We start from the raw sequence: 131473 nt of genomic DNA, 5'->3' as shown, positions 1-131473 counted from the left end.
CATGTCTTACTATACTTTTCTAACGCGTAACTTCCTTCCCTCATACCTGTAGATTGGTTTATATATTGCTTTCTTTGGACTTTTCGTCTCCTTCTTTTTGAGGACTATCACCGACTGTACATCCAACCACAACTTTTTTGGTTTTCTCTTCCTTTCAAACCATTTACTCTTCCTTCATATTTTGTGAGTCAAACCTCATCAAAATGGCCAAAATAATCAGTAAACTTGTTTACTATTGGTCTCTCACTTTGGTATTCAATCAACATTCATTCAGCATCCTTTCATTCCTATGGTCCATGATATAACCCAATTGTCTTTAGGTCAACTGATACTTTCACATAAAACATTTTGATAAAATTGAAAAGGTGTAGTAGAACAGCTTTAATACTAGATATACTACATGAAGCATTTTCTGTGAACAAGAACATTTTCTTTCATACTCGTAAAGTTGAAATGTACCTTACAATAATCTTGTACAACCCCCTTTCTATCATAAGATATACTGCAGTACATCATATCTGGCAGTTGGCCATCCAGTCTCTCTCTTAAGGTCTCCAGTGAGGTAGAACTCACCACTTTGTGGGACAGTCTGTTCCTGCAGTGAGATCTTGTATGGTCCAGAAATTGAATTGGTCGATAAGAACACATGGATCTCCTTTTAGACATTTTACTCTCAAACCAGTTCACCTAATCCTATACTGGTACCTTTCCTTTATTTCCCCAGTTCTACATTTCTTTCTGTTAAACTCTATAAGGTAGTCCCCATTTAGAACAGTTTATTTAGTGACTGTTATAATGGCATTGAAAAAAAGTGGCTTATAATCGTTTTTCACACTTATGACCATTGCAGCATACACATGGTCACATGATTAAAATTTAGATGCTTGATGCTTAATATTTATCATAGGTGCAGTCTCCTGTGACCTTTTGACAAGCAAAGTCAATGGGAAAGCCTGCTTTACTTAACAATCATGTTATTAAGTACACAACAGTGATTTACTTACCAGCTGTTGGAAGAAAGCTCATAAAATAGAGCAAAATTCACCTAATAAATGTCTCACTTATCAACATAAATTTTGGGCTCAATTGTGGTCGTAAGTCAAGGACTAGCTGTATTACTCATTCCAACACACTGTTCAAATCAATTCAGTTATATTTGAATGTTCTCTCTTTCTTCCAAAATACTAGCCATCCCTCCCAATTTTGTATCATATACAAACTTGGTAACTTTTTATTTCGCCCTTAGTTCTGACAGAAGTCCATCAAGGTCTTGCAGAAATCTGATCCAACCCACTTGTTGCTATTTTATTTTATTAAGGAATATCATAAGGCACTCTTGCCAGAAGCTTTGCTATGGACCAAGTACACTGCATCAATGGCATTGTTAGGCTAGTAATAATTATCAGCAAAATTTGCTTTATCAAACCCATCCTGGTTTTTATTAATTGTAGCTTCTTATTTATGTGCTCAACATGCATGTTCCTAGACCTTGCTCTTCCGGTTGGTTTGCTCAAAGGGCTTAGGCCAACTTCGCTCCCTCCCTCCCTCCCTCCCTCCCTCCCTCCCTCCCTCCCTCCCTCCCTCTCTTCTCTCTCTCACACACACTCACACACACACACACTCCCCCCATTCTATGCAAAAATGTTAAAAGCCCCAGATAAAATGATGATAATAATTGCTTGTAGTAATGTCCTTGCTTTAATACGATGTTCAGTTGGGATACAAAAGTCACATTCAGTATGAAAAATAATTCAATACTACTTATTGATGTTCAAGAAAGTATGTTTGGACTGTGAGGATTAGATGATTTCTGCATGCTTTCTGGGTACATATTTTGAAGCATTTCAATCAGTCCAGATAAACCTGTTATCTGAGTCAATTTTCCAAGGACAGGTCTATCAATAGACATCATACTAGATATGTTCACTGGTAATGTTTTCTAGAAATAGCATATGCTCTGATGATGTCAAAAAGTATTTTGCTAAATCATGTCTAGATATGTACATGACATACATGACATCCATGTAACTATTTCTATTGTTTGTTTTTCTTTTCAGCTCAGTTTGTCAGAAAAGATTATAATTATTCTCCCCACATCCTTTCCAAAGAGGCCAACATGTCATATCCTAGCACCCAGTCACCAATTAAATTGTTCCATACTGATCCTGTTACTGTTCAATCTAGAAATGAAGATAGGAAATCTGCACACATCTCAAATATACCATATTCTACCATGCCTGGAAAACAGCGTGAAGAACCCACAGACATATCAATGTTAAGGAAGTCTTGGGCTACAGATGGTCCTTTCCCTGGTGGTGATAAGGTTCAAACATTTCCATTTAACGTTGGTGAGAAATTATATTTGATGCCAACACTTTATGTGTATATTTTTAGGTACATGTTTGCAGAGTTAATGGGTTAGAGTTTGTTCTAGAAGCATCTGAATGTTTTCTGTTTTCAGTCCATTAGAACAAATATATAGTGTAAAAGTAATTATCACGAGTGACTAAGTTCTATCTGTGGACAAATCTAAGTGTCAACTGCACAACTCTAGTTGCAGTTTTTTAGATCTTCATGATCCAATTTAGAGATGAAGTCACCTAAATATATTCCAATTATGGTTGCACAATAGAGCTGTGTAACAGATTTAACATACTAACTGTGATTTTCAGTTCCTTATCTAAGCTTTCATCCATAAATAAACTTGCTTAAACAGCTTATATAAAGCTACTTCTAGAATATTCTTTCCTTCGATTTGGAAATAGCTTTTTGAAGGTCTTCTTCATCATTTTAAAGTAATATTGGGCATTTAATTGCTTATTAATGTAATAAATTTTAGTAAACAAATATCAAAAGCAATGTCCCGATGTTTTAGGAAATTTTTTGCACCCTTTATTGTGAAAATTATCCATTCATTCATTCATATTTTGAACTTTTTTTAAAAAGTCATGTTGAGATTGCACAAGAAATTGGAAGACCTTACCCCTCAAACCTTTTGTCATAACTTCACAAGATTTAAACAGTCAACACTCAAAATATTTTTAATGAGTCCTAATGAAACTGAAAAAAAAAACTTGTTCTCTGTTACTAAATGGAAAAACACAGAGATCTATTTGATTTAAGATTTTGTAAAGAAATCTATCAGATGAAGAAGAAATCACAGCATGGTAATTTCTCCATTAGATGATTGATTATGTATCATCAAGTCATTTTCAACTCCTAGCAACTACAAAGATAGATTTTCTTCATGAGGTTTTTCTCCATGATATCACTTCCATTAGACTGGGAAATCTCTAATAGAGAAATATGAACTTTGTGCTCATATGAACTGTGTACATGAACTGCACACTGCACTAACAACAATTTCAACAAGGTGAGCCCCCCCCTCTCTGATTGCACTGTAATTCAAAGGGGAGAGCAGAGGACACAGCCTTTATAAAAGCCCAGGTTATTTATGGCCTAGCTATTCACAGAAGATATGGAGAATAGTGAGAGGAAAACATTTATTTTGGGCTGATGTGCCCAGTAAGAGGAATTTCTATAATACACTTGCTGTTTTATTACTCTTTGTGTAACCTGGTACTAAATCTGCTTAACTGCAGCTCATTACAAAACAGGACTTCTGAATCCAAAAGAGAAGCTCAATTCCTCAACATTGTGGGCAGAAGAATCACCTTCTTCAAGGACACTCAAAGAAGATGCCCAAACACAGATCACATTTTCTAACGATGTAAACATCCCAAAAGGAAGGAGTCCTGAGAAACAGCCCTATAGCTTAGGAGGTAATGCTCTGGACACCAGCATAGACAAAAACCAGCCTGAATCGCAAGAGATGCCTCGGAAGAAGAGAGTCTGGTTCTCTGATTCACCTGCTACAGACAAGTCAAGGAAGTTCCATACGTTCTACCTGAATGGTAATACTGAGACTTTGTGGTTGTTTCATGTTGCAGATGTTGTGAAGCGAAACCCTCAATCTCCCGCCAAAACATTTTTAGAGTTTTCACACCTCTGTGTGTGGTATGTTTGTGTGTTTGCATAACAGAATAAGAAATTTGAGAATTTAAATATGCTAATATTTGTATTACTCATTATAAATATTAATTAATTAAATAAATCTATATAGTAAAACTACCGAGCTACCCAAAATGAACTCTGGATGGTGAAAACAATAAGAACACAATACAGAAAAAACAACCATTTAAAATGATAAACTACACTGAGGCACCAGTAAAAACTCGCATCCATTCACCAACCGTCCATGTCAGATATATAATTATTTTTGTTGCTTTTTTAAATGTATTATGTATAATTTAGCTATACATAAAATGCTGCTTCCAGAAATAAATAGGAAGTCATGCAGCTTTTCTTAGTCATGCACTTTAATTCATATTGTCCTTAGTACAGTATAAAAATGATCCCTCTTAGGTACTTTTAATATATTGCATTATTATTATAGAGCCCCCAAGGACATTTCATTTCCCTAAAACACAAACAAAATGTAAAAAAAGGATGACTAGTAACAATACTAGAATACTCTGTAGAGCTGTTATGCAATGCTTTTTTCCCCTGGTCTTTTTATGCAGGAATGGTCCCTAAAATATTCCATTGTTAATTTCTTTCTCTCCTCTCTTCCCATTCTAGCATTTACAATTAAAAGTCAAATAAATAGTTTAGTAAATGTAAACTGATGGCAAACATACCACTTTTTCCCTGCATCTTAATACAATACAATACAATACAATACAATACAATACAATACAATACAATACAATACAATAGCAGAGTTGGAAGAGACCTTGGAGGTCTTCTAGTCCAACCCCCTGCCTAGGCAGGAAACCCTTTAAGAAATGCTGAATTTTTTATAAACTCCTTATAGTCTGACTTTTATTTGGGTCATATCAGGAGTTTTCCCTTCTGGGGAAATGCGATGATGGAAAAGAAGTGGCTTTCTTTCTGCTATCAGTTATATTTTATACCCAAACAAGCAAGATCTGACCATTGTTATTTTTTGGGATATCGTGGAAGCTTATGATAAGCTGATTGACAGAATTATTAAGTATTTTGATAAAATATGGCTTTTTTGCATTTTGCAAAAAAATTGAATAAATATATATTTATTCATAATTAATTAGAATAACAGAGTTGGAAGGGACCTTGGAGGACTTCTAGTCCAATCTTCTGCTCAAGTAGGAAACCCTATCATTTCAGACAAATGGTTGTCCAATCTCTTCTTAAAAACTTCCTGTGTTGGAGCATTAACAACTTCTGGAGGGAAGTTGTTCCACTGATTAATTGTTCTAACTGTCAGGAAATTTCTTCTTAGTTCTAGGTTGCTTCTCTCCTTGATTAGTTTCCATCCATTGTTTCTTGTCCTGCCCTCAGGTGCTTTGGAGAATAGCTTGTCTCCCTCTTCTTTGTGGCAACCCCTGAGATACTGCTATCATGTCTCCCCTAGTCCTTCTTTTCATTAAACTAGACATACCAAATTCCAGCAACTGTTCTTTATATGTTAATATAATAAATGTATTTATATATTTATTCATATATCACATAATTTATTATAAACAATATATATTCTTTCTTATGTTGAAATGAATGCTAAAAATGTATCTGATCTCCTTCTTAAATATGATTTAAGAGTTGCTTTCTTGTACATTAATAACATATTATTAATGAGAGCCAAATTTGTGTAGTGGTTAAGCTGCTGGTATAGAAACTGTAGATCGTACATTCTAGTCCTGCTTTAGGCATGAAAGGTAGTTGGGTGACTTTGTGCTAGTCAATTTCTCTCAGCTAACTCACCTCACAAGGTTGTCATTGTGAAGAAAATAGGTGGCGGGATCATTAGTCACATATGCTACCTTGAGTTTATAAAAAATAAAGACAAGATAAATCAAATAAATGAATAAATAAGTATTACATTTCAGTGAAATTAAATATAAACTAGTTTTTCAAGCAGATAACAGACCAGAAATTATCACCGCAGTTTTTATTTAATAGAAATTTGATATTTATTCTGCTATATAAACAAATATAAATGAATTCTGATGCCATTGGGAACATGTTAAAAACAAGAAAAAAGTTAAGGAAACAATTGGTCCATTGCTGGGAGAAAGTGGCAAGAAGGTGACAAGCAACAGGGAGAAAGCAGAACTATTTAACTCATGTTTTGCATCTGTCTTTACACAAAGGGATAAAACAGTCCAACCTATCAAAACAGCACCACAAAAATCAGATTAGAAACACAAGTTGAAATAGGGAAGAAAATGGTAAGTGAGCACCTGTCTACCCTAGACAAGTTAAAATCACCAGAACTGGATGGATTACACCCCAGGGTTCTGAAGGAACTGGCAGATGAGATCTCAGAATCACTGAACTATATCTTTCAGAGATTCTGGAACACGGGGGAACTACCAGAGGACTGGAAAAGAGCTGATGTGGTTCCCATCTTCAAAAAAGAAAAAAAAAAATAGATCCAGGAAACTACAGGTCTATCAGCCTGACCTCAATACCAGGAAAGATCCTGGAAAAGATAATCAAGCAACGAATTAGCAAACACCTAGAAGCAAACAAAGTAATAGCCAAAAGCCAACATGGGTTTGTCAAAAACAGATCATGCCAGACTAATCTTATTGCATTCTTTGATAATGTAACAAAATTAGAGGACCAGAGGAATGCCGTCGATATAGTTTACTTAGACTTCAGTAAGGCATTTGATAAGGTAGACCATAACCTACTACTAGATAAAGTAGAATAATGTGGGTTAGACAGCATCACCACCAGATGGATTTGTAACTGGCTGACCAACCGCACTCAACATGTAGTCCTCAATGGAACTGCATCTTCATGGAGGAAGTATGCAGTGGAGTACCCCAAGGCTCTGTTTTGGGCCCAGTACTCTTCAACATCTTTATCAATGATTTGGATGAGGGAATAAATGGGGAACTCATCAAATTTGCAAATGACACCAAGCTGGCAGGAATAGCCAACACTCCAGAAGATAGGCTAAAGATACAGAAGGATCTTGACAAACTTGAACATTGGGCACTATCTAATAAAATGAAATTCAATGGTGAAAAGAGTAAGGTTCTACATTTAGGCAACAAAAACAAAATGCACAGGTACAGTATAGGTGGTACCTTCCTCAATAGTAGTAACTGTGAGAGGGATCTTGGAGTCCTAGTGGATAATCATTTAAATATGAGCCAGCAGTGTGCAGTACCTGCCAAAAAAGCCAACACAGTTCTAGGCTGCATAAACAGAGGGATAGAATCAAGATCATGTGAAGTGTTAATACCACTTTATAGTGCCTTGGTAAGGCCACACTTGGAATACTGCATTCAGTTTTGGTCACCACGATGTAGAAAAGATGTGGAGACTCTAGCAAGAGTGCAGAGAAGAGCAACAAAGATGATTAGGGGACTGGAGACTAAAACATATGAAGAACGGTTGCAGGAACTGGGGATATCTAGTTTAATAGAAAGAAGGACTAGGGGAGACATGATAGCAGTGTTTCAATATCTCAGGGATTGCCACAAAGAAGAGGGAGGCAAACTATTCTCCAAGGCACCTGAGGGTAGAACAAGAAGCAATGGGTGGAAACTAATCAAGGAGAGAAGTAACTTAGAACAGAGGAGAAATTTCCTGAAAGTTAGAACAATTAATCAGTGGAACAGCTTGCCTCCAGAAGTTGTGAATGTCCCAACACTGGAAGTCTTTAAGAAGATGTTGGATAGCCATTTGTCTGAAACGGTATAGATTTCCTACCTAGACAGGGGGTTGGACTAGAAGATCTCCAAGGTCCCTTCCAACTCTCTATTGCATTGCATTGCATTGCATTGCATTGCATTGCATTGCATTGCATTGCATTGCATTGCATTGCATTGCATTGCATTGCATTGCATTGCATTGCATTGCATTGTAGTAAGACTATTATGTGCTCAGGATTTGTGGTTTAAGTAATTTCCACTCTCATTCTCCTTCAGTATTAATGTGGAGTATTTTTTTAATCTAATAAGGGAAAAGTTCATTACAGAGAGGCTATTTCATAGAAGTGTTTTTGGCTTCTCCTAGCTAAGATCATGTCTATCTTTTTCCTCTAGATTTAGAAATTGCTCAAAACAACAAGAAAAATGGGCGCATTGTTGGAGAGATTGCTTTCCAGTTAGACAGACGTATTCTTGCACATGTGTTCCCCGGAATCACACGGCTCTATGGATTCACAGTATCCAATATCCCTGAAAAAATAAAGCAAGTAAGTAATTCTATCCCAACACTTAGAGATAAATGGATATTTTTGTCAAGATTGTAGACCTAAATAAAATTTAGAGGTCCAGCTTTTGTGCCACCTGGCAGCATTATTGAGCAAAAGAAGGTAGCCTCTTAAGGTGTCAAAGAAGAGAATTGCAAAGCTTCAGAGTTGTATCAGGAGATTAGCCAACTTAAACAGAAAATATTACAGTAATAGTACTATAAGAGACAATTCACAAATTTAAAAAAGCCTGTACAATTGTCATTTTTTTCTTTTCTGCTCCTATTAATGTTATATAAAATTGAGGCTGATTTACACTTCCATAAAATATTAACCATAGATATATATCTGACAATTCTTAGGTCTCCACGAGATCTTTAGATGGTTCTCTAGACGAGAAAAAATATCGAACTATAACCCAGCGTTATCGTAACCTGATTACCCGCTTGAAGAAAATGGGCTACCATACTGATGTCCACCCAGTGTTTAGTGAATTTCTTATCAACACCTATGGCATCCTGAAGCAAAGGCCTGACCTCAGCTCTAACCCCATCAATGACAATCCTAATGATCTCAGAAAGATGGTGATAGACATTGTCCCAGCTAAATTTCTTGGCGATACCTTACTGCTCTTGAACTGTTTGTGTGAACTTTCCAAAGAAGACAACAAGGCCCTTTTCGCCTGGTAGTGCCTGCTGCAACGTCCCCATTTTTAATAGAAAGAGCACCTAAGCACAGCATATACGTAATAAAGAATGCTGCCAAAAGAGGGTGTGGGATAACACGTGTATGATTTTTTAATTAAGCTGTGGCTGTCCAAATCACTGCTTCATGTTGTATGTAATTTGGTTTTGGCAAAGTTTTATATTTCATTATATTTTTGAAAAACTGGTGCTGAATTGATAATGTTTCATTGGTAACTGCTACGTCAGGTATATTTTGATGGGAATATCAATAAAATAAAACAGAAGTGGTTGTTTGTTGCAACAGTTCACAAATTCCCAATTAAATCCTGCATTATTTCTGTGTGAGGAAGAAAGCGCCTGTCAGACTATAATTTTATTTTGTTTGTTCCACAAAGGTATAATTATAGGTATGAAATGACTTACTTTAAAATTTGAATGCTCTTCAAGAAACACATCTCTTTCTCATGCCTATAAAAAAAACCTTGGACATTTTGGTTCAGTGGGAATAAAATGTATATAGCTTCATTTGGATTGATACAGCATTGTATATCACCATTTACCTGCATTGGTGGTACAAAACTTTTCCAGTACTTCCAAAATCTTGCATTCTGGAATCCTATCATTTAGTATGATGAATGTGCATTCAAATGTTTGTCAATGTATTCAAATGTTTGAAAGCATAATAGACTTTCCTAATTAGTTTTAGGATGACAAAGAGAGGGAATAACTTTTACCATGGGCTTAGTTCTAATGAGGTCTGTGCATTTTTTCACAATGAACACAACTACAATTTCAAATGCTATTGCAAAACTTCATGTAGTGGAGTAGTTGATGGTTATCAACATTCTGCTTTATGCCTGGAATTGATGATTAGGCACCTTTTGAGGCTGTACACCACTAATGGAGCGGGGAATATATGGCTCCCCACAAGCTGTTAAACTAGATTGCCCCATCACCTCAGCCAGCATGGCCAATGATAGGCAATGGTGGGAGCTGTATACAACAACTCCTGAAAAAGCTAGGGATTCCTTAGACCTTTCATCAAATTTTATCTTCAGTAATGCTGAATCTGTCTTATTTTTCTTCAAAGAGTTCTTCTCTCCCTTTACATATTATTGATGTGCCATTTATCTATTTAGTGAAGCGTGAATTCTGTCCAATTGTGCAAAGGATGGATTATTGTTGAGCTTAATAAACTATTTCAGTCAAATGACATTGGAATGCTATTACATCTTTTCTCCACAGGGTTGGTTTGGTAAGGGAGCCCTAGGTTTAAGACTATCCTTAGTTACAGAAACCCATTGGGTTATTTTTGCCCACTCATTCTCTCTCAGTCCAGTTTACGTCATAGGGTTGTTATTGAGGGAGTGCTATGATCACCACATTGAGAATTAATAAAAAAGTGAGTTGAGTGTGTTCTAGAGAGCAAAATCTGAACTTGGCAGAAATGAGTGGGGGTCAAGGGACTAGGCAAAGCTTAGCTCTTAGAAGCTACATATCCTTCTAGGCCAGTGTTTCTCAACCTTGGCAACTTGAAGATGTCTGAACTTCAACTCCCAGAATTTCCCAGCCAGCGAATGCTGGCTGGGGGATTCTGGGAGTTGAAGTCCAGACATCTTCAAGTTGCCAAGGTTGAGAAACACTGTTCTAGGCAGAGAACAAGTGATTATCAGAAGACACAGGCATTTGCAGGGAACAAGTGAGAAAGTGAATGTTGCAATAAGTAAATCCTTGCTTCTTTTCATGTAATATCATGATACAAAAGGTAGAGCTTTTTTACTCTACTGATATCCACAATTCATAGTTTGACATTTTGGCATCATTGTGTTGATGAACCAAGGCCTGTGAAAAGGAGGCAGGAAATATCCTATCATTAGCAATCTCACAAAGAACGGGCAGAGAGAAGGGTAAACATCAAGATCTGTGACCCCATTTCATCAGATGCATATATTTCTAAAGCGATTATGAAAGAATTGTCCTTCTGGGTTTGGCTCCAAGTGGGGAAAAAAAGACACTGGAGACATGGAGGCTGCTTGGAAAGATGGTTTATTGGTGGACAGGACCACATGGCTTGAGTCCTGAACAGAAAAGGTGATCACATGCTTCACTATTGGTGGAGAAAAGAGAAGGGCCGGCTGAGATGCTGAGTTCCTGGTTTTATGCCCTCTCGGCCTTTGATCTTGAGCTTGTATTCTGATTGGTTGTCAGACTCCCATGGAGCCATGCAGGGGCAACTCTCTAGGCTGCGTTTTGAATCCAGGTTTGGTTGAGTTCTCAGATGCCATGTGGGGAGTTGGGTAAAGGGCCAATATTATCATGCCTTAATCCCATCCCCTGGAGCTGAAGGGGAGAACTCTTTATTATGTAAAGGGACTGGCTTGGCCTTCTTAATCGCCCACAAAGTGGGTGGGGGCAGGAAGCTACAGGGAGCTATTCTCTCTTAAAACATGTTTCTTCCTTTTCACATCCAGGGAACTATAATATTCTGCCTTTTCAATATTTCCTAGGATATTTCATTTTTCTGGGAGAGGGTTGGGTGATAACTTCCAATAGCGAGTTGCTAACAATTCTACTGTTACTTGTTTGTCACTTTTTTGTCTTGTATTTTTTCTCTTGTGTTATTACTGTTTTTTATTTATGGATTATTATGTGCACTGTCTAGAATTGCTAAGGTAACAGAGGCAATTTAGAGATTAAATAAATAAATGTAAATAAACAGGGCTTACAGAGGAAATTCCTGCTTCTTTACTTACATTTCAAACCTTGTGGTCAGAAAATTGTGAGGTGCTAAAGAGTCAGTGCAATTATAGTTACATTTCCAATAAAACATAGGAAGATTCTAAATGGATAGAAGACAACATTTTAAAAAGTGTGTTGTAATAGATATACTTTGATAGACTGATTTAAACAAGGCCTAATTGAATAGTATTGTAGTGCATTGCCTCTAAAATTAGTACAAGAAAAATATATTCTATTCATAACTTTGATGGGGATAAAGATCCTTTTGGTCAAGCAGAAAAAATAAAAATTCTATTTATCTCCATTCAATTTTTTACAGAGCAGCATGAATGTATATTTTCAACAATACTCTGCTTTTAAATGCAGCTGCAGCTGCTGAACCACAACATTGATGAACAGGGCTAGGGCTAATTTTTTTTTTTTAAAAAAAGGTCAGTCCAAAGTGCTAACAAAATTCTTTGTAGCTGGTGTACCTTGGTTAATGAGAAACAATGAGGATTGAGAAATCCCGTTAGATACAAGCTATAAAGACTCAGATTCTACTTTACTTTCACTTTAAAGCAAAAAAAGCAGAGGAAAAATACATCCAGGATTCTCTAAAACAAGGATAAGCTACCCACTAGAATAATGTCAAAGTTAGTGGAATGTGTTCCCAATTTTTCTGAAGGAAACAATAAAAAGGTAAGTTCTACATAATTTTCTTTCTAAGGAAACCTGTTGCGTTGCTGTGTAAAGCACTAAACAATTATGAAATTCATTTTTATAAGAGACTTTTATAATCCTGAGCTTTTTGAATTAAACTATAAAGTGTAAGAAAAATGATCTTGACAGAGTTATAGAGGAAGGCAAAAGACAGTGAAGCATTTTAAATATCCAAAATAACCAGATAACATTTGAAAGTGACTCAGCAGACACCTTCCTAATTCAATGAATTCTAAGAAGGAGGCTGCAACACAACACACTCACACTTCCAAGATTTTATTACTACAATCAATCACAATAAAATGTAGTTCGGATCTTCCTGTGAAGTTGATTTCCTGGTCTGGTTCATCTAGCAGAGCTGACAGAAGCATACCTATCATCTCTATACAATCAAATACTCTTGGAAATGTTTTACAAGTCACCGAAAATAGGCCTTTTACATCTATGGACACAGATATCTGTGCAACAAGATTTTAAATTACCATATGTTAATAACTTGCATATACTAACTGCTAGTAAACTAGCAAGTGAGTGAGGGATAACTGCTGGTAGTAAGTAAAGGCTAATTGCTTGTAAACTGCCAAGAAAACGGACTTTGGGAGGTGTGAAGCATCCTCTTCCTACAAAGTAACTATGAAAAAGACCATGAGGTGAGATTATAGTTTTGTTTTTTATGTGGCATAAATATTTATTTTATTTTTCAACAGAACACAAAAACAGAAACCATGGAAGAGATACTAAACTAGGCAATCAGTGTTCTGCATAAGAAGCAGTTTCATTCACTAGATTAAGAACTGTTGTCTTTTGTAAGAGTTCCTCAACTTGATTAATTTACTCTTGAATGGAGTCCTAATCAGGGGATTCTACTATAATTGTTTGAAGTAATAGGGGAAAGTTCATTCCTAAATTCTTCGGGGCAAAACGAATTAGACTAATTGTAAGAACATGGAGTTTCTAGTTCCCAATTAAGGCAAGTGATTGGAGTTTACTGAGGTATATCAACATGTGCTTCCTTTCCAAGCTCTCTGTCTCTTCTCTGCTACAGGTGATAGATGAGATTAGCAAGGCCATCTCTCAAACAAAGGGTTGCCGCCTCTTGGATGTGGATGCAGGCCCTTCCACTAATCGGACTGTTTACACCTTTGTTGGAAATCCAGAGGATGTTGTCCTGGGTGCACTGAATGCAGCTAAAATTGCTTTTCAGCTTATTGACATGGCAAAACATAAAGGTAATCAGAGGAGACAAATTATGAGAGTCAATGTAGGAGCAAAAGGTTCTGTGATATAGGGCTGCAGCCTATGTTTAGTGTTGCAACAACTCTGATCAGATGTTTCAGTATGAAAGTTCTCTGGGTCCTGACCTTTTAGACAATGCCATATGGGGGACCAGTGATCAAACCTTTGGAGCCCAATCTCAAATCCACTGCTCATACAGGAATCTTGAATAGCCTTGATGAATCCCATGAAAATATTGTAAAACTAAAATTATACAGATTGCTACTTGGAGGCTTTGTAATACGATAAATATAAGATTACCCAAGCAAACAATTCCATCCTCCTTTATACAATGTGTTTTTATATTTTTGGGAAGATTGGAAAGTGCCACACTTACAAATATTGACCAAAAGATGGATTTACAGGTGTAAAGGGCATTTGGATTTGTGTGATTAGACAATGAGACTGACCACCTCTGCTTGGCATATGAATATGACAGACACCAATGCATAAATATAGAAATTTATATCATCTTCAATTTGGCCAAATCTTGCCTCAAAGGGGCTCTGTTAAATTTCAGAAGAAAGATATCCATACTTTGCTTCTTTCAGTAAGACTGTACGGCCCTGAATTTGTGACATGCTACGTGTTGCCTAGAACCAATGTTTCTGAAAGCAAAACACAAACATTAATTAGTTATTTTCCCCACACCTGGCAGTGATCCTCAATGTTAACTTAGTCCTTTGGTAGAGTTCAGGGGTCCCGAACCCCTGGTCTGTGGCCTGTTAGGAACCGGGCCATGCAAGTGGTGAGCAAGCAAGTGAAGCTTCATTTGTGCATGTGCGGGATCTAAATTACGTGCAAAACTACCAATACCCCGGTCCATGGATAAGTTGTCTTCCATGAAACCGGTCCCTGGTTCTAGAAAGGTTGGGGACCACTAGTATAGTTTATTCAATATTTCCCAACAAATGAAAACAAAACATACTGTATATTTAATCTGTTTTATGACTACTTATTCCTGATATCCTTTCTGATTTTGTTATACATTTTTAATTTTTGGCTTTTGTATACAGGTGAACATCCCCGAATGGGAGCACTGGATGTTTGCCCATTTATTCCTGTGAGGAATGTTACCATGGAAGAGTGCATTTGTTCTGCTAATCTCTTTGGAAAATGCTTAGCAGATGAACTGCATGTGCCTGGTGAGTCTGTCATGGAAAAATAAGCTGGGTCCGAAAGACTGCAGTGACTAATCAATTTCAGTTTAAAATTCTGTTTGACCATTCACAGAAAGGAGCCTTTGTTCTAGTCCCAAAGAAGATCTGTGATCTTCTTGCTCAGTGACAACATGCCTACCAAATTTGAGTAAAGGTCTTGATACATTCTATGCAGACCTGTTGAGGAAGTCTCTTACTCTGCTGCGATAAAGTTCTGAACAGACTGTTAAATATTATTTCCTTTTCCTATATGAGCAATAATTTAGTGCTCAGTTTTATTCTGAAGCTGTCAGTATTCCAATGCTGGAGAACACTAAGTGTGAAGCCAGAAGATGGCGCTAGAGTTCTACTACTACATCCATTATAGGCAAGCACTGGGCAATCAACCAAAGAAGGACATTCCAATTCATCCCCCCCCCCACTTCATTTCAGTTCACCAATTCCGTTTCAGTGAAGCAATCCTGTTTTCCCATAGGTAAAATTATTTTAATTTTCATCTCTAAATCTTCTCCAGGCAAGGCCTAGCAGATGGAACCCCTGACTTTTTTTTTTTAGCTTTGCTCTAAATTATGATATGGGGTTGTGGATAGAAGCCCAGGAAAAGCAAATGGCAGGTATAAAAATGATAAAAAAGGAATAGGCTCCTGAGAGAAAAGAAGGCCCTCAATATCTCAACTGGGCTATCAAAGCCTAAAACTAACACTAATTATGCAGCACAGGTTTGTACAGCTACTAGGCTTCCTATCCATTCTTTTGATGTACCATTAATTTCTTGCAAACCGGGCTCTTTAGATTTCAAAATGATAACCGTCAGTGAATTTAGCCTTTATTTGCAGTGTACCTATATGGTGAAGCAGCTCTGAATGAGAGCAGAAGATCTTTGCCTGCTCTCCGAGCAGGGGAATATGAAGCCCTGCCTGAGAAAGTAAGATAACAATAGTATTTTTAACATTAGCTATACCAGGGGTGTCAAATTTGATTTCATTGAGGGCCGCATCAGGGTTGTGGTTGACCTTGGGGGGCTGGGGGGCATGGCTGGGGTGGGCTGGTCATTCATGTTGGGGGGAGCCTGTGGGGGCCCTGCTGGGGGGGATACATTGTCTCTAGCGGAGGAAGGCAAGACCAGGGCGAGTGCTAAACCCTTGTCCATCAGAGGAGCCTTGAGGTCCCGCTCAGGCCATATGGAGGACCCCTGGATGGCGGCACCTGCCCAGAGCCGTGGCCATTGGAGGGCAAGTGCCCATCCTTGCCCACAAACGCCCATGGCACAGGGACCCCACAGCCCAGCCCAACCCTACTTCCCCAAGGGGGTGCCTGGCTACACTTACCTCCTCCTCAAGGCTGCCGCTGCTACTGTGCTTGCTCTCCTTGTCCAGGTTGGTCATGGTTTGTGCAGGAGGGTAAAATGTGTGGGTCAGAGGGAGGCCCATTGCCTCTCCTTGCAAGGAGACCCAGCTTTGTAACCAAAGCATCTTCATCTATAGGATGGGAGACCACCAAGAAAGGAGGGGGCAGGGGAATGGCGAAAGAGCAACAGGGCTACTGGTGGCAAAGTGCTAAGGAAGGACTTCCCTCAGACTGTCCCTCCCTCTCATAATCTCCTCCCTTCCTCTCTCCCTCCCTCCTTCCTTTCCTTCTCATTCCCATCTTCCTTCCCTCCTTCCTTCTTTCCCTTTCCTCCTTCCCCTCTTCCCCCTCCTCTTTCCTTCTCCTCCTCTTCCCCCACCCTTACTCCTCCTATCCCTACCCTTTTCCCTCCCTTCTTTATTTCCTCCATCCCTTGCTTTTCCCCTTTTCTTCTTTTTAATTCCCTCTTCATTCTCCTTGAAGATTTTTTAAAATAGAAATATATCAATATTTTCAGACACCCCTTTAACATTCCTACAATAAACATAGTTCACTTTACATTATATTTCCATTATTTCCAATTTTAGCCGTATTACTTTTCTTCTCATATTTTCCAATTTCTAGTTTTTAACATATACAAATAATATAATTTTCCCTTCGCTTTAAAAATAAATTTATTCTTTCTTTTCCATCTGTTTTCCATTAACAATATCAGTCTTCAAATTTCAAATTTTATATAATCAACATAATTATTTAATAGCTTTAAAATTATTAATATAATTCCCATATATTTTAGTTAAAATATATTTTACCTTATTTTTGATATTCCTTTCTACTGGGTCATATCATTCCACTATTCTCCTCTTTCTAAGTTTTTTTTGTTCTTTTTCTTTTTTTTTATGTGTCTTATATCTTTTCTTCTGTATCTTCCCTCTCACTCTTCGAAGATTATTGATGCAATATATTGTTGTCATCCATAGAACAATTGTCTTTTCTGATTTTGAAATCACTTCAATGTCAAATCATTCCATAGAATGTTATTCCCCAACAAATTATAAAATTTGGCAAAGAGCATGTTCATAGTATTAAAGTAAAAACATTCTTTACTTCCTCTCAAGCTAAAAAAGGCAGAATGGAGTCCTGATTTTGGTCCTGCAACCTTTGTTCCAAGATGGGGAGCCACTGTAACAGGAGCACGAAAATTCCTCATTGCATACAACATCAACTTGCTGTGTACAAAGGAACTAGCACATCGGATCGCACTTAACATTCGGGAGCAGGGCCGTAGTAAGAACCAGGTACTCTAGGGAAGGTTGGCTTGTAGATCTTCCTATTCTGCACTCCAATAAAGTCTCAAAACAAGGCAAGGCAGTCATCAGATTTGGTCAACAAATTGGAATCTAGTACAAAAGGCTGAACTTGTTTGCTTTTCAGAGTCTTCTCTGTTTCTCACTTACAGCCTGGGCGGTTAAAACAGGTGCAAGGCATAGGATGGTATTTGGATGAGGAAAACATTGCTCAAGTCTCTACAAATCTGTTGGATTTTGAAACCACTCCTCTTCATGTGGTCTATGAAGAAGTTTGCAAGGATGCCAAGGTGAGTGGCACAAAGATGAACAATTAAATGGACCTGAGATTGGGGTGAAGTGGAGCAAAATGCACTGGGCTTGGGGCTTCCTCTCTGAAATTCCCCCTGAAGCTCTTTTATTCATTTCTACATAACTGCCAACCTTTCAAGGTAATCCAGAGCAGGAAACCAAAATCATGGATAGTAATACTATTTTTTATTGTGAGGTTACCACAACAAAATTTGGCTAGTTTGAAAGCACTTATCCCTCCCCCCAATTAAGTTTATTTAAGGAAATTCAAAATTACAATAGATATCAAAAAAATTGCATACAATCCTGCTTCAAAGTTAGGACCATTGCAATGCCACTGCAATTATTTGCCCTTACAACTGACCACAGAGATGTTACAATGTTTCCCACCTCCCCCACCCCCATGACTTTGCAGTGCTTAGGCCTCCTCCCTACATGCCCATAGCACTTACCTTTTGAAGTTCTCTGCTGGACCTGATGTTGGGGAAGGAGGGCAGAACATGTAGCCCTGGGCTGTGTGGATGTGACAGCCATTTTATCCTACTTTCTTGTGGGACGAAATGGTGATCACCAGACAAATTGTTATCAGGGTTCCAAGTAACGGCCCATATGAAATAAAAACTCCAAGGCAGGGCTCCTCAAGTATAATTTATTAGGCATGTCATATTGGCACAGCTGGTGAAAACCTGACTCTGAAGTTCCCCAGGTTTTCTCCACCCAGTTCAAATCCAAAGTTCTCCCCCCCCCCATCACTCATAACCATCACATGCCCCAATCAGTCGCTCTCTCCATCCCAAATGCCTCCCATCCATGTCCCTCCAAGTGCTGGTGAGAGTGTCCTTGGTTCCCAGAAGAATAATGTTACTTTGGCTACGTATTCCCCCAGGTATCTCTACTCCTGTCAGACATGCCTCCTTCAATATCCAAGAAAGAAAAACCTCAACTCCATGTTAATAGAGATAAAGTACATTTGTAGATATGAAGTGAAAGCAGCTAAAAGGAAAGCAAGATCTGAGCCAGAAAGGCAGGAACATATACATATCAAACGTTTACCCAGCACCCTCCTCCCAATTCCCCAACCCAGTGTCCAATCTGCAACTCCCTAAGGTGTCATGTGAGGTGCATCTTCAAACAGCCTCATCAAGTTGGTATGTGAGATGGTTGGCCTTGACCAAGTCCAAACATCAGCCACCAGCATGCGCAGAAGATGGTGAGAACAAGACTCTTCCAGTACAATATTATTCCCTTCCCCAATACCATGCCCCCCCCCCGGTTCCTATGGCAGCCGATAGTAAGCAAGCGTACCAAAGCAATCATAAGCAAGTAACCAAAACAGAGGCTGATACAGCTATTATAAAATCAAGGCTTATCAGGATACCTGATGTAGAACTTCTGTAAAAGTCTGGGAGCTCTAACATGAGATTTGTCAACTCATTCAACCTGGGAAGGTGGAAAATGTTTCCAGGAGACCAAATACTGAATGCGACCCCTATGTTTTCTGTAGTCCAAGATTTTTTTAACTCCAAAATGTTGCTCTCCCTCAGTAAGAAGAGGGACCAGAGGTGAAGGTTGAGGCGGACAAAAGGAAGGAGTATGCTCTGGTTTCAACAGGTTCACATGAAACACAGGATAAATTCTGCTAAGGTTTTTTGGCAGGTCCAACTTCACCGATACCGGATTTATGATTTTTAGAATGGGGAACAGACCTACGTACTTCGACCCCAACTTCTTCGACTTTTGGGTGGTTTGCAAAAACTTGGTGGACAAAATCACTCTATCCCCAATTTGGTACTCTTTCGGCTTAACCCTTCTCTTATCCGCTTGTCGTTTGTGAGCCTGGTGCACCTCATCTAACGTTTTGCTGGTCATGGGCCAAAACTGCCAAAGTTGATAACTCCATTCAGACAAGGACAAAATTTGCAGTTTCTCCTGAGGCAATTCAGGAATTGGCACAAAGTCCTGACGAAACACAACTTTTAAAGGGGTCATGCCAGTACTGCTGTGTACCGAATTATTGTACGGCACCACTCCTTGAGGTAACAGTTCAGCCCAATTATCCTGTTGATAATTGATGAAACATTGGAGGTACTGCTCCAAAACCGAGTTAGTCCATTCACAAGCCCCATTAGTCTGAGGATCATGAGTGGAGCTTAGCCCCTGGGTGGAGCCAATCAATTTCAGGAACTCTTTGCAAAAGAGGGAGCTGAATTGGACTCCCTGTCTGAAATAATGCATTTGGGCACTCCATGCAACCTATATACATGTGAAATAAACAATTTAGCCAACAACTTCGCTGATGGGATCTTGGAACACGGCACAAAATGAACCTGTTTGGAAAACAGATTGGTGATAACCCAAATAACGGTATTCCCCAGATTTTCTGGTAACTTGACAATAAAGTCCATTGATATCTCTTTCCATGGGGCCCCAGGACGGGCAACACTTTGGAGAAGACCCTGGGGCTTTCCCGGTGGTCACCTATAAAGATATAATAGACAAAGAAGGGAGATTAAGATCGAGGCAAGAGCTAAAAGAGCAAGGGATAGAATTGGAATGGTGGTCCTATCTTCAAATCCAATCATGTTACTCGAAAGATATGAAAGAGTGGGGCATTAATAGAGAGCTGATGGCAATAGATAAGATCCTTTTGGGGACAAACAATAAATTGATAAAGAAGATTTACAAATTTTTATTGGAATATAAGATGGAAGAAGAGCAGGTTAAGGAGACAATGGTAGCATAGTGATAAACATTGGCTATAATATACATCTGGAAAAATGGCAAGAACTATGGGAAAGGAATAGGAAAATAACATTGTTAATTCCGTATAAAGAAAACTTATATACAATATTTTATAGGTGGCATCTCCCACCTGTGAAAAGTTGGTCCTTATTTGCAGCTGATACCAAAATGTCATCAAAATAGGGGATGACTCCTGGTATCCCCTGCAAAAGCCATTCCATGACACTTTGGAACAGTCCAGGGGCAATACTAATGCTGAATTGTAGTTGGGTGCATTTAAAGGCACCCCTATGCGTCACAATGGTTTGGGCCTCCACTGTGGCACCATCTACAGGCAACTGCTGGTATGCCTGCACCATATCTAATTTAGCGAACACCTTTCCTGGGCCAAGGGAATGTAATAGGTGCTATACAATGGGCACAGGATAAGCGCTTTGTTGTAAAGGTTTATTTATTGTGCACTTGTAGTCTGCACAGATGCAGGCAGACCCATTAAGCTTGATCGGGGTCACTATAGGGGTCTCCCAGCAGTCGTGATCGACCAGCTCTAGAATTCCCTGGCCAATTAATTGGTCCAATTCAAGATCAATTTTGGGACAGAGAGTGAAAGGAACTCTCCTGGGCTTTAGCCTAATAGGGGCTACGTTGGGGTCCAAATTAAAAGAGATTCAAGTTCCCACATACTTACCTAGACCGGTGCCTAAGATGTCCTCGAACTCCTTAAGGAACTCTTCCGTGTTGTCGTCATGAACTGTGTTGATTCCTGTCACCCCCAGGCCCAGGGATTCGAACCAGTCTAAGCCTAGAAGGCTCTGCAGGGCTCCACCCACCACCGTCACAGGAAGCAATCCATCGAAGGACTTGAATTGCACTTGGAAAGTGCCTTGGCCCAGAACTGGGATTCGGTTCCCCTGGTAGTCGCTCAGGCATAGATCTGGAACCCTCAGCTTGTGCCTCCTCAAGTTGGGGACAGCCTTCTTTAGCGTAGCCCAGGACATGATGGTCAGTGATGACCCGGTGTCAATCTCCATAGAGCATGGAGATTCTCAAGGGGGATGGTGACTCTCAGCTTTTTGTTCCGCGGGGTGCTTGCTTGACCAATGGTGGTCTGAAAGGTTGTGTAGGTTTCTGCCCCAGGCTGCTTTGGCTATGGCTGCCATAAGCCTTGTCTTGGCGGTCTTGGGCATGCAGGTTGGCCCTTCGGTTGCTTGGGTGCTGCAGGGAATTCACTTTTGCAGACCCTGGTGATGTGCCCCTTTGTTCGCAGCGCTGGCAGATGACATCCTGGAAATGGCAGGCAGATTGCTGGTGGTTGCCTCCACAGCCGACGCAAGGAGCAAAATGTGTTTCAAATTTCTGTGCCAAATCTGTACAGTCAGTGCAGATGCGGTAGATTTCATCCTTGCTATCTGAGGCCTCTGGCTCTGTAGTCTCACGATGCACTTCCGCAGTTTTGTGCACAGTCTTAGGGCTGCTCTGCCCTTGCAGCTTTTCCGTCAACTTGGTCAAAGATTCGGTAGCCCTGGCTTTGTCCAGGGCAATTTGTAGAGTGAGGTTTGTCTTGGCGAGCAACCTCCTCTATAAACTAATGTCCGAACATCACAAATGATTCTGTCCAGCAATAGTTCATCTAAGTCCCTGAATTCACAGTAGGCTGCAGCCTTCCGAAGTTGATCATTTTTCCTTCTTTCTGGTTGTGGAGATTGAATTCATGCCTCCGCACGTATTTAGATGGTTTGGGAGTGTAGTGTGTCCACAGCATCTGTTGTACGACCAACCAAGTGACTGACTATATTGGTGTTGGTTCAGACAAGTCTTTGGTGGTCTCGAATACGTCTGGTCCCCAGTAGCTCAGGAACATTGCTTTTTTTCGGACTTCGGACAGGCCTAAAAGGTTGTTGGCTTCGAGGAAGCATTTGAACCTCATCATATACGAGTCCCAGTGCTCAGTGGCTGGGTCATACAGAGCTGGTAGGGCGTGCGTAGTCATCTTGTCTTTCAAGCGGATTTGAATTTGCCGCTTTAAGATGGCTGCTTGATGCCATGCTTTGCTCCGGTCTGGATTGACTTGCTGGATTGTATTTGCTCTTTTTGGTGCCTAGTTGCCTTCCAATCCCACCTTCATCACCAGTGTTAGATAGGGTGAATGGATGAGGCAGACTCAGGCTTCAGCAACAAACAGCTCTTTATTAAGTGACAACTATGTACAATCCAGCAAAGACTCTGTCTGGCGGTAACCCTTTTATACTCTTTTATATTTTATCGACCAATCACATTCAAGTATTGTTCCCGCCGGAACAGAGGACTTGAGTGGAAACTACCATACTGTCTGTAAGTATGTAACAGTAACGATCTATAAAATATCTGGTTTTATTTCTAGGATCTCAATCTGCCAGTAGTAGGATCTCAGCTAGTGGGACTGATTCCTAAAAAGGCCATGTTAGATGCAGCAGAATTTTATATCAAGAAAGAAAATCTCTTCATCCTTGAGGAGGAACATAAAATTAGACTGGTAACTTTTGATATCCATTTATATCTTGGTTTTATATAACAGAAAAGTTTTTAAAAACCTCATGTGTCCTATAAAATGCATTAAGTTGGATGTTCATTACCTTTTCAAAAATAATTCAAACTGCAGTGTATGGTTTTCCTTTCATTTCTCATGACAGATATTTCTAAGTTCTTAGTTTGAAGATAGTTTTTTATTCCTTTGTTATCACCTAACATACCTTTCTAGAGAATGGGATCCTGCACTGCGGTAAATCACAATGTGGGTTGTTTAGTTTTATCATGTTGTGTAAATCTAATCAACTCTGATTTATCTAGTATGGGTATCGGCAACCCAGAGCTCCGGAGCCACATGTGGCTTTTTGACCCCTCTCCTGCAGCTCCCTGCTGACCCGGTTGTGTGCCGTGCTCTCCACCCTGAGACATTGGCCGAACCCGGCCAGGGCCGAACACAACCTCGCTAACATGAAGCCTGGCAAGGTGGGAATGGGATCTGGGAGGAAGGTATACCAGAAAGGGGGCAGGTCCACAGCTGAGGAGTGAACACAAGCTGCTGCGGCGGCTTCCCTGAAAATGACCCTCCTCCTTCTCACGCAAGGCGTGATTGCGCATGCAGCGAACCAGCAGTAATGCCGGCAGCAGCCCACCCCTGTATTGTTCAAGTATCTGTCCTGATGGTGGTTTACTCAGTGCAATGTAAACTTAAAAATAAGGAACAGAAGACCTTCATTTGTTTCAAATGCCAATTTCTATTTAATAATATGAATTTGTATCTTTGAATCTCAGGTAATTAATCGATTAGGCTTGGATTCTTTGACTCCATTCAGTCCTAAGGAGCGCATAATTGAGTATGGATATTTTCATTTTCTCACAGATGTATGGTGATAGTGTATGTCTGAAGACTTTGGCTGGATGGGTGATATATGGATTACTAATATATTGAAGTCATATTATGTGTCCTTAGCATGTTTTTTATCCATTTATATTGAATATAGATAGGTCTTAACCTATGGAGCCGCAGATAAAAGTGCAATTTGCAGAAACAAACATTGTCTTTAGTTCTTAACTTTTTCAGAAATCAAGTTGCCGAAAAGCATTTTGTGTATCTTAAGCACAAATTTAAAGATGCAAATCATTTCATTTCCAGTTTATCATTATGCAAATGTGTTGCACCTGTTTAAGATTTAATTAAATAATTACCAGTACTTAATTTAATTAGTACTATTTAATTCACATAATACTATGATCCCAAGAGATCTGCTTTTGCTTGGGAAACTCAAAACCATATTCCAAGTGAGCAATTTTTAAAAACATTTTTCTGGCTCAAATAACGTCTTGTTACTTTGGATCATTTCCTCATCCAAAAGTCTGTATTCCTATATTCGGCAGAGAGATGTATGAGTACACTCCTTTCTTGACTTCACTTTGTTTTTAAGCAGCATTTTATAGTACCAACAGAAGAGAATATTTGTACATCAGGGTTGAACTGTGGGATCCGTGGTGTTCTTTAACTTAGTGGTTTTCTTGCAGTCATTTCTTTGCCAGACTAGGTGCATCGATGATGTTACCTAGTCTGATAATGAAATATCTGCAAGAAAACCCCCAAACTCAGAGAACACCAAGGACCACATAGCATTTTATACTTTGTGATTTAAAAAGTGATTTTTTTTTCCAAATGCTTTTTCCCTTCGGAAGGGACATGGTGGAGGATGACAGAGAAAAAGACTGTCTGGTGTCTTTGTCTCTTCACACCTTTGTGCAGAAAGTTGGTGCAAGATCAGCTGCTCCTGGAGGAGGATCAGTATCAGCAGCAATATCATCTCTGGTATGTAGCTACTTCAATACCCCATTTTAAAACTATTATCCTAAATAGTGATTCCACACAGGACTTCTCCTGTAATGCTGATATACAGTAATGCTGAGCTCAGCCAGCAAGATTTAAAATTTGAAAATAAATTGTTCTCAGCCAATGCAGACTCCAAACTTTTCCTGTTTTTGATAATATCTGGACTTACTTATTCTGTATTTTTGGTTGAATGTAGGTAAAAGGTTCCTTCTTGATCTGCCAGCCAAATGACATTAAAATCAGCACCTGATGAATTTTTTTCCTCAGGAAGAGTATGAACCATAGATACACACATTTCAGAAATTAATTCAATCAATTATACTGTAATTATGTTTATGCTCTTCCTTCAGCTTTTCTTTACTCTACAGATCTGTGAAGGTAATAATAAAGTTACTTCTTCATCATCATTTTAACTGTGAACTGTTGTTAAATGCTGCAGTCGCTAAATGAGAACTACAGGTAGTTCAAAATAATACGGATATCCAAAAATATTAATTAATGTCTCAAAATCAGATTGTTATGTGCAATGACTTCTTTCCAGGACATCACTACATCACAGTTTTAGGACATTATGTTTTAATTGTTATTTTTCAACTGTACATTCATTTCTTTTCCATACAAAGCTATGAGGTTCAGTAAATCTCATATATATGATAAGCTGTAAATTTAAAATTTACTGAAATATGTCAAATGGGGAGAATTTCAATTCCAATTTACAACAATGTCAAGAAAATTTTATTTGGAGTAGAATAAAACTTTGTATAATTTTCAAAAAAGAAATGTGGCCTTGCTCTTCCAAATTTTAAACTGTATTCTAGAACAAGCTGGTTGACAGCAGAATGTTACTATTGGAAGGAACTGGGATCCATACGGTAGAGGATAGGGGTGAGTTCTGGCCAGCGTTACTGCCAGTTTGCTTGTGCATGCACTTTGCGTGTGCGCATGCATGCACAATTCAACAGAAATTGTTCTGCGCATTTGCAGAACTAAAAAAAAGATGGTGGTGGCAACAGTTTGGAGACGTGTCCAGCCTGGGTTGCTGCCAGATCTGCGATCCAGGCCAGCATACCACTACCAGTTGTACGGGTAGTGGAACGAACCAGGAAGAACCGGTAGGAACCCACCTCTGGTACAGGGAAACAAAAGAGGAACACAACCTGAAAAGCAAATTATAAAATAAAGCTTGACAAAAATGCAGAACTCTTCACAGAAAATAATGCCCAATAAATTTACCATTAGCCTTTTGTGAGAATACTTTTCATGTTGAAGAAAACTATAATTGCATGTGCAAACATGGAATAGACTAAAGACAAAGGAAGAATTTGATGTACTTACGAATTGCTGGAAGAATAAAATCTGACCTCAGAAATGATAGACATTAAGAAAATGAAAGAATTTGAAATCCTTATTGAAAATGAAGATCACCTACCGTATATACAGTATAACCTAATTAGTTCTGATACGGGGACAGAACAAATGAAAGCATTTATGTTAAATTGGATGCAAAACTTCAAAGACTTTGTCTCAATACAACAATGGGAAGTCTTATTGAAACAACTATGATTTGAGAGAAAATTGGTGTAAATTTTTTTACAGATGGTATACAACTCCGTCAATAATGGCCAAAGCAATCAAATTATGTGGTAATCAGTGCTGGAAATGCCACAAGACAGAAGAAAAAATCTGCCATATATGGTGGACATGCAAAGCTTTGGAAAGACACAACACCATTCAGCAAATGTCAGAATCAGGGGTGGGTTGAGGGTGCAAGAGGGTTCAGGGTTTGGGGAAGGTGCCCAGAGTGAACTAGTGTTAGATAAGGAGATCTCTCTCTCCCTCCCTCCCTCCCTCCCTCCCTCCTTCCCTCCCTCCCTCTCTCTCTCTCTTCCTCTCCTTTCCTTCTCCCTCTCCCCTGCAAGCAGTTTTTCTCCCCAGTATTTTGGTGTAACATAAAGTCCCTGCCACCTGGTGATTGGTGAAATTCGGAAAGTGTAGACATCTTACTTCCCCCCCTCCTGTGTGATAAAGACATTTCAGAACATCAGGTCTCTCCTTCTAGGGAGCAGCACTTGGTTGCATGGTGGGATTAATGACATATGGAAAGCGTCAATTTGAGGACCTGGACCCAATTATGAGGCAACTCGTACCCCCGTTTCATCAGGCCATGAATCAGCTAATTGCTATAGTAGACAGGGACTCCTTGGCATTCAGCAGCTACATGGTGAGTGAAGTGTTCATACTTTCAGCTACTCTGTATTTTGTGCATCTTGTATCTTTGGTTAGGAAGAATGTGGGATAGAGTTGGGTTGGTGTTTTTTTTTTGCTTTCTGCTTGATGAAGACTGTATTTTTGAGCAAAAGGTGGAATGCATATGAAAGGTAAGGTGAAAATAACTTTGGGAATCTATCTTAGAGCCTCACCCTCCATGCCTGTTCCCTAGAATAATAGTCTAAGAATGTGTTTGTGTTCTCTACAGGATGCTATGAAACTTCCTAAGCAGACCCATGAGGAGAAAGAGAGGTATTACTGGGCCTTTTGTTCACTTGAAACTACAGTACTTGCTATACAGTACTTTGGACTAATATTGTGATCTCCTGTGTTCTAGTCTGGGGCCTCAACCATTATACCAAACTGGCTCTCATGTCCCATGTAGGACTAGGCAAATTTTCTTAGCAAAGAAGAACTGATAGCTTAGCTTCATATGTTGCAAAGAAAATAGTAATATTCCTACTTTGCAAGATAAAGATGTTTTTAAACAATGAAGAGAAAAGAAGGAAAACCTTATGGAGCTGAGCAAGTGAGGAGCTTGCTTCACACGGGAGAAATAGTCACTGAAAGATGTAATGGCTGAATGGAGTTTCTTGACACAAGGATGTCTTAGACTACCGTTGCATTAATTGCACAATTATAAAAGAAAAGAAACCAAGTAGAAAATATAGCAGACGTTCAGCCCAGGAGGAGACAGTTGCATAGGACAATGACATGGAGCTGGAGCCAAGAGGCACAGGTGAGGTTCTCTAGCCAATCAAAACTGAGGCTGTTATTAGAATGGAATAGAGTGCTGGAGACCATCCGCTCTGAAGGACTTTAGAGCTTTGATTGGAAAACAGCCTTTTTGAAGTGAAGCTGGAGAAACGGCTGTGGACGTATTTCAATGGGCCGGGCGGAGAAAGAGGATGAAATCATTCATTTCTGCACCAAGAAAGTGGTGGGTGGCCTGCCCTGGTGGTAGCCAAGCAAAAAATATGCCCTGTTAAACTGGGGGTGGGAAGGGGCGGGGGAAGAGACTTCAGCTGACTGAACATCTTTGGCAGGTAGAGTGAACCTGGGTCTATTATTACATTACACTTTCCTTAGATGATGGGCAATCTCCCCTCCCTCTTTGTATTGAGTACATTTACATTTTAAAAAGAGTAAAATAACATGGTAAAAGTAGTCTGGTAATTCTTAATCAGTTTTTATTGCAAGATAGATGCTCTTATGGCTGCTTCTTTTGGGTTTCCTTGGGATGGGATTGTCCTCCTAGATATATTTCATTGTTTTCTTATTCCCTGTCTGCAGGCGTACAGCAGCCATGCAGCTCGGCCTGAAGAATGCTGTTGATGTTCCTTTCTCCTTGGCAGAAAAAGTTAACTCTTTATGGCCTTTTTTGAAAGAAATGGCACAGCATGGAAACATAGCCTGCAAATCAGATATCCAGGTATTTGTGCTGCCCGGTCTGAGGACAGAACTGATCTTCAGTTGTGCAACTAATTGTTTCATTGAGCTGAACTCTTGCCACAAATTGGTTGAAGCCATAGTTGACTGCATGAAGTTGGTAGGTTCCATTCCCCCTGGTCACCAGCATTTCTTCTCCTGTTACTGATTTTAGGTGGCAGCTAAAGCTTTAGAAGCAGGTGTCTTTGGGGCCTATTTCAATGTCATCACCAACTTGAAAGATATATCAGATGAAGATTTCACACAACAGGTAGGAATTGTTCACATTTGCTTAGAACTATGGACAATTTAGCATTAGTTTGTATCCTTAAAAAAGGCTGAAACAGCTCTTCAGCTATGTTAAGATTGGTTGAGATTATTTGAATGATTCTGTTTGGTGTGAGTTGGATTGGAGGGCTGGTGACTCCCTTGCTAAACTCTATTTTTTTTTACATTTTTCTCTAAGATAAGAGATACTTAACAGAAGGTGTGTCCCAGAAGGTTTAGATCAGGGATGTCAAACTCACCTCGTCATGGCGGCATCATGTTACATATTGTGACATTTCCCCCCTTCACTAAACCAGGTGTGGGTGTGGCCAGCGTGTGACACATCTGGCCCGTGGACTGTGAGTTTGACAGCCCTGACTTAGATGATGGCATTCTTTAAGTCAAGGGTTTCAGCCACAGTTTCACAGTTAAGGAAAGTCTAACAGACATTGTCCCCTCTCTCAATCTTAGTTTGAGTTCATGCCTTAGAACTTATCTTTAACTGTGCCTTACTTACTTCAAGTATGGTAGGGAATGAATGATGACCACAATGACTCAAGAAATTCACTAAATGTCCCCCCTCATGATCAAGACCTCACTTCCCTTAAAGCACTGTTTCTCTACTTTGGCAGCTTTAAGATGTGTGGACTTCAACTTCCACAATTCTTCAACCAGCATTCCTAGCTGAGGCACTCTGGGAGTTGAAGTCCACATATCTTAAAGTTGCCAAAATTGGGAAGTAGTGCCTTAGACTAGAGCTACTTGTCAGGGATTTGCCAATTTTAGCTGGTCTTTTGAGTCAAAATAGTTTTATAAGGAAAAGCTCCCACCTCACCTTGTTATTGTCTCATATCTCCTTCCTCATCCTCCCCCATTTTTTTCTGCCTTTTATTTTGCTTTATTGCTTCACGCTAATTGGCTACTCTTGAGATCTACATGCTGTGTTAAGTCACATTTTATGCACGGTAATCACTATGTAGCTGACCTACATTCCATTCTGAGAATCTGATCTCCTTTGTTTATTTTACTATACTTATGTATTGATATATTTATGCTATAGTTTTTGGAAAATCATATAGTATTACACAGTTAGAAATCAATCCAGGAAAAAATCCTTTCCTTACTGTATCTGGCAACTGAGTTGCAGCATCCTCACATAATGTGTCCAAATAGGATAATTTGAGCCTCACTGTGCAAAATACCACTTCTTCATGATTAATTCAGGACCAAAGTAAGTAATTCTTTGCCTCCCTCCCTCTCCCTCCCTCACTCCCCCCTCTCTCTTGCAGATGCACAAGAATATTTCTTACTTCTTGGAGGAAGCCCAAAAGAATACAACAGTTATCCTAGATCATCTGGACAAGCGGGCAACATGAAATATTGTATCTACAACCAATTTGTTTAAACATAAAATTCTTATCTATAGTACTGTTCAGCTACATTCAGACAGATTTGACACTTTTGAGAAAAAGAAAAAAAATATAACTTACTTTCTATCCTATACATGGATGAATTTTGTTACAAATTCAAAGGTTTTCTGGTGTAACTAAAAGGGACCTCCTTTTGCTGCCTGTTATCCCATCCTAATAATCATGATAGCAACATGAAGCAAGTTTTCAGTGACCCATCAATGTTCAAAAGTCTTGTGTAGAAAGCTTTAAATCTACAAAATATGAGCAATGTAGCATATCATTTCAGCTATCATGCCAAATATTAGATTGTTAGATTAAGCAAAGTTACTGAAAGGATAATCCTTTGGTTTATTATTTGAATGACAAATGTATCTTGAGTGGAATTTTGTAAAGTGGAAATAAATCATGTTGTCCTCAATAAACACTGGCTATGAGGAGGGTTTTTTGTGTCCTAATTCATGCATCAATGGTTAGATATATATACTGCTGTGGCATTATGATTATGGAAAGAGTTATTGCATTTATTCTTATTCTGATTACCTGGTCTCATGATACTTTCTCTTTTATATGTATATTCTTTCATAATTCTATAAAGAATTGCTTGTGCAGTAATATTTCAGCTGACTAATGTTACCTGACATTATTTGGAGGCCCTTGTTTCCCAAAAGTTGGAATGGACAATCTAAGCCTTTGTACATGGACAAAACAAGCCCCATGCTCTTCCACGGAGAACCAGCAGGAAAAGACTCTTCGCGAGCTGGTATGAGACTTCCATCTCCAGTGGGAGAGGTGAGGAGGGCAGGGGCTGCGTCTGAGGGCATTAGCAGCGTCAACTCTCCCATCATGGAATGGAAGTAGGCTTGTCTGCTTCTTTTTTGTGTGTCTCAGGCTGCAAAATATTTTGGGGCTGCTCTGGAGAGGCAACTTCAGCTGTCTCTCATAATCTCCCCTAGCAACCATTTTACTTGTTTTCCATCTTGATATGGAAATAAATATACATTGTGTTGATCAAGCGCTTGTAATCAAACAATTTTTTTCATTACTCAAATTTTGTCAATGAGTGGCCTTTTCACTAGGCTCAAATATTTTTCCCCATAATAAATAAATTGGCATGCTGTACTACCTATTGTATATAACTCTTTTTTTTGCATTTATATTTTATTGTTTATATATAAAATACAAAGATAAGTAGAAATGGGAAATTAGGGTAAGGAAAAAGAGAGGAGAAAAGAAAATGGGAGGTACAAGGGGGAAAAAAGGCATTGACTTCTGATTCTTTTTAGCATAGTACAAGATAAAAACACTCCAGCCACAACTTTTTGCTTTTACACATTAATATATAGATATATATATATAATATACAAATCTTTCTGATCAACAAAATCAGTCAAATTTTCATTTTTTTCATCACAAGCATAAAATCCAGAGGTGATATACAAATGAAAAATATACTTAAATATATTCTCCTCTTTGAATAAAATTTATATATCTCTTTAAAAAAAAACAATTTTATTGAATGTTTTAATCTTCAAAAACAGATAGAAAACACCATAAAAACAAACAAAACACAAAACATACATAACAATATAAAGTAATTATACAGCCTTCTGTATCAGCTTTCCTGTTTAGCTTTTATAATTCTCCATTCTGCATTGCCTTCCTATTGCTTTAAACTTGTCCTATAATATAACAACAATAGTGCTAACACATTGCCTCCATTGTTGATAGCCAGATTGGAATTTTCACATAATGGGATTTTTTATTTTTTCCCAGACCTTAAACAGGGCATCCCTTACTATGTGTCTCTGGAAGTAGAAATGTATTCTTTCCCTCCCAGAGGAAGCCATGCCAGCCTAGTTGGAGATCATGGCCTTCTAGCATAATAATTCTTTTATTTTTTAGTTGAACCCAGTCTTTGAGCCATGTCAGGGCTGCCGCCTGATAATAAAGTTCCCAGTCTGGGAGGCCAAAGCCCCCTTTGTTTCTACTATCTTGTAGAAGTCTGTATTTAATACACGTTTTTTTCCCTGACCAGATACATTTGGATACCATTTTATTTAGTTGTTCAAAAAATGTTTTCTGTAATTTAATCAATATTGTTTGGAAAAGATAAAGTAGTTTAGCAATAACAATAGCAGTTAGACTTATATACTGCTTCATAGGGCTTTCAGCCCTCTCTAAGCAGTTTACAGAGTCAGCATATTGCCCCCAACAACAATCCGTGTCCTCATTTTACCCACCTCGGAAGGATGGAAGGTTGAGTCAACCCTGAGCCAGTGAGATTTGAACAGCCGAGCTGCAGAACTGCAGTCAGCTGAAGTAGCCTGCAGTGCTGCATTTAACCACTGCGCCACCTCGGCTCTAGTTTGGGTAATACATTCATTTTAATTGTTGAGATTCTGCCAATTAGTGATATCTGCAGTTTAGTCCAATTATCCAAATCTTTTTGTATTTGTCGTAGCAATTTATTTTAGTTATCTTATTTTATTGTAATACATTTTGCCAATAACCATATTCTCAAATATTTAATATTCCTGGCCCTCAAAATTCCAAATTTCTCCTCCAGTTACTCATTTTGTCTTTTGGTTAAATTCTTAGTTAATATTTTAGTTTTCTCTATTTATTTTAAACCCTGCCACTTTACCAAATTGGTTTATGTGTTCTAATAATATTAGTCCAGTTTCTAGGGTTTCCTCTATGATAAATGCTAGATCGTCCGCAAAGGCCTGCACTTTGTATTCCTGTATTCTAATTTTCAATCCCTTTATGTCCTTGTTCTGTCTAATTTTTAACATCAATGTCTCTATTGAGAGGATAAATAACAGGGGATATAGAGGGCATCCCTGTCTTACCCCTTTGGTTATGCTGAAACTTTCTGTTGCTTCCCCATTTAGTATTATTTTTGCCCTCTGAATATTGCTCTGATCATCCCGATAAATTTATCTCCAAAGTTCATTACCGTTAGTTGATGTATAAGAAAATCCCAATTCAGGTTATCAAATGCTTTTTGTGCATCAATAAATATCAATGCTGCTTGTTTTCCTGAGTGTATCTTGTAGTATTCTATTATCGTTCGTATATTGTTTTTTATGTGTCGGATAGAAATCCATTTTGATCTGGGTGTATGATTCTTTTTAATATATTTTTAATTCTTTCCACAATTATTGTCATAAATATTTTATAATCAGCATTTAGCAACGAGATTGGCCTATAATTTTGGATCTTTTGTTTTTCAGTGTTATCTTTGGGAATTAATGTTATTAGTGTCTCCGTCCAGGATTTTGGTGTCTTAGCTTGTTCTAGTACTTCATTATAAATTTCTAATAATATGTTCTCTAATGGTTTTTGCAATTCTTTATAAAATTCTGCTGGAATTCCGTCCGGGCCCAGGGTTTTGTTATTTTTTTGTTTTTGGATTGCCCTAGCCTCGTTATTCTCTCATTTAGTGTTTCCTTTGTTGTTTCTGATAAGGTTGGGAGATTCCTCTTCTGTAGGTATCTTTTAATATCCTCCTCTTCTATTTTCTCTCGGCTATACAGTGTCTGAAAGTATCTTACTGCTATGCTTTCCCCCCCTTCCTTTTGTAGTGTATCACCCCTTCTTCATCCTCTAGTTGCTGTATTAATTTCTTTTCTTTTTCTTTTTTTAGTTTATAGGCTAGCCATCTCCCTGGTTTGTTGGCATTTTCGAAATAATTTTCTCTACTTGATCTAATTTTCTGGGCCACTTCTTCTTGTGTAATTAAATTTAATCTATGTTTAATTATTTCTTTTTCTTCTTTAACTTCCTGGTTTTGAGGTTCTTTCTGGATTTTATATTCTAATTTCCCCAGTTTCTCCTGGAGCTCTGTATAACATTTCTTTTTATCTTTGTTTCTTCTTATTGTATATGCTATCATAATACCATGCACATAGGCTTTGGTTGTATCCCACAGGTTTTGGATGGTTGTCTGTTCATTCCAGTTTTCCTTTAGGAAAAATGCTAATTCTTTTTCCACATATTGAACATAGTTTTCTTCTTTCACAACCCTCTGATTCATGGTCCATCTCTTTTTCTTTGTTTCCTCTCCTTTCCATTGGATTGTTAATGAGTTATGGTCTGCCCACATGTTCAGTGTTATTTCTACTTCTTCTACATCCTTCTTCCTTTCTGGGTCCATCTATACCATATCAATCCTGGACCATGAATTATGGGGGTTTGAAAAGAATGTGTATTGACTCTTCTGTGGGTTGATTTCTCTCCAGACATCTTTTAGATTTAATTCTCAGGCCATTTCAAAGAATGCATTTGGTAGTGTTCTCCTTTCATAATTTTTTTAATCTGCTTTATAGTCTTTCTTTGGGTCTACCACCGCATTGAAATCCCATAATAAACATATGTTGTCCAGTTTCAGTTCTGCAATCCACTTTTGTAATTTATTGTAGTATTCTTTCTGGTTTGTGTTCGGTGCATATATGACTGCAATTAGTACTCTTTTTTGTTTTATTGATACTTCAATTAATAATATTCTTCCCTCTTCATCTGGGTATATCTGTTTAGGTTTTAGCCAATCCTTTATATATACCGCAATTCCTCTTTTCTTTGTTTCGGCTAAGGCCAGATGTAATTTCCCTAACTTCGAAGATTCCAGGATACTACCATTTCCTTTTTTAATATGAACTTCCTGTAGGCATGTGATGTCCATGTTTTGTTTTTGGAGTTTAGAAATTGTTTGTCTTCTTTGAATAGGTGAATTTAGTCCATTTATATTGACTGATATTAATTTCACTTCTTCCTCCATCCTGTTACTTGTTTGTCGCCTTTGTTCCTCTACTTGGTTTTGTTTCCCTTTGGTTTCCTGTCCTCACTCCTTCTCTTTCTTGAAATTCTGTATCAGTCTTCTCTCTCACTTCTTGGTCTAATCCTTTTTTCCCGTCTGCTGCTCCTCTTGGCTTTTGGTTTCCAACTCCTCTCTGCTATCTGATTCTCCCTCTATGTAATGTTCATAGAATTCCTGGGCTTTTTCTATGGTGTCAATCCTTATTTTCTTATTTTGCCAGGATATTAACATGCCTTCCTGTATCAACCAGCGGAACATTATTTTATATTTTATCAGTTGTGCAGAGAGAAATTGGTAGTTCCTTCTTTGCTCTCTGATTCTCTTTGGTATCTGTTTGAGAGTTATGACTTCTTCTCCTTTATAGACCAACAGTTCATCCCTCGTTCTTTTATAGATTTCATCTCTGACAACTTTTTTTGCAAATCTTATATGTATTTCATGGGGCAACCTATGTCTTCATGCATAATTAGTATGCACTCTGTAGATTTCATCACTATTATTCCTCAGTTCACTTTTGTCCATTTGCAATTGGTCAGCTAGAAGATGAGTTTTGGTAGGCCCTCATCTTTTGTCTCTATTATGTTCTGAAATCTTAGATAGAAAGAGGATCTTTCTAACTTTAAATGGACTATTGCCTCCTCAAGTTCTCTGTTGGCTGCTGTCAGTCTTTCTTCTGTTGCTTCCAATTTCTTTTCAGTTCGTTCTGTCCTTGCTTCTACCAGTTTTATTTTCTGCTCATTTTTGGCTATTGTTTCCTGTATCTTCCCCATTCTATCATCCAACTTCTTTATATCATCTTTCACTTCCCCTAGATCACCTTTCATTTCCTTGTGATTTTTGTTTATTGATTCTTGTGTTTTTATCAAAAATTCCGGAATCATGTTTAAAGAAGCTTCTAGGCTTTGTAAGGTTGGTGCAGATCCTGGTTTTTCACTGCTGGGCATGTCTGATAACTTTTGTCCTGCTGGAGAAACTATCATTGGCAGCATTTTCTTTACAGTTTTGGTAGCTGTGGATGTGTTTGCCATCTTTAGCTTTTGGAAAAAATTATTCCACAATACCATAAGTTTTCAGTCTTTCACTCTAGGTCTTTCCTTAGTCACTATCCCTTCTCTTCTCTCCTTTTTTAATCTGATAGTTAACAATGGTAATGTAGTATAGATCACTGATTAAATCCAATCCTTAATATCAATTTTCTGTAAACAATTATATAGACAGTTATATATGTAAATCACAATGATAAATTATTATATTTGTAGTTAATTTTTATAGATTTTCCTAACTTAACTGCATTAAAGGGAGAGAGGGAATGAAGGAGAGAGATAAATAAATATGTATAATATCTATAAGTAGTCTATTACACTTTTTTACTATATAATAAATCTACTAAAATTCACAAATAAATAAATTGGTATATGCAATTAATCAATTAATTAATTAAAGGTTACTATTTTACTATTAATCAATAGTTCCTACTTTAAGGCTAGATAGATTTTTTAATATGCAGTAATAAAGGAAGTGTCTATAAATTCTATCCTATTTTAAATATTTGAATATATTAAATATATGTAGAGTATAAGTATATAAAATGTATAAAATGTATAGATTATAAAATATTAAATTCTTTGATCTAAAGATCACCGTGGTAGATATAACATTTAAATACCATAAATAGTGTAAAGATATCTGAAGTGTACAAAGCTGGTTGTAAATGAGTCCAATCCAAAGTCTTCCGTTGGGAATACCACAGTTCTTATTCCTCGATCTCTCTACTTCCTTGCAACTTCTCTGTTCCCTGTTCACTGTGCTCAAAATTACTGCTGTCCTCAAATTGCACAGTCACTGTCCTCTCTCTTCATTTTCTTTCCCTTCTGTCTCTCCTGTTGCAAAGGGAATCTGTTCTTCCTTCTTTCTCAATCCGTTCACCACCCACACAAAACTCTCAATTTATATCACCGGACATCCAGTCTCAGAAATCAGTAGAAATTCTCCACTCTGCAACCGCAATCACTTTCACTCTCTACAGATTCTGTAATTCATCTTCTTCGTGTTTCTGCTCCTCCCTACAGGTGCTGTTTTCCCCTCTTTGGAGACTCAATTAATTGCTCTATTGTAAATTCCACCAACTTGGAGAAGTTTCAGGTTATTTAACACTGTCCATTTATACTTCTCACTTTTTGCTGCCTCCACCATTAATCAGGCTGTTACATCTCAGGACCAGGACCATGACCAAGCTATAACAGCTGGTCTCTTCTGTGGATTTCAGGGATTCCACCCTTCATAATGGGGAGATCGCTTTCTCCTCGTCACCCCTGGATATTCCCCTCACTATAGCTGTCCTCTCCAAGGCTCAGCTTTGCTGCTGACAGCCTCCAGACACGAAAAACCAGACAGGGAGAATGGAGACTCGCTTCCCTGCAACTGCTCCAATGTGACGTCAACCAGGAAGGCCAAAACCTATATATCTCAACAATGAATAATATTCACACAGTATCATTGATTGCTATTTGTCCTACTAATGAAAATCAGGGTATGTATCTCAATTGTTTGAATGGTGCAATCATTCCCTCTGGCCTACATGGTGCAGTGGAAGCTAAAACCAATTCTAGCCTGACTATATTTAATTTCTGTTCACAATTCTATATCAAGAGAACTTTATATAAGAACAGGCAAAATGTGCATCTTGAGTATAATTGTACAGATCTTCTATGAACTGAAAAGTCCTTGTATGTGGAATCTTGGCATCTGTCAATGGGAAGGCTTCCCAGCAGAAGAATTTTCCCCAGTGTTGCCTTTCCCTTGCAGGCCTAACTCCTAGGTATTCTTTTACAGGACAAAGTAATAGTAGTGTGATGAGAATACAGCATGTATTCTCTGCAAAGAAAGTACTTTCTCCATTGGCAGCTTTCATAATCCCCAGTGTATGCCCTCTTGCTTTTCATTGGATTCCATATATGAGTTTGCCTTTAATTTGAATCTGGAGTGAAAAAGAAGCTTTTATCAAATTTTTAAAATGTTCTTCTAGCATATGTTGACCACTATTAAAGGCATTTTTTGCTTTTGTTATATTTTTGACTACTAAATTAGCTAATTTAGTGAAATATAGGCAAACTCATCAATTGGAAAAATACATTTTCCGTAGCAAAAATAAATTCTATGCTCTCAGGAAAGATTTTCATCAAAAATTGGAGCAAAAATTGGTAAATCCACTTGAACACTTTTGGTCTAGTGGACAAGCATGGCTGACCACACAATTTACTGATGTAATTACTTACCTGAATGCTGCAGAAGACAGAAAATTATAGCTCACCTTGAAACAATGATTTTCCTTTCCTGCCACTCCTCAGTTTAATTTGTATTATCACTCTGTAACTAATTTCCAATCCAATCTTTCAAATTTTTTATTTGTTTGATTATATAAAATGCAAAGAAAAAATATAAATAGGAAATTAAGGGAAGGAAAAGGAGTGGTGAAAAGGAGGTGTGAGATATAAGGGAGGAAAAAAGAAAAAAAAGGTGTTGACTTCCGACTTTTCTTAGCACATTACAAGATAAAAGCACTCCAACGTAAACTTTTTGCTTTTACACATTAATATATAACTTGCCATTTCTATAACGACAAATCTCTCTGATCAACAGAGCCAAAGTTTCATTTCTTTTCATCATAAGCACCAAATCCAGAATGATATCCAAATGAAAATATATTTTCCTCTTTGAATAAAATAATCAATTTAAGCATTCCTGCTTTATCTTCCTTGCTATGGAAATAGTATGTATTTCTATTTTCACCTAATAATCTTTGTGAACTGTTACCATTTTTATTAATAAGATTTCATTGTATTCTTTCAGATTCCTTGGCCTTATTAAAAAAAACCCACTTTTCCCACCTTTTTTTGAAGTGCTAAACTTTCTTTAAACCCTTTTTTAAAGTGCTAAACTTTCTTTAAATCCTTTTTTAAAGTTTCTAATGCACCTTTTTCTTTGACTTCTTAACATGCAAGCTTTAAACTTCAGTATTAAATTTAAATCCCTCCCTCCAAACTATCATAATTTCTAATACAATCTGATGACTTTGTGCTTGTGTATGCACATACAAGCTTGACTTTAAAAGAAAGTATTGCAAACTGGAAATCTTGGAAGGAAAAATGAAAAGTCAATAAAAAGGGTTTAAATTACTAGTAGATTAGTTTGCCCACAGTTACACTGCCTGGACCTGCTCTCTGATTGGAAGGAAAGTCTGTTTACAGGATGTGTTATATAATTGAAAATTGAGTAAGAAAAAGTCAAGCCAGAAAGATGACGTGTTATGGTGAAATCTTGAATTTAGGTAAGCTTCAGCTTTTTAAAAAACAGATTAACAGTTGAAAGGGATCTCGTAGGTCATCTACTTCAAACCCCTGGCCAAGCAGGAGACCCTACACTATTTCTGACAGATGGCAGTCCAGGCTCTTCTTGAAAGCTTCCAGTGCTGAAGCTTCCACAACTTCTGAAGGAAAGTTGTTCCATCCATTGATTGTTCCCTCTGTCAGAAAATTTATCCTTATTTCTAGGTTGAATCTCTCCTTGTTCAGTTCCCATCCATTATTCCTTGTCTGTCCTTCAGGTGATTTGGAAAATAGGTTGATCCCATCCTTTCTGTAGCAGCCTCTCAAATATTGGAACACTGCTATCATATCTCCCCTGGTCCTTCTCTTCACTAGACTAGCTACGCCCAGTTCCTGAAATTGTTCCTCAAATGTTGTAGTCTCCAGTCCCCTAATCATCCTGGTTGCTCTTCTCTGCACTTTTTCCAGAGTCTCAACAACTTTTTTATAGTGTGGTGACCAAAACTGGATGCAGTATTCTAGGTGTGGTCTTACTAAGGCTTGATAGAGTAGTATTAGTACCTCACTTGATTTTGATTGTATCCCTCTGTTAATGCAATTTAGGATTGCATTGACTTTTTTGACTGCCGTTGCACACTGTTGGCTCATATTTAATTGCTTGTCCACTAAGGCTTCAAGATCCCTGTCACAGTTACTGGTATTAAGCCTGGTTTCACCCAGTCTATATGTGTACTTTGTCATCTGCTTTGCAGCACTGGTGGCTGGCAGGGGGTTGCTGAGAACTACTGTTAGCCTTCTGGAGTTTGAACCAGCCATCGTGAGAGGAAGGAAAGAAGCTCGAACAAAGAGGTGGTTTTGGGAGAGGAAGCGGGACTAGGGCCGGGGCCGCTGAAGCAGGGGAAATGGGGTGACACGTGCAAATGGCGAAGGGAAGGTGGGGCAGCAAGTGAGCAGTGGCTCTGGGCCAAGGCCAGAGCCGGGAAATGGTGCATTCCCCCAACCCGGCTACTGAGGGTGGCGAGCAGCGTGGCACGACAAAACCGCGGTCCCCTAAAGCGCGCTTGACGAAAGCGTGTACCTGACGTCATCAGCAGCGCGACAAATATGACCGCGGAGAAAAAAGGACGCTTTAAAAAGCGCTTTTAAAGCAAGCCGATTCACGTAAAGGTAAGGGTTAGGTTTAGGTTTAGGGTTAGGGTTAGGTTAAGGGTTAGGGTTAGGTTTAGGGTTACGTTAAGCGTTAGGGTTAGGGTTAGGTTAAGGGTTAGCGTTAGGTTTAGCGTTAGGTTAAGGGTTAGGTTTAGGGTTAGGTTTAGGGTTAGGTTAAGGGTTAGGTTTAGGGTTAGGTTTAGGGTTAGGTTTAGGTTTGGGGGGGGTTAGGTTTAGATTTACGTGTTAATTTTAACTTTACCGTTCACAGCGTGCTGTTTTCGTCGCGCTGTGATGACGTCATGTACGCGTTTTCGTCGAGCGCGCTTTAGTCTACCGCGGTTTTGTGGTGGAACCGGCGAGCAGATGGCAGCTCCGGGGCAAAGCTGGAGCCAGGGAATGGCACATTACCTGTTCTGGCCGAAGTGGGTGGCAACTCCCTTGGGGAATGGCGTGTCCTGGGGGATTGAAGGGCAAGCGGGTAGCATGCTTACTTAACTTTGGTGAGCTGAACAGAGAGGGCACAGAAGCAACTGGCGAGGTTCATAGGTGGGCTGCATGGTGAAGGCAAAATATATAGGGCTGGGATGGGTGGGGTGAGCAAGCATCGAGTGGGCGGGCAGTGTGAGCGAGCGGTGACTGGGTGGGCAGGATGAATGAGCAGCAAGCAGATGATTGGTTTGGGGGTGTGGCCAGCCAGAAGTCGCTACCAGTTTGGCGACCCATGCAAATTTCTGCTACCGGTTCACATGAACTGGTGCGAACTGGCTGAATACAACCTTTGGTGATGCTATTTATCCCACTTTTTTCTTGCTTATCAAGAAGTAGATTGTGCTCTACTTTGTTGAATGCCTTGCCGAAGTCTATGTATATTATGTATTATATCCACAGTATTTTGCTGGTTAATTAATTAATTTAATCACTATGTTGAAGAATGAAATAAGATTGGTTTGGCATGATCTGTTTTAACAAACCCATGCTAACTTCTAGTTATTACTTTACTAGTTACTAGATGTTGACAGATCTGTTTATTAGCTTTTCCAGTATCTTCCCGGATATTGATGTTAGGCTGATTGGTCTGTAGTTTCCTGGGTCTGTCCCCCCCCCCCTTTTTTTTTTTAAATGGGAACCACATCAACTCTTTTCCAATTTTCTGGTAGTTCCCCGATGCTCCAGGATTTTTGAAAGATGTGATACAGTGGTTCCGAGATGACATCTGCCAGCTCCTTTAGAACTTGGATATAATCCATCAGGTCCCAGTGATTTGTATTAATCAACATCAGATAGGAGTTCTCTTACTTACTTTTTGCTTATTTCAACTTTTAAACACAAATTTAAATTTAAAACATAAATCCTGCAACCATTCTTCATGTTTTTGTCTCTAGGCTTTTAATCATCTTAGTTGCTCTTTTCCAAAATCTCAACATCTTTTTTGTGTAGTGACCAAAATTGGATGCAGTACTCCAGGTGTGGCCTTACTAAGGCTTTGGAAAGCAGTACTAATACTTCATGTGATTTTGATTCTATGCCTCTATACCCAGGATTATATTAACTTTTTTTGCTGCTGCTGCACACTGCTAACTCATGTTTAAGTGATCATCCCTAACCCTACTAGGTCCCTCTTACAGTTATTGTTTTTGAGCCAGGTTTTGCCTAATCTGTACTTGCACCTTTGGTTTTTCCTGCCCAGGTATAAAACCTTGCTTTTCTCCACATTAAATTTTATATTGTTGGATAGGGCCCAGTGTTAAACTCTGTCAAGATCTTTTTGGATCCTGAGCTTGTCTTCTGGGGTGTTGGGTATTCCTGCCAGCTTAGTGTCATCTACAAAGTTAATGAGTTCCCATTCTATTTCCTCATCTAAGTCATTTATGAAGATATTGAAGAGTACTTTGTGATACCCCACTGCTTCCTTCCTTCCATGTAGATGTAGTACCATTGAGGACTACTCATTGAGTAAGTTACAAATCCATCTGGTGGTGATGCTGTCTATCCTACATTTTTCTAGCTTACCAAGTGGATTGTTTGTCAAATGCCTTGCTGAAGGGTAGGTTATTTTCCTGACTAAAAAAGTAATCTATTGTTCCAACTAATGTATTTAAACTGAATGAAATCCCCTTTAAAGATGATCAGCAACTAAGAAGGGCTCAGTATCTACATGTTTATACTGCTGGCAGGAATGCCAGGTGGGATGCCATGATCACAGCCCATTCCTGCCAGCCCTTTTTCTTTGGATCTTCAGGGCTGGCAGGATCTTCACGATGGAGACGGGGTGAGATGTCTCACCATAACAACATTCTTTTCCCTGGGAGCCAAGGACATTCAGCCTGCACCTGGAATGGAGTGACTGGGAAACAACGTGGCACGACATAACCGCGAACGTCAAAAGTGCACCGACAACACCGCGGCGCTAAAACCGCGATGTCAAAAGCGCGCCCACAACAGCGCGCCGACAACAGCGCGCCGACAGAAGCGCGATTTAACTTAAGGTAAGGTTTAGGGTTAGGTTTAGGGTTAGGTTTAGGGTTAGGTTTAGGGTAGGTTTAGCGTTAGGTTTAGCGTTAGGTTTAGGGTTATTTTTAGGGTTATGTTACAGCGCGCTTCTGTCGGCGCGCTGTTGTCGGCGCGCTGTTGTCGCGTGGTTTTGACGGTGCGGTTTTGTCACCGCGCTTTAGTCACACGCACTTTAGTCTAACGCGGTTTTGTGGTGGAACCGGGAAACAACTCCAGTTGGGACAGTGACCTGATTCGACCATATGATGGACATGTTGGTGCAGGGGAAGGGACTTTGACTTTCCTTTGTATGGGAAAAACCTGGTGGGGGGGACTTTCAGATTTGGGTTTTCTCAGATGTGCCAATATGACATCTTTAATAAAATGGAACTTTGAGGAAAATATCTGCCTTGTAATCTTACTTCTGTTGGAGGTGTTACTTGAAATCCTGACAATTCCTTTTGCTCCTGGACCACAAACAGAACCATACCCTGGACCAGGAATGCAACCATGCTCAATCCTGGTTACCCTGGCCAGCCTGTTCCATATGGATTTCCTGGGCCAGTGGGGGATCCTCTCCAGAGTCCACATCATCGCGGAAATCATCATGGATCTCATCCACCATCTGGTTTACCTAGAATGCTCCCTGGAGGGCCTGGATGCTACCCTCCTGCACCACCTCCAGGCTATCATCCCCCTGCAAGTCATCCCGGACATCACACAAAGAATAAGCATTATAAGCACTATAATGAAAAACATAGGAAGAAACAAATAGAAATGAAACAGTTAATACAGAAGTTAAATTAAAAAAAGGAAAATAGATGCAAAATATCAACAATTGTAATAAGCTTTAATCATTTTTTTTCTTTCAGCATAGTGGCAGTTCCAGAAGCAGCTCAGATTCAGACTGAAGAACTTTCACCCCAGCATGAGTACAGTTCTTCAGGAACTCTCATCAATCAAAAATATTTTAAAATTCTTCCATCCTTTTTACTGTATATTCTTATGTCCATGAATCATAAAACATGCAAGTTAGCTTATCCCAACTTGGTGAGCTCTAAATGTGTTGAACTTCAACGTAATTTATCCATCCAGCAGAGCTTTTGAATTAAAGCCAACATCTAGATTCACTACTGTGAAGAAGCCTGATATGATATATTGTTAAATTCATAACAATTCCTGGAAGAAATACTAATGAAAAATATTTTTGTATCAGCTATTCGATTTATCATTTACAGATAGTAGAATTATTGAGAGATTGTCATTTAGTCCAAAGGTGTAGACTAGATGTCCAAGTCTAAAAATTTACACAACTAAATAAAGTGGCAGTAGCAAAATATTTCCATATTTTTCTCATAATATCAATGAAATACATTCGTATAGTAACCAGTAACTGAGCTGCACTTGAGGGAAGAATTATACAAGAGCAAAGACTGTAGTATACCATTTTGTGTCAATTAAAAAAAAGGCTTTGAATTTAATAGGAAATTATGAATTAGAACTTATATTGCATAAACATTCGCTTTATATTCTTGTTTGATTATTAATTCTAATAATTAAAGAAATAATAAAACAAGCATATACAGTAAAAGAGTTATATTGCTTTTTCCAACTCTAAATTGCTATAAAATGAATGACATTAATATTAGGATATTGTGAAAAAAGTTTTTATTCATCAGGAGTGCAATTTTGGCTCAAGTTATTCCAGAAACAGTATATCAGGAATACATTGACATTGGGTATTCATTGCTTATCAATTAGTATGGCTTTGCACAGTGGCCCTTGGGATAGTTCACACTATATTTCAGAGAAAGTATAATCTATGATTTATGAAAGAGATTATTAGCAATTAGAAATAAAACCAAAGATATATTTTCACTAGAAGATTGAAAGTATAAGGAAGGCTCTGTGGTGTGGAACAAAATAAACCCCAAACAAACCACAAATTATTTGGAGTAGAAGTGTGCAAACCAGTAAAATGTTCTCCATGTTAATAGGGCAGAATTCTAAATTATAACCATGTTTGTAAAACCATATTTTGGGTTTCATATGTTCATAATTTATGGAATTTTTATAGCTATCATCTTTGTTATGTAACACTTCAATTACCCTTCCCCCCATCTCTTTAAATACATAATCATGCTTTCTTTCTATTTTACATGTACATTTGCAGGCTTAAAAAAAATTGGCTGTTATGCAATTTCCTTGATTGGGGAAAGCAATTTGATGGAACTGTTTATTCTAATGAAGACCTAATAAAAGCAGAATGCTGAAATACAGTTCCAATAGACTCCTTTGTGCACATAGTAATACACTTTAAATTGGGATTCAGTTCAATAGTGCTTACCACGATTATTGTGAAAAAAATAAAAATGTTCTACTAAGTCAAGTCAGGGACATTCCAGATGTATACATGGAACATTGAAAGCTGATGGCACTTGGCTTCAATTAAATGTAGCAGGAAATCCAGAAGAGAATCCAGCAGAATTTCTTTACATTATAATGACATCCATTTTTAGTGAGACTCCTTCCTTGGGAGTAGAACAAAACTGGCACAGGAAGACTGGATGGCATATCTTATCAGTACAAGTAATCCTCCACTTATAATCAATCCATTAGTTACGACAGACCATCCCAAAATGACTTACGACCCAGTTTCAAAGTTCAGTCTCACCCCCTTCCCTGGTGCTTGACAACCAGTGTGCACTTATGGCTATTTGTAGTAATCTGCAATTTACATTTTTGCCAGAAATGGACTTTACTTCCAGTTTCCAACAAAAACTGCCTCATGGAGAACAAAGAGTTTGCTTAAAGACCATGGCAGTCACTTTATGACAGCTGTATTCACTTAATGGCTGCCATAAAAGGTAGTAAAAATGGGTGGATCATATAGTGAGTTGCTTTACAACCATGACTTGCCAGGCTCAATTACAGTCATAAATTGATGACTACCTGTTTAGCAGGGGGTGTCAAACTCAATTTTATTGAGGGCCACAGCAAGATTGGGTTTGACTCGGAGGGCTGGGTGGGGGTGGCCATGGTAGGAATAGCCTTGGTGGGTGTGACACGGAGCTGCACCTCTATAGACATGGTTTTATAAACTTATAAAAATAGGGAGGCATACATTTCTGTGATTTTGTTTTTTAAATATGTACTTGACCTAGTTGATCACTTTATGAGAGAGAGAGAAATCAGATCAAAAAACTGACTCCATAGGAAGACTAGAACTATAAATTGGCATAGGCCATGGTAGCAGAATATGCATACCTGAAAGGTAAAATATTTTACTTTTCCTCCCTTTTATAACCTTCTGAGACAGGACGGCTTCCTGGACAACTCTGGAGGCCCTATTTTGGGCCTGGAAGACCCCCTGGAGCACTCTGAAGGCCAAAAGTGGTTGCGGGGGGCAACCCCCACCTACACCCAATTTTTGCTAGCAGACACACTGCAAGCCAGTCCTTTGTTATTTCCAGACTGGCCCCACAGGCCAGATAGAAGAACTCCCTGGGCTGGATTCAGTCTGTGGGCCTTGAGTTTGACACCCCTGCTGTATAGGAACAAAGCTTCTTTTCCTAGATCTTTCTAAGATGAAATAGCTACAGATATCTTTGTGAAGTCCATTTATTACATGCATCATCATACAGGAGGGAACATCCAATGTTGCAACCCTGTAGCAAGTACATGGAAAGAAAGCAAGGACGACTAGGTGTTTACAAACGGAATAGACCAAGTGCAAGATTGAGCACTGATTAAAAAAAAATTCCTGTTATTGTTTCAACTGCAAAGTATCTCCTTGAAAAAAGAGGAAATGTTAGCATCACCATCAAGGCACAATGGAATTACCCGTCTACCAGTAAATAGATGAGTAGGAAATAATGAGAGAGGAGGTAAGATGGATCCTTGGGGCAACTGGAGATGATAGTTCTTTATGCTTTATGTTGAATGCAGAGTTCCTCTATTCAGCACCAAAAGTATTACAATATAAAGATCTTAAACAATGTTTTAAAGCGTGAAAAATGATACTGTGGTCTGTAGCTTCCTATTATTTTGTTTTTAATTAGCACCATAAACATTTGAAATGAGCCTACCAGTTTTGAATATAAAAATAAATTCCCTTGAAAATTTGTGCCTGCTACCTTCTGGCAGCATACTTTAGTTAAAAAAACATGTAACAATATAGAAGTTTAAAAGCTTTGTCATCTACCTCACAATTAACAGATCCACTTAACAAATCTATCAAAGAAGTCAGGCTGGGAGAGACTTAGGTAGTCCTTCTCCCGGAAAATGGCTGACCGGTCTCCTAGACTGATTTTTAGCAGGACATCCATGTCCACATCACTGCCTACGGCCACAGTTGTGGGCATAACATTCTGCTTCTTCATGGAATCAATTGCCTCTTCCAGGTTTTTCTTGCTTGTGATGCCATCTGTAATGAAGACAAAGGACAGCTCCGCATTACGCCGAGCCGCCTTCTGCCTGTTTTGTGTGTTGATGACAAGGTTGTTGACAGCGTATATGATGGCAGACCCAATATTGGAAGAGGAGTCCAAATATTTGATCTCAGCTAAACGATCTGTGATGTGAGTCATATTATATGTCAATGGGAAAACTATGTCATGTTCATCCTCATTTCCATATTGTAGCAGGGCAATGCGCGCATTCATATCGTCACTGTCACTTCTGGCCAGGGTAAGACGCTCAGCCACTGCTTCTATGAAACCATGGGCCCTGCGAAAGTTCTGGCTGCCAATTCTTTCAGAACCATCCAGGAGGAAGACAATGTCAACTGGACGCTGTGTGCACTGGGCAACAGAAAGCTCTATGAGTAGGGAAAGAAAACAAAACAATTAGGACTCTAGAATACATAACTCAAAAAGATGGGGAAAGGATTTCATTCGATTCTGAGATTCTAAGACTTGAGATCAGGTGGGGGAATGCTTACTCTTTTCTCATCTTCTCCCCCCTATAACATAAACCTATTTCTGTAGCACCATAGGGACACTGAGACTTTAAACTCTGAGAATGGCAGAATTTAAAAATCAATTGCTGTGTGGAGTGGAAATCCATGCAACCAAAAAGGAAAGTACAAACTGTTCTAGCTGGGAGAACGCAGATGGACAAACAGAAGTGGGCCAGGACTTCAGAAAGCTAACAGCTTGAATGCTAACAGGTTGCCAAATGTGGCACTTCACAATTCACGCATCTCAGCTAACTGGCAACAGCTGAGCCCCGTTTGACAGCTCTTTATATATATCGGCTGTCAAACAGGTAACCAATCAGGAACGAGGACAGCACCTCCTAGTAAATGGACCAGAGGGAAAACTATAGAACATAGCACTCCTTGACACTTAGAATACACATGCATAATCTTCCAAGTAGCCCGGGCGGCGCCGGACCCACTCTGATCTTCTCAGTGCGTCTCCGGCTGCCATAGTGGGAAGTGCACTCCCCGTGGCTGGTGAATCCGCCAATCTGGTCTCCGTCGACGCTGTGGAAGTCAGCAATGCTGGAATATCACTGGGAAGAACAGGTAAGTTTATGGTTGGTGTTTCTACAGTTCTATTGGACCACTTGGGGGAAAGAGACCGAGACTGTGGACTATGTTCCCCAGTCTCGGCTGGAGTTGACTGCGTATCTGGCAGGCGCTGTTGCTGATCTGCTATGTTGAGGGATATTTGTCTAGCCCTTAACTGATTGATATGGCATTTCCATACTGCAGTCCCCTATCTCTACCAGATAAGAGCACGGTCCTATTATCTGTCTGACTATGCCCGGTAACCATAATGGGTGGCCATAGTAATTCCTGGCATATACTGGTGTGTCCACCATAAACCCCCTGAGCTGACTATGTGAGTCCAAAGGCCTTACAGGGGCATATTCGGGATGAAGCCTATCTAACGTAATCCTAATGTGCCAACCAATTAACAGCTCTGCTGGGCTTTTGTTGGTTGTGGTACACGGAGTGGCATGCTGACACAATAAGTATTTGTCAATGTCCTCCTGCCAGTTGATGGGACCGAACCTCGCTAGCGCCTCTTTTGCCGTTTGGACCGCGTGTGCCACCAAGCCATTAGCAGCAGGATTGAAAGGGGCTACAAATGTGTGGCGTATCCCTAACTGGGCAAAGAAATTGGCCAGTATGGCAGCAGTAAACTGTGGCCCATTGTCAGATACGACCAGATCTGGTAACCCATGGGTAGCAAGTACCCAACTTAACACTCGGATTATCGCTGGGGCTGTGGTTGCAGACATTAAACACACTTCTACCCATTTTGAAAATGCATCAACAATTACAAGAAAAGTCTGGCCCTTAAAAGGGCCCGCTAAATCCATATGTACCCTGGACCACAGAGCCCTCAGTTGTTCCCAATTCTGGACCAGGGCCCTGGGACAAGCTGACTGGGATTCCTGGCACTGGGTGCAGCCAGAAACCCACCACATAGTGTCTTGGTCCACGCCCGGCCACCAGGCATAGCTCCAGTGACTTCATCTGGACTATGTCCGGGTGACCCTCATAAAGCGTGTTAAGTACAGAGTCTTGAAGGGAGGCCGGAATGACCACTCTGCTCCCCCACAGGAGGCAACCTTGCTGGGAAGACAGTTCATGTTGTTGGGTAGCAAATGGCCACAATTCGGCGCTGAGTTGGCCTGATAGCCAACCCCTTTCGGTCCACTCCAGAACCTTAGAGAGTAACTTGTCACGGCCCGTGTGCTTAGCCACATCAGCTGCGGTGATCGGCAGCTGCATGTCATCAATCAGCAAAACCGTGGAGGCTGGCACGGGTCTTCCACTGCAATCGGTAACGGGCATTTGCTCAACGCATCCTTGTGGCTAATGTGCTTTCCCGGCCTGTAATGCAAGGTATAGTTATATGCTGCCAGGAACACAGTCCATCTGGAGAACCGGGGAGACAGAATTTGAGGCATCTGTCGGTCTCCCACGATGATGCCCAACAGCAGTTTGTGGTCAGTCACTAAGTGGAAATGACGGCCACAAATATAGGAGTGAAAATGTTTCACCCCTGCCACTATAGCCAATGCTTCTCGATTGAGTTGGCTATAGTTCCTTTCTGGCGAAGACAGGGTGCGAGAGAAAAACGCAACCGGAGCCTCAAGTCCTGATGGCAAACAGTGACTTAGGACTGCGCCGACCCATCACATGCCAACACTAAAGGGAGAGACTCATCGCATTGCAGGAGAACACTTTTGGACATGAGGAACTTCTTAGTTTTAAAAGTCGCGGCTTCTTTCGCCCCCCCCCCCCCCCCCGCCGCCCACTTCGCTGATCTATCTAGCAATTGGTGGAGGGGTTCCATCAATGAAGCCTTGTGCGGTAGGAAAATGTTATAAAAGTTCAAAAGTCCTAGGAAAGCTTGTAATTCAGCTTTGGTGGTTGGCGTCGGGGCTTGATGAATAGCTTGTACCTTGTCAGGCAGGGCTAGGATGAATTCCTCTTGCATCAATCAAAAATCCCAGAAATTCGACCTGTGGCACTGCGATCTGGCACTTGGTTGTTTTAAGCTTCAATCCCATGTCTCGGAACCGGTGAAGGATGGTAAGGAGGTGGGCCAGTAGATCGGGTAGGGAACGTGCCGAAACCAGGATGTCGTCAAAATAAGGGACGACGCCCGGTATTCCCTGCAATCGCCTTTCCATTAAATTTTGGAAAAATCAAGTTGCACTTGAACGCGCCCCTATGCGTGACAATAGTCTGGGCTTCAGCAGTTGCCTCATCCATAGGCAACTGCTGATATGCCTGAGCTAGGTCTAATTTAGTGAAGATTGTCCCCTGCTGCCCCAGAGAGTGTAGCAGGTGCTGCACCACGGGCACCAGATATGTGCTCTGCTGCAAGGCCCTATTCAAAGTGCATTTAAAATCAGCGCATATGCGCACAGACCCATTACTTTTAATTAGGGTCACAATAGGTGTTTCCCAATGGGCATGATCAATGGTTTCTAATACCCCTTGGGCCAGTAATTTATCAATCTCCGCATCTACTTTAGGCTTTAACGCGAAAGGCACCCTGTGCGGCTTAAGCCGCCACGACGGGATCTGCGGATCTAAGTTGAAAGAAATTGGTGTACCTTTATACCTTTCCAACCCTTCCCCGAAAACTTCGGGGAATTCCTTAATCAGCATGTCTAAATATGGGGTACACTGTATCTGGTCAATTCCCATTATTCTCAACCCCAGGGCCTCGAACCATTCCAGCCCTAACAGATTGGACCTTTCACTACAATTAGCGGTAACTTTTTGCAAAATTGCTTAAACTGTACCTTACAAAAATATTTTCCTAAAACCGGAATGGAATTTCCTTGGAAATCCCTTAGGTTTAATAGGCATGGTTTCAATCTTGACTGAAGTAAACTAGGCACGAGCCTTTTAGCAAGAGATTATGGAGACAGCTGATCCTGTGTCTACCTCCATGGGGCAGGACCACCCTTCTAATTTGATCGTGATAAAAATCTTTCCCCTCAGGCTATGGGTAATTTGGCCAACTTCAGTCTCTTCCCTGTCCTCATGGACAGCGAAACAGGGCTCCCTTTTCCTAAATGTCGGACCCCTGCCGAGTTTGGATGGCTTCTTATAATACTGACTACTGCAGAGTGTGTTGCCCTCTAACGCGCTAGCGCAAGGTGCAGCCACCCTGCAGGCCTTGGCTAAATGGCCCCACTTCCCACAACGGAGGCAGACTGTATTTTTAAAACGGCACTCCACTCTATTGTGTCTACCTCCACACCCAGGGCAATTACTGGGGGTAATAGGGGGCTTACCCTGCTGACCTCTGGCCTGCTCTGCCTTCAACCGGTGGACTTTATCCTCCTTGGTAGCCAACTCATCATTGGTGATATTTTCAAGTGGTTTTCCTGTGGTTTGAGGTTTGGAAAATCTTTGAATTTCCTCCGTTGAGCTCGTTGACAGTTCCATCGCTCTGGCCTCATCTACAGCCGTCTGTAAATCTAATTCAGGCTTGGCCAGGAGGCGGCGCTGTATGTGGAGGTCTCTAATATCCCTGACAATCTGGTCCATAAGGACATCATCTAAATCCCTGAAGTTACAATGTAGAGCAGTGGACTGTAATGCAGCCACATACTCGTTAATTGTCTCTCCCTCACGCTGGCTCCTTCTGTAAAAAGCATGCTGGCGCGCCGTGTAGGAAGGTGTTGGGGTGTAATGATTCCTTAGTTTCACCATTAACACATCCCATGACACAGTGTGAATGGACTGCGGAGCCACTAGCGTATCCGCAATATTAAACATCTCCATGCCACACAAATTAAGGAAACACGACTTTTTTCGCTGTTCTGATAGATCGGTATAATCGTTGGCTTCTAAAAAGCATTTAAATTGGGAAATATATGAGTCCCAAATTTCTGTGGCCCCGTTAAAAATGGCTAATGTATTCATTGAATAGCAATAGCAGTAGACTTATATACCGCTTCATAGGCCTTTCAGGCCTCTCTAAGCGGTTTACAGAGAGTCAGCATATTGCCCCCAACAGTCTGGGTCCTCATTTTACCCACCTCGGAAGGATGGAAGGCTGAGTCAACCCTGAGCCGGTGAGATTTGAACCGCTGACCTGCTGATCTAGCAGTAGCCTGCAGTGCTGCTTTTAACCACTGCGCCACCTTGGCTCTAATTGATTGAAGCCATTCTGAGGTAATGTTTTCTCGCTTCGTCAACTAATCAGAGGCAGTCTTCGTAGTGAATGAGACACGCTCGACCTCTCCTCGAGTGATTCCCCTGAGGGAATTCAGCTCTTGTGACTCAGCTCGTAGATTAGTGACTTTTATCAGCTCTGCCTGGGCTCCGCCTCAGCATCCCATCCTCGTCGCCAATGTTCTAGCTGGGAGAACGTGGGTGGACAAACGGAGGCGAGCCAGGACTTCAGAAAGCTAACAGCTTTAATGCTAACAGGTTGCCAAACGCGGCACTTCACAATTCACGCATCTCAGCTAACTGGCAACAGCTGAGCCCTGTTTGACAGCTCTTTATATATACCAGCTGTCAAACAGGTAACCAATCAGGAATGAGGACAGTGCCCCGTAGTCAACGGACGAGAGGGAAAATTATAGAACATAGCACGAAGAAGTTGTATATTTAAAAAATTGAATGTCTTTGCTGGGCCATATGCCCTTAGCCCCTTAGTAGTTAGGGTTTTAACTGAAGAACATTTTGACCAGTATATTTGTTCGAAAAGTTGGTATTATTATGGCATGGAATATATAAAACAATCCAAGTGGTAAAAATGGTTAATTTTGATTAATTTTGTGGTGTGCTGCATTTATTTTTAAAAGCATTTAAAATAGAGGAGGCAGGAAGACAGATGTAAATACCATTCAGCCATTAGCTTCTTCACCAAAAACTCTGAACTCCCCTGGGTTTAAAGAGTAAAACATAGGAAAGGGGCATTGTTTATGAGGGTGGTGACTATATTATCCAAATTCTTTAGTACAAAGAATTTGAGGAACTTTGCAAGTTTCTCAAATTCTCAAATAAGAAAGGGGTGTATTGGGAAAGCACTACAGATAGGCCTTGTTTGCTGGCTGTTTGCAGTTACAATGGTAATGAAAAAGTAATCTTGAGACCAAGTCTCACATTTATGATCATAAATATGGTGGTACAGATCCGTAAAGCAGAGGAAAACTGAAGGAAGATCATAAGCATAGTCAGAGTTTCACTTAGTGACTACTTCAGTTAATGTGTTGCTGGTCCCAATTGTGGTTGCTAAACAAGAATTATATTTACTTGGAATAATGCCTAAACCTAGCTAGATTTTTGTTTGAAAACATTTATTAAAGTTACAATAAATAATACTCTATTAGCCAAGATTTGCACTTTTTATTAAGATTTCATCTCTTTTGCTTTCACATATGAAAGCACATTGCACATATTGCTATTGGCATGATTAGCAAAAATGACAATAACAAAAACAGAAAACATATTATAAACCATTTTATGGAGAATAAAACTTACTGGCTAAATAAATTAGTTACAAACTTTTACCCAAAATAAAGCATTTTTGTACACTAATGTCTCCTTGGGAAGAGCACTGTAAAAAGTCCCTAAATATTTCATTTGTTTTCTGTTACATCACAACTAAAACAGATTTACACAGGGGATAAGGAGATTTCTTGAGGTTCCTTACCGCTGGCCATGAATTGCCAAAAATTGTTTCAAATTATTTCTAAGGTCATGTAAGAGTGTGATTGAAGCCTATGTTAGTGGAAGTAAACAGAATAAAACCAATGCAAAACTCTACACACAATATGACGGTGATCAGGCAAGTTCCTGAGCATGAAAACTAGTTTCTGAGTGGAATTTTCTTCAGATTGAGCCAATTTATAAGGAGGGTATCAACATTTAACCAATTGATGTAAACGATGGACAAACATTTACAAATTAATTAGATTATGTACTTCTCCCATTTTTTCCAATTATTACTATTTCTATGAATGCCAGGAAACATTATCAGGCATAGTCTGTACCAGCAAATTTATGCCAAAAGAGAGGTTCTATTATTTTTGTGTATTTTGTTGTTCAACTGCCTGTGCCAAGTCTTTCTTTAAAGTCACTTTTGGTTTCCTTACCCATTACTCCGTGGCATTATTACACATGTTGATTTGTAGCCTTTTTTGTTTTGGCCTGCTGGCTGAGTCAGATGTTATTTGAAAAATGCAGGTCCAGGGGTAAAAGGGAAAGCCTGTAACACATCTATCTCTAGGCTTTCCTCCAAAAAAAGTGTGAATTCATATTCTTTTCCTTGTATGTTTTGGTCCACTCAGACAGATTTCTTAAAAGTTGCCACCTGTATTTTTAAGACTAGCAAGCAATAAGAAATGCTATTAGCATAACATAAAATGTTAAAAGAAGAAGGATAACTGGGAGACAATAAGAAATTGAACAAATAAAAAACAGAGAAAGATTGAATTAATATAGATTTCTTTTTAGCTTCACCATCCTACGGTTCATGCCTTGAAACTAGAATCCAATCAATTCCAATTATCTTCGCTATGGTCTTTGACAACTCCACACTATAAATAAGGTCATTATATTAGTACATGTTCTGGTGGACCACCACTTAATTACGAGCCAGAGTGTACAATTAAATAATAAAATAGCTTGTCTCTTGGGATTGTGAATGCTCTATCACTGGAGGTTTTCAAGAATAGACTGGACAACTGTTTAACTGCTTTTGTGTAAGGTTCCTGCCTTCAGCAGGATGTTGGACTAGAAGACCTTCGAGGTCCTTTCCAGCCCTATGATTCTATGTACCTTACACAATTGTTGAAGGCTGTGAGAGTTTTCTGAGTATATGCCATATGGGAACGGTCTTCTGAAGTGAGAAAGAAAACTCCAGAGCCTGAGGTTTAACGTAATATCTCTCAGTCTGAGTTAATCTACAATATATGGCAGGTGTCAGCAGCCATATAGACTGCCTCCAGCATATTATTGGAGGCCCTATATTTCTGGAATTTCTCAGAAAGGCAGTGAATCTTCAGTAGCTTCAGGTTTGGTGTGAAACTGCTTGGTATCTAATATAATTTTTTTAAAAAATTGGGTCCCTAGCCTTACTTATTCTTAGCACAATTTTTTAACATGCTTAGAATAACTGCAGATAGTGACGTATGACCAGAATTAAGGTCATAAGTCATGGCGGTTGTTAAGCGAGGCTGTTGATCCTGATCTTCCCTTGCAGTCATTAAGTAACCACATGGATCATTGCCTGGAGCATGGGGTGCACTGCAGCACCTCCCAGCTTACACATTGCCTGCCCAAGTTCTTTCAGGGATTCTTTCACCGCAAGGGAGCCTTTGCATTGTTTCCATTCCTGCTGGGTCACACACACTTTTGGGCCTCTTCCCCTCCATCATGGCTCACTCCACTTATTTTTTCCAAAAATTACCTTTGGGAAAGAGAAGCACCTGATCTGCTACATGCCCTTCCTATATAGAATTGCATGGTGCTGTCCAGAAGCAGGTGCCATTTCGGTTGTCACTGCAATTATTGGGTCATTTGTGGATGCTCCCAAAATGATATCTGCTTCTGAGGACCATCTGGATAAGAGGAAGGCCCAAGAGACCCAAAGGTTGCTTGACACAATTCAGCAAATAATGGAAACCATTCTATGGGATTACCTACTAAATTATCTACCAAAGCTCTTGGATGTAAAAGAAAGAGTCAGACAGATAGGCATTTACAGGTAATTAGTTGGCAGAAGAATGGACACAAGATATTCACCAATTCTTAAAAAGCAGTTAGGGTTAGACATATGATGGTCATGTCATGGTTTCAGAAAGAGACAAACATTGAACACTTAGAAACATTCCATATAGCAATTTAATTGTAAACATTGTGTTCTAAATACTATTTGGGAAGTCAAAGAGCAAAATGTTGTCACTCTTCTTAATCTGGATTTTTCAAAGTAAGGATGTTGAATGTTTTCTGGAGGGGAGCCCCCATTGGTCTGGATTCCAAATATAGCAAGCATTTCATATACCATATTAATTAAAATATAGGTTGCCCTTGCTTGACTTTGGTAATTGGGACTGTTTTACATTTACAACCACATCATTTAGTGATGGTAATTGGGACTGGCAATTCCATTATTAAGTAATGTGGTTGTTAAGCATGACATCACATGTCTGTGCCAACATCTGATGGCAGTTGCAACTGTCCCAATTGCTGTTGAGCCAAATCCTGCACAGTTGCTTGATTTTCACTTGATTGTCATTTGCAATCTCCTGTCAGCTTTCCCATTGACTTTGCTTGTTGGAAACTGACAGTGAAGGTCACAAATGGAGAACTCATGGCTATGGGATGTTGTGACATCATAATTGTGAACCAGTTACCAAGTACCTGAATCACAATCATGTGGCTGTGGGAAACACTGTAATGGTCGTAACTATAAGAATCTGTTGTAAATCCCCTTTGTGGTCATTCAATGAGGACAACCTCTAAAAATTAATTTCTTTACTCTCTGGCCATCTCTTTAATGCTTCCCCTGTTTCTTACCAGTTGATAACAATCTCTTGGGATTGACAAGAAGATTTTTGCAGGTGTGTGTGTGTGTGTGTGTGTGTGTGTGTGTGTGTGTACACCATGATCTTAAGAGTCTCTGCTTTAGCAAATATGCCAATCTTTCAGCCCAGACAGGTTTTAAGGTAAGGAATTAAAGGATTACACTCTCCTGCCTTCTGTGTGTTTTTTTCCTGGAGATGCAGTGGCTGGAAACATTTTTTGGCCAGGGGCAGGGCCAGGGCACTGGTTATTTAAGTAAAGCTGCATGTAAGCCTTAGCCACACCACAGCAGACATTTGAGAACATTCCTATTCTAAAAGCTTCTTTGTTATAATCTGGAATTAATAAAAAGTAAAGGAGAAATCCTTCAGCTAAAAGGGCAGTCCTTTTAAATATCTTTGAGTTCTGTAGGCCAAACCATAAATTTATTTTTGTCTTAGAGGCAAAATAATCATTTCAGCAAAGTCCTATTACAGTCTCTGGATCCCCCACAATTTCTCTGTGCACCATTTTAAAAGTATCAATGAACAAGTCCATCCACTCCTGCCGCTCATGTCCAGTGGCAAACTTGGCTTTTTCGGCGGTATAGGCCAAGGTGGCCACCAGTTGGGTATACATGCTGGGGTCCTGGATCTCCCTCGTGGAGTTCAGGAACTGGGCGATCATAGGTTTGGTGCTGGGCAAAGTTATCTCGACCTCCACAGGGCGGAAAGTAACTGCGTACCTCCCATCTGCAAGTGAGTGTCAAAAGAATATTTTCAGGGCTATGCTGTGATTTCAGATCCTGCTGGTTTTATATACTGATAATGGCGCTGAATTGCTGGCCAGTGAATTTGGTAGTGAATATGGTAGAGCCTAGACAATACCTTCCCCAGAGCCCCGTATGCTATAGTTTGTCAGGGCCATAAAAAGTCCTTTTATATCTTCCAAGGCATTTTAAAATAACCTTAGTGCTTTTAAAACTTCATATTGTTTATTCTGCTGCTAGTTTTAATCTGATCTTATGTGCTGCAGTTATGATTTCTTTGAGATAATGCAATTATTGGGACATTTAAAAGTTAACAAGCAAAAATAAACATTTTAAAGCAGCCAAAATTTCTACTACTATTTAAACATGAGCACTACATATAGATATTTAGCCAGAAATCCAAATAGCAGTAATGTTAGTCTGTTAAGCACAGACAATGAAGGATGTTCCTTAAATATTATCAAAAGAGTGGTGGAATTTTGTGGACCACAGTAAATGGACTCTAGCCCACCAGCACCCATGTCACAGGTAGGCAACAAGGTGCCTATTGGTGCCAGGCTGCCTATAAGACCCTTTAAGAGACCAGCAGACCCTGAATTTATAGTAAGTTTCAGAAAGTTCAGGTTCAATTCAGCTTGATTTGATTTTTATCATGAATATGTTAATATTGATTTGTTGTTACGTGTCTTTTTAGTTATTGTATATTACAGAGTGTAAATGTTTATGACAGGCATTAATATGATGAGTAAACAAGGCTGAAAATGTGGTTATTTGATCAGTCTAATGTATTTGTCTCCTGCCCAGGCTGCTTTCTACTGAACCCATACTTGATTTTGCTCTACAGTGCTGAATCCCTTGATCCAGATGCGGAGCACCTTATGCTTCTCAATTGATGCCCCATCAGTCTTTTCTATTCATTACAAAGAGATGAGGAACTATCCTGCCATTTGGTTAGGACCAGAACGATGGCGACAGCATAAGAGGGAAGCGAACGGACAGAGAAGCAGTTAAAATTGGATCTTGTTACTATTGCTGACAACCCAAAGAGGAGAGCAACGCGAAACTAGCAGAGAGGGTGAGCTGGAAAGAAGAAGGCGCCGGGAGGGAGGCTATTTTTGCAGTTCAATTTTGCCAAAAAGAAATGGAGCAGAGATGCTGAGATGCTGAGTTGGAAGGGACAGCCGGAATAAGCTAAAGGAATTAACCACAGTGAGAACGAAAACCCGACATGGACAACAGGAGTGGAAAATAATATTTGCGGAAAAGATTTGAAAAGTTCAAAGAAGAGATTGTTTAACAGTCAGGTTGGTATACTGAGTTCCTTTTCCCCCCACTCACTCTTCCTTCTGCTGCTTTGTTGAACTTATTAAGTACTTGATATTTATTTGCCTCGGAGCTTGGAACAGTGCCAGAGATGATAGATAGAGGACTGTCTTGGAAAGAGAACTTTGCTTCATGGATACTAACAGTGACACTGGGGAGAGGGTGACACCTAGTGGACTGTAAATCCGAACCGTGAAGTCTGATGCAAGAAAACCATTGGTGACATAAGCTGATACATATATATATATACATAGAGAGACTAATTACTAGAATTAAATACTCGTATAAGTGATAAAATTGAGAGACATTTATTGGTATAATAGTGCGATATATAAATCTATGATATATATTAATTAAAGACCAAAAATCAAATAATCAAAAGGATAGTATACTACATAGGAATGTTTAGGTATTGAAATGTGATATTAAGGAAAGTTAATTATTGTTGAATATTGAAATATACAACTATTTATATCATTGATATTACTGATAAAGTAAAGGTAAAATCTATATGCAATTGTGGGCAAGGATAAATAGGGGGATAAAAATGGCAACTTCAGTAAAATTAGTGAAAAAAACTACACCCAATGTGATCTCAGCAACACCCCCTCTCCTCAAATCAAAGCAAATAACAATTGAGAGTGCGTTGGGGTTGGAGAAAGGTGAAAAGATGGCAGAAACAGCAGGACCAGCTCCAACGATGCAGAGTATGCAATCAATGCTCCAGATGATATAAGAGACATTGGCGAAAAGCCAAGAAGTGACAACTACTAATCATGAAGAAATAAAGAGGAATCATGAAGAAATGAAAAATGAAATGGGAGAATTGAAAGGAACTATCAAGAATGTAGATGATAAAATTGAAAAGATACAGAATGCCTTCGCAATCAATGAACAGAAAATCCAGTATATGGAAGAAAAAATAGAACAACCAGACCATAAGATGGGAAAAATGGAATTGGAATATAAACAACGTAATAAAGAATTAGAACTATCAATAATCCGACTTGAAAATGAAAGAGCTGCATTCTACCTAAGATTCCAAAACATACTGGAAGAGAAGGAGGAAGACCTGAAAGGAAAAGTGATTAAAATCCTCACTGAATCTCTTTAAAAAAAAGAACAAGAGTTGAGAGGAGACATTGATGAAGCTTATAGGGTGCATACTAATTATGCCAGAAGACATAGACTCCCGAGAGAAGTGCATGTAAGATTTGCTAAAAAAACAACAAGAGATGAAGTGTACAAAAAAACCAGAGAAGAGACGATTACACTACAGGGAAAAGAGTTGATCACGCTCAAACAGATTCCATGAAGAATTCGGGAACAACGTAGGCAGTACCAATTTTTAACAAACCAGATAAATAAAAACAGAATAATGTACAGATGATTGGTACCAGAAGGAGTTCTAGTATCTTGGCAAGGAAAAAGATATAAGATAGAGAATATAGAAGATGCACAGAAATTCTATGAAGAATACTGCAAGAGGGAAATAGAACAAGGAAGCAAAGAGGAAATAGAAAGTAGAGGTCAAGAGGAAGAAACATCAGAACATAACAAAAGAAACAGGAGAGAAGAACAGAGGCAAGAAAGAGAGAGAGCAGAGAAGGAACGCGCGAGAGGGAAAAGTCAGATACAAACTAGAAGTAAAAAAAACAACCCCAGTTAAAGATGGATCAAGAAATAACAATTATCTCAATAAACTTGAATGGACTGAATGCACAAAAAAAAAAAAAAGAGCCTAGATGTTTAATAAAATAAGAACGTTAAGAATGGTGAAATCAATTCAGGATGATAGCTGGCATATAGATTGCAGAACGAAAGAGAAAAAAGGAAATGATATGAAACTATATGGGTTTGTGGAAATATCATCCCCAAGAAAACATAAATTGAGATTTGAAAGAGACGCCTATAACAATAGAAAAAGAAAGGGAGGGAAGAAGGAAGAAGAGGAGAGGAGGAAGGAAGTAGAGAAGGGAGGGAAGAAGGAAGGGAAAGGAGAGGAGGGTGGAAGGGAGAGAAGGAGAGATAGTAGGAAAGGAAGAGTAAGAGTGGAGGAGAAGTAAGGGAAGAAGAAAGAGATAAGGAGAGGTGGGTGGAAGGGAGAGAAAGAGAAGGAGAGAGGGTAGGAAGGGAAAGAGAAATGGAATAACAATAGTATAAGAATGGCAAAGAAAAAGAATAACCATGTGAATGTATACCTCTAATTGTATGTAGGAGAATAAATGATAGTAAGAATATATAGCACAATATAGGTAAACAATATTTGGTTATAAATAGCTAAGTATAAATAAATATAGAATTGTACATAAAAATGGATAACGAATAAGGAGATCATGAATGCAAGTTAGATACGTATAGAAGGGAAAATACTAACTGCAAAGAAGCTGATACGGAACTGCTGTATGATATATGATGGAACTTATTGTTCCTATGTTGTCTTAAGTCATGTGTTTGTTTTCATTGATGTGTTTATGTGTTTAAAATAAAAATTTATAAAAAATAAAAAAAGAGATGGAGATCCAGTACTTTAGGACTAAGCTTACTACAATATGTACAAGTTCTACCATTCCTTTAAATGAAGACATGAAGGAAATTTGTGTTCTCTTACGGTCTTTGAAACAATTACTCTTGAACAAAGGAAAATAGCAAAGGAGCAATATTAATGATTTATGGTGTATTATTAAAGGTTTCTGGAATACAAACTCCAACTTTCAATATTTAGGGAAATGGGAGCTAACAAAACGTACAGCAAAGTCAATAAAAGGTGGAACATTTTCAGAGGCAGCAATGCTAAGATTGGTCTCTGGAAAGATTAGGACAAATTCACTGGAATTCAGACAATAATGATATCATATCCCATTTTAAAGCAATAATTATAAGGACAGTAATCAGGCATTGTTGAAGAGATAATGCAAAACTGGAACAATATCAGGTTGCATTGCCTGAGAATCCAATAACTTTGAAAATGTATTTTGAGCAGATACGTAAGGTCTATACCATCTAACAAGACCAGGATTTGGAGGAGAATGTGAAAACAAAGTCATGGTCAGATTTATACGAAAAATACCCAGAATGGAAGTACAGTAAGAGACTTGCATCCCAGCTTTAAACTGGGACTATCAAAATTGATTTGATTGAGGGCTGCATCAGGGTTGTATTTCACTTCAGGGGGCTGGGTTGGCATGGCTGGGGTAGGGTGGCCAGAGCGGGCATGGCCACTCAACATCACTTGTCAGGGGCACCTGTGATGGCCCGGGCGGAGCTGGGGGGATCAATTGTCTTCAGCTAGGAAAGCGAGACCAGGGAGATTGCCAAGCCCTTGTCCTCCAGAGGAGTCTTTCAGGCCATATGGAGAACCCCCGGAAGAGGATGCAGGCTGTCCAGAGCCTTAGGCAGCAGAGGGCAACACCCAGCCTGGCCCTCAAACTCCGAGGACACCAGGACCCCACAGCCCAGCCCCACTTCCCTGAGGGGATGCCTGCCTGCATTTACCTCCTGCTGCTGCTGCTCTTCTCTCTCTCCTTGGTCAGGTTGTTCATGGTGTGTGCAGGAGGGCAAAGTGTGTGGGTCAGAGGGAGGCCAACTTCCTCTTCATACAAGGAGACTAGGCTTTGTAACCAAAGCATCCTTGGTGATAGGGTAGGAGACCACCAGGAGAGAAGGAGACAAAAGGATGGCAAAAGGGCAGCAGGGCTGCTGGTGGCCAAGTGCTAAGGCAGGACCTTCCTTCCTTTCTTCCTCCCTTCTTTTTCCTTCCCTCTTTCTTCTCCTTCCTTCTTGCCTCCCTCCCTTCCTTCCGAATGCAGCCCCTCAAGCTCTGGTTTTTCTGGCAGAGGGCTGCAGGAGGCCACCACGGTCCAAAATGGAGCCTGGGAGGCCATGCGCGCCCCGCCCCCCAAGCTCCATTTTCTCTGGCAGAAGTACTTCTCTATTTCCAGGGTGGTCCTGTGGGCCAGATCTAAGCATTTCATGGGCCAGATCCAGCCCACGGGCTTTGAGTTTGACATCCCTGTCATAGAACATAAACTGCAGGATAGTAAGCAGAATAACTCTTTTAAATTGATTTTGGAAAAAATCACTGCTAAACACTGGAAAGCAATTCAAAGACATTTGTTCTAAACAGTGATATTCAAGTTGTCAGTGAAATTGGATTATCATTTTGAAGGGAAGATTTAAGAGTGATGTACAACCTTACATCACTTCAGTATTAATATCTTTTTATTTAATTATTTGAAGTCTTGATTATTTTTATTCTAATTTGTTGATAGCTGTGTAATTTATATATATATATATATATATATATATATATATATATATATATATATATATATATATATATATATATATATATATATATATATATATATATATATATATATATATATATATATATATATATATATATGAATGAAACTATTTTACCAAACTTAAAAAAGAACCAAATCACATACATTTGAGGGAAGCTGTGCAATTTCTAAATCAACACTTGGAGGTTTCTTCCTTATTAATGTTGTTGAGAAAGAGAGACAGAGGAAGAATGACATTGAAATACAGACTCCTGTGCTGTTACCCAGCAGTGGAAAGGTGAACTCAATCAAGGTATCCTGCTGAGTGGATCTCACAGGGCATTAATTAATTAGGAGGCAATTTTTCGAGGAATGGAAGGATGGATGGATGGTCAGATGGATGGATGTAGCAAGTTAAAACTGAATTCACATTAGAAATGCTTCAAATAAAGAGATCAATCAAAACTTTTCATACATATGGTAGCATTCTCTCTAACACACACAATTTACAAATTGGGAGCCCTTATGATTTAGGAAAGATAAATGGCAACATTTTACCAATATAGATTAGTGTGTCACCTATCTGGAAAGAATAGATTTAAGTCACCCATGCACTAGTGATATCCAAGTCAGAATCTGTAGCTTTTGCATGAAGGCATCATAGAGATATTGCTGGGAATTAGAAAGTTACTCATATGATACATACATTGCCAAGTTGCAATGGTTAACAATGTATCTCTGAATATAAATTAGAATGCATTTTTCACTTAGAAGTAATGAATGCTTCAGTTGAATTGATAGCCTCAGCATTACAGCTGCATCACTTTACTACCTGCAGTGGAGATACTTCTGTTTCTGACAGCAGTCAGAATGGTGAGTTGTGGGAGAAAGAGCCTTTTTTGCACATTTCTACAACGTAATACCAATTGAAGTTATTAAGCCCCATCATTATCCTTATCCCTTAGGAGCTGCATTTTATGGAACAGCAAGTATTAAGTTGAAATGAAATTTTATTATTAATTACTTTTACTGATTGTAATATTTAATGTTTCTATATTTTACTTTATAAGCCATTTTGGACTTTCTATCTTGGAAGATGACATGTTTATGTAAACTAATGTAGCTAATCACGTAGTAAGACAAAAGAAGATGGCATATTTCATGTACCAACAAGGGAGAAATGAAGAACCTAATGTAAAAGTTATTGAGGAAATTCCTGAAATATCAGAAATTTGTCCTCAACTTTAGAGCCCAGAGTTACTTTATATGCATTGATCAAGAGTTCAGTTTCTGCATTAGGGTTACTGATTAGAATTGTCAGCATCAGGATTTAACCAGTTTTAAATGTGTCAAAACATAAACCAGCATTTGATCACTGATGATTAATGGCAAGTGCACTTCCCCAAGTGCTTCTATCAAGACCTTTGCTTTCTTATGGTTAGTCTCTGCGCCAAGATTAGGTTGCTATTCTCAAAGGGGGCCTGTCAGAAGAGGTTTTTATGCTTTGAAAAACTACTGTTTGAGAAAACGGGATATTTACAACACATCCGTAAAGCAGAATAGCTATAATACAAGAATGTACCTACCTGCAGAATTAAACATTAAGAAGGAATAACATTTAGAAATGATGTAAAATATGAGTTAGAACACCTATTCTTTGTTTAGCTCAGAATTATTTTACATACTACAGTTAAATTGGAATAGAAGGGGAAAGAGGATCATAGTTCAAATAATTTTTTTTACCTGTTTGGCAGGGCAGTTCAGGGCAGACAATCTGAGGATCTGAAAAAAGAGTAAAAAAATATTTGATGGACATCATTCAGATCACATTTAGCTTACAACTACAGCAGTATGCTATGTATACATATCAACAATTAGGCAGGATATTGAAAATATTAAGTTTTAAACTAGTGCAACAAAGAGAAGCTAATTAATCCTTTTTTCTTGGGCCATTTATGGTTCAAAATGATCTTCCATGGAGGGATAATGACATGTCACCCTAGGAACTTTTCCCCCTTTGGCATGAAAGTGAAGCAAAGGGATTAAGAGAATACTCCATTGTTAACAACAAACCAATTGAACCTCATTTTCATTAAGGATGATAGACTAATAAGTGTAGAATTGGTATTCAGACTCACTCTAAGATTGGCAATGACTACATTGATCAATCTTTGAAAACTGTCCTTTAAGACTTTACTAGTGGGTACAAAATATGGTGAGTCTGTGCTTTGTGCTGCACAGGCCTTCTTAATTAAACTGCATTAGCAAATGCAGTTTTCTTCATAGTGAACTATGAATGCAGTTGGGTATGAACATTATCTTATTGAAACAATGCAATTTTCTCCCACACAAACTATGATTTAAACTTTCAGTCAATATTTGAAAGCGAAAGCCTCAGTGCTGGACCAGAGCAATCCCTACTGGCCATTCCTTCCAATTCTGAATATCACTAGACCAGCGATGACGAACGTTTTTTGGCTCGCGTGCCAAAAGCGGGGGGAGCGCAGGGAGGTTGTGCGAGGGCGTGCCACACCCATAATGCAAGGCACGACCCCGAGCATGCATGTGTGCATGACTAGTGCTCCTCCCATTTTTTACATGCTTTTTTCACCCTCCCCAGGCTACAGAGGCTTTATAGGAGCCTGGGGAGGGCGAAAACAGCCCCCCCCCAGAGGCCCCCCGGAAGCTCCTGAAGCCTCCGGAGGGCAAAAAATGACCCTATGAGCAAACCGGAAGTCCTGGTTTGTCCATAAGGCCATTTTTAGTCCTCCAGAGCCTTCAGGGAAGCCTGCAGAAGACCCCTGAAGGCTCCGGAGGGCCAAAATCAGCACTACGAGCAAACCAGAAGTCTGTTCCTGAATAGGGTAGGTTTTTTGTGCTCCGGAAGCTTCAGGGAGGCGTTTTTTACCCTTCCCAGGCCTCTGGAGCCTGGGGAGGGTGAAAAATGGCTTTAAAAAAAAGGCTGAAGTCAGCTGGCCAGCTGACAGGGCAACGCTTCGCATGCCCTGACAAATGGCTCTGCGTGCCACCTGTGGCATGCGTGCCATAAGTTCGCCATCCCAGCAGTAGACCTTGCTACTTTTTAAAATGGAGATGCCATGAACATAATACTTAGCCCAAATATATGAAAACTACGACATGCCATATTACTTTCTTGCAATTAGCTTTAGCGAAGCTTGCATTGACTAACCTGGACAGAGTTCAATCTCTATTTTGTCAAGGAACTCTTCAGCCACTAAATCAGTGAATACTTTCATTCTTTGGACTCTGCCTTGGTCACTACAAGCAATTGCTTTCAGCGTCTCCGATTCTTCATCTACATTGAACATGTCTCCAATCCCAATGGCATTGACCACAACATTTCCATCACAGAGGGCTTGTAAGTTTGAATCATTATCTCGAGGGTCATGACGTCCATCAGTCACCACCACAGCAAACACCCGGGCTTTATCTCTCCGGCTTTCTTTGATGAGTGTTTCATAGGCAAACTGAAGTGCAGAGGGAGTCCAGGTGCCCCCTGCAATCCATTCCAATTTTTTCACTGCTTCTTTGAAAGTAGAGAGTGAGTCAATGCGCTTATCATTGAGCTGGATGGCTTCAAAGGTTCCCTTATGACTGTACTGTACCACTCCAACACGGGCACCTGCCAGGAAAATAAGCTCAGTTATAATTCCTAGATTTTGATATTCTATTTCCCCTTCATCACAGTGATCTCTAACCCCCAGCCTGTTTGAATGCAGATTCACATACGTACTGGGCCAATGATTTGAAATCATTTTTAGAGACCATTACTACAGTTACTGTAAAATAATGCTCAGAAAAAGTATCATTTTTCATCTTTAGGGAAAGGGATGGTTCCCAAGTCAAATAACAATTGACACTGACATAATCTCATATCTCATATGGCGACCACAAAGACATCAGTTGCCATTGATATTGCCCTCTAGAACAGACCTAAAAGGACATTTTGGATCTTCTTTGTATTGATGACACCACTGGAGGCTCTTCTATTGTATCATCCTTCCCTTAAGAGCAGCACTTAGAAAACCAACTACTCCAATGAAGTTTCCAATGCACATAGAGGTTGATCAGAAAGGTCTGTGGATATGTTAGAGAAAACTGAGTCCAAATACAGATTTTTCTATATATCTTTTTTAAAATTAGACCAGTGTGGAATACTGGTGGGACAAGATAGCAAATATTTGTAATAGTGACATGGGTCAGATATTGCTTCCTATGTTGCAATTAATTAGCGAGTAAAAAAGTATATGTCATCATACAAGTATTGGAGACCATTGCAGCTATGGAGAATATTCAGCTGTAAGAAGAAATCGTCAGTCACTGACCTGTCTCAGATTTTGGATCTTTGGCAATGGACCCTAGCCTGCTCACCACATTGATAACAAAATTTTTCTCCAGGGAAAAGTTGGTGTAGCCGATACTCTCTGAACTGTCTATGACGAAGACAATGTCCAATGGACCACACCGCTTCTCACAATCTATGAAAAAGGAAGACAAAATAGTAATGAGTACCACCATAAAATGAGTCCAGAACTATAACAATAATGCACTGCAAATAACTGAGAAGTATTTTAAAGTATGGAGTCTCCTGAACCCTATTTGAATATTGCACATGTGAACAAACCAGGAGCTAACATTTTGAGTGGTTGCTAAACTAGCTTTCCCCAACCTGGTATTCTCTAAATATGTTGGCCTGTTCCCCCTATTCCCCCCAGCCAACATGACTAATAAGAATGGTGAGAGATAGTGATGCAAGGGCACTAGAATACAAAATGCAGAAAGTCAGGCAATACCATAGATTATCCAGGCCATGTGTCTCCAGGCAAAGCTGTGCTTCTAAACTGTCCCTTCCAACATAGTCTAAAGCTTGGCATTTGGAAGCTTAAGCTCCTGGTACAGCTAAATGCTGGATCGCATTAATTAAGTAGCTTGGTCAGTCACTGTTAGTTCAGAGTGAATAATGATGTCAGTTCAGATCCCAGAAAAAAAAGTAAAAGTATATTTTTTCACTTCCAAATGCATCCTTTCTAAGTTAATGGCCAATAATTTTAAAGTAACAACAAAACAAATAAATAATATCCTTCTGAGTTATTTCCTACATTAGGCACACATCCATGGTAACTGTGACTATTTCTGCCTATTTGCAATTAATTAAAAACAAATCTACTGCTTAGAGTCATCTACAGTTCTGCAAATTCTTTTGATGTAAGGGCTATTAGTCCTACCCTAAACTGTCAAAAATTAGCCTAGCCATTAAATAACTGAAGAACACTATGATATGATGGCAACTTTCCCCTATCAAAATGGTATAATTTCTCCCTTCTCAGTGACCCCTTCTGCTCTAAATGAAGATCATGCAAAGACTCCGAACAAACCACAGCAGCCACAGGTCTCTCTGATGTAGGTCATCACATCGCAGTCCTATCAATGACAACAACAGCAATTATTATGCATGCAAGAGATACATGGACATCAGCAGATTATTATAAATATTATACTGTAATGTGCATTCCAATGTTCCATTATTGTAAGACTATAAGTCCACAAATATCTGCCTATCTTCAACAAAACATGATAAGAGAGTACATGCATTAAGATGTATATCAAACAAAATCAGCTTCTGATTATAATTTATATTATGCCAAATAGTGTGAAGCAGCATTTGCTGTGCTTTTTCATAGCTCACAACAAATTATCACTGATACAAGAAAGGCAGCAAAGTGACCAAAGTGAGCATGCAGTATAAGAAATGTTCTTGACTTACAGTTAGGCCAGGATCTCCAGGAGGACCAGGATCACCCTAGAAAAGAAGATGATGGAATCCACCTTTCAGAGGTTTCAGGATGTAAGAAAAATAATATATCCACTTGCAATATATTTTAATATTCACTAGCTTTTGGAAATATAAGTGTTGCTTTAAATAAGTAGAATTAAGGCAGGAGAGCATAGAAAATGTATCATGGCATGTATAAAAATTCATCATTCAGAGGCTTAAGAATGATTGTGAATGATGTCACAGTTTGCTGATAAATAACTTAGGAAAAGGTTTATTTGCTTTGAACACGAACATGCGGTTTAAGCATAAATCTATTTCTGTGTATACATAGCAAACAGATAGATTTAAAAGTCTCACTGATTTGATTATTTTTTATACAAAGGCCTGAATGAGCGACAGTAGCAGATATGAGAGTAATGAAATGGTTTTGATTGAGGGACTGAATGTGTTTTGGTAGAGGCAAAAATAGTTGTTGGGAATAAATTAGATACAAATAGGAACAGAGCAATAGAAATATGACAAAATGTCAGAGTGCTTCTGATGCAACTTTGTGTTCAAAGGACAAGGAAATGGGGGAGGGGGGCTCAGCATACAAATTCTTCTCCTTGAAATCCTGAGGTAAGCACTAAATAAAAGGGGAAAGGACATCTCTACCTGGTCTGCTTTGTTTTTTTTACAGCCTACAGTAAGTAATGGATGTTACTTGCAGTGCTGGCAGCACCATTACCAACCGCTCTGCAGACATAAAGTAAATGGACTGCTGTCAGAGCTTAGAAAGTGACATACTTTCTTCCCATCTTAGGGACAAAGGCACATTACTGGGGATATCAAGGTAGTCATTTCTTTTGCCTCCTGCTTCTCTGGTTTGGGATTGCTCAAATGCCTCACCTCAAGGGAAGGGAGCCATGCAATAATATCCAACCTGATGCACAACTATAATACCTCGGGTCCAGGTTCACCATCTGTTCCTCTGGATCCAGGCGGACCTGGAAGGCCAACACCTCCCTAGAGAGACAGAGGAATGCAGTTAAAGGAGTGAATGAAGAAGGTTTTACTGAAGAGTACAGAAAATGAATGACAGCTCTTTGGATACAGATTATATTGTTTCAAAGAGGGTTTAAAGGGGATTTATAACTCTCTGGGTATATAATTATTTCTCTCTCTGCCCCTCCCCCCTCATTCTCTCTCTCACACATCATTTGCAGTGTTTTTAAAAACCCTTGTAAGATCATTTCAGCCCTAAGCAGAAATGGAACCAAGGAGGCAGACAGTTCCCAACCAGTACAACATTTAAATTAGGTTTCTAATCTATAATTCATTAAAGAATTCTGAGAAAATCTAACAGGCTTCAAATATTATAACCATTGCAGGAAACATACATAGTACCCCAGTAAAATTTGCAACTGTATTTTAACCATAGGCCTGAGAAATCTGGAACCACAAGCTCTCTGGTGTTTAAATCTCCTTGTCATAAGTATATGATATACATATTATCTACATACAATACAATAATTATAAGGATATATTCAATTATATATGAGATATAAGGGATGTTCTAATTCTTAAGATTACGTGGGCAACAGTATAATTTAAAGCCTATGAGAGAAGCTGTAAGTTTATAAAAGATATGAGTTTACTATTATGAAATATTAGCTTATCATTAGCTAAACCCATGATAAGCTAAAGAGCAGTGGAAGAGCACACAGCAAATGCTTTTTAAATCAGAATATTAAATTAGTCTTCAAATGGTGAAAGTTATTAAACAGTTTAGAGAATGTAAGATCAAGAGTCTACTTACATCATCACCTGGATCTCCTTTTTTCCCTTTAAGTCCTTTTGGTCCAAGGTCACCTCTTGCACCCTGTCTCAAAAATGGTATAAAGAAGAAGTTTGTTTTGTATTTTCCTCTACAGCTCACTATTTTCTTCTCAATACCTCATTTTCCTCTATTATTCCTTCAGAAAGAAGGTTCTGCCTGATTCAGTTAAGGGCTTAAGCTAAATGGAAATAAAAAGAAGTTTGTGAGAAGAACATCTCAGCAGGAGGTGGTTGCTGAAAGGTGAAGCCCACACCTCTTAAAGTTGCTGGGCAGAGAAATACTGGTATTAATCTTGTGGCTTGAGTTGCTACTGGCAACTCAAGAGACCCCAGAGCAATTCCACTATGGAATAGCTGCTTCTGGGATCAGTTCCTCAACAAATGAAGGAAAATAACATGACATCACCTAATGTCCAATTTATTAGCAAAAGCAAGTACATAAGTGTACAATACCTCTGGGCCTGGATGACCCTTTTCACCTTTGTCACCCTAGAAAGAGAGAAAAGTGTCCCAGTTTTCATTTTGTCTTGCCATAGATTTGTTCAAATATAAGAAAGTATAACATAAAATTTCATATGGTGATCAATAAATTAAATCATTAGATTAGTTAACAGAGAAACGAAGAATGAGAGTAGTAAAATCTGATGAACAATATTTCAAAAAACTGAATACATCACAACATATTAAATCATAGTTAATAATCATTGAATAAGACACAATTTGCTTGGTTCACATAACATACAATGTACCTATTATGGCTAAATATGGTCTGTCGATGTTTTCTCTGTCAATGGACATTGAATTGAATGTATATGGCTTAAACATTCAAAAATATATTCTGTACCTCACAATAAAAGTTTAAAGTATACAGTATGCTAGTTGTATATAAAACATTTTCTTAATTGCTCTTTCATTTAAGTATTAATTTTTTTGCATTTTTTAAAATGGATCTGCATTTAAAATAATCTGTTGCAAAGATAATTCTTTCATCTACTTGTAAAGGAAAATCATTGTAAAACTGCTTAATTAGAAAATTATTTTCTGTTGTATGTTTTTAATCAATGCTTTACTATATTTTTCACATCATTTCTTTCACTTATCCATGACGTGAGCAAAAGAGATGGGAAAAGGAGACTAATTTCTTTAGAAAATATTGGAAGGCAGCGGGGGAGGGGTGGCTCTGTTTATTTTAGTAAATGTTAAAAGAAGGATAAGGCCTCTCTTGTGTTTTTATCTTTTACAATAAATATGCTCACAAGGATATTGTTTTTACAGCTTTAAATTTGGCAGCATTTCCTGAAACTGTCAGAAAACCGTGCTCCTGCATGTTTGCAGGAACATTCTAAGAAGTTCAGAAGAGGAGGATGTAAATGTAAATGACTCTGCCTTTCCAAAGAGAGAGATTTTTGGTTTCTAAACCAGCGAGGAAACCACTGTTCTTGGAAGGATTAAAAATATAAGTAGGTGAATAAAAGACAGAGAAGAGACTTTCTCATGGGTTTTTCCTCAAATGAACTTTTCTAATAGTGCTTCTGCTTTGTTCTGGGAAGCTCTTTATGTTAAGAATTAATATAAATATACCACACCATAAAAACATACCCGGGCTCCCCTGGGACCAGGTGCACTTAATCCAGGTCTTCCCCTATCACCCTATGATTAAAACAAGAAAATAAAGATACAATTCAAACATTTCATATAAAAGATTCCAGAAGTTTGCTTCTGACTAATTTGAATGACAATTGAGCTTAGCTCTTATTATTTATATATTACAATTATTTGTATAGCACCAACTTTAATGACTCTGGACAGATTACATAGATTAAATTATATTGCAACATTCATAATATCACCAATTCCATAAAATTAACTCCAAGCTTTCTTTTATAATCTGGAAGAAAGTTAGTACCAAATGTTTTATACTTGGTATATAACACCCTCAATAATTTCCACGATAAAGAAAACATACAATAATAGACAATTGAAATGCCTGGAAACAGAAGAAAAAATTATCAAAAGTGGTAATTAAAAAAAAAAATCAAAACTACTGGAAAGATATGCATGGTACAATGCAGAAAACTTAAATTCAAAATGAAATAACAACCTTCTTACTAGGTATAATCTCAAAAAAACCTCAATAAGAAATATAAAATCTAATCAACTTTATGTTTATCAACATTAATATTTTAGAAATCATAGTTAATGTTGATTTAAACTTTTTTACAACTAAATCTGTTCATGACCGCCATTAAAAAATAATTTCCTGACCTTTGTCTCTCTCTGTGTGTGTGTGTGTGTGTGCCCGCATGCGCGCACATGTGTATGTGCGTGCGTGCCCTGGACAAGTCCCTGCAGGTTTCTTGGCAAGGTTTTTGAGAAGTGGTTTGCTATTGCCATTGCTTCTCATTCCGAAGGCTAGGAGAGAGTGACTACTCCAAAGCTCTCAGATGACTTCATGCCTAAGACAGTACTAGAATTCACAGTCTCTTGTTTCTATCCTCAATCATTATATCAAACTGACTTTCCTTTTTAAGTTTAATAGGCCTTTAACAATGGTGAGTTTCAAAAATTGTTCGAACCTACTCTGTGGGTGTGGCCTCCTTTGTGGGAGTGGCTTGCCGCCCATGTGACCAATATGAAATTATGAATTAGTACTTAGGTCGGTCCAAGTAGCTATACAGAAACTCTGGCATTGAAGCATGCAAGTCTTAAAACTGTCAAGTTACAAGATCCTTGCACCCCTAACCCTTTAGGAAAAAAAACTAGGGGTCTTCAAACCTGACAGCTTTAAGACTTGTGGACTTCAACTCCCAGAATTAATCCTCCAGTCACGTTGGCTCAGGAACTCTGGCATTGAAGCATGCAAGTCTTAAAGCTGTCAAGTTACAAGATCCTTGCACCCCTAACCCTTTAGAAAAAAAAACTAGGGGTCTTCAAACCTGACAGCTTTAAGACTTGTGGACTTCAACTCCCAGAATTAATCCTCCAGTCACGTTGGCTCAGGAACTCTGGCATTAAAGCATGCAAGTCTTAAAGCTGTCAAGTTACAAGATCCTTGTACCCCTAACCCTTTAGCAGTGGTGGGTTTCAAAAATTTTTGGAACCTCTTCTGTAGATGTGGCCTGCTTTTCGGGTCCACTGGTGGAACCTCTTCTAACCGGTTGGGTAGATTTGATGAACCGGTTCTACCGAATAGGTGCGAACTGGTAGGAACCCACTTCTGGCTTTTAATGAGCATACAGTATAGAAGAACCCAATTCAGTTGGCAAGAAACACCGACTGAAAGATAATGAACAATTTATTAAAAATGCTATGAATCTGAATTTTCAAGAAAGACATGGTGAATGACAAAACATCCCCTCTGTCTTGAACATAGGCTTAAAACAAGGCTGTCTTAGCTGATTAAATCAAGTTGATATTACAAAACAAACCAGAGCAAACCTAAGTCTGTTCCTGGTAGCTACAGGCCTTACCTTGGGTCCTTTAGGCCCCATATCGCCCCTTTCACCTTCTCTCCCAGGACCTCCAGGTGAGCCCTGCAAACAGAAAGTGGAGAGAAAACAAAGAGATGGAGCATAGAAATGAATGATCAGGTGTAGCATGCTAAAATCTCTGGCTTAATCATTGATCTTTTCTGATTGTTTCAATCCCTTGCTATCTGCATCATTTTTTCTAGTGAAGACTGCATTACTTATTATAATACTATATAATAATTAAAATTATAATCAAATTATACTCAAATCCTAAGCGAGACAGAAAAATACACATTAACAAAAATTCAAAAAACACTTTTCCCAAAGTTGAAATGCAGATACAACACATCATTTGAAGTGCTATTAGTGTTTATTCTCTTGGGCTACTAGGGACAATTCTAATAAATAATAAAAGAAGAGTAATAGATTTTGGATCCTCCCAGAGATGTTGTGAACTGGGAAAACAGCGAAAAATGGACAAGTGAAATCTATAGTAAGAAACAAAGAATAAGGCTTTTAATTGGTTCCACCACAAAATCGCGGAGGACAAAATCGCGCTCGACGAAAGCGCGCATTTGATGTCATCACAGCGGGACGAAAACATCACGCTGTGATCGATAAATGTAAAAATAAAGCGAAAACCTTACCCTAACCCCCCCAAACCTAATCCTAAACCTAACCCTAAACCTAACCCTTAACCTAACCCTAAATGTAACCCTAAACCTAACCGTTAACGTAACGCTAAACCTAACGCTAACCCTTAACCTAACGCTAAACGTAACCCTAACGCTCTAAACCTAACCCTAACCCTTAACCTAACCCTAACCCTTACCTTTATGTGAATCGGCTTGCTTTAATTTTAATTTTATTTCAATTTTTAATTTTTTTCGTCGCGCTGTGATGACGTCACATGCGCGCTTTTGTCGAGCGCGATTTTGTCCTCCGCGGTTTTGACGGGTCACGTTTTAATTTTGACTGAAATAATTTGTACGGGGAAGAAAATGTATTTTTTTTATTTGCTGCTTGTTGGAAAGCAACAACACAGGGAGTAAATTAATAGCTGTATCCTGTAAATATGCTTAGATAAACTTACAAGGTTGCCTTTTTCTCCCACAGAACCTGGTGAACCACGCTGACCTGGTGGTCCTTGATCTCCCTGTGAAACAAAATGTGAGATGAACAGTCAGAGCTATCCCTCACATCAGATACCACTTCAGATACACATATAGACTGGGTGAAACCAGGCTTAATAGCAGTAACTGTGAGAGGGATCTTGGAGTTTTGGTGGACAGCCAGTTAAATATGAGCTAGCAGTGTGCAGCAGCAGCCATAAAAGTCAATGCAATCCTAAATTGCATTAACAAAGGGATACAATCAAGATCAAGTAAGGTACTAATGCCACCCTATAAAGCCCTAATAAGACCATACCTATAGTGTGGTGACCAAAACTGGATCCAGTTTTGGTCACCACACTATAAAAAGATGTTGAGACTCTAGAAAGAGTCCAAAGCAACTAAGCAACCGGTAGTGGAAATCACGGGTGGGCCTGCCCACACGCCCTGGCTCTATGCCGTCCTAGTTAGGCATGTTTTTGAGGCCGGGCTCAGTTGTGGAAGGCACGTGTGCGAGCAAAGCACATGCAACGGAAGGGCAGATACATACTTGGAAGAGGCACTTGCGCTGGCGAAGGGGGTGGACATGCAGCGAATTGGTGGTAACAAAATGTGAAACACATCGCTGGTCATAACATGTGAAAATGAGCCTATTTATTTATTATATATAGGCAGTCCTTACAACCACAGTCCTTACAACCACAATGGAGCCCAAAATTTTGTTACTAAGCAAATGAGTTGTGCTCCATTTTACAACCTTTTTTGCCACAGTGAATGTGAAGCAAATCACTGCAATTAAGTGAAACGTAAGTGAATTGTTAAGTGAATCTGGCTTTCCCGTTGACTTTGAATGTTGGAAACCAGTTGGGAAGGTTGCAAATTGTGATCTCAGGAACCCGGGTCAGTGCAACTGTCATAAATACATGCCAGATGTCAAGTGCTTGAATTTTGATCGCATGACCATGGGGATGCTATAATGGTCATAAGTTGAAGACTGATCATAATTTACTTTTTTCAGTACCGCTGTAACTTTGAATGGTCACCAAATTTCATTGCAACAACAAATAAGGAAGAACAATTTCTATTAGATAACGTTGCAGTTTTTAGATTATATTTCCGTAAATACATACTACGAAAGATGTGTTAACAGCTATCAAAGACTATCAGGATTCTTGATTTTGAGGTTCCTTAATCATATGGAATGCATACCTCACAATGAAGTATATTGTTTCTTTTAACTGTGTTAAAAGATAGTTTCTTTCAAAGCTAACTCTTAAACTGTAAACTACTTAGAGCCTCAAAATTGAAATATTAAACATTAATATTAACCCAGTTGGAAAGGAGACCCAGTGTCAGAAAGTTGTGTGAACAAGGAGGCAAGAAAATCCATAGAGGACAATTTTTAGAACACAGAAGTTATCCAGACAATTAAAAATTAAATGTTATCCATAAAATTTTAGAGGACAAAAGTTATCCAGAGAAAGCTCCAGATTTTTGTTTCCCATCAACTCTATTAAATAGTATAATTAATAGTGGATAGTTGTGACTGGACTTCTTGTCCCCTTTCCCCTACCCTACCATCTTTATTTTCTTCTGTCAGGAATTGAGCATCAAAGTTTTTTAAATTTAACATAATAAAGTGCCATTTTGCCAGGATATTTTAGTGGTCGCACACATTCTAGTAAACCAATAATATGTAAATATCTATAATAATAGGGAAACCTTTTTCAATCTACTTTTAAAGTAGTGACTAGAGAAGTCTAAATGGGGTGCGGAGTGGCATTGACTGATATTCTATCATACATTTCTTCCTTTCTCTCCAACTTCTCCTGGTAGACCCCTTTGTCCCTCAGAACCAGGATCTCCCTGTGAAAAAAGAAATAATTCATATTAGTTATTGCTTTCAACTCTATTGTAGCTTACTATGTATAATAACTGAGAGAAAACTCCAGAAAGACATCCATCCACCCATAAATTTAATATTTAAACCTTAATGTAAGGTAAACATTGGGGACCTGGATTAATATTTCACTACTTTCTTATTGATCTCTAAATCTGTTTATTGCCCTATTTATTGCAACAGGTAATCATAACTAAAAATAGCAATAGCAATAGCACTTAGACATACACCATTTCACAATGCTTTACAGCCTTCTCTAAGTGGTTTACAGAATCTGCATATTGCCCTCAACAATCTGGATCCTTATTTTACCGACCTCGGAAGGATGGAAGGCTGAGTCAACTTTGAGTCAGTGAGATGCAAACTGTCAGCCTCCACTTTGCTTGCTTGCTATTGGCTGCCAGAAACGGGGAGGGTGGGGGCTTGTGGTATTTGGGGAGGAGAATTGCTGGTACTGGAGAAGTTAGCATGAAGGAAGTTTTGTTCTCACTACCTTCTGCGCATGCTGTTGGCTCATGTTTGGCCTTGGTCAAGGTCAACCATCTCTGCATACCAACTGAATGAGGCCTTTTGAAGATGCACCACACATGACCCCTCTGGGAGTTGCAGATTGGATATTGGGTTGGGGTAATTGGGGGGAGGGTCCTGGGTAAACATTTGATATGTTCACGTCCATGCCTTTTTGACTCAGATCTCGCTTTTCTTTCGCTGCTTTCATTTCATATCCAGTAAGAGTACTTTTATCTCTACTCAAATGGAGTTGGGGGTTTTCTTTCTTGGTTATTGAAGGAGGCACACCTGACACAAACTGCCAAACTGCTGTCAGCCGGCAGTCAGCAGAAGTAGTTTGCAGTACTGCTTTCTAACCACTGCACCACCATGGCTCTTAAAAATAAAGACAAAAGCCTCAAAAGGGCTTACAGACATTTGAGTCAATGGATGTCCTTAAAACTTTCAGAAGATATAATGGGCCTTGTGAAACACAGTGGGCATGGCCAAGTATAAAATGCTAATTTGCCAGGAGGAAAAAGATGCTACCTCTTTCTCCTGTCCCCCATTGGCTTCTCCTTATCTATCCTTTTCTTGTTTTGTGGACCAGCTGCCACTATGCTCCATTTTTATTTTCAAAGAATGCTCACGGAAGTCAGATAATTCTGGAGGCTGGAACTTTGCTTTGCAGAATGTCACTTTCCCAATATTATTTTGTTAAATTTTAAAAGTCAAATCAAGCAGGCAGCTGCCAAGAAATACACTGGTGAACTGACTGAAGTCTATCAGCACCATGTTAAGAACTCCAGCTAAGAAATAAAATTCACCAATGTGTCCTGGAAAATTAATAAAGGCAAAATATCATAAGTAACAGCTCCCTTTATCTTCCTAGAATCACAGTTGGGACACCCAGCAAGGACTGGGAATCAAACAAGTCTCTTTAGGAAGCAAGGAAAATTTTTCTCATACAACCTTTGGTTCTTTTTTTTAAATAGCTTATTCATTTCCACTAGAAATCTACATGTATCATTCCCTTTCCCAAGATATTTTTTTTAAGCACTAGTGTTGAAAAGGTTTATATCAGTTGTTTTGGATACTTGTTGAATTTACTTTTTCCCCCTTGGATCCTTGGTTTCCAGGTGTTCCTATGTCTCCAGGATCACCACGACGACCCTAAGCAAAACAGAGTAAAATTATTTTAAAAAAATCAAAATTCAAATGTGGATTACTTCACTGAAATGCTAAACAGCTGCACAAAGAGTACCTACTCCATTTTAAGACATGAAGATACTACCAGGAAAGGAAAGACAAATAAAAGCATTTGCTTATTAATGAACTAGAGCAAAATTCAGACCAATGCAACCTTTCAAATTTAAGATTTCTGCACTTAATATATAGCTTTTGGTGGATCAGTTCTCAAAGAGGAAGAAGAAGACAATGTGTTTATTTTAAAATTAAAACAATTCCTATTTGTTTTTTTCTGTGCATTTCATCCACTAATATGTGCCAAGAGGAGACTTTTTATTAAAATTTAAATATTAAGGCAGAAAACTAAGGATCAGACACTATAGTACATTTTTACATGATTACATTTGAATGTCATAAAAAGAAAGAAATTGGAAACTCCAAATTTTCTATGATTGATACCATGAATTGTTTCACAAGGTATTATATAAAGAAAACCGACCCCCAAAGTCTGGCACCAGCATCTAGATACTACATGCAGCTCTGAAGTATTACCCTTCTGAGTATCTTTTAAGACTTGTAATGCAGGCTGCCTCTGAAAAGCATTAAAAAAAGCAAAGCTAGAAAGCATCAATGGTCTTACAGCTTCTCCTCTTGGTCCCACAAGTCCTTTGCCACCTGGACTTCCCTTGGCACCCGGAAGACCAGGTTCTCCTTTGTATCCTTTTGGTCCCTTTGAAAATAAAATAAAAACAAGAGAAACAAAACCTGTTAGAAAAGGCTTTTGCACAACAAAAGGTAGTGCTCCAGAGGATTATCTGATTTGATCACACTGACCCACACTTCCAAATGTTCGGTTTTTGCAAAATTGTTTCCTGTCTCTTGTAATACAGAACATTAATTAATTTTCATCTGGATGGAAGGACCACATTTTAAGGGGTCTATCTAGATTTCTTTAACCAGTTGTTTATTTTTCTTTTTAGTCCTGCTAAATGCAGCTCTGAAAACAGTGGGTTAGAAGAAAGTCTCTCCAAGAAAAGCATTGCTGGAAAATGCTTACCTCCAGACCCTCTGCCTGCAGATAGTTTCAAGCACAATGTTAGAGAGTTCAATCAATAGTGGGGATTGTGAAATTTGTACTGGAGAGAATGCAAATGTTGCAGTTTGGAAGCACATACTCTCTTAGGTACTTCATTTCAATCATATTTCCAATAAGTAGTTGTCCCCAATACAAATATAAATGAATGTTCCCCTTAACATTTGGGGGTTTACTACAGGAGTTTAGTTTAGGTTTAGTTCAGTCTAACCAAGGCTCCTATTTTCCTAACTTTTTACAGTTGCTATAAAAGGAGCATAGATAGATATATCATATCCGTATTTTGAAATCATGTACTGATGCACTACAGTCTGCGAGTGGCTCTGTAGTGCAAAGAATTTAATTATTTCAGAAAAGTCACAATGTTACATACAGAACCTCCGACTTCCCCATTGGGACCAGGTGGGCCATGTTTGCCAGGCCGGCCAGGATCTCCCTGAAACAAGATGTACATAAGTTAGAATTTAATTATAATTGTTACAGTTACAGTTGTTATAGTTATAGTTGTTTTAGTTACATATGCATGCATGCATGCATACACATATACTGGAATCAAAATGAAATTATTTCCAATCAAACATTGCTATGGTCACACTCAGCAGAAGGATGTATGTTGAAAACTGAGAAGGAAATTGCAAGTGTGGAGAAAAGGGAAGTTAAGTCAAAAGTTAGATGGAAGAGAAGAGAGAGAGGAGCAGAGGGGGCTGGCATGGGACACATCAGATTCAGAGGTCCAGGGGCAGGCAAAGGAGCACCAGATGGGAAGAGATGGTTAGGAAAGGGGCAACTGGCAAGGAACAAATGATTGGAACCTGGACCAGCAGCCAGTGAAACCCAGCAGTAAAAGAGATGCTCCAGCATGACTTGGTCAGAAGGAAGCGAAGATGTAATAAGTAACTCCTACCTAAAATTGATACAGTAAAGGTTAATCCATCTAGCCTGATCTGAGGAAAGTGGCTGGAGCAGCGGTGTACTTTGAAGGGGGCAAAACTGTCTCTAAAAACTAGGCTGAAAGGAAATCCTCTCAAATAGACAAGGACTGTACAAGTTAGTGGAACTATATTTACCAAAAAGGTAAGGAGGTATGGCAAAGGCAGTGTTATTCTGGAATAGATATGTTTCTAATATGTAAACCTATTTATCCTGGAAGTCATAGATTAGGGGTGGGAGAAAACCTTTTAACTTTACTTTTAAGCTACAAAAGAGAGAACAAAAAGAAGAAATTGCAATTGATCAACCAGAATAGTTTGGTTTATAGTGAGCCCAAATTTTACCAGTCAATGCAATTTTCTCCAAGTCACAATCTATGGCCTGAGACATCCATCATAAAATTAGCAATTATCAACAGAGGAACATAGAGATAGAAGACCACAGAGATAAGAAAAAAATAGAGCAGAATTAGGATTAGGCTAAGAGAGATATACATAAGTATAGAAACAAAATAGGTAATAAGATTCCTCTCCCACTTCAGATTCTGGAAAACTTAATTTTGTGCAATAAAACATTTCCTGATAGGAAAAAAAATGAGCCAAACTTTGTGCCGTGGCTCATGCCATCCTCAAGGAACTCATTAGAGATGTTTAGTGGAAGCCTGTTTTATTTCTCTTGCCCCTTTCCTAAGCAGCCAGAATTACTGAGATGCATCTAAAGCAGCTTTCCTCAATTTCAGGTCATGCAGAGGGCCAGGGGAGTGGAAAAATTGCAGGCTTTGTGCAGCAACATTCAGATCCAGCTTTGCTTACAGTGCAACCCTTTGACTTTAGTAAAAGTGAACCTTTCATTTCAAACATGTGGAGTTGAGGGTACCCTAATCCTAACCCTAAATGCTCAAATCAGGACAAGTCTGACATTAAGCTGGATTTGAATTCCCAATTAAACAGTTCACCCATGGGAAAATTAGCAACTGGGAAATGGAAAGAGGCATGCAAGAAAAAATGTTCTCTAATTGGCTCTTAGCTCTCTTCCTATTGATAACAGCATTTTTGTTACCTTACTGTTCAGAATTTCCAGCTCCTTTTACATATTAAAACTCATCATAAGATTTGTTTTAATATAAAGGTAAAATCAATTGAACAGAGCAAACATGTAAGTTACTTTGTGACGCTGCAGAGAAGCTGCCTGTCTTCTCACCAGACTTGCCCTCTGAAGGTGCTCTGCAGTCGAAGAAAAGTATAGAGCTCTTTTAAGAGGCTGCAAAAGGACCATTGGTATTCCCACACTTTGAGAAGCACCTTTTGGAGGTCCATTCCAAATCTCAGCAGAGCCCTAGGATTCCATGAGTGAAGAGCAACATCCTTTTGTTTTCCTACTTTGTAACCCAAAGTTCTAAAAAATATTTTTTAAACAAATCTCTACCAGGTCCATTTCTTTTCACTATCCTTTTTCTAAACTAAATAACTTGAGAAAGTTTTTCAACTGAGAAATTACCCAGATTCATGTACTGCCCTTGTTTGAATTTACTCTTCCTGACTCTGTCATGCTGACTTTAGTCTCTGCCAGTATGGAATAGTACAGACCTTTATTCCTTCCTCTCCTGGTAGTCCTTGATCACCAGGTTTTCCTGGGTAGCCATCAGGACCCTAAAAGAAAGAGCAGGGGTGGGTGGGTGCGGGAGGACTTAGTCAGAAGCTATTTCATTTAGGAAAGTAGAATATAAACAACAGGAAAGTGTTCTGTGACTGTAGATATCATAACAGTGAAAACATCTCACAATATTCATCCTGATGCTTATTTTTTCCCATGCTTTAAATAGATGGCATTTTAGAAATGCATCTGAGGGAATTTAGATAAGATCTAAATGGAATTATTTGGTGGCAGTATAATAGAAAAATATGTAAAAGGACTCTGCACAGATATTTAGAGGTACTGTAGATTTCATCCTTCTCAGAATTATATGGTGTAAATCTGAATGCTGAGGATGGAATCCAGCATAGTAGTAAACATGATGGCTTTGCTCACATATCAGTTCTGCCAACAACCCAAACTATGTTAAACCTTTTACTTTCCAAACTAAAACTAGTTCCCGTGTCTTCTGTACAAAAGGTAAGCAAAAGTTTAATACGTTTTATGAACTTTAATGAAATTCAGAGTTTCTATTCAGCATAATGATGTAAAAATCACATTCTGAACTTAAAAAGAATGCTGAGAACTGGACACATTCATAATAGATCATTATTTTAAAGTAAAAATGGAAAAGATGGTAATATTTGTGAACTTGAGAAGAACAGACTTAGGACTCAGCAATTGCTAATACTGCCTACCATTCTGTAATTAGTCACATACCAGAGGTGCCGATATGTAATACTTGTGTTATTTTTACAGCACTTATAATCTGCATCATCCTAAACATATCCCAGTCAGCTAATACTAAAGCAAAAAGTAGAAAAATAGTATCAAATCATGTCAAAACGAAGTAAGTTGTGCATATTGCCTCTAAAAAGATGTATCTCACCCATGGATACATACTTGAATTTGCACTGTTATGGTACAAGCAGTTTGACTAATGTTACTAAGTGTGCTGTATATAGATGTGATTGTTGGTACATGTTAAAGTATTATGATTGAATGATTACAGGCAACCGGAAAGAAGCATAAACTAACTATAGAGCCAAGGTGGCGCAGTGGTTAAATGCAGCACTGCAGGCTACTGCTAGATCAGCAGTTCAGCGGTTCAAATCTCACCGGCTCAGGGTTGACTCAGCCTTCCATCCTTCCGAAGTGGGTAAAATGAGGACCCAGATTGTTGGGGGCAATATGCTGACTCTCTGTAAACCGCTTAGAGAGGGCTGAAAGCCCTATGAAGCGGTATATAAGTCTACTGCTATTGCTATTGCTATATATCCATGGTGCATTAAATATTAGTGAATACTTTTTCCTAAAGGATTTCTATTGGTTAGTCTTTTTTCCTCTGTCTGCTATTAATTCATTGACTGATTTGCTTGTACACTCTGAAAGCGCTCTTTCAAAACACTTTGCATCACTGTACTTTATTATTCACCTTGAAGAGCTATACAGAATTTGTTAATAAAAGTCACCTTCTTGTTTCAGGTTTTTATTTGTTTTATTGATAAACAAACCAATGACATTTGTTTAATTTATTTTCAAGGTAAGCTTTTATAAAGTTCTCTCTCTCTCTCTCTCTCTCTCATCTATCTATCATCTATCTATCTATCTAATCTATCTAATCTATCTATCTATCTCTATCTATCTATCTATCTATCTATCTATCTATCTATCTATCTATCTATCTATCTATCTATCTATCTATCATCTATCTATCTATCTATCATCTATCTATCTATCTTCGTAAATTTTCATGGGTGTAGGTATGCTGGTCTTATTGTATTCGGGTATTTTCCCGTGTAAGATTGAGATTTTCTTGGCAACGTTTCGGCAAGGTCTCACTCGTCATCTTCAGACTGGTGTTTTCAGCTTAAAGCATAGTCGGAGCTGCCATCTTTCTATAAAACTTGGTGGGGATGTGTGGAGTGCTGGCTTTGTTTCCGTAAGTGGATTGATTGGTTGTGTGGTTGTATTATGATTGGTAGATTGGTGCTGATTGGTGCTGGCTGTGTGTCCGTTGTTGTTTTGTGTTGTAACAGCCTGGGTGGTGGGTGGGGCTTGTTTGTCATGTTTATTCATGTTGTGTGGGTGTTTCTCTATTTTGATAGCTTCCATAATTATTCTCTTGTTGAAGTGTTCAGTTTTGGAGATTAATTTGGTTTCTTCAAAATTAATTTCATGTCCTGTAGCTTTAAGGTACTGGAAAAGGGAGGAAGTTTTTTCTTTTTTTCTGACTGCGTTCTTGTGTTCTGCAATGCGTGCACTTATTCTCTTGTTCGTTTGTCCTATGTATGTTGCAGGGCAGATTTTGCATGGTATTTCATAGACTCCTTGGTTTTTTAGCTGGATCTTCTCTTTGGGGTTTCTTAAGATGTTGGCTATTTTTTGGTCAGTGTTGAAGGCTGTCTTGATATTGTGTTTGTGGATAATTTTGCTGATTTTATCTGTAGTGCCTTTGATGTAAGGGAGGAGGGCGATGCCGTTGTCCTGTTCTGCGTCTCGGTTCTTGGGAGGAGTTTCCCTTTGGATTAGGTTAGTAATTGTTTTTCTTTGGAATGTGTTGGAGATTAATACATTTGTGAGAGTGTGTAATTCAGTTTTCAGGTGGTCTTTGTCGGCTAGGCATTTGGTTCTGGAGATGAGGGTCTTGGCTACAGAGTTGAACTGTGCAGGGTGGTGATGGGATTGTGCGTTTAAGTAGTGGTTGGTGTGTGTTTTTTTCTGGTAGATGGTGTGTCCTAGGGAGCCATTGGGTTTTTTGTAGATTAGGACGTCTTGAAAGGGAACTTGTTTGTTTGCTTCTATTTCCATAGTGAATTGTATTTTGGGGTGTAGGCTGTTGAGATGTGTGAGGAAGTTGTCCAGTTTTTCTTTCCCCTTGTGGCCAAATCACAAAAGTGTCATCAACATATCTAAGCCAGAGTTTGCGCTGTGTGTGTGTATGTTCCAGCATAACTCTGGAACGCCTCAAGCAATTTCAATCAAACTTGGTACACAGATGACTTACTTTCTGGAAACAAATACTGTGGGAATAACCCCTAACACCCCTCAAGGGCAGGTGTTCTGTTAAGATACAGCCTGTTGTGCCTTAAAATGACTTCTACCATACTGCTGTAAAATGACTTCTACTGTACAGAGCAGTGGAGTTGCCATGGTATCAGCTTCACAGTACTCCACAGTACTCTGGTAAGGGGGAAAAATCCAACATTAAAAAATACATTTGATCCAAACATTTTCAACAAGGCTTTGATTATTTTGAGGACAAATATGTGGCCATGATCAATAAAACATTACTGCAACTCAGCCTGCCTGCACCACTATGAGATTGATACAACATACATCACACAGATTACATACAAGAAAAGAACTACAACATCAAACAGCTTACTGCAAATATCATGGACAAGAAGCCACTTCTAAATCAAGATCAGAAAAAAGCATGCCAAATGATCATGGATCAGCTAGCAAAACAACAAGGTGGTATCACTTTCCTTGACGCTTCTGGGGGCACAGGGAAAACATTTGTAACTAATTTAATTGTTGCCGAAATCAGGGCTTTTCCTGCGTAATACAGGATTAGGATAAATAAATATCCAGACAACACCGGGTTATCAGATAGTCATCCATAAAATTTCCAAGACACTTTGAGTATAATAATCTCCTTCGCATAAATTTTATAAGAGTATGAAAAAAGAGTTGACATAGTTAGAGAAAGCACTCCTACCCTTTCACCTGGGTCACCCTTACAGCCAGGAGGTCCAATCCGCCCCATCTTGCCCTGAAAGCATTAGATATAAAAGGAGAGATTGTGAGGTACATTAAACAGGAATGGAGTGGAAGAATCTAGTCCAACTTTCTTTGCATGGCAGGAGACCGTATATCAGCATTTCTATTTTTTCATCCTCCCAGGGGTTATATAAGTGTAAAACATCTATATTAAATCTTAATTCATTTTAAGAGGGTTTTTTTAAAAAAAAAAGTCATTGTAATAGAATTTGTCAGTTGTCCACTGAATGTTAATAGCGTTATCCTGGTAAGCTGCAAAAAGTAAGGCTGAGAAGTTGTCTGAAGCCTGTTTTCCAGGAAATGCCCTACTTTGATTTACAATAGCAGCAAATGATTACAGGCCAAATGCCAAGAGAAGAGCAGTAACTCAAGTCTAAAAAAGTTGTGGGTAATAAGGTGATAACTCATGGGGCTCCACTAATTTTGGATGCATCTCAACTATTCGGGATTAATACACAACATGGCGTTGACAAATTTTCAAACAGATCAAATGACTGTTTCTATAAATTAAATAGTTATTTTCTTCCAATTAAATTAAATGAAATGAGGATGTGGATATTAGGGAACTTCAGGAATGAGACAGAAGAACTTGGCAACAAGCAATGAATTACAAAAAGTTACAAAATGAAAGGGAAAACTAATGATCTGTCTGGGCCACTCTCCTGTTTTAGATTGCTAATTAAAGCTTATATTTAGGGAGCCCATTCTCCTTTAAAAAGGCATTTTATCAATATAAACAAAAGACTAACATTATAGTGCTAAAAACAACACTACCTTTTGTCCATCAGTGCCATTTCTTCCAGCAGCACCACTAGCTCCCTGAAATCAAAGACCAAATGCATTAGAGACAGCTTCTTCCATAAGACCAATAGTGAAATAGTGTCTTAAGTTCCTCTGTCAAACCTTACCTTTCGTCCATCTGTTCCAAACTCTCCCTACAAAGGATGTAAGAAAACAAGATGAATCAAGCCCTGCTTCCTTTAAAAAAAGCAACAACAGAATTATTATATTATCAGAAATTATTTGGGACAGAGTGAAATAATTCTGTGTCACTAAATATTATCCTAGAATAAATGACATGGAAGGTCTTCCCCACTCCTATGCCCACCACAAGACTTCTGTTGCAATGTTAAGTCCTGTCTGGCCAATTGGGTGAAAAAGAATTTTTTTAGGGATAGAAGTTTTACCAAGGTGGCTCACAATAAGGAAGTCACAAATGATAATATAAGTAACATCCCAGCAATTAGCCAGACAATTGTAGGAAGTTATCACCCAGCCGTCTCCCAGAAAAATGAAATACCCTAGGAAATATTGAAAAGGCAGAATATTTCTCTGGATGTGAAAAGGAAGAAACATATTTCAAAAAGACAAAGTAACTCTCCCTGCAGCTTCCTGCCCACACCCACTTTGTCCATGAGCCATTAAAGCATGATCTAGTCCCTTTACATTATAAAGAGTTGTCCCCTTCAGCTCCAGGGGGATGGGATTAAGGTATGATAATATTGGCCCTTTACTCAACTGACCACATGGCATTTGAGAATTCAACCAAACCTGGACTCAGCCTAGAGAGTTGCCCCTGCATGGCCCCATGTGAGTCTGACAACCAATCAGAATACATTTCTTGCACAGGAGCAGGAGGCAGATAGGTGGGGCCAAACAGATTATAAAAAGACCTGCAAACCACTCCCTCAGCCCTTCTTCTTCTTCACCAACACCTGGAAGCATGGGATCACCTTTTCCCCCAAGACTTCAAGCCATGCGGTCCTGTCCACCATTAAAACATCTTTCTAAGCAGCCTCCATGCCTCCAGTGTCTTTTTCCCCACTTGGAGCCGAACCCAGGAGGACATATTAAAGACACAATATTAAAAACACAATATTGAAAGCAAAACACAACTGCAGTTTAAGAGCATTTCAGTAAAGCACAGGACCATTGCTTATTGGGTAGTGAGTAGGACTGAACATGGGGGACACGGTGGCTCAGTGGCTAAGATGAGATAAGCTTGTCAATTAGAAAGGTCGGCAGTTCAGTGGTTCGAATCCCTAGTGCCGTGTAATGGAGTGAGCTCCTGTTACTTGTCCCAGCTTCTGCCAATCTAGCAGTTTGAAAGCATTTAAAAATGCAAGTAGAAAAACAGAAACCACCTTTGGTGGGAAGGTAATAGCGTTCTGTGCGCCTTCGCCGTTCAGTCATGCCGGCCACATGACCACAGAGACATCTTTGGACAGCACTGGCTCTTCGGCTTTGAAATGGAAGTGAGCATTGGGAACGACTAGCACATATGTATGTGCGAGGGGAACTTTTATCTTTTACCTTTAGGATAGAACACTTCCAATATGAAAACCAAAAGTGCTTCAGGCATATGGGGGGATCTTCAGAGCACCTCTTTGCCACTGCTTCAGTAGCTACTTCTTTTCCTAGGAGCTCCATAGTGCAAACCAGTAACAGCTCAACCCAGAAAAAGCTGCTTTGGGTTGAAAGAGCTGTAGAGAATATATTTCTGCTTCCCAATCCAAAGCATTGCTCTGTCCTAGTAGCAGAGGTTCCCCTGCATTGCAGGAGCTTGTTTCAGCCCAACCCAGGATTGCAGGTTCTGCATGCAGCCGAAGGCCTTTTGCCTCTATCTCCAGGAAAGGTGACAGGGGACCCATTGCACAGGGCTCTCCTTGAAATGCAGAATTATAATAAATAAAGCATTCCGATTATAAAGCACACTTCCCAAAGTTTTCTGAATGTGTAACACTACCTTACCTTTTCTCCTTTTACACCAGCAATACCCTGGAAAAGAAACAAAAAGTGTTTATGGATATAGTATAGTCTTAGTTCTGATATGCTATTCTGACTAGAGTGAATTGACTTAGATTTGTTAAGTAGTTCATTTAAATAAATACATTTAAGTAAATGATTAGTTTGGAATTTATGCTCCCCCAACATGCCTCAATATATCTTCTCCCATGTCTTGCCTTCCTGTTTGGTCCCTGGCTTAGACTATACACTTAAGGCTGTTATTGTGGAAGAGTCATGCTTTGCAAGCGATTCCCATCTGATTTCCAGCAGGTTTTCACATTTTCATTTTTTGTTTCAGTGCTCAGAAAATCTTTTCTAATTTCTCTACTGAATTCACACAACTTTTCATTTTCTTTCTATCATTCAGTATTTCAGTTGGCGCTTTTTGGGACATAGTTCATGTCTTTCATCAATGCCATTGGGAGGGAAGTTCCCAGTGACGTGCAGTCAGGGGAGGCAGGGCCTCACCACTGGCCCGATGAAAAAGAAAAATTAAAAGGAAAAAGGCTAAGGTAGTTGCTGCCAGAGTCACAGTGGATGACTCTGCTTAGTGCTTAACGGTTTAAAAAAGCCTCTAAAAAGTGCCCTCTACAGGAGGAGGCGAGAGAACCACGTGCCTCATTTAGTCTATCTTTATGATCACTCGAGCAGAGTTAAGCAAGGGTTAAAAGCCGAAAAATTCCTTATGTAAATGAGGCACTTGGTTCTCTCGCCTCCTCCTGTAGAGGGCACTTTTTAAAGAGGCTTTTTTAAACAGTTAAGCAGAGTCATCCATTGGGGACTCTGGCAGCAGCAAATCCAGCCTGACCTCAGTAGGTCTTCCCTTTTTCTTTTACATTTTTACATTTGCATCATGGCAGACAAGAACAGAGTTGAAATCCTTTGTGAAACAGCTGGAAAAGGTATGTGGGTTGGAGGGAGGGGGAGGAATTCAAAATTAATGTAATTTGTAAGTAATTGTATTATTCTAAGTAATTTGTGTGTGTCTCTCTCTGTGTGTGTTTTACCCGCCTCTGCTGGCGCGCGGGCTGGCACTTTTTTTTATGTCAGACATAGCAGCAGGGCTTTTGGACATAGCAGCAGGCCAGGGCTTTTGGACATAGTGGCAGGGCGACTATTGCCTCTAGCGCAGGGCGGCTTTGGTTAAATCCAGTATTGATTCTTTGAAGCTTTCCATAGGTCCTCTATGCTTTTAAAGTCTTCTGTTGGTCTAAGGAAGTTTTTCCTCTATAGTGGACACAGTGTCGGGGCGTCCAAAAGCCTCTATGGTGGACACAGCGCCGGGGCTTTTGGACAGCCCAAAGCCCTGCCGCTGTGTCTGCCATAGAGGCGGGACGTGGCCCGTCTCTATGGCGGACACAGCGCTGGGGCGTTCAAAGCCCCTATGGCGGACACAGCGCCAGGGCTTTTGGACGTCCAAAAGCCCAGCGCTGTGTCTGCCATAGGGGCGGGACACGTCCCGTCTCTATGGCGGACACAGCACCGGGGCGTTCAAAGGCTCTTTGGCAGACATAGAGGCCGGGGCTTTGGGACGCTCCGCAGGGCAAAAGCTGAAAGAAAGCAGCCCGCCGCTTCTGTCTGACATAGAGGCGTCCCGCGCCCCACAGCTGGGTCGGACATAGCTGTGGGGCGCGGGATGCCTCTATGTCAGACAGAAGTGGTGGGGGGCTTTCTTTCGGCTTTTTCCCGCCCCTCAGGACAGAAGCGGCGGGGCGGTTGCTTTTGGCTTTTGCCCACCCCGCAGGACAGAAGCTGTGGGGTGCTTGCTTTCGGCTTTTGCCCACCCTGCAGGGCAAAAGCCGAAAGAAAGTGCCCCACCGCTTCTGTCTGACATAGAGGTCCCGCCTCTATGTCGGACATAGCTGCGGGGCAGGCAAAAGCCGCTTTCTTTCTTTTTGTCTCACCAGTCATAAACCTCATCGCACGTCACTGGAAGTTCCACATCTGGGAACCTAGAGTGGGATGGAGCCCATTAAATGAATCGTGTGATATGCTGTCACTAGGGTGGGAGGTGATTTTATTATATTAATTTATTGGGATTCTTTTATTCTTTTATTGTTTTTAATGTGGTTTTAAATTATGTAAGGCAGCAATATACATTTAATAAATAAATTTAATATACAAATTTAATGAATAAATTTAATAAATAAATTTAAATAAAATAAATCTTTTTCTTCTCACTAAGATGAATTAATTGTTTTTAATTCAGGATTTTTTAGATATTGAACAGTATAAAGGAATGGATATCTCATCAGCCCAGCAACCATTTTCTTGAGTTAAATATCTGTCCTATTTTGAAACTCAAAATAAATTTGGTTTCTGCAGCTTTAATGATTACTGGTTACTACCAAGATCTCTCTCACACACTCCCTCCCTCCCTCCCTCTCTCTCTCTCTCCCTCCCTCCCTCTTCCCTCCCCCTGTCTCTTCCCCTGCCCCGCTCCTTCTCTCCCGCTCTCTGGAAACCTCTTATTTGGTCAAGTTCTAAGTACAAGAACAAATGCTTATAAATGAGACCCAAAATTATTTACCTTAGGTCCAGGGTGTCCAATTGGACCTTCAATTCCTGGATCACCCTATATGTAAAAAGAAAATGACATTATTAGTTGACGTAATCTGCAAAATATGTTCATTTACCCTAGGCAGGCAATAATACGTATTGCTTACATTAATTTGAAAAAGGCAATAATTGCATTATGCAATATTATTAATTATACCAATTTTATCAATTTACATTATGGTTGCAATACTATATATATTTACCTGTGAATTTAATATGATTAACCTATGGCAGCTACATTTGGAATAGCAATGTATTAGTGATTGTTTCTGCTTCTAGACTGAATAAACATATATGACAAACATATTTTAAAAGAGTTGAAAGAATTGTGTTATAGTTTTTAGATGCATCAATGAATATATTTCTTTTGTCCTATCATTGCATTCAACTACATCAAATGTTTTGTTTATTAGAGGTCAGTGTGGAATGAAAGCAAGCAGCATAAACAAACTATAAAAACTGCTTTCACACATTGTAAAAAAGACTGCTTGGTTCTGGTGTATTGTTAAGCTGTGCTTAACATTAGCAAGTTGGAGAGTCAAATATACACTTTCTCCTCATCTTCCCTTTCCATTCAAAAGTTCTGATTGCCAGAATTATCAACCAATGTATGATAAACTGCATGAGACTGAAGTTTATTCAAGGAAAGTCATATCACATTACAGCATAACATCTGGGTCAAACCTATTCTCCATTTTGGTGAAGGGGGCGGGGTTTCGGGAGGCAAAAAAATGCTGTATTCAGTGTATAAGATGCACCCAAATTTTCAGCCTCTTGTTTGATAATAAAGACATACATATCTTCAGTATCCGTACTAACATTTCCCCATATAGGACAGGCATATTTTTGCATTGAGTGGAAATGTTCTGTTAGAGCACACAGACTATAGGCTGACATCAATATAACAACATGCCTATCTCACTATTAAAGTGATTCTGGAAGGCTTACAAAATGATAAACAGAAAATATTAAAAAAATTAAATCAACAAAGATTAAATAGAGACTAAAAGCTAAGAGGATATATGACATAGGGTTGTGGATTTTCTCTTTACTCCTTCAGCCACTCTCAGCATAGACCATTCCCAGCAAGGTTTTTAACAACAATGGTATGAATCTTATTTAAAGTACGTATTTAGGTGTGAGGAATCCTAATCTGGAAAGCGCCCTACCCAGTATGGCTAAAATGGGCTTTAATTCTTTGACCCCTAATCAGGATCTAATCTGTATTTAGAAATCTGATGCATTACACTTAAACTTCTATAATTATTAAAGGAAAAAAGGAAAGAGAGAATCTGTATCATGATCTAAAAGAAAAATTAAATGGAAGCTTTTGATTTTCTTTATGAAGGGGATTAGAGCAGCGTGATAAATGAATGTACACAGATTATTTAAATAAGTAAATTCTCATTAAAGAGAGTTGAAAATCCTATGACCAAAATAATATACTGACTGAACATTCAGATACTGATTATCACAGCCTAATTTTAGAATTAAATGCCATCCAAAAACTGGTGTGTAGGTGAGAGTCTGATTCAATATGACCTTGTGTACTCCATGTTCAAAGAAACAGCAATTGTATAGTACTTATTAGAATTCTCCCTTTTTCTGGTTACTTACTTGTCGTCCTTTTTGCCCAAGAAAGCCTGGAATCCCCATGTTCCCTTTTGCACCCTAAAAGTAAAAAAAGAAAATAATTAATTCAGAAATTTCCCATAAAACAAAAAGCTGAATCAACTCTTACGCTCACACATCATTTCATGGTGCTTGTTGGCTCAGGCTTTTCATATTGCATTCAACGCCGTGCTTCTTGTCCTACCTACAAATCTGGAAGAAATCCCATCCAAATCTAAAAGCTGTTCACTAAGCACTGATTGTATACAAAAGTGTGTGTGTGTGTGTCTATGTGTAGAAACTAGGATTGTACTGTATATTATATATCTATATGTATATTGTATATTGTATATTGTATATTGTATATTGTATATTGTATATTGTATATTGTATATTGTATATTGTATATTGTATATTGTATATTGTATATTGTATATTGTATATTGTATATTGCATATTGCATATTGCATATTGCATATTGCATATTGCATATTGTATATTGTATATTGTATATTGTATATTGTATATTGTATATACGTATTGTGTCACAACCCCTGGTATGCCCAAATATGGGAGGGAGCATACTGCTTCCCTTTTCTGTCTATCAGCTCACTCTGGGAGCCATCCAGGCAGAAAGCCATTTTTTATGTTGTCCACTACATTTGTGTTGTATATGTGCTTTATTTATTTATTTATTTATTTATTTTATATGTATGTATGTATGTATCTATGTATCTATGTATCTATGTGTGTGTGTATATAGATGTGTGTGTGTGTGTGTGTTGTATTTGTGCTGATAAATACCAGGGGTTGTAACTCTAAATACATGTATGTATGTATGTATGTATGTATGTATGTATGTATGTATGTATGTATGTATGTATGTAGTATGTACGTACGTATGTATGTATGTATGTATTTATTTATTTATTTATGTATTTATGTATGTATTTATGTATGTATATATGTATAGGACCCATAATACTAAGGTTCCATGTGCCTGCTGTTATTTTGTAAGTGAGTCCAAAGTTTTCTGGCCAATTTCCTAAGCTTCTTGAAATGTCTCAGCAGATTGATCCTGCAAGAGCATTTCTAATTTTTTATTTTAAAAATGCCAAAGAACATTGATGTCAGCCTTTGGAAGCAAAGTTCAAGGTCACTTGTTCCAGAAAAGAGAATATAGGATTCTAGGCTAGAAAACTTACTTTTGCTTCTTTACATACTTCTCTTTGCAAATATGTAAGAAGCTGAATTGCCAATGAAGTGCTTATATTCTAAATACAGCAAACATGTCTTCAAATACTACAGAACCATGTAGCTGTATAGTTCTCAACTATGCAGATTTATAGGGTATAGACTGCAATTCTCAGTTATGCAACTGTCTAAATCATGAATGTAAACATCTGGTACAATCATAGCAAAAGTTGACTCATCAATTATGGCATTAAGTCTATTGTACTTTGCTCAATAATTTCATGTAAAACTTATGGAACAACATAGACAGTACTACAGAAATTTGTATATTAGAAGAATGATCATTATATAAATTTGTCTACTAATCCTTTCCCTACAACCCAAAAAGCAAAAATTAATATCGGAAATATTATATTAAATGAAATATAATCAGGAAAAGTTTATACAGAATCGTACATCTTTGTGTCATATATCAGATTCATAAAAAGGCTGATGTTAAGGGAATATATATATTTAAAAAAACCAAATGTATTTTTCTCTGCAATTTTTAGGAAACACAATTCAGGTTAATCTGTATATACATGGTCTAAAGATAAGTGACTGTGCTGAATTATTAATGAAATGTGATTACTGTGTAGACTGAAGCATTACATCACTTCCTCACTTCGTTTTCCCAAAGCTACAACCCATGGATGCATGATAGTCACACTTCTGAAATTGAATCTTTGGTATTTTTGAGCCATTAATGTGGGATTTCTGTTGAAAACCTTGTATTGTATAATACACAATCTGTTCTGTCTTCTTACATATTTATTGTCCCCTTTGCCCTTATATCTTTACCTTTTGTCCTTGAAATCCCTTTGGACCACGTGGACCTTGAATTTCAAGGCAGCTCATTTTATAGCACTAAAAGAAAAAGAAAATATAAGTGAAGATTTCATAATGAATTATATGCTTTCTGTCCCTCCTCTTCAATGATATCTTGGAGTTGTGGGGAAAAGTGGGGCAAAGTTACATTTACAAGGAGGACCACCAAGTTTAATCAGCCTCACTAAATAATTCCATAATTCCATAAAAGCATCTTTTCTACTCCCCTTTTATAATATTTCTTGAAGGAAGGCTGTCTAATCCGATGTCATGCACTTGTGAGTCTGGATATGTGAATTGCACATCCTAACGATTTTGCAATAGAAAAATAATTCAATTTCTGCATATTTTGTACCCTATCCCTTTGTTAGTATTTCTGAAGACAAATCCATAAAAGAATTAAGCTGGATTGGATAGATTTCTATGACACTTCAAATCAGCGCAGAATTTATTTTCGGAGAAAGAAGTCTCACTGCACCAGAAGGGGTCTTCTTCTAAACCAGTGGTTCTCAACCTTCCTAATGCCGTGACCCTTTAATACAGTTCCTCATGTTGTGATGACCCTCAACCATAAAATTATTTTCATTGCTACTATGTAACTGTAATTTTGCTACTGTTATGAATCGTAATGTAAATATCTGATATGCAGGATGTATTTTTATTGTTATAAATTGAACATAATTAAAGCAGTGATTAATCACAAAAATAATATGTAATTATATATTTTAAAATATTTATTTCTAATTACAAATAAATGAAATTTTGTCTTGAAGCACAGGGGTCGGCAATCTTAAACACTCAAAGAGACATTTGGATCCGTTTCCCACAGAAAAGGAAAACACCGGGAGCCACAAAACCTGGGTGGGTGTGGCCAACTCAACATCACCCAGTCACATGACATCCCCCCCCAGACATGCCTACCCAGGTTTCATGGCTCAGTATTTTCTGTGGGAATAGGGTCTCTCTCTCTTCTCTCCCCCTCCCTCACATTTCTGTTTTTCTCTATTTTTCTCTCCCTTTCTCTTCTCCTTTTCTTTCTCTCTTTCCTTCCCTTTCCCTCTTTCTTTTTCTTTCTTTCTCATTGAATACGATAGCAAATCCAAAATAAAATTATTAATTGTGGGAAATTGCTTCTCTGTAATCTTTTCATAGTGAACTCTAAGTTGATAGAAGCTGGCAAGATTATACTAATAGCAATAGGATATATATTTTGATTTCTTTTGAGTTTGACAATATAATACGTTATCCAAAATTATAAATGATCTTATTTTCAGATGCATTTTTTGCCATCTCTGTTATTTTCTTTAAAAAATATCAGATTTGCTTCCAATTTGTGCCTTTTGCAGTTTTCTTGGCAAGAGATTTAGCTTGCCATTGCTTTTGTCATAGGTCTGAGAAAGTTAGTTTGTTTCTTTTTTCTCTTTCTTTCTTTCTTTCTTTCTTTCTTTCTTCTTTCTTTCTTTCTTTCTTTCTCCTTTCTTTCCCCCTGATTTGTTTTCCTCTCTTTTCCCTCTCTCATTCTCTCCCTGCAGCTCTCTTTCATTTATTTCTCCCTCTCCCCCTTCTCCCTCTAATTTGTTTCCATTTTCCCTCTCTCCCATTCTCTCCTTTCAGCTCTCTTTCATTTCTCTCTCTCTCTTTCTCCCCTTTTTTCTTTCATCTCTTTCTTGCACGTGCAAGCAAAATACCCTCCTGGGCCAGGATCACAGCAGCAGGGACAGCGACTCCTTCCACTGCCACCACTGAGAAGTGAGTAGCTGGCTGCGCTACGCAGGAGAGCCACGCTGCACAGGAGACTCATCGCCAGACTCAGGTCAGTGTCAGCCGCTGTTCCCTTTGTGTTGGCTCAGGAAAGAGCCGGAGCAGCCGTCTCTGGATGCAGAGAGGGAAGAGTTCCAGAGCCCTGCACAAGGAGAGCCCTGTGCAGCACAGGAGAACTGGAGCTCTTCCCTCCCTGCACCCAACCAGCTGCTGCTGCTGCTCCCCATTCCCCTCCTTCCTGGGCCAACATAAAGGGGACCACGGCTCACACTGACCTGAGTCTAGCGCTGACGAGTCTCCTGCACAGCGTGGTTCCCCTGCACTGCATACCCAGTTACTCACCTCATTGTGCAGTGACTCCCTGCTGATTGGGTCAGCAGGGAGCCACAGGAGAGGGGCCAAAGAGGGGCCCTCATGAGCCGCGGTTTGCTGACCACTGTAGCATGGGTAGGGAATCTCAGAGTATGCGCATCCCACATTCCTTTATTTTATTTTATTTTATTTTCCCTGCCTTGTTTTATGCCTCAATGGTACCTCTTGGCTTCTGTAGCTCTGCTCATCAACATTCATCACTCAGAGCAACCTGCTTTCCGAGCGTCCTCTGTGCTGCGCATGTCTCTCTTTTCCCCCTCCTTGCTGCCATTCCAGCTCCTACTTTCCCCCCACCCCCCACTCTCACATATATATATATACACACATGCACACTCTGATCTTGGGTGCTCGGCCACCTTCAGCGAGAAGAGCAGCAGAAGCCCCTACTTACTGGCGCAAGGTTTTGTTCTTTCCTCCTCCGGCCACATGCGTGGTGATCCCACCTCACAGACTTCCAACCAGTAACCCCCTCCTCCCCCTCCCACGTCCCCAGTCTGGTCTCCCTTCCCTTCTTCTCTGTTCGGTTTCCAGTTAACAGTCTCCCCCTCAGATCCTGGTGGAACTAAGCAGAGCCGGCTCGGGGGGGGGGGAAGTGATGCAGCTCAACCCCAGTGAAGGCGTGCGCCCTGTAGGAGCTCCCAGGCAGGAACAGTCGCTGAAAAAGCGCCCGCATGGGAGGCTGGTCAGACTGGCCTGCTGGGAAGCCCATCAGTCTTCTGGCACTTCTCCTTCCGCCGCGTGGGGAACCTGAGCTGCTCCTTCCCTTCGGGCCGACTTCTTGCCAGCCTCGCCACGGGAGGCTCCTCGGCAACCCCTGTGAAAAAGTCATTCAACCCCCAAAGGTGTTGTGACCCACAGGTTGAGAACTGCTGTTCTAAACAGAATGCACAGTTGGCACTGATTCGAAACCTGCAGCTGAGTATGGCTTCCAAAAATTCATAATATTGTTGTATGGACACAAATTGTACACTTACCTTTGCAAAGGCATCATGTTTCTGTCAGGGAATGAACAAAAACAAAAGAAAATTATAAAACTGAAAAAAGAAACCAGCATAGCTCTTTCTTTTGAATCTGTCTGGATAAGCATGTTCCACCAATATACTCCATGCAAAGTTTGGTTTTTCTCACCCCATTTTAAGGGAGATATGCAGATTTTATGGCTTGTGAGAATTCCTGAATTATCAAACAAAACAGATGGAGTAGGGCTATTTTAGCAATAATGACTGGTATTCTGCTTAACTTTGTTTTTCCTGCTTGATCCTACTTGCGATCAAACCTCAGGCTTCAGATTTTTCATTTTGCCGTTGACATGGAAATCCTAATGCTTTCAAAACTGGATTTTAGAAGCAGACATAATTTTGTGAAAGAAGTCCAAGATTTGATCCTGGACTTTTAGTCTGTGGCAGACTTTGCAGGGCAATACTCAAGGGCTCAAAATACCTGTACAGCGGTGTGCAGAGCATGGGAACAAACAGAGAGAAATTAAAATCCTAGTACAAAGCAGGAGGCAAATATGACATTGCTAGTATTACTTGTTCTTGGTGGGATGGGACTTAGGAATGGAAGGTTATGATTTGTTCAAACAAAGCAGATCCAACAAAAGGGAAGATAGAAGTCACATTATTCATAAAGAATTACTATATCTATATGGAAATTTATGACACCAAGGTAAAAATCCTTCTGAAAGCATCTAAGTTAATACTAAGGAGAAAAGAAACAATGATACTGGAACAGGCCAACCCATCAGGCAGAAGGGATAAAATGCCAAACAAATAGCTAAGATGCCCAGGAAACACACTTCAGTACTACGATAATTGGGAATGTTATGGGTATAATATACCATACTTAAATTGTAAGTAAGGCACTTACTTAATGTTGACCACAAATTCCTACTTGATAAAATGAACAATGTCACAAGGATGGTCCCACTACCAGATGGTTTTGCAATTGGTTGAACAATTCTCTTCAATTCCTAGTCCTTAATGGGTCTATTTCTATACAAGTGAGGGAGGAATGAGGGAAATAATTCAGTGTTCTGTCTTAGGCCAAGTACTCTTCAACATTTGGAGTACTGTCCAGTTTTGGTCAACATAATGCAAGAAAGAGGCTGAGGATGTGGAAAGAGAAAAGTTGGTAGATTTGTCCTTTGCAACATCCCAAGGACCAAAGGATGTAAACTTTACAAAGAGAGAGCCAAACTTGAAATAAAGAGGAATTTCCTGCCAGTGAGAACTATTGAGGAGCGGAGTAGCCTGACTTTTAGAACTGCAGATGAACCATCTGCAGTTGGTATTATCAAACTAAGGTCGGGCAGCTAATTTTCTGGGATGGTTTGAGGATTCTTGCCCTGGGTAGAAGGTTGGCCTAGAAGACCTCCAGAGTTCCTTCCAATCTTATGTGTTTATGCTTAAATCCTATCAGGTGCTTTTGCTTGATTTGTATTGTTCCCATGATAGACATAATTGGTTGTATCCAATTAAGCATATTCATACATGGTGTTAAGTATAAATTGATTATATTATTTATATTATTTTAACTTTGAACAGGTTTATAGTAATATCTAGTATTATTCCATGACATTTATTTAAATATTAAAAAATGAAATTTTTAGATCTGTGTGAGGCAGGGGTGGGTTCCAGCAGAGACTACTGCCTGTTTGCTCAGGGACGCGGTGTGTGAGCTCATGCTTGATGCATGCTTGCGCACATGCATAGTACAACCTGGGTCGCTGCCCGTTCCAGTGACCCAGGCTGCCAAGCTACTGCCGGTTTGGCCGAACCAGTCCAAATGGGTAGAAACCCACCACTGGTGTAAAGCTAACTATCCCTCTGATAGCGCTCTCTCTCTCCCCCTCCCCCCTCTAGTGCAAGTGCTGTGAAGAACCTTTCCCTAATTATATGCTTTTATCTTATATTAGAAGGGGGCATCACATCCAGCTATAAAAGGATACAAAGGATAAAAAGATAAATACTAAGGAGTATATGATTGGCTTCTATTCCATAATTTTAAAACAATTGAATACTAGAGTCTGAGAAATGTGATTTCAGTGCAGAAAAGATGCTTTGAACTTTTTCCAATCTATTGATAAGTTCTGGTTCTGGTTCCAATTGAACTGCCCAACTTGGATCACCTTCAATAGGAAGTGAGGTCTCTCTTCATGAAATGTATTTGCAGTAAAATTAATCCATAATATTAGAAATATTCCTAACAGAAAAAGAGGAAAGCCCACATTTTACTCCATTTGGCAGAACCTGGCCACATGACTTAGTTCTCGTAAGAGAACAAAGCTGATGGCCTTAGAAGGCTTCTAAGGTACGACTTTGTAAAGATAGAAAGAATCCATTTTTTAAGCAAAATATTTCCTACAGTGCTTGAGGCAGTAGGTTTATGGGGAAGAAAAGAGAAATGGGAAGACATCAATACACATGGCAACAGTGTAAATCCATATATGATGCTTTCAAGACAGATTAAAAAATCCACTGGAAAAATCTATTGGAAACTAAAGCAACCAAGTGTTCTCTCTCTATACCATTATATGGTGTACATATAAGATTGCTGGAAGTGATGCACAACAATCGGACAATAAATCTTTATTTTGGTCAAAAATCTGCACAATATTCCACCTATTGGTTGCAGTCATTTGTAAACAGCCTAGAAACAACAGGCACTACTATTAGAATCACAGATCTGGAAAGAACCAGAATGAACATGTTGAAACTATGATAGCCAATGGCTTTCCTTCAACAATTATAAAGATATTTGAAATGTCATTTCTTCTACTTCTGAGAAGTAGGGAGAGCTACCTGCTCATTTTCCTCAAGGAGATTATAGTCAGAGTTTGGAAAAACAAAAGGAATTTTGGGCAGAGTGTATGCACAAAATCTGGGGTGGCCACTTCATTTTTTTGGGGGGGGGAATATCTAAGAACAAAGTCATTTTGAATGCTGGAGCAGGACCTGGAATCCTTCATAGGAAAAGCCTCCTTAGAGATCTTTTCAGGTAGCAGGAATAGGAATAATGTCCTTTGGGATTATTCATGTTCATTTCTTCTCTATAATATTTTGTTTCTAATGATGGCCTGAAATATTTTCATGCAAATTAAGCCAATTAGTGCTTGGTTTTTAGAAAACCACACCATGCAACTCCCACCTTATTAGACAGTCAAGCTACCCAATGATCCAGTAAAACAATGTTCTAACACAATTCTTAGGTATCAATTCTTACCATAACTTGGATGATTTTATCCATGGTCTCAGTATCTTCATCAACACTGCCTTTCTTTAGAGTGGCATAGTTGTTCCTAAAAAGTTCATGTGGAAGGCTGGCAATTTCCTGGAGACCTTGCTCATAGATTTTCTGGCTGGGGGCCACTGCAAAGAGCTTGATCTCTGCATCTCGTGCTCGATCAGCTTGCTGCTTCATCCCTCCACAGGGACTCCCTGTCACATGGCCATCAGTGATCACAATGGCATAATTTGTCCCCTGCGGATTGAGAGGCATCTGAGCTGTCATGTTGGAGAGAGCACAATCTGTGAAAGTGCCCCGACCAATGTAACGGATTTTTGCCAACCTATCATTGAATAGCGCCTTGTCTTGGGTTATAGAACTAAAGATTACTACTATATCTGAAAAATGAAGTCCCCCAATTTGCCAATTTATGGATATTTGTTGTTGGTAGACCTCATTGGCCAGCTTATTAACGAATTGAGCAACAAACTTCTTGCTATGGTTCACTAAACTCTCAATAGGGTCAGTCTGAAGGGCAATGCTCTCAGATGTGTCAATGACAAAGTACACCGTGATAGGACACTCAGTTTTATCTGTAAAAAAAGAAAAAGAGAAAGAATGTGGTAAGAAGACTAGATACATACCCATCTAGAGGCTCTTGGGGAATGAAACCCTTGGAGTTTGTGTAGTTTTTCATTCCCATGGTGCAGTAGCTGAGTTAAGGATCAGTTCCTGAATTGACTCTTATAGCTTCATAAAGACATGAGGTATCTCCTGCCCTTTTTCCCAAACCACTTTCCCCCAGAAGAGATTATCATTCTGATCTCCATTACAGGGTAGCATCAATATATAACATATAGAATATTGCATGAGCCTTATTTATTTTCATTTAGAACATGCATCCCTTAAACCAATGTGGCTAATCTAAATTTACAGACAGTGAGTACCATAAATGACAGCTTTGGTCAATATAGTTTCTCAGCCTAATGTAATCACATAAATAAACCTTGGAAATTAACAGAATTATCAGAAACATAGTCATCCTTAAGCAAATATTTACTGTATTTATTAAACCAAAATTCCTAGATGTGATGCCCCCCTTTTTAAGCAGGGATCCACAGTGTCTGAAGCATACTCAAACTGCATTAATATGACATGCAGCCACATCATGATGCAAATCCTGCCCTTTTGCCATTGTATCAAACATGCGATGCAAGTATAGAAGTCAATTATTTCATCATGGCCTCATAGTTGTCCAATCTCTTATTAAAAACTTCCAGTGTTGGAGTATCCACAACTTCTGAAGACAAGTTGTTCCACTGATTAATTGTTCTAACTGTCAAGAAATTTCTCCTTAGTTCTAAGTTGGTTGTCTCCTTGATTAGTTTCCACCCATTGATTCTTGTCCTGCCTTCAGGTGCTTTGGAGAATAGGTTGACCCCGTCTTCCTTATGGCAGCACCTCCAATATTGGAACAATGATATTTTTTTAGTAGTGCTTTTCTGCATTTTCCCCACCTTTTAAAACTGAGAGATAACACAAATGCATAAGCTCCAGCCGAAGTATGTGTGTGTATCTGTATGTGTGTGAGTCTGTACCATTTTCACTGGGGTTTTATGGCTGCTGCAGATGACAGTCACAGAATTCTAGAAAAAAATGTAGCCGCTTTAAAGAATTAGAGATATATGAGTACACTGTATTATTGATAACACCACTTTGTCTTCAGACTCAAAGTACAGCAGAATCCTAGATATTCAAATATATGATTTTGGACATGGATTGTAATAATAGAACATCTTCACTATAAGATTTTTAATTATTTCTTATATTAAACTTACATCTTTACATATTTTCAGAAGGCATGACAGAAGGAAAAACCATGAAGGAAGAACTAAAGTAAATTGAGAAAGTATGTTTTTTACCTGCACAGGAAGTTCCTTCATCATTTTGAGCATTGAGGGGGACGACAGTTGTGCAGAGCAGAACAGCTAAAAAGGCTTGTGAGAACATCCCCACAATTCTCCCGTCTGCTTCACCTGCTAGAATAGAGTCAGCACAAAAGTTAAAAAAAATTAATTGACTAAGACAGAAAGTATTGGATGCTGAGAAAGTGCCCTTACACAGAGTGAAATTTTTAGTCCACCTAGTCCAGCAGAATTCATATGACAACAAAAGCTGGACAAACAAAAGCTGAACAGAGCTGGAAGGAACCTTGGGATCTTCTAGTTCAACCCCCTGCTCAAGCAGGAGAGACTCCTCAGTAACCTATAAGCTCAGCCACCAGCTCTTTAGATCCATGCTTCTCCCAGCTAGTTAAAGCAGTTCAGGGAGATGTTGTATGAGTGGGTTCTTGCAGTGATTAATTCTTCTTCGAAGAAGGGGGTTGTTCTTTACCTCTTGGAGAGGTTGTTTCCCCCTCCTCAAGAAGCCATCACTGGATACCAGCATACTGGACAATTTCATCCAGGATCTCACCTCTCTTTTCAGGGAAAGTTGGTAGGAAAAATGGTTGTGCAACGCTTTAGAGGGCCTTAGAGGAAGCAGATTATCTGGATCTTCTTCAGTCAGGATTCAGATCTGGTTATAAGATGGAAAACACACTGCTCATGCTTTTGGATGACCTCTGGCATGTGTGGGATGGAGATAGTGTAATTTATCTTTGCCTTATTTGACTTCTCAAGCTTTTGACACCTTCAATCATGATGTCCTTCTGGAAGAGCTCAGAGGATTGAGGGTGGGTAGCAGAGTGTTGTGTTGCTTGTCCTTCTTCATTTGGGGTCTGCTCTAATCAGTGATGTTGGAGAAGAGAGGTCTGGCCCTCAGCCCCTACTATCTAAGGTGCCACAGAGTTCAATCCTTTCTTTTCTCTTTTTTAATATCTACATGAGGGTGGGTGGGTGAACTCATCTGTCATCTTGGGGTGAGGTATTATCAGTACACTGATGATACCCAATTATATATCTCCATCTCTGGTAAATTAAGGAATGATGATGTGGATATCTTATCCCTCTGTCTGGAGAATATGGGGAACAAAAGGCTTCAGATGAATCTGGCAAGATTGAGTGCCCTTGAATTTTGGAGCCCACAGATTCCTTCTTTGATGCTAGATGGGATTGCACTGCTCTAGACAGAATCAATGCACAATCTGAGGGTCCTCTTAGACTCATAACTCCTGCTTGATGAGTAGGCGATAGCTATGACTAGGAGGTCTTTCACATAGCTTTGTTTTGCGTGCCAGTTTTACCCATTCTTGAATCTACAGCCCTGCTGACAGTCATTCATGTCCTAGTCACCTCCAAATTAGACTATTGTGATACACTCTACACGGGCTTACTCTGAAGAGAGTATCTAGAAGCTTCAACTGGTACAGAATGCAGTAGATCAGCAGAGGTTACATCTCTGTTCTGCCAACTGCATGGGCTGCCAGTTTACTTCTGAGTCCAATTCAAGTTACTGGTTTTGACCTTTAAAGTCTTTCATGGCATTGGATCAAGCTATCTGAGAGACCAACTCAGCCTGCCCTACTAGATCTGGTAAAGAAGGTATGCTGTTGGGATCAGTTAGAGATCTACATTTGGTGGGTCACAGGAGTCAGGAGTGCTGTGGCACCACCTTATGGAATCCCCTTCATTTTAAATCTCCTACCATAGAGATTTTTCTCTTTCCCCCATTCTAGATTGACCTTGTTCCATAAATTTAAATACACTTTTAATGGGAAATCATAATTAAATGAGAAAAAAAACATTCATTGGATGACTATGGAAGAAGGGATGGAGATGCCTCATTATTAACCTAAAATTTAAATCAGGATATTTATTTCATCACTCTTGGGTATACCTAAGAGCCAAGGTGGCGCAGTGGTTAAATGCAGCACTGCAGGCTACTGCTAGATCAGCAGGTCAGCCGTTCAAATCTCACCGGCTCAGGGTTGACTCAGCCTTCCATCCTTCCGAGGTGGGTAAAATGAGGACCCAGATTGTTGGGGGCAATATGCTGACTCTCTGTAAACCGCTTAGAGAGGCCTGAAAGGCCTATGAAGCGGTATATAAGTCTACTGCTATTGCTATTGCTACCTTGGTTTTAGTGGAAGTTATCTGGTACAAATCCAGTATGAATGTGGCCTGATGGAAGGACTATTTTATTTATACTTATTTATTTAATGAACATTTACAGCCACACATTGCCGAGAGATTTCTGGATGGTGACAGAAATAAAAATATTAACCAAACTACACAAATCCATAAAAAAAGTGGGCCAAGGTTCTAAAAATCCCACCATATCTAATACAACTATATCCATGCCAGAATTCCATCAACACCCCTGGTGCCTAGGGGAAGACACAAGTTTTCACAACCTTCCAGAGGACTAGCATGATTGGGCTATCCGTATCTTACTTAATCCTAAATTAAACTAAGTTTGCTTCTAGTCTATATCTAATAAAATAAATAAAATGAGGATGCCCTCATTCAAAATATGCTTTGCATGAAACATTGGGGTGCACACAAAATGGCTGAATACATAATGGCAGATTTTGTGTGATGACATCATGGTACGGATTTCACCATTTTGGTGTCTCTGGTTTGTTACGGATGCTGAGATAAAACGTATAATCACTACAGAGTAGCATTAGTTCTCTCAACAGCAGTTGGGAGAAGGGAAATTTTCTGTGATATAGCAGATATGGATAGTTGGGCAAAGTATCGAAAGTCCTATGTTAAGATGATGCTTTTGTACCTTTTCTGAGAGAGACCACAGCAGAAGTTTAAAGATCTACATGTGTGGGACTCTGTAGATCTATAAAGGTATTTTTCATCCCAGCTGTCGTGTTTTCAGTGTACAAACAATAACAACGGCACTTAGACTTATACGTATACCACTCCATAGCACTTTACCACACTTTCTAAACAGTTTACAGAGTCAGCATATTGCCCCCAACAATCCGGGTCATACTACCTACACAAAACATGTAAAAGGTTAAATCATGGCAACTGGACCAATATTTATTAAACTGAGATGTCTTGTTACTCATCCAAGTAACATCTTCAGTCAAAATGACAATTTTTGGTTAGGCATAGAGTCAGAGAGTTGTTGGAATGAACTAACTCTTGCAGGGGGCTCTCCCCAAAATGCAATGCAATATGTAAATGTAGACTAAATCATTCAGGCCAAAAGCACGTAAAAGGTTAAATCGTGGCAACTGAACCAAAGTTTATTAAATGTATATGTTCTGTTACTCATCCAAGTAACTTCTTTAGTCAAAATGACCTTTTACATGCTTTTGGTCTGGATGATTGAGTCTACATTTACCTACCTCCACAAAAGTTCTACATGGCAGTGAGAGAATCTGACCTGATTCACTGACATTGTAATATACTCATTGGCATTGGCATGTGTACCATCTCAGCATGCAGGGCTTATTTTCATGCGTAGTATTAAACAAAGTCCCCCCTCCCCAGAGAGCAATGCCCTTTGTATGTTAATGGAGGAATGGCATTGGTTTGGAAGAGCATCCCATCATGCAAGCAATCTCCCTGCTCACACTGAAACACAACCAGGGATTTCCCCAACTCCCCTGTGGCCCCAACCTCATCAAAAATCAGCCCAATGACTTGCCCCAGACCATCAATGAACTCTGGAGATGAGCAGAACCTTCCAACGGCAGAACCCCTGCATCACTGCCCAGGCCACATCCTGTTCAAGAACAACCTCATAAGGTTGTTTTAAAAGAGGAGTAGATACCCAGGATAGAGGAGGTGGAACCACGTATTTTCCAGGAGGCTTAAAAATGCAGTTTTCATCAGTTATTAGGCGTTTCACAGGTTGATTTTGTGTGGGTTTTTTTTGCTTCCACACAGTCAGTTACGTTAAAGAAAAAATAACTTTAGAATCTATATCTGGATTTCTAAAAGCACTGAATGTTCCTGAAGTATTTTATGTAACAAAAATAATGAGGTCATAAATGAGTGTTTACTAAGGTGACCAGATTTTCAGATTGGTAAAGAGGGACACCTTTGACCGGGGGGAGGGGGGCTTGATTAAAAATTTTATATGGAGCAACAAAAATTCTCATACAAAGGAAAAATAGTATTGTAATATTTTTTTTTATTTCAACATAACTACAATTTACAAATATAAATTGTAACTGTTGCCAAACATCAAAATTTTGACCACGTGACCATGAGGATGCTGCAACATAAGTGAATCTGGTTTCCCCATTTGACTTTGTCAAAAGGTCACAAAAGGCGATTACATCACCCCAGGACACTGAAACCATCATAAATACGAATCTGTTGCCAAACATCAAAATTTTGATCGCGTGACCATGAGGATGCTGCAACAGTCGCTAAGTGTGAAAAATGGTCATCAGTCACTTTTTTCAATGCCATTGTAACTTTGGTCACTATATCACCTTTCTTGCCACAGTTCTTAAGTGAATAACTGCAGCTGATAAGTTAGTAACATAAGTGAATCTGGTTTCCCCATTTGACTTTGTCAAAAGGTCACAAAAGGAAATTACATGACCCCAGAATCTGTTGCCAAACATCAACATTTTGATCGCGTGACCATGAGGATGCTGCAACGGTCGCTAAATGTGAAAATGGTCGCTAAGTGTGAAAAATGGTCATCAGTCACTTTTTCAATGCCATTGTAACTTTGGTCACTATACCACCTTTCTTGCCACAGTTCTTAAGTGAATAACTGCAGCTGGTATTTTGTATTTTGGATAGAATCTTTTTTTAAATAGTCTAAGACAATTTAAAAAAAGAATCCACACAGAATAAATTGAAGTAAAACATTTCAAACTATTCCACACAGAATAAATTGAAGTAAAACTATTTTTAAAAAATTCTATGCACAATATATTTCAAAGTATTATGCATAGAATTTTTAAAAATGATTTCACTTCAATTTATTTTGGATAGAATCTTTCTTTAAATAGTCTAAGACAATTTAAAAGAAGAATCCACACAGAATAAAACTATTTTAAAAAATCCTATGCACAATAAATAAAATATTATTTTAAAATACATTAAAAAATAAAAGAAAAAACCCCAGCTCACTTACCAGCAGGCAGGCACTCCAAGTCAATCCAGAATGATGTAGATGTTAATACAAAGAACTGAGCAAATTAAAATGGTGAAAATGGTCCCAGGGAAATATTTTTCCACCATATTTCACCATTTTTCCCACACGAGCCGACCTACAACCTCCGTGCCCCTCCCTTCTGGAAAATCCAGGAAGGAACTCTCGCTACTTCTCTAGACAAACTATTTCCTGGAGCTCTATGGTACTGGGTCATCTTTTCTTATAAAAGTAAGTAAAATGGGCGGGAGGGGTCTGTTTTCTTGCTTTAACGTTTTATCTTCAATGAAAGTACTGAGGCAGAGAGAGAGAGAGGATAGACAGAGTGTCTTTTGTCTTGCCCCAGTTAGGATTTCTTAAACAAATCCACTGGGCTTTCAACATGAAGCCAGAAAATTGGGACTTTTTAAAAACACCCCGGGACATGGGACAAATTGTTATAAATCATGGCTGTCCTGCCAAAATTGGGACGTCTGGTCACTTTAGTGTTTACCTGTTAGAAACTCGGGTTTGGTCTATATCAATGCTATAGGTTCTGATGGTGAACCTATGGCATGCGTGCCACAGGTGGCACGCGGAGCCATTTCTGAGGGCACGCGAGGTGTTGCCCTGTCAGCTCCAGTGCACATGTGTGCGCTGGCCAGCTAATTTTTGGCCTTGATTTTCGACCATTTTTCTCCCTCCGGGGGCTTCAGGGAAGCCTTTGGAGGGAGACAAACGACCCAACAGACAACCCGGAAGTCCGTTCCCGAATTTCCAGTTTGCGTGTTGGACTGTTTTTCACCCTCCCCAGACTCCTAGAAAGCCCCTGGAGCCAGGGCAGGGTGAAAAACAGACCTACTGGAAGTTGGAAAATGGGCCGTTTCTGGCCTCCATTTTCACCCTACCCAAGCAAGCCATGTGCGCATGCGCGGAACAGTGGGGGATGTGCATTAAATTATGGGGGTGAGCATGGGAGCACACATGATAGCACCCATGCGTGTACTTTTGGCACCCAAGTCAAAAAAGGTTTGCCATCACTGATCTATAATATTCACACATTATAAATACAATCTTCTACAGTTCAATAATCAAGAATATTTTGCAGAGACATTTTAAAAGAAAGGAAAATAATCAAGATTGCAAATAAAAATTCTTTCCCAACACTGATACTAAAAAAATGCAACGGACAAAAACTGAAGTCTTTTTCAAACAGAAATAAATACTAAGATGCATACTGAGCTGTGGCTTCTCCCCATAATTTAGGTCTCATAAACCTTAGAACTGAGGAATATAAGCTGATAATGAAAGTAATATTTTACCCCTACAAATCTGATCTAATCTGCAGCCATTTTAATAAAGTCACTACACTCTCGGTTTAACGTGCTTATATTTACGATTAAACAAATCAGGCATTTTCAGGCCTGCAAATCAAGGAATTCCAGCTGTAGTTTGGGTCTCTAAATTGCATTGTGTGGAAAACAGTTTGTATAGGACAGTTAGCTCTCCTCTATGTTTAATAGTGAGGCCCACATTTCAGAAATATGTAGAACTTCAAACAACCTTTCCCAGTATGCTATAGTAGATTACATTTCTTTGCAAATCAAAAAGCATAGTAATTATGTATCAACAAGCTGTTATAGGTGCCCAGAGCGGAGATATTTTAAAGTTTTCATATTAACAGCTGGTCTTAATTTTGTTTTCTTAACAAAAGGAGACATTGAATAGTTCCTCTAACATTGACCATTGTTATAAAAATATTCTTCTCTTCCTTTCTCTTTTCTCTTCTCTTCTATCCTGATTGCCTTGCTTGCATTTTCTCACTATAGTTCATGTTGTTGTAGTAATGCTCTCTTGAACCATATGACATTCAACCTTAACTAAAAACCTGGATATAACTTTCCTTGCAGCGTCCAGATCATTCAGCAGAGTAGCATTTTCCAATCCAATCCAATCCAATACATTGATCTGATCAGAGTCCCTTCTAAGGAACCATGAAAGACTGGGCCTCTCCTGGCACTATGGCTGCTTGTGGTGATACCTTTGTGAAAGGAGCTGGTTTTGGACAGAAACCATGTTTTGGACAGAAACATGTTCTCAACTAATAGCTGAAGAGAAATTCTTGATATGTAACTGTTCAGAATGTTCTTCCTCCCTGCATTAAGTTCTGCTTTGCATTCACGTCCTTCCACAAAGCAGAAGGCTGGGCTAACTTCTGTAAGCTTAAGAGACCAAGGTCTGAACTCTAAAGCAGCAAAACCAAGAACCAAGCATGTTATTTGCTAAAGATGCTACTACTTTTGTGTCAAATGATACAAAACAGGCAGACAAACAGTGTTGGTAAAATTATTGTTCTATCAAGTTCTAGATACATACATACACATACAGAAATTTCAATTTGTCAATCAAACTCACTAGTGAGTATAACTCGTAAATCTGGAATGAAGACATAATTTAAAATAGTGAATTTTGCCTTTTACTTTGTGACACAATGAAAGAAATATATCTAGAATGGCAGGATTAAAGGAGAGTAAACTAGCCAGCTTTTAAAAGTTAAAATCATTGCAGCATCTAACTGTATTCCTAGATTATTAGAAGATGAAAAGTCCTCACAAATAGTACAGACCAAATATTCTACTGTTTCTTAAGCAGAGTTAAACCAGAGATAAGTTTTAAAAAATCCAGAAGTGTTTAAAAACAACCCAATGATAATTTGTGCTGATATGACCCCACAAACAATACATATTCTGATTAATCACCACTCTATGTTACACTCCCACCCCCCAGCTTTGGTGGCTAAAAGAAGAGTACAATTGTTTTCTGAAGTCATTTTCCTGCAGGGATAAGAACACCTTTTGCTAAGAAAAAGGCTTTGTGAAAGCAACGAGGGTGCACAGAGGATTAGCTTTGCCTCCCTATAACGGAACATCCAAGCAAAATTTCCCATCTGTTTGTGCTGAAATAAAATTTGCTTCTCTTGATAAACAACAGTGTTTCTAAACTTGCTTGTCCTCTGATAATTATTAAGATAAAATCACAAAATGGGCAGGAATACAAAGTTGTATTCAGCTTACCTGCAAAACACAGAGATCAATACACTTTTAGAGTGAAAAGGGTAAAATGAAGATTGTTATCCTTTGGTTTCAAGAGGGAGTCTGCATCTTCAGGGAGAAAGGGTTTCTTTCTGTTTCTCCGTTTTTGAGTGAAGGGAAGGAGGCGCTTTTTTCAGCTCTATACTGTAACTTTTCTGATGGAAAGTAACAGCCTACTTCTTAATTCTCCTCCTTCGAGTCTTCCCTTGAAAGAAAGCTCCGAGCAGCGTAGTTACTTATCGGTTATCCACCAGGTGGCGCTGTGGGTCCATCAATCGGGAAAGGGCGGGGTGCGCAGTTCCTGCATCTCCCTTCTTCAGAGCAGGAGTTGGTGGGACGGGAATGAAGGCAGGCGGGGGTGGAGGAGGGCTGAATTTTTGAGTGAGTTACAAAGCCACGACAGGAGTGACCGCCTTTGGATGACAGAGGCTTGTGAAAGAGTCGGTTATGTTGCCCTCGTTAACGTGCTTGCTTCCTGCTATGTCTGTACTGTACAGAATTCCGACCCTCCGACTCCCTCCCCCGTTGAACTTACGGAGGGGGGGGGGGAGATTTTGTAAAATTGCTCAAAACGAAGCCTCAGACTTAAACAGCAGCCTAACTGCTATTTTCAAATCAATTCTTCTGATACTTTCTGATTCCAGAGTTTAACTGGTGTAAAAGGGGCACGAGACAAGCAAAATAAAAATTAACATCATCAACAATAAAGAATAATAAGTGCAGGAAAAATGAACGGTTCTTTGCAGGCATAACCTTAGACAATGAATCCAATCCAATAAGGCGGAAACCAAGCCTCTGTTTCAAATTAGTGAAATGGCTGGCAATCGACCCTCATCTTCTCCATTTCCCTGCCATAAATTCTGTGGAGCAATTGTTGTTTCCCAAATGGATCCTTGCACTCTGTTCAATTCCACTATTTGATATCCTATCTCTAAAATATACCATCCACTTCTTTTCAATTTCAACTGAAATTATTTCAGTCTTCAATTTGTTTTGCTGGAGTCTCTTTAGCGCTCTTCAAGCACTGTCAAAACAATGCAATAGTTTAACAGAATAACAAGAATTGGAAGGGACCTTGGAGGTCTTCTAGTTCAACCCGCCTGTTCAAGCAGGAGACCCTCTATCGGGGGTGTGAAACTGAATTTCTTCAAGGGCTGGATCAACATTGTAGTTCTCTGCAGGCGTGTGTGTGGGGGAAGAGCGGGTAGAGACAGGACAGACGCCTCCTGCAGCGCTTTACTGGCCAAAATGGGGCATGGGGGCGCAATGCACCTCCCACCTCATTTTTGTCCTCCATGACGTCCTGCAACACTGTCGACTGAAAATGGGCCACACTGAGGCCTCCAGAGGTTCCCTGCGACCTGTTTTTGGCCTCCCTGGCCTCCAGGAGCATTTGGGTGGCTAAAAACGAGGGGGCCTCTGGGGTTTTTGGCTGGCAGAGTGCTGCAGGAGGCTGTGGAGGCCAAAAATGGGCCGCCGAAGCCCCTCATGCGGCCCGTTTTGGTCAGCAGAGGGACCCCTGGATGTATATTTTAGAGATAGGATATCAAATAGTGGAATTGAACAAAGAGTGCAAGGATCCAGGCCAGCTCCATGGGCTGGATTTAAGCACCCCGCAGGCCGGATCTGGCCCACGGGTCTTGAGTTTGACATCCCTGCCCTATATCATTTCAGACAAATGGCTCTCCAGTCTCTTCTTAAAAACCTCAAGCGATGGGGCGCCCACAACTTCTGAAGGCAAGTCATTCCTGGTTAATTGTTCTCACTATTAGGAAAACAATTTCATTAAAAGCACTCTGCATTGTCTCTGCCTTTTAACATCTTAGCCATTTCTTTTGCTATTGACCACATTCCTTTTTCTGACTAAGTATTTTATACAGAATCTATGTTTCAGACTTTTTTTTGCAACAGTCACTCTATCCTGTCCAAAAAGTAAAGATAGGGACAAAGGTGTGATCAAAAATCTATGTTTGTCAGATCACAAAGGCATACTTTCTACCTTGGCTTTTTGCCTGCTCCTTGAAAATGCCCTTGATACACAGGTGCAATGCTAACACTAAGTATCATCAAATAGCAATACACTTGGGCGTCTTGAGAAGTTTGCGCAGAGATGACAGTCTCTTTGTACAATACCAACCTCTGCAAATGGATCCTTCAAGAGACAATAGATGTCAAAAGCACTGTACATTTTTACCATAACCAACTCTGTCCTGTTCCTTACTAAAAATTGCTCACAGCCATTTATACATTACTAAAACTCTTGTAGATGTTTGTCTGCTTGTAATCTTCAATTGGATGAAACGGTGCATCACAAAGCAACAATTTTTGAATGAAGATAAATGGGCTAACCCCCATTTATGGGAAGAGTGCATAGGGTGCATTAGAGGGGCTTGTGGGTCAGAGGGTGTGCAGGGATGCTAGGTGGTATGTGAGAGATACTGCTTTATGAGAGACACTGCATGGGTCAGGGAAAGTACACGAGGGAGAACTTGGGATGGAGCTGCCCTATATATGAATTACAGCAGAGGCAGCTTGTCTGCATTTTGATACTTCACCACATTTTAGCAAACATCTAAGAAATGCAATCTATCTAAATTTTATTGAGGTACTAAATTGTATAAATTGTATCTTCTTTGGTTGACAGACAAGGGATTAAGAAGTTGATAGTGTTTCCCTGCAAATATATATATTTAAAAATAGTCTTTATACTAAGGTCATTCCATTGGGACACAAAAGCAACTGAATCCTTTAGGAGTGACCTAACAGGCAATATAAAGTCATGGGGATTCTTTTGGAATAGTTTTGAATAACCTTGCTTGGAAATTTATACTTTTAAATATGAAATCTTTAAGCCATTAATGGACAATTTATTAATTAAAATAAGCAAACATGTTCTGTACAGATGATACCAATGTAGACACATTTTGAGACTTGCAATATTTATATGAAGACACTTAACATCTATGTGTACTGTTCACTTAGATATCTCTCATTTTGTAGAATTCTTTATTGCCTGGAATCCCATTTAGATTTTTTTTTTTTAATTTTTCAGGCCAGAGTGAACATCTGAATTTCTCTACAATATGGGTTTCAAACTCGATTGCATCACGTGACATCACGTGATGTATCACAATTTTGTCTTTGTACAGCTGAGTGGGCATGGCCTGTGCATGATGCATCCATTCCGTGGGCTGCCAGTTTGACACCCCTGCTCTACAGGCTTATTTAAGCAGTTAGGTCTTTGTTTCCTCCCCTACTTACTGTATTGCTCCCCTCAGTGTTCTGTGCACCTTCGGCATTTAGTCATGCCAGCCACATGACCACGGAGACGTCTTCGGACAGCGCTGGCTCTTCAGCTTTGAAACGGAGATGAGCACTGCCCCGTAGAGTCAGGAATGACTAGCACATATGTGCCAGGGGAACCTTTACCTTTACTTTATCTGCCACTTTGCCAATGTTGTTAATCAGGTGGGATTATTCAGGTGTCAAGCCTTGTGATATCCTGCAGGTCAAGGACTTTTAAGTTGATTTCTCCTCTTACCTTAATACTGACTGGAAACTCACATAATGCTACATAGTACACCCACTCCCATTCTCCTTAGTCAGACCACGATAATGGTATCGAAGGCCACTAAGAATTCAAAGAAAACCATTCAAAGATTGCACCCTGGCTCCGTCAGACAATATTTTGCAGAGATGTTTCAAAGGAAAGGAAAATAATCAAGATTGCAACAGAATTAAAAAGGAGAAAAAAGATTGGAAAGAAGAAACATCGAAATTTTAAGTTTAAAAAAAACTTGGTAAATGGGTGGAGAGAATATGAGAGAAGTGAAGTTCCCGAGAAACTAAAATAAAGTGGTTGAAAGGAGGAAAGAAAGAAAAGGATTTACTAGTTGAATAGAATGAAATTTGGTAAATATAGACAGCAGTATATATTCAATATGATGGGAGGGAAATAGATTAATAGTATTACTTGTGAATAATTAATAAAATGAAATGTTACTACATAAAATTAAATTTGAGGATATATGTTATTAAGAGTAAAACAGAATAATAGATGAAAATGATATGTTAAATTTGATTAATTTAGAGAGGCAAGTAATGATATTGTTTATATATTAAGAAGAAATTAAAACTAAGCGGAAGAATGTGGATTGAAAATAAGATGACTGAAATGTAAAATGAAAATATTATGTAAAATGAAATATACATAAAAGAAAATGTAAAGAGGGGGAAAACTGGACAACACTTTGTTTATAAAATAAGTTAAAATATGTAACAAAAAATCTTTGTTTTTTAAAAGAACCATGACCATGAAGGCAGAAAGGACTTCTTGAACATAACAGAGACAAGGGTTTGTTTCCAACTTGTGAAAGTTGGTATGGCATTTTCTTTTCAAGGACTGGGTGATGGCTGCTCAGACTATATACCAGGAAGTAATGGGCAGTGCCTTTAGCAGAACAAAGAGGCAGAAACATCTGAAGGAATCTGATAACAACCCAGAAATACCATGGATTAAAAATGAAGCGAAGATTAAAAATCCCAAAATCTGCTACCGCTTAATTTAAATTTCATTGCTGCCTTTGAACTGAGTTTTGGTTCAGATAAAGCCTTAGAAACATTTTCTTCTTTTATCTTAAGAGAATCAGTTTTATCATGCAGAATTGATTATTGGTCTGGTCCTAGAATAAGATAAGAAGGCTAATTATTCTTCCAAAATGGGCAATTCTTTTTTTATTCTTGTTTGAAAAACTTTCCATAAAAATATATATTAAAAAAAACTCAGAATGGTTAACACTGATACTCTTTCTACCTTTTCCATTGCCATGCAGTAAAAAAAGAGCAGAGAAAATTAATACAAGCTATACGTTTAATACATTCTTGTGCTTTTCCACATAATATTAATATGGTTTGTGGGATGTGGTGAGGAGTCAGCACTGGAAAATCCAGCTGTATTTGCTTATTGTTTTCTAGTCACCAGAGTAACCAGAAGGGACTAGTCTCTCAAGCAATCCAGATGAGTGAAAGCAGCAAACATGGATTCTCCTTATGCCTTGTTCAAAGATGCCCTGACACAGGAACATTTTCCTTAAATAGCCTCTTTGGGCCACTCAGACTTGGTGCATCACCCTTTCAAAATATACTTTTTACACATTTTGCATATTTTCCCCTTATCCAAACATCTTATTTTGTTCTGCATGACTCAAATAATATTCCCTGGAAAAAACTTCTTGGCAAAGAAAAGGCAGTTATGTTCTCTGTTAAACTTTATTGGTTGAATGAGTAATGTTACTTTAGTACACAGTAGTCTCTGGCATGCATTTATTTATTTATTTTATATTTCATGTTTCTTAACTGCCTCAGAGAGAGCTCTGGAGAGTCTGTATGTGTGTCTGTGGGTTGGGTGACCTCACAATGAACAAATTATCATAGATCAAGGAATATCTCTCTCACACACAAACAACACACATATACACAGACACACACACAGACACACAAACACACGGGCTCTGTGTGTGTCTGTGTGTGTATTCATATATCAAGGAATATGACATAGAGTGACCAAGAACCAATGGTCACTCTGACTCAGCTCCACAATCTTGTGTGGAGATTGACAGAATGTCAACTGTCCGACTAGTGAACCCAAAATAAGGAAACACTCTCGGAACCTTTGAATTCTCAAAAGTAAAACTTTATTGCATACATCATATTGATACTGAAGAAACAAAACTAGCTTTTCCCACGCAAATGCTTGCCTAGTTAAACAATAACTTCCTCTTCTCCCCACACCTGGGTGACCACATTGTCCATTTATGAGGCTGATGTCTCACCATCTCTGCATATATTTTCTTCAGCATTCCATTTGCCCCTTCCCTCCCTCGAGTTCATTGGCAAGTTGAAAAGCATTAAGGTTTGAAAGAAGCAAAGCGGTTCAATCTTGACATGCTGGCCAACTAAAGGAAAAGGACACCTGGAAAATATTGAGCATAGTGTCAAGGCTCTGACTAATGAACCCAAGCAAATCTGAGACTTGGCTCCTTCTCAAAGGTATTCTTTATTGGGTACATCATATCAGCACAGCTTCAATGGAAAACTAATTTTAAATCTTTGCTGCAGTTTCAGTATAATTAAACTAGGAAATAACCTCTTCCCTAAGTGTCACAGATCATGTTGGCCAATTGGGTTAATTGGCAAGCTCTTACGGCACTCCTCCCCCAACCTTATCTGTTGCTAGTAGAGATGATCTTGGTTCTCACAAGAAAGCTCTTTGTTGTGTCTAGTAATGCACTCCAACCTCCTTTCACCCTTCCTCCTCTGTGGCAACTGAGGAAGAGAAATATGGCTATGGCCAAGGTTTGGTTCAAAGTTAACACATAGATTAGAGAGGGCTGAAAGCCCTATGAAGCGGTATGTAAGTCTAACTGCTATTGCTATTGCTATCTACACTGCCCAATGTCTTTCTGTTTTGGTCAATTTCCAGGAAGTGTAGGCACAGGGTTGCAGCGTCCATTTTGCATTTATTTGGAGTAGAATGGCCCCCACTGCCACATCACTAGCATTAGCTTGTATTACAAATGGTTCCTCCAGGTTCAGATGTTTAAGGGTTGGCTCCACTGCAAAAGGCCTTTGAGCTTTTTGAAAGTCACTTGGCAATCCAAAGTCCAATTGGCTGGCAGCCTCGGTTTGGGTTTCATCTTCCCTCTGCCTGTTTTTAATAGTTCAGTGATAGGGTTAGGGTTAGGCAGGGCTATCTGTGCAAATGAGGGGATGAATTGGTGGTAGACGTTGGAGAAGCCCAAGAAACTCTGCAGTTGCTTTCTGGTCCAGGGATACTTCACACTCTAGAATGGCTTTTACCTTTCTGGGGACCATTCCCACTCCCTCACTGGACATGCAGTATTCCAATAGTCAAAACTGATTTTGTGGAAGTCACACTTGGATAGTTTAGTGTAGAGCTTGGCTTTCAATAGCTTTCCTAGCACTTCCACACACTAACTTTATGTGGTCTTCCATTGTCTCAGAATAAATGAGGATGTCATTCAGGTACACCCCCCTCCTTTATACAGGTGCTTATGTAGTACTTCATTGATTTGTTGCATGAACACCGCAGGTGCTCCTTACACTCTAAGAGATAATTGAAAGTGGTTTTCCACTCATCACCCTCTTTTATTCTCACTCAGTAATATGCTTCTCTCAAGTCCACTTGGTGAACACTCTTCGCTTGGCCAGGTATCCCAGCATGTCCTTCATGAGGACATGACGGTATATGTTTTCCATTGATCCCCTTAAAATCCATGCATAATCGCAAAGACCCATCTTTCTTTCTTTTTTTATTTGAAGAGCACTCGAACTGCCACCATAGATTTTGCCAGTTGGATGAAGACCCTAGCTAGACTTTTATCCACAAAGCTTCTGAGCTCCTCCATCTCCCTTGGGATCATTGAATACATCTTTGGTTTGGGTAATTTTGCCCCAGGCATTATTTCAATGGCATAGTCAGTGGGGCAATGGGGAGGGAGTACATCTGATTCCCATTCGCTGAATGCTTCAGCTAGGTCCTGGTATTCTCTCTCAGAATATAATTGATCATCCATTAGGACTTCAAGCTCCCTCTCACAGTTGCTGATTTTGTACTTATACCTTTGATTTTTCCTGTCTAAATGTGAAACTTCGCTTTTCTCCACATTAAAATTCATTTTGTTGATAGGGCCCATTGTTCAAGTTTGTCATGATGTTTTTGGATCCTGAGCTTGTCTTCTGAGGTGTTGGCTATTCCTGCCAGTTTAGTATCATCTTCAAATTGTGTGAGTTCCCCTTCTATTCCCTCATCTAAGTCATTTGAAGATATTGAAGAGTACCGGGCCTAAGACGGAGTCTTGTGGTACTCCACTGCTTACTTCTCTCTGTGTGGATGTAGTACGTTAAAGAGTACTCATCGAATATGGTTTATCAGCCAGCTAAAAATCCATCTGGTGGTGATGTTGTCTATTCCACATTTTCCTAACATACCAAGAAGTAGATTGTCGTCTACTTTGTCAAATGCCTTACTGAAATCCAGGTATACTATGTCCACAGCATTTCGCTGGTCTACTAATTTAATCACTTTATGATATAAGAATGATATAAGATTGGTTTCTCCTGATCTGTTTTTAACAAACCTGTTGTCAGGGTTCCAAATAGCATCATCCATAAAAGGCAAACGTTGGCTTCCAGGCCTGACACCCATGCTGGCCACTAGTTATAACTTTATTTGCATTCTAGTTGTTCGCAGATCTGTTTTTTTGATGATCTTTTCCAGGCTCTTCCCAGGTATTGATGTTAGGCTGATTGGTCTGTAGTTTTCTGAGTCTGTCCTCCCCCTTTCTTGAAGATGGGAACAATATCAGCCCTTTCCCAATCTTCAGGTACTTCCCTGGTGCTCCAGGATGAGCATGATAAAGGACCAAAATGGCAGGGACCTAACAGAGGCAGAAGAGATTAAGAAGAAATGGCAAAATTACACAGAAGAACTATACAAGAACAAGCTTAGGGTCCCTGATAACCATGATGAGGTGGTCACTGACCTCAAGTCAGACATCCTGAAATGTGAAATCAAATGGGGCTTAGAGGTCTGAGCAGCAACAAAGCTAGTGGAGATGATATTATTCCAGCTGAGATATTCAAAATCTTAAAAGATGATGAAGTAAAGTGCTATACTCAATTTGCCAGAAAATTTGGAAAACTCAACAGTGGCAACAGGATTGGAAAAGGTTAGTTTAAATTCCAATTCCAAAGAAGGGCAATGCCAAAGAATGTTTCACATGCTAGCAAAGTTTTGCTCAAAATCCTATAAACAAGGCTCCAGCAGTACGTAGACCACGAAATACCAGAAGTACAGGCAGGATTCCAAGAGGCAGAGGAATTAGAGATCGAATTACCAACAAACACTGGATCATGGAGAAAGCTAGGGAGTTCCAGAAAAAACATCTACCTCTGCTTCATTGACTATGCTAAAGCCTTTGATTGTGGCAAATTGTGGCAAGTTCTTAAAGAGATGGGAGTACCAGACCATCTTATTTATCTCTTGAGAGATCTATATGTGGGTCAAGAAGCAAGAGTGAGAACTGGACACGGAACCACAGATTGGTTCAAAATTGAAAAAGGAGTCTGGCAAGGCTGTATACTGTCACCCTGCCTATTAAACATATACAGAGCACATCATGAGAAAGACAGGCCTAGATGGATCAAAAGTAGGAATTAAGATTGCCGGTAGAAATACCAACAACCTCAGATATGCAGACAATACCACTCTGATGGCAGACGGTGAAGAGGAACTAAAGAGCTTCTTGATGTGGGTGAAGGAGGAGAATGCAAAAGTTGAAACTCAACATTAAGAAAACTAAGATCATGGCATCTGGCCCTCTCAATTCCTGGCAAATAGATGGTGGGGGGGAAAATTGAGGTAGTAAGAGATTTTGTTTTCCTGGGTTCTAAGATCAGTGCAGATGGGGACTACAGCCAAGAAATTAAAAGACACTTGCTCCTGGGGAGGAAAGCTATGGCAAATCTAGACAGTATACTAAAAAGCAGAGACTGCTAACAAAAGTGCATATAGTCAAGGCTATGGTTTTCCCAATGCCAATGTATGGCTGTGAAAGTTGGACCATAAGAAAGGCTGACACCAAAGAATTGAGGCTTTTGAACTATGGTGCTGGAGAAGACTCCTGTGAGTCCCTTGGACTGCAAGATGATCAAACTGGTCAGTCCTAGAGGAGACTTCTAGAGGAGATCAATCCTAACTGCTCTTTGGAAGGCCAGATCCTGAAGATGAAACTTAAATACTTTGGCCACCTATTGAGAAGGAAGGACTCACTGGAGAAGAGCCTCATGCTGGGAAAGATTGAGAGCAAAAGAAGAAGGGGATGATAGAGAATGAGGTGGTTGGATGGAGTCACCGAAGCAGTGGGCGTGAGCTTAAATGGACTCCAGGGGATGGTAGAGGACAGGAAGGCCTGGAGGAACATTGTCCATGAGATTGCGATGGGTCGGACACGACTTCGCAACTAACAACAATTTATTTTTTGCCTATTTATGTATCTTTTATTTTCTGTCCTGTATTTATTTTTATTCTCCACCAGGGTCTTCGTCCTTGCCTATTGGGAGGGATCTCAGGCTTAATTTGTTGCCTTCTCTTCCGTCATTCGCTGCTCCGACCTCTTGTCGTTTTCTCTGCCAGCTCCATTCTCTCTTTCAGTGCTCAGGTCTTTTCAGCCCTGTCTCTGCTCTGGTCAGCTCTCTCAGCCTGCTGTTGAGTTTTCTGGTTGGCTCAATTTCACTGTCTGGTTCGGCTCTGATCAGCCTGCCATTCAACTTTAGAGATCAGAACTTTCTAACTCAATGGGCCTCTGCTGCTGTGCTGCCCATCTCTGTTGCTACGATCTCCCCTCCACCAATTCTGCATTCTGAGCACTTCCCTTTCATCCAGGACACATGTGCTTGCCACCTCCTGTGTGCACGCCCATGGGAACAGGGCTGAGAAGGCAGGGTAGTCTCTTGCTGGCTTCAGGGCGGCTGCATGGGTCAGATCTAAGGCTGACCATGTTGCAGCCTGGATGGATGTACCAAGTTGTAGGTCAGTGCCACACTCACATCAGCACCTATTATAAATATGCCCTGCTCACCAACCTGGTCTCGCAGCCCCCTTTCACTGATACTCTGCCTCCATGTGGGAAAGCCACAGCCAGTGGTGGCACAACCACTGGCAGTGCTGCCAATCTCTCCCCCTCCCCTCGTCCCTTCCTGAGTGCAGAGGAAGGAAGAAGATGGGAATGAGATGGAATGAGACCTTTAGGACCATGGCACTCCTGCCTGCCAACCTGGATGGGCAATAGGCAATTGCAGGGGCTGAGGGGGGAATGGAGCAGGTGAACGGTGGTATGTGCAGCTTCTAGCATTGTGGGGCGAGAGGGGGAGGAAGCAGAACTGCCCTTTCGACATCAAGCATAGAGTCAGTCCAGACATGGAGGCAATGGAGGAGATGGTGGAAGAAAAGGGAAGCCGTTGCTCCGCAGGGTATTTTTTAGCTGCCAGAGGCTCCGTGCAGAGGCTTCCCATTTTGATCCCTCCCCCATCATCGCCTCCGCACCTGATGAGGCAACGAAGGGAACATTTAAGGCATTTCCCGTGCAGGGTCATCCTTCTTGAGAATCCCTACCACCTTCTAGAGAATATTTTCTTTAAAATCAGAGGAGGGGGAGGGGGCAAAATGGGGAAGGAGGGAAAGTTACACCCTAGGGCAACTGTAACTGTGTTTGGGTTCTGCAGAGAAGTTGTCAGAAGGAATTAACTCAGAAGGAAGGATGTTGCAACTGTAAATATGACTTTTTTTTTCTGGGGTAAAATTGTACCTGCTCATTACATGCTGGCTGGACTAAAGAAATGTACTCTCCAAGAAGGAAAGGCTCTCTTCTGATGACTAAGTCATTGTGTGACTTTTCAACACTTTTGGAGAAACTTTCCATCATCCCACATGGGGGAAAAAAAACCCCGTCTTTGAGTTCTTGATTCTCATTTTTGCAGGCTGCCTTGCTCCTCTGAATTAAGGTTCTTAGTGAACCGAATTTGGCAGATGGCAAAGGAGATCCTATTCGACAGGCACTCTCTCTTTTCCCAGGGGCAGGACCACTCAACACTCAGCAGGGAATACGTGTATTAGAAGAAGAAAGACTGTGGTGCAAAAATTCCTCAGTCAAGGTCTCCATTACAAGAACAAAAAGTGTTATGAGATCTTATAACTCTTTTTATATTGCACAGGAAGGTGACTCATGCCCTACCCACCCCACCCCCAATAATTATGTGTGATTAGGGGAGCAATAAGGAAGGAGGAGAATGTGAACTGTACTTGCATGTTCTGATGGGTTTCTCTGTATGAAGGCAGTTGATAAGTATGAACAGACAATAATGGTTTATAGATGCAGATGCAGATTCATTTGTTGGTGGGGATCCTTATTTTATAGGCAATTAACAAGTAGTCATTAATTTAGATTTATTTTTGTCCTGGCCCTGGAATGTGAGTTTGACACATGTACACCCAGCATGTGGGTGCAAACGTAGACTTTTATAGAAGGAATATCCTACTTTTCAACTTTCTCACAATATAGCTGAGCATGTTAGTTGAAAAGGGTTTAAATTTATTTAGTCAAGAAATTATCTTATTTTAAATAATAATATACAAGCACAATCCCTTTAAGTATACTGTATGAAACAGTCTCTCTTTCTTTAAGTAAACTATTTATCCAGTTGAAAACATTGTTTATCTTGGGAGTTCTTTTTCTGGCAATGAAAATGTAATCTCTCTCTCAACTGATTTAAAAATAAAGAGCTACTTTTGTGACCGCCTTTTCTCCTATTAAAAATACAACTGTTAGCCCTTTATCAAACTTGCTGACAATCTATTGTGTGGTTTCTGATGTGATTTGCACAAATTGGAAACTGTATACATATGAGTGTGTGTGTAGATTATTGTGATTTTGGTAGAAAAACAATCATTAATAGACTGGGAATAAGCCAAGTGATCACTTGTACCCATCCCTCTCCTTGTTCCTTTCTTTGGCCAAGTATAAAGCAGGAGAACACAGTAGATTCCCAAAGTACCTAGAGATTCTGTAGTGCTGATGTAAGAGAGGGCAACCTGAAGGGGAATCTGGAAAGACAGCTATAAACAGGGCAGGCTATGTTGTAATCTCCTGAACTCATATTTAGTCATAATTTTCACCAACAGGAATACTACACATGCTAAGTATGTTTGAATTGGACTTTTCCACAATTGCATTCAGGCTGTGAAAGGGGCACTATATATCTTCAAGAGAGATAAAAAATAATATTTGCATTGAATACCAAATTTGATGAATTTCAAAGCAGGTGAGTTCCACTGTATTTTCTTGGGCTGCAAGATTATTGCAGACAGTGACTGCAGCCATGAAATTAAAAGATGCTTGCTCCTTGTGAGGAAAGCTGTGGCAAACCTAGACAACATATTAAAAAGCAGAGACACCACCTATCTGACAAAGGTCCATATAGTCAAAGCTATAGTTTCCCCAGTAGTAATATATGGCTGTGAGAGTTGGACCATAATGAATGCTGAGCGCCGAAGAACTGATGCTTTGAAATTGTGGTGTCGGAGCAGATTCTTTATGTTTATGTTTTTTATGTTTTATTAAACATTTATAGGCCGCCCTTTTCCCTGAGGGGACTCAGGGCGGCTTACAATAATAGGGGAGGGGAGTGCAGGACAAAACACAAAAAGAAAATGTGAGTAAAAATAATTAGCGGTAAAACACAACATTCATTCAACATTCGGAGGGGCGAGAGTAAAGTCTTATCCCCAGGCCTGACGGGATAGCCAGATCTTGAGGGCTGTGCGGAAGGCCTGGACGGTGGTGAGGGTGCGGATCTCCACAGGGAGATTGTTCCATAGCGTCGGAGCTGCAACTGAGAAGGCTCTCCTCCGTGTAGTCGCCAGTCGGCACTGACTGGCGGATGGAATTCGGAGGAGGCCTACTCTATGCGATCTGATGGGACGGAGGGAGGTAATTGATTCTTGAGAGTCCCTTGGACTGCAAGGAGATCAAATCAGCTAATCCAAAAGAAATTAACCCTGTTTTTCTGGAAGATATTGAAATTGAAGTATGTGTCCTTCCAAAGTGTCAAAATGAGGATTCATTCGAAAAATCATGGTTGGGAAAGATTTAAGGCAAAAGAAGGGGACGGCAGAGGATGAGATGGCTGGATAGTGTCACTGATGCAATGAACATTAATTTGGGCAACTCTGGGAGACAGTGGAGAAAAGGGGAGCCTGGCATGCTGTGATCATGGGGTCAGATATGACCTCAGTCTGATGAAGAGTCAGATATGACCTAGTGACAACAAATTATTTGTCGGATGCCAATGTCTTAAGTTTTATCAAGTGCTGCAGCTGAGTATCAAAAAAGTATTACGGTATACAACTCAAGAACGACTGTTGACTTACCTGAATGGTCCTTCTATGTGCGCTGCGAGGGGAATCCAAGCATGGGTTAACTTTGTCCATTAGCCTAGAGACTGAGTTATGTAAATTGCTGGCCATGCCTCCTCTGACTGGACTTGTTCAGTTTGGTAGGAAGGTTCAGCCCATTTCAGAGATGCAAAAGGAAGCATAGATGTCAAGGTAAGTCAGGTAGGTAATTGGAGAAAGATAAGTCCAGGCCCAGAACAGCCGAAGCCGAGGGCGGGTTTGGATTCTCCTTGCAGCGCACATGGAAGGACTGTTCAGGTAAGTCAACGGTCGTTCTCCTGTGCGCTGCTTGGAGAATCCAAGCATGGGACATGCCAAAGCAATAAACTTCAGGGGTGGGAGCGAGGCTGGTCAGGTGTCGTAGCCGAAGAAACTACCCTTTGCAGCACGCACCATCCAGAAGACACCTCAGCCAAGGCATAAATGTCCACTTTGTAATGGCGGATAAAGGGCAACGGCGATGACCAGGTCGCTGCCCTGCATATGTCCTCCACCAAGGCTTGGGTTGCCCAGGCAGCATCGTGGCAGCACTTCTGGTGGAATGGGGAGTGATGTGACTGGGAACCAGTCGGGACTGACAGTCATAGGCGAGGGCAATACACGCCTTCAACCAGTGGCCAATAGTATGAGAGCATGCCTTCTGGCCCATGGTGGCTGGTTGGAAAGACATGAATAGGGCCTCCGTCCTCCTGAACGATGCAGTGCATCGCAAATAGCGGCAAAGTGAACGACGGATGTCGAGATGATGCCAATGTCGTTCCCTGGAGTAAGTTGGATGTGGGCAGAAATCCGGGAGAGTGAGCTCTTGTGACTTGTGGAAACACGAGTTGACTTTTGGAAGGAATGTTGAGTCAGTGAGTATCAACACATGGTTGGACGTCACCAGGTCTCGAAACTCGCAGAGGGCTAGGCGGATACTCGTAGCTCCAGCCAATTGATACTGTTCCTCAGCTCCCAGGCAGTCCAACGACCTTGTGCCACTCGATCCAGGGCATGGGCTCCCCACCCGAACTGGCTCACATCTGTGATCTGCTCCAGTTCCTTGAAGAGGCATCCCTGAGGATGCTGGCCAACATCCACCAATGGAGTGATAGGGACACCTTGGTCGGTAAGCAAGTCCTGGTCTAAGAGTGACTGGTATGAGCCCTTTGAAAGGGGAGGAGAAACCACTGGAGAGGTCACGCGTGGAACCTCACCCAAGGGACAATGTCTATGCAAGATATTATCTTCCCTAGAAGCTGGGACAATACTGCGAGGGAAGGTGACTTCTGATTGAGCCCTTGACTCACCAGGGAGTGCAGGCTCTGTTGCCTCTCTCAAGAGAGGAACACAATACATGTTTCCGAATTGATGACCATCCCAAGATGCAGAAGAGACGTGGTCGGGTTCAGATGGCTCTTTGGGAAGTTCAGTACAAAGCCGTGATCTTGCAAGGTGTCGATCATCAACTGTAGGTGGTGACAAGCCTGGTCCCGGGAAGACGATAAGACCAAATGTCATCTAGATAACAATTGACCCTTACGGGAACTGTCCTCAGTGAGGCTGCGATCACTGCCAGCAATTTGGTGAAGGTTTGCGGGGCGATGATAGGCCTAATGACAGGGCGCGGTACTGGAAATGACGCCCTACAAAGTGGAAGTGCAGGAACCTTCGATAGGCTGGATGTATCGGCATGTGTAAGTATGCCTCCTTGATGTCGATGGAGGTGAGGAGATCGCCTTGGTGAATGCATGCTAGAATGTTTTTGAGTGATTGCATTTTGCATTTTTGATACTTTAGATAGAAGTTGAGCCATTTCAAGTCTAGGATGGCCTGCCATCCTCCTGAGTTCTTGGGAACTAGGAAGAGTATGGAGTAAAATCCTAGACCCTCCTGCCCTCTTGGCACCTGTTCTATGACGTTGATGGAAATGAGGTGCTGAATTTCTGTTTCCATCAGGCACCTTTTTACCTGGCCCCTAGGAACTGGGCATCTGATGAAATGTCTTGGGGGGATGGCCAGGAATTCCAGAGTGAGGCCCAGCCTCACGGTCTGAAGAGCCCAGGCATCTGAGGTTGTGGCTTCTCATTGGTGGGCGAATGTAGTCAAGCGCCCGCCAATAGGGCCAACCTACGAAAGGACCAGTTGCTCGTTCCACAAAAGGGCCGCCGGGCCTGAGTCTGCTGTTGGTGCTGGTGCCTATCTCTGTCCCTAGTATTGGCTCTGTCCTGAAACCTGTCCTGAGACTGAGAAAATGATCTATTAGATAGAGGGGTATAGGGAAAGAGAGAATACTCCGAATCCCCAACACGAAAGGGCTTCAAGGATAAGGCTGTTGCCTCCTATCTGTGTGCCTGACGGATGAAGGGAACACCTTTTGCTTGTCCCACATCTCAATCAATATAGGATCTAGTGCTGCTCCAAAGAGGGAACCACCCTTGAAGGGGGTGGAAGCAAGGCACCATTTAGAGCGTACGTCCGCCTGCCTATGGCATAGCCATAAGAGGCAACGAGACGCTGTGTTGGATGCCACAGCTCGGGATGCGAACTTGGCTGCATTGAGCGTGGCATCAGAGGAGAATAAGGCCGCTACCAGTTTGACAACATCCTAATGAAGGCGCAAATCCTCTGGAGTTAACCTCTCCTGTAGCTGTCTTAACCAGACTAAATAAGTTCTATTGAAAAACGAGGCTGCCACAGTGGCACGCAATGCCCAGGCAGCCGCATGGTGCATTTTGCGAATAACTAGCTCTGCCTTGCGGTCCTCAGCCTTCGGATGGGATCTCAGATGGAATGAGAGCTGAGGAAGCCAAAGCCGCTATTGGAGGATTGACAGTGAGAAACTGTAAGATGGTGTCTAATTCCGGTGTGGAAGCGTAAAGCTTCCTGTCTCCGTTGCTAGGAGGTGAGACCGCAATGGGCTGGGACCATTGTTTTGGGATCACGTCCAAAAACAATTTGGGCGATGGAATAGCCTCCTGCTCTTCTACTTGTTCAGCGAACAAGCATTCTGTGGGGTCAAGCCCCACTTCAGTGCTGGCTTGGGTGGATGCTCCCCCCAAATTGGAGATGGTGTTGGCCTTATAAAGTAGGGATTTAAATAAGGCCGGCCTGAAGAGGCCCGAGAAGGGAACTTTATCCTGGACCAGATCTTCATCATCCGATAACTCTAGATCCAAAATTTCCCCTTCCTCCCCCAGAACAGATCCCTCGCTGTAGATGGAAGGCAAGGGAGAAGGGGGATTAGCCTGAGAGGTGGCTAAATCTTTGGCAAAAATAAAGTTTCTGGATCATTGATTCCTATGCTGTAATTCTATGTCTACTCCCCTAGATATGGCTGTGGCAATCATGTCCCTGAGCCCAGGGGAGAGGTCAAATTCAGAATTGTCCTCCGGTCTGATGCCAGCAGCAGTGGGGGTAAAGGTATCTGAGGCCCCTGATCGGGAAGGATCTGGGCCTGGGCTGGACTCAGAAGGATTAGATGAGCCCTGAAGGCCTGATTCAGGCCCTTCAGTGGTTAAATCCTGAGGGATAGGGAGGTCTGGGGACCAACCCTGAATCCAAGTTAAGCTGGAGGTAGAAGGCCCATCAGGCAGTAGGATCGGAGGCGGCCTGGGGGTTGTGAGATTTTTTGACACATTCTTAGTCTTACTGGCGCACTTAGTGGCCCTAGCAGGAGCCACTGAGGTGGCGTGGGATCTGTGACTGTTGGCCCTGGTGGTGGTCCTACCCACTCTGGAAGAAGCACCAGTGGCATCGGAGGACAACTGAGGGGAGGTGGAAGCCCCAGCGCTGCCCGCAGTAGTAGAGCGATCCACCATGGCTATACTAGGTTGAAAAAGGCTCACACTCACGTTCAATGATAGGCCAAATGCTGATCGCATTCGAAGCAGAAAAGCCGCAAGAGATCAAGTCCGTGGTCCGGTAGAATGGTGGCAAACCGACCTCCGTGGAGCAAGATAGCTGGTGATTTTACATCACTGTGGGTGGAAAACAGAAACCGCGCCCAGTCCGCCTGTTTTCAGTGTGAAAATGACCGCCGCAACTTGCAACGGGGACGGGAAATTCAAATTGGCCAGGAAAAAATGGCCGCTGACAGAATGGAGAAAGCCAGTCCCATAATTATCTAGCGACCACAGCCGCAGCTCTTGGAGGCACTCGATGGCCAAGGTAAAGGCAGCGATTCCAGCTATATGACGACAGGGCGTCCAGACTCCATGCATCGCAAAGGCAAGCCCCGGGAGATGGCGGACAGCGGGTAGAGTGTCTGGCGCAGGGTGGCGAACCGACCCCCAACCGTGGCAAGACAATTGAAGGCAGCGAACCGACCTTCCCAATAAAAATCACTGAAGCAGCGATGCTTCAAGGCAAAAGGTTCCCTGGCCCCAAAGGATCCAGGAACGCCAACGATCCAATTGCCACCATAAACAAAATGGGACGGACCTATATGCAGAGATGGCCGATGCTCCGTGGAAGAAACTCAGAAGCTATTATACAAACGGAGTTCCAAGGGAATCCAAGCTGAATAATAATGATGATGATTAATTTTGTCTAATAACCTAGAAATATTTTTGCGTCTCTTTAGGCTGGACTGAAAAACTGAACCAGTCCAGTCAGAGGAGGCGTGGCCAACAATTTACATAACTCAGTCTCTAAGCTAATGGGCAAAGTTAACCCACGCTTGGATTCCCCAAGCAGCGCACAGGAGAATGTCAATGCCTTATCAATGTCATTGGAAAAGAGGAAATAAAGATCACATTTGTGGAACCCAGACAATACAAAGTGTCTGGCTTTTCCCCAGGCTAGTTTGGGAAAAATTTTGATAGGAACACAAGAAATGAAACATACCAATTCTGGAAAGGTTTAAAATTAACTTTATTGTAATGCACTTACACTGCAATCCTTCAAGGATGCAGCAAAAACTGACTCCGCTCTCACCACCATCAAAAGATCAAAACTGATTATTTGGATTGATTTGATTGTTCCTCTTTGTGGAAAGGTTGTTAATATTTGGTATTTTTAAATAGTAACTTTAGCCTAATTTTGATAATGTTTCAATGAATTCTTATGGTTTTACAGCCAGCCAGATGTTTAGACTGGATTTGCATTTTTATCCACCTATCCAGTTCTTTCCAAGAACCTGGGAGAGAGGCAAATGTTGTTTTGATACTGTTAAAAGGTATCATCTCAAGATGTAAGCTGTTCCAAGTAAAGTTGCCTTTTGCAATTGACTGTGAGTGATTTTGTCAATGTTGATAGTGTTCAAGTGGTGCTCTAGTTGTTTTGGGATTACATTTTTTCTCTGCTCTGTATTAAT

General features: G+C 39.8%; 3 protein-coding genes across 4 annotated transcripts in view; 2 read left to right on the top strand and 1 right to left on the bottom strand.

Moving 5' to 3' along the window:
* LOC106545374 (spermatogenesis and centriole associated 1 like) overlaps positions 1-8940 on the top strand; it is a 9595-nt gene extending 655 nt beyond the window's left edge. The window contains exons 2-5 of the mRNA XM_087715146.1: positions 2058-2315; positions 3603-3914; positions 8103-8254; positions 8614-8940. Coding sequence (XP_087571272.1) covers positions 2058-2315; positions 3603-3914; positions 8103-8254; positions 8614-8940 — 1049 coding nt within the window. The remainder of the gene's footprint in view (positions 1-2057; positions 2316-3602; positions 3915-8102; positions 8255-8613) is intronic.
* Positions 8941-12301: 3361 nt separating this feature from the next.
* Positions 12302-30660, top strand: LOC148045568 (formimidoyltransferase-cyclodeaminase-like). Its single transcript, XM_087716625.1, has 14 exons — positions 12302-12357; positions 13424-13607; positions 14670-14798; positions 15650-15738; positions 17279-17458; positions 17620-17757; positions 22881-23012; positions 23795-23856; positions 24704-24833; positions 26914-27075; positions 27331-27374; positions 28416-28554; positions 28726-28821; positions 30107-30660. The coding sequence occupies exons 1-14, from the start codon at positions 12304-12306 to the stop codon at positions 30191-30193; spliced, it is 1626 nt and encodes a 541-aa protein (XP_087572751.1). The 5' UTR covers positions 12302-12303; the 3' UTR covers positions 30194-30660.
* Positions 30661-46622: 15962 nt separating this feature from the next.
* Positions 46623-112294, bottom strand: LOC148045567 (collagen alpha-2(VI) chain-like). Of its 2 annotated transcripts, none has more exons than XM_087716623.1 (28): positions 112128-112291; positions 103914-104030; positions 101989-102584; positions 98739-98759; positions 95605-95670; positions 93577-93630; positions 91931-91975; positions 89365-89391; positions 87522-87548; positions 87388-87432; positions 86552-86605; positions 82782-82844; positions 80639-80701; positions 79813-79902; positions 79095-79157; positions 77399-77461; positions 75577-75639; positions 74484-74546; positions 72613-72663; positions 71467-71502; positions 70994-71056; positions 70138-70200; positions 69184-69219; positions 68795-68840; positions 67745-67897; positions 66589-67041; positions 65142-65180; positions 46623-47834 (listed from the first exon to the last, which is right to left on the bottom strand). In XM_087716623.1, the coding sequence occupies exons 2-28, from the start codon at positions 103999-104001 to the stop codon at positions 47227-47229; spliced, it is 3039 nt and encodes a 1012-aa protein (XP_087572749.1). In that variant the 5' UTR covers positions 104002-104030; positions 112128-112291; the 3' UTR covers positions 46623-47226. The 2 variants fall into 2 exon arrangements, with proteins under 2 accessions (XP_087572749.1, XP_087572750.1); XM_087716624.1 differs by lacking the exon at positions 46623-47834 and adding an exon at positions 55905-57769 and having other exon boundaries at positions 112128-112294.
* Between the last annotated feature and the right edge of the window lie 19179 nt (positions 112295-131473).

This window comes from Thamnophis sirtalis, unplaced genomic scaffold (genome assembly GCF_051295495.1).
Source record: "Thamnophis sirtalis isolate CommonGarterSnake01/CBP01778 unplaced genomic scaffold, rThaSir2_p1.2 scaffold_5, whole genome shotgun sequence".
In the NCBI taxonomy this organism is placed as follows: Eukaryota; Metazoa; Chordata; class Lepidosauria; order Squamata; family Natricidae; genus Thamnophis; species Thamnophis sirtalis.
This window is presented reverse-complemented; position numbering and strand designations above follow the sequence as displayed.

What these genes read in the sequence shown, in the direction of transcription:
- LOC148045568 (XM_087716625.1), top strand. Translation starts at nt 12,304, where the DNA reads ATGTCAAAGTTAGTGGAATGTGTTCCCAATTTTTCTGAAGGAAACAAT. An exon ending in TGACATGGCAAAACATAAAG is followed by an intron (nt 13,608 to 14,669) that starts GTAATCAGAGGA and finishes TTTTGTATACAG; the next exon opens with GTGAACATCCCCGAATGGGA. An exon ending in AGGAACATAAAATTAGACTG is followed by an intron (nt 23,013 to 23,794) that starts GTAACTTTTGAT and finishes TTTGAATCTCAG; the next exon opens with GTAATTAATCGATTAGGCTT.
- LOC148045567 (XM_087716623.1), bottom strand. Translation starts at nt 104,001, where the DNA reads ATGTTCTCACAAGCCTTTTTAGCTGTTCTGCTCTGCACAACTGTCGTC. An exon ending in AGGGTGACCCAGGTGAAAGG is followed by an intron (nt 82,845 to 86,551) that starts GTAGGAGTGCTT and finishes TCTTTCTTTTAG; the next exon opens with GGTCCTGATGGCTACCCAGG. An exon ending in CAGGAGAGGAAGGAATAAAG is followed by an intron (nt 80,702 to 82,781) that starts GTCTGTACTATT and finishes ATCTTGTTTCAG; the next exon opens with GGAGATCCTGGCCGGCCTGG.